At 37.9% G+C, this 140,661-nt stretch overlaps 10 protein-coding genes and 3 pseudogenes across 12 annotated transcripts; 8 read left to right on the top strand and 5 right to left on the bottom strand.

Moving 5' to 3' along the window:
• Positions 1–7,533: 7,533 nt before the first annotated feature.
• On the bottom strand, positions 7,534–12,564 carry LOC121797277 (tafazzin-like). Its single transcript, XM_042196036.1, has 7 exons — positions 12,169–12,564; positions 10,859–10,977; positions 10,706–10,771; positions 9,878–10,075; positions 8,961–9,079; positions 8,268–8,373; positions 7,534–8,157 (listed from the first exon to the last, which is right to left on the bottom strand). Exons 1-7 carry the CDS (start codon positions 12,407–12,409, stop codon positions 7,600–7,602), a joined length of 1,407 nt encoding a protein of 468 aa, XP_042051970.1. The 5' UTR covers positions 12,410–12,564; the 3' UTR covers positions 7,534–7,599.
• A 16,241-nt stretch (positions 12,565–28,805) lies between these two features.
• LOC121796000 (protein EMSY-LIKE 4-like) lies at positions 28,806–35,255 on the top strand. Of its 3 annotated transcripts, none has more exons than XR_006049682.1 (5): positions 28,806–29,169; positions 31,368–31,526; positions 31,625–31,705; positions 34,583–34,758; positions 34,867–35,255. XR_006049682.1 is itself a non-coding variant. In XM_042194687.1 (5 exons), the coding sequence occupies exons 1-5, from the start codon at positions 29,050–29,052 to the stop codon at positions 35,101–35,103; spliced, it is 675 nt and encodes a 224-aa protein (XP_042050621.1). In that variant the 5' UTR covers positions 28,806–29,049; the 3' UTR covers positions 35,104–35,255. The 3 variants fall into 3 exon arrangements, 2 of the variants coding, with proteins under 2 accessions (XP_042050621.1, XP_042050622.1); XM_042194687.1 differs by having other exon boundaries at positions 31,368–31,428; XM_042194688.1 differs by lacking the exon at positions 34,583–34,758.
• A 5,654-nt stretch (positions 35,256–40,909) lies between these two features.
• On the top strand, positions 40,910–42,551 carry LOC121794045 (UPF0481 protein At3g47200-like). The gene has a single exon (XM_042192055.1). The coding sequence runs from the start codon at positions 40,918–40,920 to the stop codon at positions 42,286–42,288; it is 1,371 nt and encodes a 456-aa protein (XP_042047989.1). The 5' UTR covers positions 40,910–40,917; the 3' UTR covers positions 42,289–42,551.
• Positions 42,552–53,093: 10,542 nt separating this feature from the next.
• LOC121793799 (rapid alkalinization factor-like) lies at positions 53,094–53,825 on the bottom strand. The gene has a single exon (XM_042191832.1). It carries the CDS (start codon positions 53,675–53,677, stop codon positions 53,336–53,338), a length of 342 nt encoding a protein of 113 aa, XP_042047766.1. The 5' UTR covers positions 53,678–53,825; the 3' UTR covers positions 53,094–53,335.
• A 17,526-nt stretch (positions 53,826–71,351) lies between these two features.
• Positions 71,352–72,895, bottom strand: LOC121794527 (desiccation-related protein PCC13-62-like). The gene is made up of 3 exons (XM_042192724.1): positions 72,489–72,895; positions 72,181–72,406; positions 71,352–71,920 (listed from the first exon to the last, which is right to left on the bottom strand). Exons 1-3 carry the CDS (start codon positions 72,830–72,832, stop codon positions 71,534–71,536), a joined length of 957 nt encoding a protein of 318 aa, XP_042048658.1. The 5' UTR covers positions 72,833–72,895; the 3' UTR covers positions 71,352–71,533.
• A 4,010-nt stretch (positions 72,896–76,905) lies between these two features.
• LOC121795365 lies at positions 76,906–82,087 on the bottom strand (annotated as a pseudogene).
• Positions 82,088–87,664: 5,577 nt separating this feature from the next.
• Positions 87,665–90,900, top strand: LOC121793435 (formin-like protein 11). Its single transcript, XM_042191439.1, has 4 exons — positions 87,665–89,275; positions 89,361–89,551; positions 89,625–89,860; positions 89,943–90,900. Exons 1-4 carry the CDS (start codon positions 87,984–87,986, stop codon positions 90,639–90,641), a joined length of 2,418 nt encoding a protein of 805 aa, XP_042047373.1. The 5' UTR covers positions 87,665–87,983; the 3' UTR covers positions 90,642–90,900.
• An 11,148-nt stretch (positions 90,901–102,048) lies between these two features.
• Positions 102,049–104,164, top strand: LOC121793715 (pentatricopeptide repeat-containing protein At4g22760-like). The gene has a single exon (XM_042191756.1). The coding sequence runs from the start codon at positions 102,089–102,091 to the stop codon at positions 103,811–103,813; it is 1,725 nt and encodes a 574-aa protein (XP_042047690.1). The 5' UTR covers positions 102,049–102,088; the 3' UTR covers positions 103,814–104,164.
• Positions 104,165–105,250: 1,086 nt separating this feature from the next.
• LOC121797426 (putative protease Do-like 14) lies at positions 105,251–111,405 on the top strand. Its single transcript, XM_042196182.1, has 11 exons — positions 105,251–105,519; positions 105,674–105,767; positions 105,946–106,065; positions 106,168–106,347; positions 106,480–106,607; positions 107,094–107,305; positions 107,435–107,516; positions 108,823–108,965; positions 109,491–109,611; positions 110,755–110,847; positions 111,113–111,405. Exons 1-11 carry the CDS (start codon positions 105,508–105,510, stop codon positions 111,227–111,229), a joined length of 1,302 nt encoding a protein of 433 aa, XP_042052116.1. The 5' UTR covers positions 105,251–105,507; the 3' UTR covers positions 111,230–111,405.
• Positions 111,406–111,886: 481 nt separating this feature from the next.
• On the bottom strand, positions 111,887–113,613 carry LOC121796700 (annotated as a pseudogene).
• Positions 113,614–129,580: 15,967 nt separating this feature from the next.
• LOC121797538 lies at positions 129,581–129,677 on the top strand (annotated as a pseudogene).
• A 4,400-nt stretch (positions 129,678–134,077) lies between these two features.
• Positions 134,078–137,423, top strand: LOC121793434 (mevalonate kinase-like). The gene is made up of 5 exons (XM_042191438.1): positions 134,078–134,481; positions 134,933–135,176; positions 135,268–135,521; positions 136,509–136,922; positions 137,073–137,423. Exons 1-5 carry the CDS (start codon positions 134,343–134,345, stop codon positions 137,192–137,194), a joined length of 1,173 nt encoding a protein of 390 aa, XP_042047372.1. The 5' UTR covers positions 134,078–134,342; the 3' UTR covers positions 137,195–137,423.
• Positions 137,424–138,772: 1,349 nt separating this feature from the next.
• Positions 138,773–140,002, top strand: LOC121794028 (carboxylesterase 1-like). Its single transcript, XM_042192038.1, has one exon. The coding sequence runs from the start codon at positions 138,906–138,908 to the stop codon at positions 139,863–139,865; it is 960 nt and encodes a 319-aa protein (XP_042047972.1). The 5' UTR covers positions 138,773–138,905; the 3' UTR covers positions 139,866–140,002.
• The last annotated feature ends 659 nt before the right edge of the window (positions 140,003–140,661 follow it).

Here is a 140,661-nt window from a genome sequence, read left to right as displayed (position 1 = left end):
AACCCTACTTTCATATTTTAGTTCAACCGCCCCCAACCCCAAATACACTCACGCAGAGATGCAAATCAAGTCAACTGTATAGATTTGATTGTGGTGTAGTTTTAATCTTTTGGGCATTATTTAAATAGGTGAAATTTTATTTTACATATTTGGCTATAATAGAATTTTTTTGGTATGAAACACAAGTATTACGGTATGTCATACCTTATTTTGGTATACCGTACTCGGTATGTCATACCTTATTTCGGTATATCGTAAAAGTACGGTATACCGCAAGACGGTATGGTAACGGTACTGGAAATAATCATATCGAATTTTCGGTATACCGTAATGCAGTATACCAAAAAATTCAGTAAGGTATAGGTATGACATTTTCTCATACCGCAATTTACGGTACGGTATGCGGTATGACATTCTCGGTGCGGTATACCGTACCGTGTCAACCCTACTCAAGTTGCAGCACACTCTACTAACTCGTTATATTCACATTTTATTCGAAGTATAAAACTAATATTTGTCTGTCCTAAGCTAGTTGAGTCATTTTTTGTTACTTTTCTCGACTTTATTATCTCTTCACTTTAACTATTCGATATTTTTTTCCTAAAATATGTAAAAAAACAAATTATTCAACTACCTTGGAATGAAGAGAATAAATAAAAATGAGTCTAACATTCCATTATCTTTTTCCGAATTCAAATAGGACTCCTAATGGCTGACAGATGGAGTAATTTTTTCAAACTACTTCCTTTGTCCGCCAGTAGGAGTCCCGGTTTACCATTTTAGTTTGTCCGTCATTAAGAGTCTCAGTTCATTTTTACTATAAATGATAGGGAGACCTCACATTCTACTGAGTAATTCATTTCACTCATATTTTTATAAAACTATATAAAAACGATCTCACATTTCACTATCTTTTTCCACACACTTTCCTTCATATTTATTAAAATCCGCGTTGAACTCAAATGAAAATCGTAATATAGTAACTCATAGAGTAACAATAATCAATCTGTTTTCTTAATTATTATGTTTAATTTTTAAATATATTTTTTTTATGATAAGTAAGATATAAAATAAAAAATAGTGGAGTATATATAATTTTCAAATAATAAAGTTAAATCTATGTTCAGGTACATTTAAAAAAAGTTTCTTTTCGTCTAGGCTACTTGCTCTATATTCTTTTTATTTTCTCTTTCCTATTTTATTTTCTGTTCACTTAACTTTTGAACAATCAATTTCTTAAATCTCGTGCCCAAAAGAGATACTCTCTCTGCCCTACGCATACACAAACCGAAGCGGACCGCCGGTTAACTGGTGGTTTGGAACCGCCGGTTCACAAACCGGAACCGAAACCGGCCCCGGCGGTTCGGCGGTTCAAGCAGGCTGGTTCAGGTTAAAAAAAACGTGAACCGTAACCGGCGGTTCAAAATCACCGGTTATAAAGTTATCACGCCAAAGTGGCAAAATGGCAAAATGAGGTGGTGTGACCAACTAATGAATCTTTGACAAATGGAAGTATAAAGGGGTCTACTTCCACTAAACATGCACACTTATAAAGTTATTTTTAGAAAATATTCATTAGACTAGTAATCTTTAAATATGGAAAATCAATACTTCTCAAGTATAATATACAAGGTACATACTTAATACTTTTAAATAAAAATTTTATTTTCGTATTAAGCTACTGACTACATGTATAATTGTCTATATGCGTTAAAAATAAAGAAGATGGAAAAATAAAATTATTGTCATGCTTTTTTATTTGTGCTGATTTTTTAATTATATATGTACTTATCCCCATAAATTTTAAAAATAATAGTATTAATTATTTTATTATATGATTATCTGTATAGAGTTTTCAATTATGTAATCATCACCATAAAATTTTAAACAATACTAACAAAGTGTATGGTTATAATTTTTATTGCGGCAAAAAAATATAAATATTATTATTAGTAGTAATTTAAGTATGCAATATATTATATACAGGAGGCGACTAACATTTTATGGCTATAATTTTTTTTCTTATGTACTTATGCATATAAATTATATAATTGAAAATTCTACAAAAATAAAAAGTATAGCCATTATTTCATTTTTCTATCTTCTTTTTCACAAGCATGTAAACGATTATATACATACTTAGTAACTTAACATGAAAATAAACATTGTATTATGCCTATATTTAATTTAAGTATGGACATATATGTGTGTGATCAAATACTAACTAAGTTACGGTAATAACAAATAACTAATATCAATTTTGTATGTTAAAAATATCAATTCAAAGACATAAATTTATCAATCATCTTGTGTTGATAAACTTATATTTAAATTTACATGTTGTATTGATATAATTATGTCTTTGTGTTGATAATTTTAATACACAGAACTGAAAGTTATTAGTTATTACTGTAAATTAGTTAGCACACTAACGCAACCTTGGACATATATTATTATTTAAGAGGCAAAAAATATAATGGTAATATCTAGTTAATTATCATGCAATTTTCCATATATTTAGTCTAATGAATATCTTCTAAAAATAACTGCATTAAAGTTCAAGTCTAGTTGGATGTGGTTCGCCATTTGTCAAATATTCATTGGTTGGACACACCACATATTAATCTACTTTGGTATGAATGAATCACTGAATATTTTCTCCACGCCTTTTCATTTAAATTTGAATATGGTTTTTTAGTAAACACTCTAATATTTACATTCTAATTTTCTTACATAATCAATCGCATTTAAAAATAACAAAACATCACAACTGAACTTGGGACCTGACAAAAGAAAAAGGGAAATATATTGGAAATTGGAATGGACATTGTTGTCTTTTTTGTTCATTTTTGCTTTTGGAGATAGCCATTAAGACTACTTCCATCGGTTCCAACGGTAGGATTCCGGCTAGGGCGTAGGTTTTCAGGCTAGGTTTTCAGGCTAGGTGTGCAGAAAAACTGGTGGTTTACGTTTGAACCGACGGTTCCGGACCTTTTTCAGGTGGCAGCGTATAGGTGGCAGTATAGGCCTGAAAACCGGTCAGAAACCTCCGGTTTTCGGCCAGAAACCGACAGTTTCTGTCAGAAACCGTGGACTGAACCGCCGGTTCAGGCGGTAAACCGGTCGAAATTTGAAATTTGAATTTTTTTTATTTTTAATTTTTTTATTTCTTCCAATTTTACTCCTATAAATACCCCACTTCCCCCATCATTTTTACTCACCCTATTCTTGTGTTAACAAGGATTTCCTTCTCAATCTCAATTTCTCTATTCTTTATCATCATTCTCTCTAATTGCTCAAATTCTTTACTACTATATTTGTTGTTGTGTCCGTAATTTACTATTCATTCAATACTCCATATTCCATACTACTTTCACTTTGCATTATGTCTTCTTCTCGTGGTGGACCGGGACATGGTGATCGGGGCAAAGAAATTGCCCAAGATCAAAGTAGTCGTCCCCAAAGATCAAAGCGACCTAGTCGTCGAGAAGTTATGGAAGAAGTTTCCCGAGTGGCTGCTAAACGCATGCAAGTAAGTTCCAAAAAATAAAATTATTTTTACAATTCATAATTTCATAAGATTGAGTTTTTTTTAAAAAAAAATTGTGTTCCTAATTAAAATTTCAACTTATATCATATTTATAGATAGAAGAAGATCATAGGACCGCCGTGCTACTCGCTGAAATGCATCAAGGTGGGAGGAGGGGCAGTGGTAGCTCCCAACAACAAGATGACGAGTGCGATGTGTCTATATCGTCGGACTCGGACAACAACGATGATAGATCTCATTCTTGTATTCCGTCTAGCACCAGCGGAAATGAGGACATGCCTCCCCCTCCACCCACTAAAAAAGCATTGAAATATGATATTTTTGTTAAACACTACAAGAAGGTCCCGGTGGTAATTCAAAATCCTAATGATCCGCTCTCTCAAGAAGAGACATTGGCGTTTCATGCATATTGTAACTATTGTGATAAAGTCTACAAATTTGCGAGTGGTGGGGGATATGGCACCCTCCGTCGTCATTTGGTGACAACGCATCCGGTAGAATGTGGCACTACCTCTACCCAAACCTAACTAAACTTCCAACCTGGTGGCTCAAGTTCGTCAGGTAAGCTTCTTTTTAAATATGATCCTAAAAATTTTGTTGACGTTATGACTAGATGGGCTGCAATGAAGCATTTTCCTTTTAATGTTTATAATGACAAAAAATTTGAGGTTACTATGCAAAGTGGTTTGAACGTAGCTGTCAAAAGAGTAGGTCGAATGACCGTTCAACGATCTACCGTTCGACAATATTTGGAGAAAAAAGTTGAATTATCACGTTATTTACTAACCTTAGGACACAAAGTGAACATTTGCTTAGATGTATGGACTAATTCTTTTAATAGACATTCATACATGGGCATTACGGTTCACTTTATGGACAATAGTTGGACTTTGAACAAGCGTTTGATTGGTTTTAGAGAATTTGAGACACCACACACTGCACCCGAAATTGCTTTTTTAATTATTCAAGTTTTGAATGAATTTCAATTATGCAATAAGATATTTTCTGTTGGTTTTGACAATGCAACTGTTAACACTGCAAGTATTAATGACTTGATTGCGGATTGTGCTCTGGTTATTGGTGGTAAGTATTTTCATCAAAGATGAATATGTCATATTTTGAATTTATGTGTACAAGATGCGTTTGAATTATGACAAAAGCATGTCAGTCCTATTAGAACTGCAGTTAGATTAATCCATCAAAAGCCGCCTATTGGCAAAGCTTGGAAGAAGTATTGCCATCAAAAGAAGGTAAGATATACGAATTTTACCATGGATGTGTCTCATAGATGAAATTCGACATATGATTGTCTGAATTATACTTTGACGCATAAAGATTCTTTGTGTGATTTTTTTAGAACCTAACTCATTTCTGATGTATATCTGTCGCATATTTGTTGGGATAATAGCGTGAGTTTATTTAAATTGTTCAAATATTTCAAAAATGCGACTGTTGAATTATCGGGTGTTTATTATTGCACTGTTGTTCGTGTTTTAGAGCATTGCATGTATATATCACTTGGTTTTAAAAGTGCGATGAAATATGCTTGCTCTTCTCCTGAATTGATGTGTGTTTTATATTATATGATTGACAAATGGGTTAAGTATTTCAGTGAGATTCCAACGGTATTTTTGATTGCAAAGGTCTTGGATCCAAAATAGAAATTAGCCGGTACCTCTAGGATTTTAGATTTTTATTATAACAATTTGAGTTCTATTGATCTTGGTCCACTTCAAGCATTGCAAGAGGATACCAATGACCAATGAGGAGTAAACCTAACCGAAACATTTCAAATAAACCTCCCGGACTGGTCAATTGTCTAACAAACCTTCAAGTTTAACTTGCGTGCTCTGTACACCGAATATGAAACCAAGTATAACAGTACCCACCAAGTCAGAAGACCTACCCCTCCTCAACAACATGATTTTGGCTTTGCATTTCAAACTGATTATGATGACCCCGACGCGTAATCCCAATTAGCCGACCTATACAACTACAACACCGGTGGAAGGTCGACCTCAGGTATGGTAAGTGAGTTAGATTTATATTTCGATTCACTCTTTTCCTTTGGTGATGAAGGTCCTACTCCTCCCGCCCAAATCGACGTCCTCGATTGGTGGGGAACACACGAGAAAGATTTTCTCATATTTGTGTCAATGGCCAAGGAGATTTTTTCGGTTCCGGCTTCCACTGTCGCCGTCGAGTCCGCTTTCAGTGTTGGATCACGTGTGTTGGATGAATCAAGAAGTAAGCTCTCTGCGAAAAATATGGAAGCCGTGATGTTACTTGATGATTGGGCCAAAGCTTACGTCAGAGAACAAGAAAATGATTGGGATGATCGTTAGGAGGAATCACAAGAAGAATTCACCGGGGATGAATCGTAGGCCAACCCAACCGTCAACCGCCGGCCAAGCCAAATAGGTATGTAAGGTAAGAGAACTACGTGGGCTTAGATTCCCTAATGCAAATGAGCATTGGGGTTACGTAGGCACCTCAACTTAAATTTTAAAAATTTAAGTTGAGCTCAAATCCTTTTTCCTTTATTTCTTTTTTTCATTTGTTTCTACTTTAAAAATATGCAAATACAGTTAAATAATTGTATTTGTATATACTCTAGTCGGTTAAGTAGATTTCTCTATAAGGATAAATCCGGAAAACTTTTGACAATTCTACTATAATTGTTGATTGTTAGACTGAACTCAACATTTATGGTTGAATTGCTAAAGGTGTCCTCAATTTAGTTATGTAGAAACATTTACTTCGCCGACTAAGAGTATATATACTTATAAATTTATTGTTCAGAACTTCAAGTATTTTTTGCAATTTGTAATTAACTTCGTTGTAGACTAGTAGTGTCGTTGTATTTAAATTTTTTGTTTAAAACTTCAAGTTTTTTGTGATTTGTAATTGTTGTAACTTGTAATCTCAATAAAATTGCAATTTTTATCGTGATTTTTTGAATTTTATTTACGCACATTTCATAGATAAATAAATAAGAAAATGCAAAAAAAAATATACGAACCGCCAAACCGGCCCGGAACCAGCGGCTTTGAACCGCCCCATGAACCGGCGGTTTTTTGAATCGGAACCGGAACCTCCGGAACCCTTGGCGGGCCGGTTCCGGTTCATGAAAATGTTGAACCGTGAACTGCCGGTTTCGAACTGGAACCGACGGTTTTTGAACCGTGTGCATGCCTCTGCTCCAAGGAGGATGACCCTTCCTTGGCCGGAGCGGGATTATATGCAAATTAATTTTGTGTGTTGAGTAAAGAGTATAAAGTACGAAAGAGGGAATAAGTATGAAAAAATGTATTTCTATTTTTAATAATGAGTCAATATTGGTTGTAACAAATTAAAAGGAAAAGTGAGTCATCTTCTATGGGACGAAGAGAGTACATCAACTAGCTTGGAACCAAAATGGAGTATAATAATTTAGTAATCATTCAGTTTAAAAAATATAATAAACTCTAAATAAAATTATTCATTTCGGAACAACTTTATAAGGTTAATTTCTAACCAATAGGTTGCTATCTGAATTGGATCATTCATGGAGTATCATTTTTTCGAATTTAAAAAATTTTCAACCTTAAATCTTACTCCATCCGTTCCAACTAAGTTGAGCCATATTCATTTTTGAGATATACCAACTAAGTTGAGTCATTTCTTTTTTTAGCATAAAACAAAACATCAATTCACCCTTGCTTTATTCCTTCACATACTTTACTATCTCTTTATCTTTCCTACTTTATTTATCTCTCCTACTTTTCAACAAAATTTATTAATCTCCGTAACCAAAAATTTTATATCAATTTAGTTGGGATGGAAGAAGTATGAAAATATCAGACGACATGGAGCAATCCATTCTTGTTAAGTTTAAATCCCTGAACAAGATGTTCTGGCAATTGCAAATTGCAATAAATATCAACTATTTTCAGTATTATTCATGTTCGCGCATAAGCAGAGGAAGTGGTATGTCAAAATAATTTGTCCCAAATCGGAAGAGTTGAAATTGGTCAGGATTGTGGGATATTCATTTAACCAAACAAACATTAGACTGGCCCCGTGTTAGGATGAAAGTAAACATGTCCGTACAACGACCTCCAAATCTTCAAAGGAGTAACATCACGCAAACTACCAAAATACTCATTGGTTCTATGATTTCTATATAAACCTCTAGCACCGAAAAGTGTTAACTCCGTTGAGTCCATATAGCCTCGTATTCTTGAAACGAACCCCCCTCCAACAGAGTAGCCTGCTGCTCCAAAGCTCCGCTCCTCGCGGCTGTTGTTTTTTGGGTATAACTGAGTTACACTGGGTTCAACCGACGGATCCTTCTCATCAAGACCCATGTAGTTCCCCATCCCGAGTGATTCCCAGTCGATTTTTTGCACGAGCCTAGCTGCTCGCTCAGTCACCCGTGATGGATATTTTTCCAATTCTAGCGCTTGCTCAACCGCTAATGCTTCCACTTGTAGCTTCAGCTTTTGGAGACGATCACCAATTCTAGTAGCGACAGCATCATACAGTTTTCCCCTTGACATATTCTCGTCTTCTCCGCCACTGATTAAATCATCAAAACTAATGGGATCGCCAACTATTACAGTTACCTGCCCGTTCGCCAACCCACCAACTTAATATCTTGGAAAGATGATGGCCCGAAAAACAAGAATCGTGCAGGTATATATAGTTTGATAAGCCAAGAACAAAGAGAACTTACAGTTTTCCCAACCCTAGGAAACATGGCTCCAACGGGCATGACTTCTTGCATTCCAGTGTGAACGAAAGGGACAACTATAGGTGTATTATCAGCATCCAAGACCAACCTGCAAAATTTATAAGCAAATGCAATTATTTTGTGAACCCACAAGAGCAACAGGGACTGCATTCCTAGAATGTAGAGAGGCTTGAGCAAATCATAAATAAACACTTGTTTATATAAAATCATAATGAGCAGAAATTTCCTATACCTAAGATCCGGATTTCTACGGAAAGACAAACAGATCAACAAAATACACCAATTACAGTGTGATCAAGATCTATTCAGCGTGACATCTCAATACAGTGATCCCAACATAATAATAATGTGTAGAATGTCCACTACAGTCTACACTAGTATTTTTCACTGGACGGTACTGACGATAGTTTTCTGCAGCATGAGAAGCTTGCATTATACTGGAAAAATGACAGCAAATAAAGAACATTCTCCCTTCATATCCACTGAAATACTATTAGCAGCTGAGTTCATCATATATGGCCAAATATGCATTAACTAGTAGGGTACTGCAGGAAAAGCATTCAAGAGAAGAACACTTTCAGAAAAATGCAATTGATACTAAGATTTCAAGTAATCCAGTAAAAGAAGCTCACTAAACAAAACGTTCCAAAGTGCTAATACAATTAAATGAAGTACCTTCCAATGCCTCTTTTGGCTGAACCCATAGTTTTCCCACCATTTCGAGAGCGACTACCTTCAGGAAATATGTGAACCCACCCTCCCCGATTGAGTTTCGATATAGCCAAGTCCATTCCCTTGAGGAAAAAAACTGAAATGAGTAGAAAAACCAAAAATAGCTGCCTAAAGGTTTACAACAATAAAAAGATACCTAAGAACAAACACCTAAAAAGGCTATAATTTGCACTGAGAGGAAGAGATGAATACGAGGAGTCTACAAATTGGAAAAACTACAAACCTTCGTTGATCTAGATTATGTAAATGCCCAACAAATAAGAATTATGTCCTCCTCCCAAGACTTTACTAGCCATACCATTTGGCATTAAAACCTGAATATGTTTTAAGAACTCGGCAACAAGCTTACTCACCCTTTCTGAAAAACTACACCTATGTCTATATTTATGAGATATATTTATTATCCTCAGAAGTAATAGAGCCACTGAACTGTCAGACCCATCAATCATACTACAACTTTTAAATTTAGTAACTGGAACAATATTGGTTGGGCTATCTCTTATGGAGTCACAAATGTAGACAGGCCTGAGTGTAATTTATCTTGAACACAGTCACAATGGGACCTTTACTTCAACAATCTTGAGTGTAATTATTACAACAAATTTCAAATACATTGTTTAATCATTTAAACAAGGAACGTAGGTAATAATACTAGAACAAATTATTAAATTTGTTAATGCAATCACAAGAAAGACAAGTCATAGTCACATTATAGTTTGAAGAAAAATGAGTATTGAGAAGCAAGGAAAATTAGCAATCCAATTAATCTTCCAGATGAATCAATTTATAAAAATGGGATCCAAAGGCAAAATTCTCAACAAACAAAACCACACACTAGACAAGTGGTTTACAGAAAATACCTTCTGATATATCCCATCCCCGCGAGAAACAGGGAGCACTTTCACAGACTTGAAAAATGCTGATGTAACTGGATTCTTGAAACATCGATCAGATGCACAGAGTGTCCATCGCAAACCATTTGCATCGAACAACATACTAGGGGGTAACAGGGAAGAAATTACCAAAGGGTCATCCATGGAAGCGACATGGTTGCTAACCTAGAACAGTAAAATGATTCATAAGTTTCATAAATAGCTGCAAAAGTACTGCTAACCTAACCCAGGACAACACAAAAGGATTTGACATAGAGAGCCATGGTTCCACGATATTACTCACATGCCAAATCAGCACTCTCTTTTTTTTCTGTGACCTCAAATTTCTTTCCACTCAGTGCTTCTTTAGTTTTTCTTCTTATTTCACCCCACCCATCTCTCTGCAATAACGATGTATTATCCTCGATGGTCACCTCTCTTAACTTTGCTAATTACTCAGATTTTAATTAATTGAATCCAGAGCTGAGATCTCTCATACTTGTTATAAACTTGAACAAATACCCACCGGCCTGAAATGGATACAGTAATTTCTAAGTTTGAAAATGACGAGACATGTTAATAGCCTAATACATAGTGCAAGTTGCAGTCAAATATATATTGGCTTCATATTTGTACTTTAATTATATTATCATTATTTAATATGTAATGAAAATGACATATATAAAGTATTATAGACTACAAAATACACCAACAACCATAGTCCCTTCCTACTTTGGGTCAAACCATTTCAACAATGTGTTGAGCTCATCATGGTGTAAGAACTTGTTGATCACCTCATGAGTGCAAGTTGCTTACCGTAATCAAGGACTTGTTCTCTGGCCTATAAAGTACCACCTGTTGCAATTTTTCTGCACCAAATATCTACACAGTGCACAAAATCAAGTCATTTTTCCTCTATGCAACACCAAGACAAGTCTTATAACTTAAAAATGGCCATGTTGTAAGTACCTGAACACGGTTGAGACCATGCATAAAAACATGACAAACATTTCCAAGCACAGGAACAGCAACAGCCTGAACCAAGCGGGTCAAGACTGACTCATCTTCTTCATCAATATCCTTGCTCACTGCAAGATAGATTTGAAAGGTCAGGCATCTACAAGAGATAGTAAACTTCAGCGTAAGCCAAAAGACAAAATGAACACGGGCACATAGCTGGAACTATAAATATCACCAAACAAATCACAGGAACCACACTCATTGAAAGACCAACACCGTAAACCATATTCCTCTGAAGTTCAGACACAGTAACACAAATCAAGGACCTGGAAACTGTCATAATTTGAGGCAAAAGAGAGATGCATATTTATCTAACTGAATGTCAGTTTGCCCCCCTTATACCAACAAATGCCACTTCCTACCGCTCCTCTCTATACTCCACCGATACATACATGGTACACCACAGCAGCATCTTATATAGTAACTTAATTTGAAACTGTTGCCAACTATTTATACCCTAGAAACTAGAAAGCATAAGAAACTCAAGTAATATACCTCAGAACCAACATAATGAGGGATCAAACAACAGTTGAGCAATTTAATAACTAGAAGGCTACAGAGTGCAGTTTTAGATGATCAAACTGTTACCAAGACATGTACAAATGTACCATCTGTTACGACTTACAAGAGACAGTGTCAGGATGGAGCAGTCCAAAGAATCAAACAAAATGCAGATACTATTGTTCCTATCATCCTAGTTACCTGACAGGTTGACATAAATATGAAATTCATGATCTACCCAGCCTCTAGTTGTGCATATTATGAGTAATCAGTTGCATGATGATGTCATCCGATTAATGGTGAAATACCACCAGCAGGACACTACGAAAGTAGATATCGTTCATGTGACCGAAAGAGTACCGTATTTAGGATGGCCGATAAGGTGATCGCAATTATTACCACATAACTCCACCATTAGCATACCACAATACGAATCAGACAAACATGCGCTTACAAACTACTTAACAGAATCCCAACTAAGCATGACATACATTATTTCTCAATCAATCACCACCTTATTCAAACCGATGATTCGAACTTCGTTAATAAACTCTAAAACATATCAAACATTTAAATGATAGTCAAAATGCCTTTAACGCTTCTGGTTTCTGATATCGTATTATTGAAATGCCTAAAACTCGAACTACTTGTACGCTGATTAATAGGGCATACATAAGAGCTAAATTAAAGAAAACCTATATGCAGTTCAATGTGGACATATATATTCATGTAAGGCAAGATACATAACATAACAACACCTCTTTTGCGGTAGAAAGTCGAAGAGGAAGGCAAGGTCTCGCGACGGAATTCGGAGAAGCGATCGAGCCAGCGCTGAACGCTGGAGGATAAGTAGCCGGCGTTGGCACTCCTCAAGTTCCGGCGGCGGTGATAGTCAACAGCGGCCACTCTGAAACGGTCCCTCAGCCTAAGCTGCAGCGATTTAGCCCCCTCCGCCAACAGGTCGGCTCTGCATTCCATCCACCGCCCCGCTGCCACCATCTTATCACTCGGACGCCCAAATTAAAAACAAAAATGACGATATTCAGTAAAATCAAGAGCAGTGTATTGGTTGTGGATTGTAGTTGATGCCAATGGCAATGGATCGGCGGATTCTGCAGAGAGAGAGGCGTTAAGGGTGTTTCGGTTATTGGGGTTTTGTTATATTGCATCTTCAAAATATTTTACGTTGTTTTTACATCAAAACTTCATTTTTATTTTATAAAACTATGTTAATCAACCCCAAATAAAATAAACATCAATTTCTATACGACCAGGAATTTTATTATTTTTATTATTATTTTTGCTCGCAGTGGCGTAGTACAGTTAGCAACAGAAGGGCAGATACATGGGTTCAAATCTCACTGCTATGGTGCAGTTGCTTTAATCTCGCAGGCACACTAGCGAAATTGGCAACGGAGGGGCAGATCTTACTGCAATGAGCCTGAATTCAATTCTCATAACTGTCATGTAGTTATTTTTATCTTTCAGGTACAAATGTAAGACCTTTGTGTAGTTGCTTTCATCTCTTAAGGACAAAGGTGAGGCCTTGGGAAATGAGTAGTAGGTTAAGATCTCTCCCTTAACGGAGAGTGTACCATGATTTAATCCTCTCATATGATGTCGGGCTGGAGCGTAGGAGCCGCCTCGTATGATTTATAAAATTGAAGATTTGGATAGAGCTAAGGCTTAGTAGGTCGGTGTGGCGGCGCAGGCATGAATATCTAGATAAATATCTTGATGGCAGAAAGACTTGCCAACTAACCTCGGACGATCTAGCTTATCTTAATGGACAGATTTGTCAATAGGCCCAAACTCGAAATGGACCGCCCCAAGACCAAGCCCACTAGTAAGAAGAATAGGACTGACTGAACCATTGTATGAATATTTTTCAAACCTAGAAGTTAGAATTAGTCTATTCCAAGATCAGTCCAGATAATAAGAGTATCCACAACCGTGCTCTTACCAACGAGCACGGATGTGGGCCCGACCCCACTTTTTCTGTCTGCTCTTAGGCAAGAGCACAACAACAGCCGTACTCTTCCGCAAGGACGAGCACAAGGGTCTCACCATTCCATTATTCAATTTAAATAAAAACATTTCCACAAAATTAAAATACATTAAAAATACAGGAATAATATTATAAAATACATTAAAAATTAAAAATTACATAATTAAAATCTTAAAAATAAAAATTACATAATTAAAATCCTAAAAATTAAAAATTACATAATTAAACTCCTACAAATTAAAAATTACATAATTAAACTCCTACAAATTAAAAATTACATAATTAAACTCCTAAAAATTAAAAATTACACAATTAAAGGCTAAAAATACTCCCGTGGAAGACTATTCATCCGGCGGCACTACCCCCAATTATTTTTGGAGGCCCAATATCCTAGCCTCATGTGATCGAAGTTGCGCGGGATCATAGTTGACCTATCGGCCATATTGAGTTGGGCCAAAATCCCCCACAACGAGTTGGTGGGGGGTGGAGGTGGCGCATAGGGAACGGGAACGGGAGCGGGTTCAGGAGCATAGCCTGATGGAGTCGCGGCGCGACGGCGCCTTCTTCCTTCCTTGCGGTCGGCGTTGGGAACCGCTCGTGCCGGCTTCGGGGCTACCCAAGTTAGCTCCGGCAAGTTGGCTAGCCACGTTTTCGGAGCCGGCGTCGGATAGGGATACCGACCTTGACCGTTTGGAGGAGCCGCTAGAGGAGGATGTTATGCCCCCTATACTTCAGATGCGACCGCGTCTCCTACCAAATGTTGAGGTACTTGAACGGCTTGTAGTTCATGGATTGGTAGGTCGACAAGGCGGAACTGATGATGTCGACCTCGCTCCGGCCGCTCCCCGCTGACCGCTCTTCCTAGAGGTAATACCCCTGGAACTTTTAGATTTCTTCGTTGGCTCTGTATATGGCGTTGCGCACCATACTCTCGTTGCGCTCGATTGTTCCCGGCGGTCGGTTTTCATTGTACCGACGACAAATGCGCCACCAATAATGATCGCCGGATTGGTTCGTGCCAACCTCCGGATCTTCAGAGATTGACAAGAACGCTTTGAACAATTGCTCCATTTCCGCTGGAGTGTACGGTGTGCAGACACCGTGAGTAGGAGGAGTCGGAGTTTGGGAGGGGCTGCTCGACCTCGCTCTAGGCTCGGGTGTCCACCCGTATTGCCCTTCGGGGGCATCTTGGTCGTCGATCGGGTAAGGCCGGTAGCCACCCGGAACTCCCGAACCAATCGGGGTTCCAACCGTGGGAGCCCGGGGGTGATCGTTGTGGCCGGACATTGTTATGTTGTACGAGTGGAAGAAAGATTGAGACTGGAAATGAGAGAAGGTAGATGAGAATGGAAATGAGAGAATGTAGATGAGATTTGTGTAGTGTGGTGTGAATTTTTGGGTGTGAAAATGAGGGTATTTATAGATGAAAATGTGTACTTTTTGGGGGAAAAATTGAAAAAAAAATTAAAAGTGGGTAGAAAACAGATAAAATTTTTTGGGAAGAGGGAAAATATATTTTTTTTATTTTTAATCGTTTTTTTTAATTAAAAACCGATTTAAAAATATCAAATTGTCAACGGCTATGTCGTTGTCCAATCACCGAATGCCACGTCGCCTGCTCGCTGGCACGGATCGAGCAGCGGCGGACAGCGTCTCCGTGCCGCTGGCACGGACGGACGGACGAGCTGCAGCTCGCCGTTGTGGATGCTCTAAGACCTTGAACTGCAAAGCATATATTTTAATCAAATATTAATTTTAATGTTTATCCTAATAATTTATACAATATTTATTTATATTTCTCACAATTTTCTATTATAATTATTTTTTTGGAAATAATTATAATAAAAGTAAATTAAAATGTGATATTTATTTAATGCTAAATAATACTATAATATTTCATTTTATTCTAGAATCATCCAATATTTATATATGAACTACACTTAAAAATAGTAGATCCCGTAAATAGCTTAATCCTCCAAATTTATCTACTTATTTTAATTTATTATTAAAATTTCAAAACTACATAGTAATATGTTTTTAAAAATGTATGTAAAATATATAGGAAGAAACACTGACTAGCTCAACCTACTTCACCTGTGGATCTAGAGGCATGCACAATCTGAACCGGATTGTCGGTTCATGAACCGGAACCGGCGCCGGCGGTTCGGCAGTTCAAGCGGGCCGGTTCAGGTTGCTCATAATTTATATATTTATAGAATGTGGGTGTGTTCAAATAATAATAATAATTGGATTTAAATGTGCTCACTTTTAAGAATTCTAAGAAACCATTCTTGGTTGTTTCTCTTTTATAGAGACATCCTTGAATATTTTTTGTTTCACTTTCAATGTGTGACAACATATGTTGAAGTATTTTCTTTTATAACTACATGTTTAGATCATTCATTCATCTTTTTCCAATGTGGTATACAAAACTTTCTTTTGTTTTCTACTTTTCTTTATTTTTTACTACATTTAATTATTCACTAACTTTATCTTTATTTTTGTTATGATTCTTTTTCTAATACAAATTTATAGATAATAATAGCATCAACTAGAATAGTTTAATTAAATTTGAATGTTGCATGTTGCTAATAATTTGTATATTTATAGAATGTGAACGTGTTCAAATAATTGGATTTAAATGTAAGTATATTGCTAATTTTTCTCAATATATTGATTAAAATGTGAAAAAATAACAATTAATATAATTGGTATAATAATGATAAAAATAGATAACTAAAGAATGATTTGTTTAGTGGTATAATATAGTTTATATATTTATATATTAGTAGTAGTCTAATAGTATGATTTTGTATAATAGTTGTTATTCTAATAGATGTAGTATAATTTATATAAATAAAATTATTATTTGTGAATATATTCTTGATAGATAAGAATAAACAATTATTGAGTAATATAATTTGTATAGATAAATAATTATTCATATTATAGTTATCACTAGATTAATACAATTTGTACAATAATTATTCTCTTAATGTGTATAATGGTATTTATTAGTTAACATACACATAATCTTATACACAAACAAATCGATAATGATAAACAATTAAAGAATAATACTTTATGTAATTATATTTGTTGTTAAGTTGTAATAATAGAAGATAGTTAATATATAAACTAATATAAACAAAGATGATGGAGATGTATCATGTAGTTATAAATAAGGAGTTTTATCCCACATTGAAAGAAAGAGCAACACATCCAAGAACATGTAGCTATAAAAGAGAATAATCCAATACACTCTCTTTCAACCCAAAGGCTCAAGTCCAACATTAAGTGTAAATTGTAACTTATAAGTTGTGACTTATGACTTGTAGTGTCGTTGAAATAAACACTAAAACGAGAAGAAGAATCAAATTTGAACCGCCGAATCGGCCCGGAACCGGCAGTTTTGGCAAAAAACCGGCGGTTTTGAACCGCCTCATGAACCAGCGGTTTTTTGAACCGGAGCCGGAACCGCCGGGACCCTTGGCGGGCCGGTTCCGGTTCATGGAAATGGTGAACTGTGAACCGCTGGTTTCGAACCGGAACCGGCAGTTTTTGAACCGTGTGCACACATAGATCTAGGCCGACGTTGCAGGGGGGTTTGCAATCCAGAATCCAGATGCATGCCCCCACCTACTATTGTGCTCGATTATTATTTGTTTAAATTTTTAATTTTATTTAATTTACTGTTGAAAATACTGGCAATTAAATTTAGATTTTTAATATTTTTTGGTACAAATTCACCCTTTCTATAAATAATCAATTCCTTCTAAAATTATCACAACATTCCAATTCATACATTATTCCTTTTGTATTTCTATTTTTCTTCCAATTTCATTCCTCTCTTTAAATGGAGAAAGAAGGATCAAAGACAGTTGAAAAACAATTTCAATCCTTTCAATTTTAACCCAAACAATCCATCTATTTAATTTCGACCCAAGACTACAACAACAACAACAACAATCTATTTAGTTTTGTAAAGAAAATGGGTACGGATTCAAACAATCCCAACCCTTGTTCTCAATATATTTCGGTTATGGGCTCAAATTCTATTCCTATCAGTCTCTTGGAGATCCACACTGACGATGACAATAAGGACGGCGTGGAATTATCCAAGGCAAAAACTATTCATTGGAAGAAACAAATGGACACTACAAAAAAGCGTGATTTACTGACTGAATTAGTGACGGACGGCTTCCATTCTCTAATTATTGGCAGAACTAGAACTAGTGGCGAAATGAGTATTTGAAAATAATAACGTTATATTTTTATCATAGTGACGGAAGAATCCTTCAGTAAATTATTTCATTTTATTTTTATTTTAGTTTTTGCATTTTTTATTTTGTGGCAGACTTTTTCGGTCAGTAACCATATTTAAAAATTTATTTAATTTCAATTTAGAGACAGAAATAATTCTGACACTAATTTTATTTTTATTTTAGGTTTAATTTATTATTTTTAATTTAGCGGCAGACTTTTTCCGTCATTAACTCTATTTCGATTTTTTTAGTTTCAATTTAGAGACTCAAATAATTCTGACACTAAATTTTATTTTATTTTTTGTTTAATTTTGTAAATTTTTCAGTCAGCGGCAGAATGTTTTGGTCATTAACTATATTTCAAACTTTTTTAATTTCAATTTTAGAGACAGAAATAATTCTGACACTAAAATAATTTTATTTTTGGTTTAATTTAGTAATTTTTTCAATCAGTGGCAGACTTTTTACGTCATTAATTATGTTTTTCTAACTTTTTAAATTTCATTTTAGAGACAGAAATAAATCTGACACTAAATTTGATTTGATTTTATTTTTGGTTTAAGTGGCAGACTTTTCTCGTCATCAACTGTATTTAGATTTTTTTAAATTCAAAATAGTGGTGGGTATAAGTCCGACACTACATTTATTTTATTTTTAGGCCATCCACGATAGGAATAGCCCAGTCATAGCCTAATCACAAACTTCTTCTGCCACATCATCAATACTAAAAATCCTCCAGCCACATCATCAAAACAAGCAAATAGCCCAGCCATAGTCTAGCCACATCACTAATAGCAATTATATAAAAATGAAATAATTAACAATCACACAATATACGGAATTTAATTTACGAGACATATACGAGAAACATTAATAATACTATTAAAATTTTAAAAAGTACAATAGTTTAAAAAAAGTACAACAATTTAAAAAAATTACAATAATTAAAAAAAAGTACAATAATTCACTCCTCGTCTCCGTCGTCGTCTCCTCCGTCGCTGTCGCCACCCTCGCCTCCGCCTCCGTCGCCACCATCGCCGCCGCCTCCGTCGCCACCGCCTCTACTCCCGCCGGTCTCCCTCCGTGCCGCCTCCAACTCGTCCTGCATGCTCATGAGCAATGTTTGAAGCAAACTCTTCTCCATAGGGTCCACCGCCGCCCGCCATTCGGCCATCGTCTTGACCATCTGAGCGCGCGTTTGTTGACTGCTAAGGCTAATTTCATGCATCGGTCTAGGGGTTTTATTTCGTGAAATTACTGGGTCTAACGCATGTTTTAAGCCAGGTGTGTGAAGGTTTTCGCTAGATCCAGAAAAAGAAGAGGACGCTTGCATAGTCCTAGGAAACTGGCGAAAGAGCGGACATTATGAAAGAAATTGCTTGACGGAGGAAGCCTCGGAGTTGAAGGGTAGAATAGGGATTTCTACGAAGACTCTAGAAGGCTATGTCCGCATCTATAAAAGGAAGAAGCATGCAAGCTGGAGGGACCTTCTCGGTGGAGGCCTCACGAACAGCCTGTTGCTCAGTTCACTTTTCACATACTTGGTTCTAATTCGCGGAGGATCTCGGGTTCGCGCTGGGGTTCACATTTAGCTTTCCGATAGTGTTTGTGGGTTGTAACACCATCCTTCTTTGGGGCGAAGAAACAATTTATTTCTGTTTTTTTTTCGTTTCTGCTGAATTCGCCGAGCTTCGCTGTTCGAAGCTCGGTCCTCTTTTGTTTCTGGATATTTCTCTACTTTTATGCAAGTTTCGTTTTTGCTTACGTCGATCGTGATGATTTCTGTCGATTGATTGTGTTTACTTGAATTATGGAGTTGGATTGTTGGAGTTGGTTGTTTTCGTGGTTATTTTCTGGATTATTGCAGGTTAATGGTGAGATCTGGAAGAATGGAGTTTGTTTGTGGATGAATCGGGGTTTTGTTTTGCTGATGTTGTGGAGTTGTTTGTGATTGTTGGAATTTGGAGTTGATCGGAGCAGATCTGTGAGAATCGGAGTTACGGAGTTGATTTTGTTGGTTGTTGAGTTCGGATGGCTTGGATCCGGAGTGGATTAAGCGTCTAAAGTGATTCTGAGCAGGAGTGTTTTAATTTTATGCCTAGCTTACGTGTTTTCATTTCATTTCGCCTAGTTTATATAGATCTGATGTATTTCCGATTCATAGCAAGTTTCCGGCGTCCAAATCTTTATATTCTGTTTGAATCTAGGAGTGTGCTCTGTTTTCGTCATCTGCGAGTTTAGTTTAGTTGCAAAGTTGCATGTCGTAGTTAGTTGGAGCATGGGTTGGTTATCTGCAGCTTTTTACTGTACTTGCTATTTCTGGAAATATGGTCCCCACTGTTAGTTGCTTACTGTTTAGCTAGATTAGGTAGTCGTTTACTTAGTCTAGGGAGTAATTGTGTCTTTCGGTATTGATGTCTGATTCCGGTAAGTTTTCTGTGTCCTAGGTCTAGCGTTTACATTTCTTGCCTAGATCTAGTGGTAGTTTAAATCTCAACCCCTTTGTGTGGCAGCAGCCGTTTGTTTCCATAGTCTCTTAGCACTACTTTGCGAATCCATCTCTGTGGGATCGACCCCACTTCCCTATACTAATTCATAGTATTCGGGCTGAGGGATTTATTTTTGAAGGGGAGTCGAGTGTGTCCAACGACAAAAACACTGTAGTTCTCTAGAGTTCCTGGACCCAGTGATCCAGCGGATTTAAGGAGCGTTGTGTCTGGACCGAGCTTTGCATTAATTCTCATATGTGCACACTCGCTTACTCCTGAGTCTAGTCATTCGACATTAGAGTCGAGCGAGACCCACTTCATTGACGCGCGAAGAATTTGAGATCCGTTGTGGATTGGCCAAGGGGAGATGCCGACTGGACCTCCTAGGAACCCCCGGCGACCCCCCGCCTCCCGTTGAGCCCGTTTGTGCCCAACCGGTCGAGTTCTGCGAGCGAACGAACGAGGGGTCGGGACCTCCTGGGCCGTCTCGGAGAGGTCGTGGGAACCACCGCTGCTGCCGCTGTAATCACCGGTATAGTTCAGTCGTTGCTTCTTCGGCCAGCCAGCGTCGACACCAACTCGGAACTTCTCGGAGTCGTTCAGCACAAGATAGCAGTTCCAGTAGGTGAACTCCTTATACAACCCGGGCGGGGGGAATGCTTTCTCCGCTATCCTCCTGCAGTCTTACTCCGTTTGGCCACTGCTCTGCATGCGGAAGGCGTTGGCGTACAAACCCGAAAATCGGGAGACGACAGCCTGATTCGGTCCCACCCCTTCCCGTTGGGTGGCCTCCTCTCCGGGCAAAATGTCTGGTAGGCTGCTACTATCTTGTCCCACAAGTTGACGATCCTCTGGTTGTTCGAAGTGAGAGGATCATCGCAAACACTGACCCACGCCTTGCACAGCGTGACGTTCTCAGCGTCCGTCCACCTCCTCCGGACCTGGCTATCCTCACCCGGCTGCGACGACTCGCCCTTCTTCTTCCCCTTGCCCTTCTTCTTTGGGGCGCCCCGCACTGCTCCCCCCCGTGGGAACGAGAGTTTCCGGAATACCGAGCATATCAAACCCCAACTCCTCCAAGGAGAAAGTCTCAAATTGCGTGAACTGCGTCTCCGTTGGGGTCGAAGTGTGCGAAGAAGCAGTCGAAAAATCAAAACTGGGGCGATAGACGTTTTCATCCCCTGGCGTCCCCGGTACCCACCCTGTCGGGGGTTGCACCGCCGGTACCCACTGTCACACCTCAACCCCTATGACGTATACTCTTATAATAAATAAATCCCTTATCATAAAAGCAATCAATACACGTGTCTAATTCATAGAACACTCATATTATATAAGTTCAAGCAAACACTTATCCGATACATATTTCAAAATATCCTGTAAAGTAGTGGAACCCTCTCACCACTCTATATACTATACATTTATCTACATGCAAAATGATGAGGAGGAGAAGGTTGTCAATATGCGTCAGCCGCCGAACCTAATAACACGTGGAGTTCCTATGACCCATGTCAGTCAAAACTTTACTGCTATCTTATTCCTGAAAAATTTAGTGGTTTATATGAACCACAACTCAGTATATATAAATTTCCACCTTTAATCTCACATGATACAAGCATCAAGCATATTCTTTTATTAATACATATAATCAGAAACAATACATATAACATAATTTAAAAACAAACCATTTCATATTCATATGCACATGCCACTCTATTCAGTTTATTATTCTGTAACAGTTAAGCCTGGTATCTGCCCGGGATTCCTCTATGATTGACCCGTAGGTCCCATTATGATTTAGACTCATAGGTCCCTCTATATTTGGACTCATAGGTCCCTCTATATTTGGACACATAGGTCCCTCTGTATTTGGACTCATAGGTCCCTCTGTAATTTCAGATCCAGTACAAGGTTGTCACAGATCCTCTTTAATCACATGATTCATGTACTTTCAATACCATATGTAAAACATCAATTACATATTTCTATCATATAATTCATTTAAAACATCATATTCATTGCACCAATCACATATCCATATCATATTCCACCATCTATATCAAATAACACATAATCATATTGGATCACATCATATAATCAAATCATTCATTTTGTTTAACACCTAGCATAGAAGCAAATAAAACATGTAAAATTAAAAGTGTGATTTATACACACCTAATAAGATAGATTAAGAAACCAAATACATCTGACTTCGTCTCTTGATATACTCCACAACTCTACTTCTCCAATTTCTTTGTTTGTTCCCCCTTTTGCTCCCTCTAAATTTCACTACGAGGACATCTTTTTAAAAACATCTAAGTCGGCCAAGTCACAAACTATATTAAGCTCTCATTTATCTACATTTTCTTTCTTTTTATTCATCACATTACACGTATATATGCAAATTGCATGCATTATCCTATTAACTACACGTGCACATCCATTTTTGCAATAGTCATCTTTCTGCTTCTTCTTTTTTTTCCAAAATATTTATAAGATTGACACTTCAACTGCTTGATTTTAATACGTGTCCGTAACACCACTATATAGTATAATATCATTGCATGTAAAATATTATGCTATAGTTTAAAGTTATCCATTCATTAATAATAATATTTTTATGGCACCCTCATTTCCTCTCTATTAGATATACATGCTATTGATTTTCAAAGCAAGGTATATAAATGTTTAACTTATTTCCAATAATTCTTGAAATTAGGAATGATGATGAGAGTTGCTAAATTCTTACACGTATCCCTGCATAAAACTTTATGTATATCTCCTAGTTAGTAAAACTAATTATACAGATTACAAGTGGTGCTCGTATCCAGATTCCTAGTTAATCAAACTATTGCTTCTGTACATGTACTAAGAACAAGTATATATATATATATATATATATATATATATATATATATATATATATATATATATATATATATATATATATATATTTCAAAAATAATAGTTTCATGCACACACATTTAAATAATTATGGCATATATACACTAATTTAATTATACAGTATATACACGTTTCTTTTAACAATTCTCGTAAATCAAAACTATCCATATTTTCGACTATATTGAATCGTCATAACAATAAATATATTCTCTATGACACACTTAATGTCTACGTAGTAAAAATGACAATTTAATATGCAATGACAATATAATATGATAATATGCAAAATAATGCATGTTTCGGGTTAGGGATGTCACAACTCTTCCCCTCTTTAAGAATTTTGTCCGCAAAATTCATTTCTTTCTAATTTGACGTGCGCAATAAAATTGCTAACCCGTAAACAGATGTGGATAGTTCTTTCTCATCTTTTCCTCTGTTTCCCAAGTCGCTTCTTCGACTCCGTGATTTTGCCAAATAACTTTTACCATTGGAATCTCTTTTCTTCGCAATTGTTTAACCTGTCGGTCTACAATATTAACTGGTTCCTCTATGTAACTCAGATTCTCATAAATCTGTATATCAGGATCTTTCAGAACATGTGACGGATCAGACTGATAACGTCGAAGCATGCTGACGTGGAAAACATTATGAATCTGCTCTAACTCTGGAGGTAATGCTAACCTGTACGCTAACGGTCCCACTCTTTCAACAATATCATACAGACTAATATAACGAGGACTCGGCTTACCTTTATGTCCAAATCGCATTACTCCTTTCCAAGGTGAGACTCGCAAGAAAACTTTATCTCCAACCTCATATTCCATCTCTTTCCGATGCTGATCATAATAACTCTTCTGTCTGTCTTGTGTTGCCTTCAGTCTGCTTTTAATGATATCAATCTTAGAAACAGTTTCCTGGATAATTTCTGGTCCTTCTAGAATCTCTATATACTGAACTTCTACATTTTCTACTTCACAATGTCTCATACAGTGTCATAAATGAAACTGGTTAGTATACGCAAACTTTATCAGCAGAATATACTCATCCCATGAACCCTGAAATTCAATAACACGAGCACAAAACATTTCTTCCAACGTCTTTATAGTTCTCTCTGACTTACCATCTTTCTAAGGGTGAAAAATATTACTAAAATATAATCATGTCTCCATAGATAGTAAATTGCAGACCTCTAGACATAAAAGATAGAATACCATATAATCGTGATGCATCTTTCGCGTACTTTTCAGCTAAGTGATATAACGAACAACGCCATCTTATAGGTAAGAAATGTACTATCGGTGACCCTGTACCAAAATTTATGGTAATGTGTTCTCATTTTGAGACTAGAATAGTTAAAGGCTTCAACAAACCTGTAGGTACACACTGTTCTGCTTTAACCTGTTGACATATCAAACACCTTGAAACAAACTCTACGACTTTCTTCTTCATCTTCGACCACCAATAATACGTTAATAATAATGTTATTTGCATATGTGTAATCACTCTGCTTGACTTGTAACTCAAAGTATCTGTAACAACATTCAACTTCTTAAGATGGTATTTGATGGTGCAATCATATTCTGTAAGAAACTCCATCCAATGTCGTAGTCTCATATTCAACTCCCTCTTACTCTTCAAATATTTCAAAATCTCGTGATCAACCAGTATGATGCCAAATCTTCGAAGGAAAACAACACTGATAAATCCAGATCAGAAATAGAATAAGAATCTTCATGTACTCGTGATTATCCTTGACGCATAAGCAATAAACTTTCCATTTTTTTAATAGAAATCTAGATCAGAAATAGAAAACCAAATCCATGTTGCAGTCCATTACTGTAAATAACATAATATCATGTACCTTGAAATTGATCAAATAAGTCTTCTATTCTCGGTAATAGATATTTATTCTTCACAGTCACTTGATTCAACTTCCAATAGTGTATATAATGTTGCAGTGTGTCGTTTTTCTTCTTCAAAAATAATATTGATGCTCTCCAAAGTAAAACATTGAGTCATACATATCTCTTGTCTGACAACTCTTGCAACTATTTATTTAACTCTTGAAACTCTAATCAAGACATTTGATAAGGATGAATAGAAATAGATAGAGTACCTGGTAGTAACTCAATAGTGAAGTTTGTCTCTTGATCAGGTGATAATCCAGAGAGATTTCCACTTCGAATAAATCAAAAAGCCGGTGTAGCTAATATAAAGCAAGTTGCCATTGGTCGATACCATTAAATATCACTCGATCTCGTCTCGATGATTATATTATCCTTTCTTTAACATGACAAGTTGCCTTAGTTCGATGAAGTGACAACCAATTTATACTCATGATAATATCAATTTTGTGTATGAACAAGGGAATCAATATCCGCTGGCAGCTCAACTGAATTAACCCGCACCACGCAGTCTAGATAAACCGTGTATACTGAAACAATGTCAGCTCGTAATCAACAACAAATATAGTTCCTTGTAAAGACAAAAACTCTCTTTACTTCTCATCACAATACACTTCTTGCATATATTTATTATTAAATTCTCTAGGAAAATCGTCTGAACTTAGTACCAAAGGTTGTATAATAGCTTGTGAGACTGTTTCTGCCCAATTGTAAATATTGCTTCAAAGAAGAGATACTGTATAATCAAAACGTTCTTCTGACATACAACTCATCCAATTGAACACTTGTTCTATCCTTTTCAACCATATCTCAGTCACGGCTGGATCAGTAGTCTCATAAAGTCAACAATTCTATTTTTCGGTGCTATTTAATGTTTCTACCTCTTTGATTCATCATTGGTCCATGTATTTACTGGAAATCACCATATGATGCAATATGTATATGAGATGTTTCTATAATTAATTGATGATGCAGGGCGGCTGACCCTTCTCTCCTCAGTGAGATATGTTCATGACAATACAAATGCAAATGAAACTTATAACATAAATGTATCATATGATATACATGAATACTATGTCCCAGTGGGATTCTATCCCCGCTTTGATACCACCTAAACTGTCACACCTCAACCCCTATGACGTATACTCTTATAATAAATAAATCCCTTATCATAAAAGCAATCAATACACGTGTCTAATTCATAGAACACTCATATTATATAAGTTCAAGCAAACACTTATCCGATACATATTTCAAAATATCCTGTAAAGTAGTGGAACCCTCTCACCACTCTATATACTATACATTTATCTACATGCAAAATGATGAGGAGGAGGAGGAGAAGGTTGCCAATATGCGTCAGCCGCCGAACCTAATAACACGTGGAGTTCCTATGACCCACGTCAGTCAAAACTTTACTGCTATCTTATTCCTGAAAAATTTAGTGGTTTATATGAACCACAACTCAGTATATATAAATTTCCACCTTTAATCTCACATGATACAAGCATCAAGCATATTCTTTTATTAATACATATAATCAGAAACAATACATATAACATAATTTAAAAACAAACCATTACATATTCATATGTAGATGCCACTCTATTCAGTTTATTATTCTGTAACAGTCAAGCCTGGTATCTGCCCGGGATTCCTCTATGATTGACCCGTAGGTCCCATTATGATTTAGACTCATAGGTCCCTCTATATTTGGACACATAGGTCCCTCTGTATTTGGACTCATAGGTCCCTCTGTAATTTCAGATCCAGTACAAGGCTGTCACAGATCCTCTTTAATCACATGATTCATGTACTTTCAATACCGTATGTAAAACATCAATTACATATTTCTATCATATAATTCATTTAAAACATCATATTCATTGCACCAATCACATATCCATGTCATATTCCACCATCTATATCAAATAACACATAATCATATTGGATCACATCATATAATCAAATCATTCATTTTGTTTAACACCTAGCATAGAAGCAAATAAAACATGTAAAATTAAAAGTGTGATTTATACACACCTAATAAGATAGATTAAGAAACCAAATACATCTGACTTCGTCTCTTGATATACTCCACAACTCTACTTCTCCAATTTCTTTGTTTGTTCCCCCTTTTCCTCCCTCTAAATATCACTACGAGGACATATTTTTAAAAACATCTAAGTCGGCCAAGTCACAAACTATATTAAGCTCTCATTTATCTACATTTTCTTTCTTTTTATTCATCACATTACACGTACATATGCAAATTGCATGCATTATCCTATTAACTACACGTGCACATCCATTTTTGCAATAGTCATCTTTCTGCTTCTTCTTTTTTTTACCAAAATATTTATAAGATTGACACTTCAACTGCTTGATTTTAATACGTGTCCGTAACACCACTATATAGTATAATGTCATTGCATGTAAAATATTATGCTATAGTTTAAAGTTATCCATTCATTAATAATAATATTTTTATGGCACCCTCATTTCCTCTCTATTAGATATACATGCTATTGATTTTCAAAGCAAGGTATATAAATGTTTAACTTATTTCCAATAATTCTTAAAATTAGGAATGATGATGAGAGTTGCTAAATTCTTACACGTATCCCTGCATAAAACTTTATGTATATCTCCTAGTTAGTAAAACTAATTATACAGATTACAAGTGGTGCTCGTATCCAGATTCCTAGTTAATCAAACTATTGCTTCTGTACATGTACTAAGAACAAGTATGTATATATATATATATATATATATATATATATATATATATATATATATATATATATATTTCAAAAATAATAGTTTATGCACACACATTTAAATAATTATGGTATATATACACTAATTTAATTATACAGTATATACACGTTCCTTTTAACAATTCCCGTAAATCAAAACTATCCATATTTTCGACTATATTGAATCGTCATAACAATAAATATATTCTCTATGACACACTTAATATCTACGTAGTAAAAATGACAATTTAATATGCAATGACAATATAATATGATAATATGCAAAATAATGCATGTTTCGGGTTAGGGATGTCACACCCACCCTGTCGTCCCCTGCGTCGGGAGCTGCATCGTCGTCCCCCCCAGGCATCATCTGCATCCCGGGTGCCCACCCCGACATCATATGCACACTGGGCTGCATCCCCGGTACCCCCTGCCACGCCGGCATACTCCCCCCAACTGCCATCCCGGGTATCATCCCCTGCCAAGGCTACATGTTGTATTACCCTGGCATCGGACCCCATCCACCTCCCCCGGGTACCGGGGGAGTTTGAGACCCGGTCGTCACTGGAGTACCTTCGTTGGTGTTCTCCATTTCTCGGTGTTGATCTTGTACATAAATTAAGATAGAGAGAGTACTCGTTAAAACAAGTGGTGCGAATGAAAATGACGTGCAAACCGCGTATATATAGTGTTTCGAAAAAAAAATTGTCTAGGCGATGCGCTAGGCGATCCAGACGCTGCAATAGCGCCGAGCGGATCGCCCAGCGCATCGCCTAACGCCACGAAATCGCCGAGCGCTAGGCGGTTTTTAATTTCGAAAATGGCTAGGCGGTTGCAATGGACCGCCTAGCGCCGGCGCTCGGCTAGGCGGTGCGCTAGGCGCCATTGCGGATGGCCTTAGTGAATAATTAATCAAAATTGCTCTAATATTTTTAGTCACATCCCTCCAAGGCTCCAACGCTAAAGCCAATCAAAATTGAGACTACACCACCATTGCAGCTGAACTCCTTAGACTTGAGACGCCACCACCATTGCACCCGAGCTCCCCGCCGACGAGCTCGACCTCGATTACTCAGGCGCTTAGCATATATCTTTTCATTTTGCAATATATTTAGACCATTGCTCCGCCCTAACTTCTCTCACTTTCCCCATTTCCTCCGTCAATTGCTCTCTCCACCGCCGTGTCGCCGCGGTGATTCTCCTACCCTCAATGAACCGGTTAATTCCGCAATTGACCTGGTCACCATCTCCAGCTTGGTGTGAATTTTCACAACGAACCGGTTAATTCCGCAATTGAGCTGATTGAAATGGCAGTCACCCGAGATTGTTTGCAAGCTTTTTATAATCTCTGGTACTTTCCCTCTCTAGCATCTATCACCGGTAGCGGCACCGCCACTGAGATCCGCAACTTCCTTGGCGAGAAGAAGGTAGCCCGAGTTTTTTGTTTATTATTTTTATATTTTCTGTGCTCTTAATTATGGAAATAGTTGTGATAAATTTAGAAATGTTGTTTTTCATTCGTAGCTGCATCATATGCCTTGATAGTGTTGGTGAGTTTGTTGTTTGGCAGGTATATAAATCTCAATTGTTTGAGCTTGGTGTTTCTCTCATAAACTTTGGAAACAATTCTGATGCTTTTCAGAAGTTCTGCACTTCATTTGCAGCTGTGTCATATCCTAAAATTCTATATTTTGCTTTTTAAAGGTTGAATTATGATTTATATTGGAATTCGAAGAAATTTTGCTGTTTCTATTGATGTTTGAAATTACCCTTTTCAAACTACCAGTTTGCCCTATCTATTGTTTTCCATTTTAACTGCATTTTAGTTTAGTGGATAGTTTAAAAGAAAGTTCTGTTGGATCAGTTTACTTTTTTAATTTAGTGGATTTTCACTTGGCATGCACACGGTTCATAAACAGACGGTTCACGGTTCAACATTTCCATGAACCTGAACCAGCCCGCCAAGGGTTCCGGCTGTTCATAATTTTTTTTTTGCATTTTCTTATTTATTTATCTATGAAATGTGTGTAAATAAAATTCAACAAATCACGATGAAAATTGCAATTTTATTGAGATTACAAGTTACAACAATTACAAATCACAAAAAACTTGAAGTCTTAAACAAAAAATTTAAATACAACGAGACTACTAGTCTACAACGTAGCTAATTACAAATTACAAAAAAGACTTGAAGTTCTGAACAATAAATTTATAAGTGTATATACTCTTAGTCGGCGAAGGAGATGTTTCTACATAACTAAATTGAGGGGAAGTGGGGTATTTATAGGAGTAAAATTGGAAGAAATAAAAAAAAAGGTTCAAATTTCAAATTTCGGCCGGTTTACCGTTTGAACCGGCGGTTCAGTCCACGATTTCTGACGGATACCGCCGGTTTCTGACCGGTTTTCAGGCCTACACACTGCCATCTATACGCTGCCACCTGAAAAAAGGTCCTGAACCGTCGGAAACCGGCAGTTTACATCAGAAACCGCCGGTTTCTGACGTAAACCGCCAGTTTCTGACGTAAACCGCCGATTTTTCTGCACACCTAGCCTGAAAACCTACGCCCTAGCCGGAATCCTACCGTTGGAACCGCTGAACCGCCGATTACGGTTCACGATTTTTTCGAACCTGAACCGGCCCGCTTGAACCGCCGAATCGCCGGCGCCGGTTCCGGTTTGTGAATCGGCGGTTCCGAACCGCCGGTTAACCGGCGGTCCGGTTCGGTTTGTGCATGCCTAACTTGCACAATATTGGCTAGAAAATTGAATTGAGATCAAGCTAATGTAACTCATGTTAGTAGATTAGATGATGTCAATCAGGCTGTGTTCTACTAATCAATTGACTGGCATATATGTTCCACAAATCTATGTCTCGTGATTATTAATTTAGTTGTTTGAAAAAAATTACTTGGAAACTTGGAAAAATTAATCTGTCTCATGGTTATTAATTTCGGTAGTATACCAATTACCAAAGGAACTTGGAAACCTCACTTCCCTCACATATTTACAGCTTGGTGCAAATCACTTTGCTGGTTTGGCTGGTATTGTTGTCAATTGTTATGTTGTTTCTATTTTTCATGAATTTGTTTTTGTTTGCTTGGACAATAGCTTGAGTGGGTCTGTGCCTCTGTCCTTGGCTCTATAAATGTCCCCATTAGTTCAAGTTTAAGTAGTTGTTTCTGTCAATTGCTTCTCCTCAAATGGAAGCCATATATACAAGGTAGCAAATTTTTAAGCCAACTACATTGTTAAATCAGATAGCAGCTAATGAAATAACTTTTCTGCTGAAACAACATGATGATCCCTATCATGTACCGCCGCATCAAGTGAAGCACAAGGTACTGTCTGGTGGCAAATATGTGTCAGTAAACATAGTTACCTTGTGACAGTTATTAGTTATTTAAGTTTGTGAAATTTTATGTGGAAATTTAGCAAGAAAACGAAAGCTCATTAGATTATAGTTAGTTGAGGCTTTGTAACATTAAAATAATTTTGGTGCTGCTGATCTTGTGGAGCCTGCTGGTAGAGGCGTAGAACTATTTTGCAACTCAGCAGGGATTCTTTTAGGCATTTTTACATTGCTTCCCAAATCTAACAAGTGAATTTTGGTTGAAATATTTCAGGGATTTTTCCTTCAACAATCTCAGTGGACCTGTGCCCACTTTTCCCCGCAAAATCATTTCAGTATGCTCTCCTTTTGCAGAATTTGTCTACTTAATCATCATGTTACTTCGATACAATGTTACTGTCATATTATGGCAAACCTTGATTTATGCATGCATGTAAGAATTCTGTGCAAATTATTTTTGCTTCTTGCATTTGTTACTTTTTCGAGTTTCATGCCCTAAGTAATTAGTACTATGTCGTTGTAATATTCAAGGAAATCCTCATATTTGTGGAAGCCACTCTTCTGGATCAAATCTTGCTAGCCCCCTTGCATTTTCAAGAACTCAATCTTCAGGTTTGTTAGTGCTTCTCTGATTTGTGTGGTGTGTGTACACACGTCCGAACACAGGAAGTTACTCAATTTTGGAATTACAATGATATTTATTTTGTGTGCTATTGTCATATTGATGTGAGGGCACCCGCAACGCATCACGCGGGTGTCCCGCGTTCCGTCACGGAGGAACGGGACGGCGGCGAGACGCGTTGCAGTGCTCCGTCCCGTCCCCAGCCCATCACCATCCCGTCCCGCGTTCCGTCCCTCCGAGACGCGTAACGCGACGTCTCGCCACTCGTCGAGGCGACGTGGCGAGCTCCCAGGCCATGCGGGCCAGCGAGTGGGATTCGTCACGCTGATGCAATAATTCATTTTTTTTAAAAAAAAATCGAATTGAAATATAAATTTTTTTTAATCCAAACGGTAATGTTACCGTGTTATAGCCGTTTTTCAATTTTTTTACTCTATAAATACTCCTATTTCATACTCATTTCACACACGAACACACATCTATTCCTCTCAAATCCTCTCTATTTCCACTCCAATTTTCATCTCAAACCAACTCTATTTTTCTTCTCCCATATTTAATCAAACTAATGGATCCTTTTGAGCAAATGCGTCAAATAATGGAACAATCACTTGTAGAAGATCGACGTCGGGAGGCGGAGGAAGCTGCGCCGCCCCAACGACGCTCCCAGACGTACATCCATCGTAACCGGGAGGAAGCCGCCGCAAGGTTAGTACGCGACTACTTCTGCGATAACCTGGTTTGGGGAGATACCTACTTTCGTCGCCGTTTCCGCATGGGGAAACCCCTATTTCTCCACATCGCGAATACTTTGGCAGCTCGGGAAGAGTTCTTCCGGGAAGGGTTCGACGCGGTCGGCCGTCCCAGCCACACGACGCTGCAGAAATGTACTGCAGCAATCCGTCAGCTTGCGACTGGACAGACGGCCGCCATGTTCGACGAATACCTCCACATTGGAGACAACACTGGGCGAATGTGCTTGCTCCAATTCTGCAAAGGCGTCCGGGCGGCCTTCACCGACGAATTTCTCCGGAAGGCAAGCACGACAGATTGCCAGTTCCTGCTCGACCTGCACGAACAGGTGCACAGGTTCCCCGGGATGCTTGGCAGCGTCGATTGCATGCACTGGCAATGGAAGAATTACCCGGTGGCGTGGAGGGGGTCCTACACGAGTAGCCACAAAGGCACCCACCCGACCGTTATACTCGAGGTCGTTGCCGACTACCGGCTATGGATCTGACACGCGTACTTCGGGGTCCCTGGGTCGAACAACGATGTAAACGTGCTCCACCAATCCGACCTCTTCACCGAAGTTTTGGATGGTAAAGCGCCGACCATCAACTTCGTCGCCAACAATCGCCTTTACAAAATGGGGTACTATCTCGCCGACGGCACCTACCCGAAGTGGTCAACCTTCGTGAAGACGTGCAGCAGGCCTGTGAACCCAAAACAGGCTCTTTTTGCTCAGAAGCAGGAGGTTGCTCGCAAAGATGTGGAGAGGGCGTTCGAGGTTCTCCAAGCGCGCTTCAACATCATCAAAGCCCCGGCTCGTACGTGGTTCATGGAGAGCATGGTCGACATCATGTATACGTGCATAATCCTGCACAACATGATTGTCCAAGACGAAGGACCCGAGGTGGGAAATTGGTTCGACCCCGAATCCCCCGGAAGCTCAACCGCAAGTAGTCCACCGGGAAGTGGAGTGCATCCGTCTATACAAGAACGGTTGTCTATTCGGGCAAGGACACGCGACTCTAGCGCCCACCACTACTAGAAAATTAGCCTAAGACTACACTAAATTTGTGGCACTTTTTTAAAACTGCCACTACAGATAGTCACTCAATACACCAACCTTTAGCCACACTTATATCCTAAACTAATATTGCATCTCCAAATAAATGCCATGAAGAGATTCATGTAGTGGCACTTGTGCCAAGTGTCATACTGTATATAATAGGTATAATGTATTTTGAAAAAAAATATAAGAAATGAATAAAAGAAAAAAACAAGAAAAAGGAAATTAAAAAAAAAGGAAGAAATGAGAAGTAACTCCCTCTAGAACATACAGGAAAAAATCACTCCATCTCTTCCCCTCTTTCTCTCTTCTTTTTCTTCAAGGTAAATCCCCAATTGAAACTTAACAACCCTAGCTCTCTCATTCTCGGCGTTAGTTCGAAAATTGCCCGTCGCCGTCTCCCGATTCTGCGATTCAGCGCCGTCGCCCTCTCTCCTCTCTCGGCGAGCATCACTGCCGTCGCTCCTTTCCTCACGACGGAGAGTCATCGCCAGTTGCTCCCCGGCGTTCAGCAGCGCCGCGCGATTGTCGCGGTTCAGAGGTGGGCTCGTGAAATTGGGGTTGGAAATTTTAGGTTAGGTCTTTTTTAATGTTGCTAAATTTTGTTTCTTCTTAACCTCGATATGAAGTTAAGTTATGCGGATTGTGATTCTTTTCTGTATTTCAGTTTCGATGAATTGAGATTTCTCCATTTTAATTTGTTTCAAAAGTCGACCTTTCCTCTGCTTTTCTTTTGCCTCTTCATGGTGTGGAGGTCGAGGTTGTGACTAGAGCAAAGATCATAATGAACAGTTCTACCATTGGTTTCTTAACGAGTGGAAAATTATTTAACTGATTTGTTTCGTTGAGTGTAGATTGCGCTAGTTAGGATTATAATATAAGTATCAATTTAACTGCTTGAATAGCCAGTCAATATAATTATTTCATACTTGAGACTGTTGCATACTATTTGTTTGCTAGAACTTTGTCTAAGTACTTTCAAGATCATGAGTATGGGTTGATTATTTGCACGATTCCTAGATTACTTATAATTAAATAAAGTTAGTTAAAACTGATGATGATAATCCTGAAATAGGGTATAACAGAGGCACAGTAGGAGGTCGTGTGGCAGGGAACGAAAGGTCATTTCTACCATCAGCCCCATTTCAAATGAGTCAAATGGATATGGAATACGAAATACATAATCTGGAACAGATTGCATATGATGCTGTTTTACGAGCTTTCAAAGCACAATCTGATACACTCACATGGGTATATTCTGCTACATGTTTATCAATTATAAGTTATGTCTTTACTATGTTTGGGAAGACTGTCTCATCTGATTGGATTTGGCTGTTTCTTGATATATTTGTTTCTCAGGAGACAGAGGGTCTTATAACAGAATTGAGGAAGGAACTCAGGGTGCCAGATGATGAGCATCGAGAACTACTTAGTCAGGTCAATGGTGATGACCTCATTCGCAGGATCAGAGAGTGGAGGGAGGCAGGTGGTAACCGAAATATAGCCCCCAATGTCGCCCAGCATATAAACAACCAGTTACCAAGTCCTACAATTTCAGCTTCTCGTAATATGTTGAGCACTTTTGGAATAGATTAGCACTTTATAATTTTTAGTACTAGTATTGTTTGTGTAGTTTAAGTCAAAGATGACCAACACTTAATATTGTTTAGTTTGTGTGTTCAAACACGTTACATTTTTGTGTAAAATCATTTGATGGTTTGAATATTATTCAAATAGTTGTCATTTTATTTGAGTGAGTAGTTTATTAAATTTGAAGGATTAAAATGAATTTATAAATATTTGAAGGATGAAAATATAAATTACAGAAATATGTAGGTGAAAAAAGTAAATTAAATAAAATGAGGGAAAATTGTAATAATAAATATTTATTGGGGTATATTGTATATTTTTCCAAAAAGTTAATGTAGTTTAAGAAAATATATCGTGGCATTTTCTAGTGACATTACACGTCATGTTTCATGGCACTTTTTGATTGCCATAATACAAGACCTATCCTTACACGTTACCTATAACTACAGCTACCGATAATGCACTTGCATAAAGTGCCATTACAGGCAAAGTGCCACAACAATAGTTTTCTAGTGGCAATTTTAGGTGTCATTAAAGGCTGATTTTCTAGTAGTGCACGCCCAACTCCAAGAGGATCTAATTGAACACATTTGGGAAAACTTTGGTGGAGGAAATTAATTATGTAGTTTTAATTTTTTTAGGATTTTTATTTATGTTTTTTTAATTTTTTATGAATTTTATGTTGTAATGTTATTTTATTGTTAATGAAGTGTGTTTTTTATTAATTGAATTTGTTGGAAAAAAAATAAAAAAAATGAAATTGAATAAATAGTAATTTAAGGGACGGAGGGTTGCAGGTTCCGTCCCTTAGTTAAGGGATGGAGTAAAAAAGTACAGTGAGGCTCGCAAATAGTATTTTAAGGGACGGTTAAGGGACGATATAGTGACATCATTGTGGATGACGTGAACATTGCTCAATTAGGAATTACAATAATGAGTGGAAATCGTGAGCACAGGACAAAGTTGGAAAATGATGTTGCTATGATGCAAGAGATGATGAAGTTGTTCATGACGACGGCCCGCAAGTCCAGCCACGCTTCTGACAGTTCTGTAGGGATATGACCCATGTATCACAAACTTGATAAAATGTCTTTTGTTGCTTGTTTTGTAGGGATATGACATCATACATTTCATACTTTTGTTGATTATTTTAACTACTAACATTTATACTTATTCATCATAATTTTTGGATTTAATGTTTATATTGTTTATTAATTTTAGGTTTATTTTAATATTCAGGTGAAATATTAATTAAAATAGAAATTCTGATCCAAATGCTAGATTAATGTGTACTTTGTATATTTAATTTTATTGGTTATTAATTTTAGGTTTTTTATATTCATGTGAAATATTAAATGAAATAGAAATTCTGATTCAAATGCTAAATTAGTGACGGATTGGGCCATCACTAACATATAAATATGCAACACAACTTTAGTGACAGAGGTACGTCGGTCTCTAATCAGTGACAGATTATTCGTCACTACTATGAGACTAGGGAACACAGTTTTAGTGACCGCCTAGTCCGTCACTAATTCAGACAGCTGAACGCAGCGCCCAGTTGGTTTCGTGACAACGTATTCCGCTAGTAATGCTGTTGTTAAATTTAGTGGCAGACAAAATTAGTCATTAAATTTTTTTACTGGCTTTTTAATTACGGCTACCTTTCGGTGGTAATATGTCACTAACACTGTTTAGTGGCGGAAATTCAGTGATTAATGACGCATATTTCCGTCACTGATTGGTGAGTTTTTTTGTAGTGGGAGTGGCCTGCCTCGTTGCTGACATTTCCCCATGACTCAATCGGCACCAGCAAAGGTCAAAGGTTTACGGGAAAAGATCGCAGATGCACACAATAACAAATTAAACATGTCGAGGAACTTGACCGTGATTGATTACAACTATCTCAAAAAACATCCATCTTGGATGCAGAAAGATAACCAAAAATTCACTGCATACATCATTAATTTGTAGAAGGTAGAATAATCGATTGGCACAAGTTATGATGATCTTCCCAAAAAGAGGCTCGTTAGAGCATCTCCAATGGCGGACGTCCGGTCGGACATCCGGTCGGACGTCGCGACGGGCGACCGGGACGTCCGCCATTGTGGCGTTTAGGGTCGGATACGGACGTCCCGTGAGGACTTCGGGTGTCCTCGGACGTCGGCGCGACGGGCGGGCGGACGTCCCGTTTTTAAATTTTTTTTTTAAAACTCTACATATACGGCTCGTTGAATTTTATTTCATTCGCACCACTTGTGTTAACAAGTTTCTCTCTCTACATCTCTAATTTCAAGTATATCTAGAATGTCTAGTGAAAGTGATAGCGAGAATGAGTTGGAGGTCGCTGTTGAAGGTGCGATAGAGAGGCTGCTACAACAGAGGTCGCAGCGGCGGCGGCAGCAGGCGGCGGTACCTCGACCGATCCATCGTCGAACTCAAGTACCCCGTGACCACATTGCTGCACATATTCGGTTGTATGCGGACTACTTCGCTCCGCAACCGCGTTTTGGGGAAGCCTTATTCCGGCGACGCTTTAGGATGCATCGTCCGCTGTTTCTACACATCGTGGGTGCTTTAGAGAGAAGATACCTGTATTTTAGGATCGGAGAGGATGTAGCTGGCAAACCCGGACTCACGCCCTTGTAGAAGTGCACTGTCGCAATCAGACAACTGGCGTATGGAGGCGCGGCCGACATGTTTGACGAGTACCTCCACATTGGCGAGTCGACAGCCGTCGAGTGTCTGCAGAATTTTTGCGCGGGCGTGAGAGCGATATTCGGGGAGCGGTATCTTCGGAGTCCGAGCCCGAAGACTGCCAGATGCTGATAGATATGCATGGGTCGGTGCACGGGTTCCCTGGGATGTTGGGCAGCATAGATTGTATGCATTGGGAGTGGAAGAACTGCCCCGCCGCCTGGAAGGGGATGTACACTACCGGCTTCAAAGCCAAGCATCCCACGATGATCCTTGAAGCTGTAGCTGACTACCGGCTATAGATATGTCATGCTTATTTTGGAGTCGCCGGGTCCAACAACGGCATCAACGTTCTCCAGTCGTCGCCCCTGTTCAACGCTCAGTGCAATGGCGTTGGTCCCGCCATCAGTTTCGTCGCCAACGGCAACCAGCATAATATGGGGTACTATTTGGCGGATGGGATATACCCAAACTGGCCCGTCTTTGTGAAGTCAATCAAGCATCCGCTCGGACAAAAGAAGACATACTTTGCGAGCCGCCAGGAAGCAGCGCGCAAGGATGTGGAGCGGACATTTGGTGTGCTCCAGAGTCGGTGGGCGGTTGTGAAGGGTCCTGCACGGCAATGGTATATTCCCAACATCGGCGATATCATGTACGCATGTATCATAATGCACAACATGATTGTCGAAAATGAAGCTGCGGAACTGACTCAGTGGACCAACGAAGATGATACGGATGCAGGTCCAAGTCACGGAGTGGCCACCGCGAATGTGAATATGGGGGTACCTCATGGAGAGGTCGCGCGGCTGCGTGCATTTGCCGACATGCGGCAAACAGATGCCCATGTTCGACTTCAGCAGGATATCATCGAAGAGGTTTGGACTCGGAGGGGTTGACGTGATAATGTATGAAGTTTTTTTTATTAGTATGTAATTTTTTTTTTCGAATCATATATGTTTTTTCCGATGAAGTTGTTAATTTTTCCCGTTCGTATTCTCGGTCAAATTTTATTTCCGTAAATGTTAATTGTTTTATATGTAAATGTATGATTTTTTTTAATTGCGGGATGTCCAAGTGGGAAGGGCGATGGGAAGGGCGGATTGTGCAGGGGATGTCCTAGTGACGTGGCAGTGGGATGGGAAGTCCTAGTGACGTGGCAGGAGGTGTTTTTGGGATGTACTAGTGGATGTCCGCCCACTGGAGATGCTCTTAAGCCTTTTATAATGAGAAAAATAATCACGCAAAATTGGAGAATAGATCCCTATAAATCTGGAAACCACCAAAGTTCAATGTTACTTATGTATTGACGTTTCACTACCTTTGTATTGACCTTTCGCATCCATTGTATGGATACTCGCGACATGGGTCTGAAAAGAATGTTGGGTATAATTCATAATATTATTCATGCTTGTAACTTTCGCAAGGGAAAAAATCAAATGCAAAACGAGCTTATGCGTATTGTAGATTATAAATTGTTGCTATGCAACTAATAATATGAAGGAAATAAGATATTGTTAGAATAATATTAATTAAAAAATAATATCATATCTAAATTCAATCAGGAAAAAAATGATAGAAGTTATCATAAAGGCAAGAATGTAATGCATACCGAAAAAATAGGAAAAATGAAAACTTATCTTATGGAATATCAATAATGTCGTATTTTACTATTAGGGATGAAAACAAGAAAAATATCTTACCTTATTAACCGTATAAAAAATGACTTTATTAGGGATGGAATGAAACTGATTTCTGTAAGATTGCTTTTAAACATTTAGTTGATTATTTGATGTATTTTTATGACACATGGTAGTTTTGGGTAATCTGATTTTGAAATAAAGATATAAATAGGTGTATGTTATTAATATTGTTTGAAAAGTGGAAATGAGTCTTCTTAAACTGAAGACTGTTTTAGATCTAAAAATATGTAGTAGTATTAATGTATACATGAAAAAACTTTGTAATAAGTAAATCAAATTTAAAACACTTCAGATACAAATACATGCACTTAAAAAGTGCCATATATGGACAGCCCATTTTAATCTTCTACGCTTCTTCTTGAGTGGGTATTAGGTGATAGAAAAATAAGTGACGACTTAAATATATGGATATTTAATGGTTTGGACAAAAACTTTCAGTTTAGGTAATGGTTTACTAAAAATAAGTAAAAAAAACATGTCCTATTAATACTAGAAATAGCCTACGCATACTGCCATAGACGGTAGACCAATAATGGAATTAAAAAAAATAAACAAATTGAAGTTTAAAAGTATAAATAGTAAAATCATACTAAAATATAAGGGGTAGTTTAATCATAACATCCATGTAGAAGGATTAGGAATGGCAAGAGTATATAGTAGGTTGAAAGGTGATTTCTAACTAAAAAAGTATCCAACAAAAAAAAGGAATGGAATGAAAAATCATTATTTCATTTCCTTCTTCGTTCCAAATTCTATCATGCTCTCTCCGTCTCATAAAAATATGAACACTTTCTTTTTTTATCCGTCCCATAAAAATTCATTTAAGAAAAGTTATATCAAACGCAATACTCACATATATCAATTTATTTATAACTTATACCACTAGGGCACATCATTAACACAAATAATAAGGTGAGTCCTAATATGCATTAAACAATTATGCATTAATTTCAGTGCCGTCCAAATGTCCTTATATTTTTTTTGGGACAGGGAGAGTAATTCATACCTACATTGTGGACAATTATTACAAACAAATACATAACTTATTACGAGACATAGACCATATGTTAGATCGGTGATGTTACTAAAATATGTTTAATCTAGTACGATATATGATTGATTTTATGAAAATTTGTATTATTATATAGATTAGCATCATCTATTGAACCTGCCTGCCCCAGTTGCTATTGGTGTACATTATCAGCATTAGAGAATGTCAAAAGAGAAATGTAACTCAATATTTAATTCTCATACTAGTATTAGTTAAGACTCCATTCCTAATAAATTACTATTATCATCACAAATAAGCCAATTATTGGCAGATTTATAGTAAAAAAAACGAGCCATTCAACTGCTCCAACATCGCATGCCATCTTAGCTCACGTCCTTTTTACAATAAAAGGAATACGCAAAATCCTAAGTGATGCTGCATTTGTTTGCAATGGAAAAGACCATCACTACTGCCCAACACAACAAATTTGAGAAAGTATTCACAACAGATCATGTAGATGTAGCAATAGCTGTAAAAGATGAAATGCTACCTCCTTACGGCGTCCAGCGCCGCCGGATACACCGAGTACCACCGCAGCTACGGCGGAGGAGCGAGAGCCGCCGAGAGTACGACCCCACGATCGTCTCGCTGGGACCGTACCACCATGGCCAGCCGGAGCTCTGCGCCGCGGAGGAGGTCAAACACAGGTTTTTATACCGCCTCGCTTCCGGAAGCGACGCCAACAAAGCCTCCCTCCACCGCATGATTCTCGCCCAAATCGGCGAACTCAGGGCCTACTACGCCGACGAAGACTGCGTCGACCGATTCAGCGACGGAGAACTCGCCACCATGATGCTCCTCGACGCCTGCTTGATGGTGGCACTGATGGAAGGCCTCGCCGGCGACAGCGATGTCTTCCTCATCTGGCACCAGTGCCTCGGCATCGCCACGCTGCATTTCGCATTTCCCGATCTAATGCTGCTCGAGAATCAACTCCCCTTCCCCGCCCTAAAATTGATCCTCAATCTACGGCGGGGAAAGGAAGGCGCCGGATTGATCAACAGCTTCTTAAATTGGTTCCTCGCCGGAGATTTCAATCCCGAGGGTGGAAAAAAGGGGTTGGAATTGGAGGAGGAGGAGGAATTACCTCTCCACCTTCTAGAAGCCTGCCACAGAATGCTGGTGGGATCCAAATCCCCAATTACGAAGAAAATCTCTGGTTTGAAATTCACGAATCCAGAGCGCGACATCACGATCAGATCCGTGATGGATCTGAAATCAAAAGGGATCGAGGTGACGCCGAGCTCGTCATGCTCGATCCGAGACATCAAGTTCATACCGGGGGCGTTCCAGAAGGCGGAGCTGCAGCTGCCGAGGCGGGTGGTGTGGACGCACGCGCTGAGCACGCTGTCGAACGTGATCGCGTACGAGATGTCGCCGGGGACGGTGTCCGGGTTCGAGGTGCTGTCGTATGCCAACTTCATGAAGGCGTTGACGGAGAGCGCGGAGGACGCGAAGGAGCTGCAGGAGCAGGGGATCTTCGTAAACCGGTTTCAGAATCAGCAGCAGCTGGTGGAGGAGCTGAGAGGCGTGGACACGTTTGGGATGGACAACTCGGATATATTCAGAGATGTGAAGGTGGAGATAGAGGAGCACTGCAAGAGCAAGGCCAAGACGTGGATGGTCGATCTTATCCATACCTGGTTTGCTACCCCATGGACGGTCATTGCCTTGTTCGCCGCCATCATTCTGCTCTGCCTCACCCTTGTCCAGACCTATTTCACCATTAATCCTATAACCTGATCATCAATTCATATCCCAACTAACTTTATTAAATTTTCATATTCATCATCATCGTCATGATTATTAAAATCTTATCAATATATACAGTTACAACAGTTCTACCATTCAACTGCTACATCTGCCCGCCAAAATTGATCGTTTAAGTTTTTGGATCACCGATGATTCATCCTCTCTCAGAAAGTAAATCAATAAAGTTTAGGATGCTTGATGGGGGAAATATTTGTCGTGCAATTTATTCGTTAGTTAGCTATAAAATTTGTTCCAGTTTATGTATGGCGTTTTTTTTCAGTGTTTCTGATTGCATACTGTGCATATATATATACATGCATTGCTGACTCGCTTTTATTTTAGACATGAGCTATATCCGCAAATGTATTAGGCTAGTGTAGTAAAATACATCAAGTAACAATACTCACAATGGATAGGCCCACAACCTGCACCCGAAACAAATCTGTTAACAACACCATGTAATATGGGTTGACACGACATGATAATGACATAAACTCAATTTACATGATTTAAACTTGATAAATTCAAATCCAGATAAAAAAGTCAAGTATAATTATTTAAAAATAATAATATTTTAATAATAATAGTGAAAGTATTATTTTTTTAGCAGGTTATCCGATCCCCACCTGAAATTATCGAGTTCCTAACAAGCATGAGCGGACCTAAGTAAAAGGAAGGAGGGGCTAAAGATCTCATTGAAATGATTTTTAAAACATTTTTCTATTAATTATTTTTAAAATTTATTCAAATTTAATGTAATTATAATGTAAAAGCCCCTAAAAATGATCTAAATTACTTACAAATAAAATTTAGATATCTCATCCCCTAGCGGTAAATATTTATGCGTCCGTCCTTGCTAACAAGTTAACCCAATAAATACATAAATATTTGATCCAAACCTATTAGTTTGAACTTCTTGATGTCGGGATATATTCAAAGAATTCCGCTTATGCTACTTTATGATCATGATGACATCATACTGAATTACTGATCCACAGCTGTTTCTAGTTTTCTTTGATATTCAACATGGTATTAGGCCATCCACAACGCTGTTCCTATACCGTTCCTTAAACCACTATTTGAGGGCCCCACTGTACTTTTTTACTCCATTCCTTAACTAAGGAACGGAACCTGCAACCCTCCGTTCCTTAACCGTTCCTTAAATTACTATTCATTCAATTTCATTTTTTTTATTTCCAACTCAATTCAATTTAAATAAACACACTTTAAAAAACAAACACACTTTATTAAAAAACACACAACATTAAAAAAAATTACAACTTAAACTTAAAAAAATAAAAAGCACACAATTAAAATCCTAAAAAAATAAAAGTACACAATTTTAATAATTTCATCCGCCAAAATTTGCCCAAATGTGCTCAATTAGATCATGTTGGAGTTGGGTGTGGGCACTAGAGTCGCGTGTCCTTGCACGAATAGATAACCGTTCTTGTATAGACGGATGCGCTCCACTTCGAGGCGGACTACTTGCGGTTGAGCTTCCGGGGGATTCGTCGTCGAACCAATTTCCCGCCTCGGGTCCTTCGTCTTGGACAATCATGTTGTGCAAGATTATGCACGTATACATGATGTCGACCATGTTTTCCATGAACCACGTACGAGCCGGGGCTTTGATGATGTTGAAGCGCGCTTGGAGAACCCCGAATGCCCTCTCCACATCCTTGCGAGCAGCCTCCTGCTTCTGCGCAAAAAGAGCCTGCTTTGGGTTCGCAGACCCACTGCACGTCTTCACGAAGGTAGGCCACTTCGGGTAGATGCCATCGGCGAGATAGTACCCCATTTTATAAAGCCGGTTGTAGGCGACGAAGTTGATGGCCGGCGCTTTACCATCCAAAACTTCGGTCAAGAGGTCGGACTGGTGGAGCACGTTTACGTCGTTGTTCGACCCGGGGACCCCGAAGTACGCGTGCCAGATCCAAAGGCGGTAGTCGGCAACGGCCTCAAGTATAACGGTTGGGTGGGTGCCTTTGTGGCCGCTCGTGTAGGACCCCTTCCACGCCACCGGGCAATTCTTCCATTGCCAGTGCATGCAATCGACGCTGCCGAGCATCCCGGGGAATCCGTGCACTGTTTCGTGAAGGTTGAGCAGGAACTGACAATCGGTCGTGCTTGGCCTTCGGAGAAATTCGTCGGTGAAGGCTGCCCGGACGCCTTGGCAGAATTTGAGCAAGCACATTCGCCCAGTGCTGTCTCCGATGTGGAGGTATTCGTCGAACATGTCGGCCGTTTGTCCAGTCGCAAGCTGGCGGATTGCTGCAGTACATTTCTGCAGCGTCGTGTGGCTGGGACGGCCGACTGCGTCGAACCTTTCCTGGAAGAACTCTTCCCGGGCTGCCAAAGTATTCGCGATGTGGAGAAATAACGGTTTCCCCATGCGGAAACGGCGACGGAAGTACGTATCTCCCCAAACCGGGTTATCGCAGAAGTAGTCGCGTACTAACCTTGCGGCGGCTTCCTCCCGGTTACGATGGATGTACGTACGGGAGCGTCGTTGGGGCGGCGCGGCTTCTTCCGCCTCCCGTCGTCGATCTTCTTCAAGTGATTGTTTCAATATTTGACGCATTTGTTCATAAGGATCCATTAGTTTGATTAAATTTGGGAGAATGAAAATATAGTTGATTTGAGATGAAAATTGGGGTGGAAATAGAGAGGAATAGATGTGTGTTTGTGATTGAAATGAGTATGAAATAGGAGTATTTATAGAGTAAATAAATAAAATAAAAATAAAAAAATAATAAAAAACGGAAATAAAAAAAACGGTCTCATTACCGTTGCAAAAAAAAAAATTATTAAATTCAAATTTAAAAAAAAATGAATTATTGCGTCACCGGACGAAGCGCGTCGAATGGGAGGCCGCCACGTCGCCTCGGCGCGTGGCGGAACGTTCCGTTCCGCGTTCCTCCGGAACGGAACGCGGCACGGCATACGAATGGCGACGGCACGGAACGGCGACGGAACGCACCCCGCAACGCGTGCCGCCGCGGAACCGTTCCGCCGGAACGGCATAGGAACCGCAACGGCACAGCGTTGCGGGTGCCCTTACTGATCCACGGCTGTTGCTAATCGTTTCTAGTTTTCTTTGATATTCATCATGGTATTTTTCTTGTGAAAACCTACAAGGAGCGAGTGTATTTTAAATTTAACTAGTATTACACCCGTGCTATGCACGGACTAAGATATTTCCAAAACATTGATTGTTAGTTTCTATATGATTGAAACAAAATTATAAACAATATTATTATTCGAAAATTATAAACAAAAGATCATAGCATATAATAACAATGAACAAAATGAGTAATAAAATTTTAAGTTATATGAAGGTAAAAATATTTAAAGATCAATATTGGAACATAATATTCAAACATTAAATTATAAATAGAACTTTCAACCTCATCCTTGAAAACATTAAAATCCTTATCAATTCTAAAACCTTTTTTATGACAACCAAGAATGCTGTAAAACCACCACATGCAACATATGTTGTTTTTCGGCCCACCTAATCGTTGTATATAATAACCGTGAGACTAAAAAATAAAGTCAATTTACATCACATAAAACAAAAAAATACTAAAGAATGTATAATTACCACTTCTCCTAATGAGATTTAAGATATTGTTCATCAAAAGCTATAATTTAATATTGCACTGGTGAGACACTTCCTAGTCAAGCTTCATTTCATTGCAATATAGTGACCCTATACACTAAAAACCCAAACCTTGAAACCTAAATCCTAAACCCTTAACTTTAAAATATACTCATCATGACCAACAAATGAGCCAAATATCAATAAAATTCTCACTCCGTCCCAGTTCAATTTTACTTTGTTGATCACTTATTCAATTTTTGGGGTTTTAGATCTGTATTCGATATCTTATACTGAGTCGGCCTACGTGATAATCCTTATTGATAGTAGATGTTTTTTTTACCTGAATCATGGCTATAAATCTGTTTATGTGCTCATATCAAGAAAGTGCTTTACAATAGAGCTATGTGAACGGTAAACAAAAAAAAATCTTGCTTGCATTCATCAAAGCATCTATTCACCCAATGATATTATTTATTGGAGTCGAAGTAGTGTTTTGTTAAAGCTAGACTTGTATTCTATCTAATCAAATAATTGTGTTTCACATGTGCAAGGAATGTAATAGAAGGAATGGAATACTATACGAAGGCTCAAAAAACTTATTATATTAGATGTTTTATTACTTTTGAATTATACATAATTTAACATTAGTATAGTTGTTATTTATAATATTAAACCAAACAAATAATTAATTTAAATAATAATCTTTACTAATTTTTAAGTGAATCACAACTAACTTATAAATAATAAAAAATTGTCAAACATGAATAATAGTGTATTGTTTAAAAAATAAAAAACTAAAACAAATTTGAATTTCTTAATTATAGTGTTTTGTTATAACTAATTTATTTTATATTTAACATTAAATGTAACTAAGGAAACTTAAGAGTACAAATCTCAATGTTGAAATCTCTAATTACAAAACTACAGGCAATCCTCTAATTGTTATATTGATACCATTCAAAAAGTGTATGAAATCTCCATTAACATTAATGATGGAGAATTGTTGGTTGGTTAGCAATTTAACATCGATTATGATCAAATAATACATGTCCCTTATATCTAGGCCTAAAAATTGCTTCCAATATTGCATATATAAATTGTTATTTTTAAAAAATAAAATATCCCTAGAATATAGCCTCAAAAGACGACTCTACCATTACATATATTTCCAAGAATGAATCTATTCATATAATCAGCTACTAATTATACAATTATACACGTATATAATTCTAACGCATTTGTGCATATGTGAACATTCGATAACTTTATCAGCCGATATAACCTATGTGGCTTTTTTTCTGGACAACAAACATCTTTCTACACAAGCTTTACTCGTCGGCCCGCTAAATTAGGTACTTGTCTCCATTTCTCTATTCCACAAACAAAGAAGCAATAGTGTAAATGAAATTTGCAACATCAGAAAAAAAAACGTACTCATTTGAGCTTAGTGCTATAGTTCAACATAACAAACATAGATATTATACAAAAATGGCAAAAAAAATGAAATAGGATACATTTTGCAGAATGGTTGGAGCTAATTCAGTCTCAACAATTAGTTGAAGTATTGTTGAAGTTGCCCTAGCAAGAATGAATTTCCCTCAATTCTTCAAGTTTCTTTTCTGGGTAGAACTCAATTATTTTGTAGAATAAAGTCGAATCAAGCGAAATTAAACACATCACTGCATCCATTTCACAAATTAAATAGACCATGACAGCGTAATTATGAAACACGAGAATTCCAAATCACAATAATTAAAATAGATCTTGTCAACCATGTCACTGCAAAGAAACTATTTTAATACTATAAAAAAATAGAAACCAAAATACCATATGCTTAAAATGCATGCTGCCAAGTGCCAAGGCGACAACCATTTCACAAATGAAATCTATCAATCGTGAAATCTATCAATATTCATTACCTTTGACAATAAGAAAATAACAGGAAGCACAACAATGAAATTCACAGAATAAATACATTATTTATTTCACTACTCGAATCAATTTTGAGTAACTCAACGGCAACAACCATACTGTGACCAATTGTGTAATCGAGATAAACAGCGAGACTCACGTTCGGCTAGCGGCAAACTATACAGATTCAAGGCATACTAACAAACCAACTTAAATGCGGAGTCAAAGACATCGTTGGAAGGGGTTTAATTTCGGCTGTGGCCAAGCCGTGGAGACAGCCGATTCGAACATTCGATTATAATTGTAAGGAGTAAGCAAAAATGTGTGGATAGTAATCAAGCTTCCAAATGTTATATCTATATATAGGCCAATAAATTAACCATGACGCTACATATTCTAAAAACCTTTCATATTATCCACTCAGACTAAATTAATTGTGATTAACGGTTATTTGCATTTTTTCATATGAACCGTTTCTACTTTTTAAAATTAATTTGATCATATGTTGAAATCATTAATTGCCTTGGGATGGAACCTTTCCTATTCCCCACTTCGGATAAACATAAGTGTGAATAACGGTTAATTGCCTTATAATTAGGGAATATGTAGTGTCATGTTTGCCTAATAAAATGAGGTAGTATAATTTTATGCATGGCATGTAAACTGTACCTTTAAATATTGTAAACGTTTGGATGAGATGTGTGCATTTAATACACAATAACTATGGAAGTTATTTTTTTTGTTAATTAATATACAATTATGCATGAAATGTACGTGTTGACAAACATTAAGGAAGAAAATTGTACGCCCTATTTGTCTTCAAGTTTGCTTGAATTATTTTGCAATATTCACTACATTTAATGGAAGTTTTAGTAACAACCAAAAATCAGTCTTAATTAAATAATAATTATATTTAGCAATATTCATTACATTTATTGGAAGTCTAATTAATTTCCATGAAACTGCCGTTAACCCTAAAAAATTCACAAACAAAAATTAGTTTTAATTAAATTATAATTTTTAATATAAAATGACAATCTTGTAAATATCTCCAAAACTCCCCTTTTATATATGTATAGATTATGTGATTTTGAGTCGAGTATCTAGCGAGAATGAATTAGATATTATTAATGAGACACCGTAATAATTAATGAGTGGGCAGCCTTGTTTGATGGGCATTTGTTCAAATGTGTAATATCCATGCTACCTATAGACAACCCTGTGAATTTGGTTGTAATTTTATTAATCTAAAAATCTCATTGATAAACTAACTTTGAAAGATGTGGATATTAAATTTGTAAGTGTTAGAGCATCCACAATGAGACTGGACTCCACATAGCCCTCACATAACTTTCATACTGCCACATCATCAACACTAAAATTCTCATGTCACATCAGCTTGCCACATCAACTGGACATCAAATAGCCCTCACATAGCCTTCCCACTACCTATCCATATCACTAATAACAATTATATAATTTAATTTACAATCGTATCAACATACGGAATTTAATTTACGAGACAAATACGAGAAATTCGAATAATACTATTAAAATTTAAAAAGTACATTAATTTTAAAAAAAGTACAATAATTTAAAAAAAAGTACAAAAAATAAAAAGTACAATTAAAAAAGTAAAAAAAATCACTCCTCGCCGTCGTCCTCGTCTCCGTCGTAGTTGTTCTCCATTGCTCGTTATTGATCTTGTACAGAAAGAAAGATAGAGAGAGTACTCGTTAAAACAAGTGGTGCGAATTAAAATGACGTTCAAAGCCCGTATATATAGTGTTTTCAAAAAAAAAATTAAAAATTAAAATCTGACGCCGATCCGGGGCCTACAATGGCGCCGTGAGGATCGGCGTTAGAACCGGCGTCATCACACGAATCGGCATGGCCACGCCGAACTTGACGCCGATTTCGCCAACGCCGGTCGCAATGGTTCGGCGTCGCGGTTTTGACGCCTCCATTGCTGATGCTCTTATAACATAGTATAACCTACCAAACACGCATTACAAATTACTAGTACTACACTATAATTTCATGAAATTATACTTACGATAGGGGTGGGAAATTATACCGAAATACCGTAATACCGGACTTACCGTACCAGAAAAATACCGAAAATACCGATTTTTCGGTATACCGCAGTTTCCGGTACAGTATGATACCGTACCGCAGTGTTTCGGTACTGTAACGGTATCAATTTTTCTATACCGTGGTATACCGCGGTATACTGAATCCACAGTATATCGGTATACCACGGTATACCGAAACTTCGGTATATACCGAATCCACGTTATACCGGTATACCGTGGTATACCGGTATACCGATAGATTATATATATATATATATATATTAATATTAAATATGTTGTAATATATATATTACATTTATTTATATATATATATATATATATATATATATATTATATTAAAAAAATTTAATACATCAATTAATACAATAAAATTAAACATTCAAATGATAATTTATTCAAACAAATTCAAAATTAACCTGAATCATTTTTTTTATCAACTCATCCTATTAAATATAATAAACACAATAGCACATAACACCGAAAGAAGATTGGAAACACGATATCGGGAATATGTTTCAACAGAGCACATTTGAAAGAATTTGTATTAACTCACACCATTTAGTATATGATTCTTTGTGTAATGTCATATTCCAAATATACAAAGTAATTAAAAATTTTGTTTTATTCTTCGTCCCACTTCATAAAATGTTAATTAAAAATATGTGCAGCTGAAAATGAATCAAATCGTTTAATTAGTGTTTAATTCATTGTATGTTATCTTATTTTATATACTACTTAAATTGAAGGATGAATAAATAGGATACTGATCAGTCATTCTTAATTCTTAAAGAGAAATAAATGTCCAATTTAAATTACAAACTAGTGTCACGCCCGTGCGATGCACGAATCATTTTAATTTCTTCATATTTATTTTATTTTGCGAAATAAAAGTTGTGAAATGATAAACAAAAGAATATTCGACATCCTCTTACTTTGGATTATACATTTTCAATCACATTAACCCCACATAAACACAAGAGTGTGTTTAAATGCTACCTTTTCTTAAAAATGTCAATACGATCACATTAAAATTTCAACACATATTTGTGTTGACATTTTAATAAACTGTCTTGACATTTAAATATCAGACTTAAAATTAAAAAGCATTTTAAATCTGTGAAAATATGAATTAACCGTTGAGTTATAACTGTAGGAGCAAGTTTACGTTGCAATAATTTAATATTGCACTGGTGAGACACTTTCTAGTCGAGATTCATTTCATTGCAATATAACGACCCTATACACTAAAAACCCAAACCTTAAAACCTAAATCCTAAACCCTTAACTTTAAAATATACTCATCATAACCAACAAATGAGCCAAATTTTGATATATGTTGAATTTTAGTATTTTCACATTAAAAAAATATAATTTGCTAGTATTTTAAAAATTTATTCAAATCAAAGGAAGACCGTGCCTTGTTAATATTTTTGAGATTTTGTATGCATGTTTATAATGATAGATTGAAATTAAAGTCTAGGGGAAAAAATTGAATCTTTATTTCATTACACTTGTAAATCTATTTGGAGATTTTATTTATAAGACCAATTATTACTACTATTGGTCTAAATAGCCAAAAATAATCAATAAGTACCTTCATTTTATCATTAACCACGATTATGAGATAAAATTTTGAATATATGTAATCAAATAATCCATAAATATATATTAAAAGATACTTAAAGATCAACATCATCGGCAACAACAAATATAATATGATACTTGATAACATGGTAACCAAAATATAAAATTGAATAGAGCGATGGACGAATTACCGATAGCAAAAAATAATGAACAATCGAGAAACCAATTAGTAAATGAACAAATCAAGAAACCAATTATTTTTCTGTATAACGTTACCATACCGTTATTACGGTATACCGTAATAACGGTATGGTAACGGTATCAAAAAATATCATACCGAATTTTCGATATACCGGAATTTCGGTATACCGAAAATTCGGTACGGTATCGGTATTGAATTTTGTCATACCGTACTTTCCGGTACGGTATGCGGTATGACACGGTCGGTACGGTATACCGTACTGACCCACCCCCTACTTACGAATCCCCATCCAATCCCATCTTTATGTCGCCTTTTAAATTTCGTATTTTTATTCCTATTGAAGCTTTGCAATTTCCCTTTTGCGAAAGGCACGTCAAACAAAGATTCCAAAACCACTTTAACAAAATCTACTAACCGAAAGCTTTTGATTGGCGAGTGGCTACACACTTTTATTTTAGTCCCAAGAAAAATCATTGACGATAGTTGAAAATTTTGTAATACGTAAGAAATTATCATTCAGAAGGTGAACTAGCATAATAACACATTTAGAATTTAATGCGATGTAGAGAATAAGAGAATCAATTAAATAAGTATGTTATTTAAAGTTCGGCTTCTAAGATGATATAACTAATTTAATTTTAAAAAGATTAACTCACTTAAAGAAGTACTCCCATTTAGAATTTTACCTACAAAATGATTTAGAAAAAAATTGCGGAATTATATTGGAACTATATTAGGAGTACTCCCTCCGTCCGCCATTAGGAGTCTCATTTTTTGGCGGCACGAGTTTTAAGAAATGTTAAGAAAAGCTAGTGGAAAAAAGTTAATGGAATAAGAGTTCCACTTGTAAATTTTAGTTTTAAATGAAATGTGGGGAAATGAGTTAGTAGAAGGTGGAACCCTATTACCAATTATGGTAAAAATGAACCGGGACTCCTATTAATGGACAGATTAAAATGGAAAAACGGGACTCCTATTCACGGACGGGGGGAGTATTTTATAAAAAATGTACAGTACTACTCCACTAGTTTGTAGTAATTTAGTACTACTACCTAACTTTCTAGCTGGATTTTTAGTGGAACCTTGATTTCATGCTAATTAAATTCACGATGTAATAATACTGAATTTCATTTTCTATCATATCAATATTTCGTACTATAATAAAAAGGGAAAATTGTTATTTAAATCAAAATTTTTGGTTTATCCTATAACTTATAAAATTAGCTAATTAAATCACAAGTTGTGCATATTTCTCAATTGTCCCATACACATAAAATTTTGATGAAATTTGTGATTTAAATCAGAATATTTGGTTCACTTTTGGATAAATAAATACTCCAGTTTTAAAAGGAAAATTGACACGGTATTCATGTTCATAAAGGCGACAGACGGGAAATCAGCGTTTGAAACTTTGAATCTTATCTTCATCCCACCATTGTGGATCAAGTTTCCAACAAATTTCCCATCACATGTATGCAATGAGTACAAATATGTTGTTCATCACTATTGATAATTGTAGGGAACAAACCATCAATCCACAAACAGCAATTTCATCCTTAGCTAATTCCTCGTATAATAATCTCAAACTAAAATTATTTAAAAAATAAACTATAAAGCATCACCAGAGAAATGAGACGTTCAGCTCCGGCAGCGAGTGATGGCGCTGCAGCCGCGCTGGTAGGGGTTGGCCTGCGCTCCGGGGCGGCAATTGTAGTAGGAGGCGCCGCGGCGCGAGCAGGGGGCGTTGTTCCTCTTTAGCGCCTCGTAGCTGATGTAGCGGCTCGTCGCTAGGATGCGCCTGCTGGACTCCGAATCCAGCTCGAACTCGTCGTCTCCGCCGGCCAAGCACTCAGCGATGGTCCCCCTGCAGCCGGATCTCACCGCCGGCATCATCCATCCCACGGCACCTGCCGATGCTTGAAGGATTAGAATTGATGCGATCAGGCAGAGTGGTAGTAGCAATTTGTAAGCGACTGCCATTTCCAATCTAAAGGCAGAGGGGTTGGGTTTTCTATTGCTTATTTGGGTTGGGAGGACAGCACACAAAGAATTGTACAATTTTTATTAATCAAAACAGAGTAGGGCTAAAATAATTGAGGAGGAGAAGGCCCTTTTTCTGTATATTATTATTCCATTTATGTTTGGTAAAAGTAGAATACCCATTTCTGTATATTATATGACAACAAAAAAATTTAAATAATGCCCTTTTCCATATATTATTATTGCTTCTTTTTTTTTTTTATATTTATGCGTGGTAAAGTGGATTATATCGCAAATTGTGTATGATATGCCAATACGCGAATTGTTTATATTAATAAATAAACATTTCATGTGTGGACTTTTGTCAATAGTCCCACTGCTTTGCATCGCTCTTTTATATAAAACGATTATGGAATTTGGGCAGGTTCTAGAAATATCCATTGAAATAAATTTTCGTTCTTTCATTGTTTCATTTATGTATAATGTGTATTCAATATTTAAAAAAGTAAATACTGATATTTAAAAAGTAAATACTCTATTAAATACGGTATATGCTTTTTAAGGAGGGAGAGAGCGTATCATTTTAAAAATTAGGAAAAGTGAAAGTGACCGTTGGGGGTCAGGCAGCCAGTCGAGTCGAACTTAAATATTAGGCCATCCACAACGCTGTTCCTATACCGTTCCTATACCGTTTCTTAAACCACTATTTGAGGGCCCACTGTACTTTTTTACTCCATTCCTTAACTAAGGAACGGAACCTGCAACCCTCCGTTCCTTAACCGTTCCTTAAATTACTATTCATTCTATTTCAATTTTTATTTTTATTTCCAACTAAATTAAATTAAATAAACACACTTTATTAAAAAACAAACATACTTTATTAAAAAACAAACATACTTTATTAAAAAACACACAATATTAAAAAAAATTACAACTTAAACTTAAAAAAATTAAAAAAAACACACAATTCAAATCCTAAAAAAATAAAAAACACACAATAAAAAACACACAATTAAACGTGGGAAAATAAAAAAACTACTCCGATGCCGACCCCTGCGTGCCCACCCGGCGTCGCCGACCCCTGCGTGCCCGGCGTCGATGACCCAGAACCACCAAGTGTGTTGTACATGGTCTCCCAATCGCCGAACGCGTTGAGATCCCACCCTCCGGCGCCGCCACCACCGTAATTGCCGTCGCCGGACATTTTTGAAGAGATAGAATATGAAAATTGGAGAGAAATTGATGTTGATGTAGGAAGAATAGATGTGTAGTTGTGTATAAAATGAATGAATTAGGTGTATTTATAGAATAAGAAAATAAAAATAAAAATTAAAAAATTAAGAAAAAGTTAAAAAATGTTACCGTTTAAAAATTTTTTTTTTTTTAAAAAAATTCGATTTTTATATAAAAAAAAATAATTATTGCGTCATTGCTGACGTGTCCCACTCGCGGGCCGGCGAGTGGGAAGCACGCACGCACGGGGATCGGCCACGTCGCCCAGGCGCGTGGCGGCTTGTTCCGTGCCGCGTTACGTGCCGTCGGCACCCGGCACGGAATGGGAACGGGACGGGAGCGGAATGCAGCGCCGCAACGCGTTCCGCGGCGAAACCGTTCCGGCGGAACGGCACGCGGAACGCCGGCGGCACGCGTTGCGGGTGCTCTTATGAGCTCCACCACGCTTTCGTATTGATTTGTTTTCTTGAATTCTGAATAAACATATTTATATTGATCGTTCGAAATCTCGAACAAATAAATACAAATAAAATGGGTCTTATATAGTCACTTCAAATGTGATATATAAGGTCAAACAAATAAAAGATACTCCTCATAGTATGTTTTAGTTCAAGTTTTAAAAAAAATTCGTTGACTTTATAGAAAGAATGAATGAAAAAGTCAATAAAATATAAATTTATTTTTATATACATTAATTTAATAATAAAATGTAAATATTATAAGTCAATTGATTATGAGTAAACTTATTAAAAATGGGAAGAAAAAGAGTAAATATATTGGTAAACGTCCAAAAATGATGAATGCGTTTTTTTTATTGAGAGATATCCTAAAATGATAAAATACATTATTCCTGTTTTTTGAGATAAAGTTGTTAAACCAGGAGATTTTTAAGTACTCTACCAATAAAATGTTTCGACTAACTTACACATAGCATACGCGTCAAAATATCGTGATTCACATAAGATAGGCTCCCTTCATCACCGTCCGCCGACACATTTTGCCGTTGATTTCTCCAAACTTCACTACTTTGAACTTTCTCTATGATATTAAATGTTGGTTAATTATTAAATACTAATAATCTCTATTTTTTAGTGATTCGATCAAATTTATTAATTTTGTAGCATCTAATTTTCAATATTAGTACGTACTATATTTCGTGTATTTAGATTTTAATGGTGGAATCATGACATAAAAAGCCGAAAGAAAAGTTGTAATATCTCAAAAATAAGTCGTATACGAAAATAATACTCCATCCGTCCGTTGAATTGTATCTTTGTTAGATGGTACACCAAAGTAGTAGAGTAATTTATTTTCTTTTAGCAATTTTTTTTTCTTTCTTATATTTTAATCTCTCTTCTTCTCTCTTACTTTTGCTCTCTTTTACTCTTTCTATCCCAGTTAAAATGACCATTTCCTTTTCTGAACGTGTTGTAGGAGTATCATTTTTTTAAAACACGTGTACAAAAAATATATCATTTTAATTGTGAAGGACAAAATACTTTACTTTATCCATTTTAACCTTTAATACATCAATTTCCAAAATTAAATACCAAAAAAGAAATTCATCAAAGAGGAAGTACTAAATAAATACAATCAGTGTGTTTGACTGAAACATAAACAAATATATGTGTTAGGAATTCTTGTATTCATCTAATGAGCGCAGCGAAAATTGCAGACAAGAATAACAGATCTAGATTCATAATTATATTGTAAGTTGAGCACGTAATACACAACGGAACTAAATCTTACTTGTTGTGTTGTTTTCTTCTACGATTGTGTCATGCAAGTTGAATCCACTACTATCGAGGTCCACGTGTATTCTGATCCGATGCAGGAACAATTCCTTGGTACAATCCTTCTATAGAGAAAGCTAGGAAATCTCTTGGTGAACGTAGCGCTGCTTTTCTCTCTTAGAAAATTAGGTTTTCTATGTCTTATGTTCTCCACAATAGAGCATATATATAATAGAATACTTGTAACATTGGACCAAGCCCAATAGAATTATTTCCTATTAATTTAATCTAGCACATTAATCTTTCAATCTCCCACTTGGACTAGCATTAGATATAATACACAGCTCTAACATTGTACCCTTGAGCAGATCAAAATACACATATAGTGTGACCCTTTAGGCCCTCATTATCGACGGCGATCTAATCGAAGTCTGCACAAAACTCCTAGACTGCGTTGGCAGCGTAGCTCATTATATGAAGGACGTTTACATGAATTCAGTAAACAAGCCTTTACACAAAGTTTATAGTAATATATTTTCATTCACGAACCACCCGATTGAGCCTAAGATTTGTCATGTGTCATCCAAATAACTTAATCACTTTATCTCATCTTTATTAAATGACCCATTAGATCATATTCAATTACTTTAATCGAATATATATTTGCATCGGCCAATGACTTAATGGTCAACTAATATAGAGAATTTGAGTGTTCTCTCGAAATTCTAATCGAGGAATGAATCTCATTCTTGGCTCAACTACCATTTCTATTTATCTTATGATATACCCAACACAAGTCCGTGTCTCAATCCTCCTTTGGGAGGCAAAGCGTTGGACAGGATCAAAGCACACCACTCAACAAACAAAATGTGTAATGACCTTAGATCCAAGGACTATTACATACTTCATGTACTAATAAACTGCAGACACTTAACAAAACAGTTTAATAGTAGGGTATACCAATACTCTCCAAAGTATACCATGTGTCCATCACGAGTATCTAATATCTCATAGTTGTGAGAACAACTACATTCTCGAAGAATGTGATGCAAACCACATGCTAACCTATAACATATCATCAATATCTCATTCTTGATGATCATTGGTTAGGGCTATTTTAGAATTATACTATATCATTAATGTCTCACACCATTAACGACAGTCATAATTCAAGGGAACAAATATTTAGAATAAATATAAACATTTCAAATAATTATTCCAATAAGTGCACAAAACCCATAGGAAATAAAATTTTCATATAATGTGATCAAGTAATATTGTCTCAACACAAAATGTTTCTAAGACATATAAAACTGTAACTCCCACTGATTCAAAGCCATTTACCAACTAAGCTCTCAAAGTGCTTGTTGTGTTTTGCTGTACAAAACGGTTTGGTGAAAGGAGCAACCAAATTATCATCAGTGGGTACTCTTTCTAATTTTATGTCGCATCTTTCAATTATTTCTCTGATCAGATGATATCTTCTGGGAACATGTTTGTTCCTGTTCGTAGCTCTGGGTTCTTTTGCTTGCGCAACAGCACCAGTGTTGTCACAATAGAAAGGTATTGCACTATTGGCACTCGGAATGACACCCAGTTCTTTAACGAACTCTAACAAAGCAACTGCTTCTTTGGCAGCTTCAGATGCAGCAATATACTCGGCTTCGGTGGTGGAATCGGCAGTTGTACCTTGTTTGGAACTATTCCAACTCACTGCTCCACCATTGAGGACAAAAACATATCCAGACTGAGACTTATAGTTGTCATGGTCTGTTTGGAAACTAGCATCAGTGTACCCAGTAACTGATAACTCTGGTTGTCCACCATAGACTAAGAAATATTCTTTAGTCCTCCTAAGGTACTTAAGAATAGTCTTAACAGTTTTTCAATGTTCCTCACCGGGATTTTGCTGAAATCTGCCTGTCATGCTAAGCGCATAGGCCACATCTGGCCTAGTAGAGATCATGGCATACATAATAGATCCTATAGCCAAAGCATACGAATCCTTTTCATGTTGTATCTTCTTTGTCATTAGAAGGACAATCCTTCTTTGACAATACAATGCCATGTCCTATAGGAAGAAAACATTTCTTAGAATTCTCCATTGAGAAGCGCCTTAGCAACTTGTCTATGTAAGTGGATTGTGATAATCCTAACATCATATTTGTCTATCTCGATAGATCTTAATTCCAAGGATATAGGAAGCATCACCTAGATCCTTCATCATAAAGGAACTAGACAACCACTCTTTCACGGATTGCATCATGGAACGATCGCTTCCCATAATCAAGATGTCATCAACATATATGATAAGGAAGACAACGTTACCATTCTCACGTTTACTATAAACACATGGGCCATCTTTGCTTCTGACAAAACCAAACGATTTGATTGTTCTGTCAAAACAAATATTCCAACTCCTCGAAGCTTGCTTAAGGCCATAGATAGACTTCTTTAGCTTGCATACTGCATTCGGCCTTTCTTTCGATACAAAACCTTTAGGCTGTGTCATATAGACATCGCCTTCTAATTCTCCATTGAGAAATGCGGTTTTGACATCCATTTGTCAAATGTCAAAATTGTAGTATGCAGTAATTGCAAGTAATATCCTAATGGACTTGATCTTAGCAACTGGCGAAAAGGTTTCATCATAGTCAATGCCTTCGCGCTGACTATAACCCTTTGCCACTAACCTAGCCTTGTAGGTTTGTACTTTGCCATCTGCATCTCTCTTCTTTTTGAAGATCCATTTGCAACCTATGGGGTAAACCCCATTTGGCAAGTCAACTAGTTCCCAAACTAAGTTGAAGTACACCGAGTCCATTTCAGATATCAAGGCTTCAAGCCACTTCTCTCGATCGGTGTCTGACACCGCATCAGTATAGGTCTTAGGCTCATCATCATCTAAATCAACTTCATCATCTTGGTTCTCAACCATTAGATTCAGTCTCTCAGGTGCACGACGAATCCTTCTAGGCCTATTGAGTAGGGCTGTCAAAATGGATATCGGGTATTGGATACTCGATACCCGAACCCGAAAAAATCGGGTAATTGGATACCCGATACCCGAAAAATTGGGTTTCGGGCCGGGATCGGGCATTGGGTTATTGGGATTTTCGGGTATCGGGTTACCCGATACCCGATCGGGTAATACCCGAAAACCCGAAAAATATATATAATTTTACTAATGTTTTATTTAATTTGTCAATTCATTATAGAATGCAGATAGTTGATAGCTAACAAAAGGTCAGCCACTTGCATATTTTCTGAAGCAAACAGAAAAATTCCAATGCTTAAGATGAGTTTGCAAACAGAATTAAATTTCCTCAAGAATTTCGGCACATTTAGTCACCTCCTCATAGAAATATGATCCTAATTAGCCCAGATAAACATGCTCTTCTCCCTCTCTCCTCTCTCTCTAAACAGATACACACACATACAGGGACAAAATCAAGAACAACAAGTCAAGAAAGATGTATCCTCTACTAGGTTCATGAGCCTAAGTAAACATGCCCTTCTCTCATACACAAAATGAAGAACAAGAAGTGAAAAATCTACATTATGCATGCAAAGTCATAAACGCAGCTGAAAACACAAAGTTCTTACTTTATCTTTCTCGGTCTTGTGGAGCACGAGAAACGCAGCTCCAAAAGCACCTCTTTCAATCTGCTCGATGACTTCATAATCCTCCATTCTGGACTTGGAATCCCACTTCTCCGGCTCCATCAACCCCTTCAAATCCGACATGTGTCAGTCCTTTTTCAGCTAAAGATTCAATCTTTAGCCAAAATCAATACACTAATGCACTCACCCTGCTTCAATTCGAGCTGGAAAATCGAGATTCCTCTTCAAAAGGGGACCCGAAATCGTGGGTAGTTTTTGCTCGCGGCAGCTTCAAGCTGAAGTGCCCTTCAAAAATATGAAAAAAATAAAGAATATTTTTAAAATCAGGATCGGGTACCCGATTTTTCGGGACTGGATACCCGAATCGGGTATCTGGGTACTCGAAATCATTTTCGGATCGGGTATCGGGTAGCAAATTTTGGGTTTTTCAGGGTCGTGTATCCGAAAATTTCGGGTCGGGTACCCACGGGTACCCGATTTGGCAGCCCTACTATTGAGTTGGTTTTGCTCTGGTTCAGGCTGTTCATTCTGTATGTGAGAAGGTTCAGGAATATCACTATGATCTGCTTGAGGTAGATGTGATGCAACTATTGTATCATCTTGTCTTTGATGCATCTCATTGTCTTGAGGTGGTCCTTCGAGAGTCTCTCTAAGGTCATCTCTAAGAGTAATTTCCCCTCCCAATAGATCATCAAAAACTCCCACTGAGTTATTGTCCAATCCAGTGGATAATACCTCATCCTCATTGTTAACTTGTCGTTCTTGAATTTCTTCAAGATCTACTGTATTTTGACCTTGTTCCTTGCAGACATAACTGTCTTCAAGGAACGTCACATTCCTTGATGTTATCACCTTGTGATTTTCAGGACAGTAGAAATCGTACCCTTTAGTTTCTTTAGGATATCCCACAAAATAACATTTCTCACTTTTAGTTTTCAATTTATCAGTCATCATTTTCTTAACAAAAGATGGACAACCCCAGGTTCGGATACGGTTAAGACTTGCTTTCTTGCCACACCATAACTCATATGGTGTTTTCTCGACTAATTTTGAAGGAACCCTATTTAGAATGTTAATAACCGTTAGTAAGGCATGACCCCATAGGAATAAAGGAAGACTGGCGAAGCTCATCATGGATCGAACCATATCTAATAATGTTCGATTTCTCCTTTCAGATACTTCATTCATTTGAGGTGTACCAGGAGGTGTCCAATCCAACTGGATTCCATGTGACTTCAAGCAATCAAGAAATTATCGGCTCAAGTATTCCCCTCCTCGATCTGATCGAAGAGTCTTGATACTTTTCCCATGTTGTTTCTCAACTTAACACTTAAACTCTTTAAATTTATCGAAGGCCTCAGATTTATTTTTCATAAGATACACATATCCATACCTTGATAAATCATCAGTAAAAGTTATGAAGTACAAATAACCACCTCTTGCTTGAGTTGGAAACGGTCCACACACATCTGTGTGAATCAACTTTAGCAAATCTTTGGCACGCACCCCTTTCCCAGAAAATGGTTTACTTGTCATTTTTCCTTTGAGACAGAATTCACAAGCTCCATAGGATTCTAAATCAAATGAAGTGAGATAGTCTAACTTTCTCAATCTTGCTATTCTTTTCTCATTAATATGACCAAGTCTGCAATGCCAAAGATAAGTTGCATTATTCGTATTACTTAGCTTAGGTCTTTTGTTTTGCACATTGAGAATATTTCGTTTGTATTCAAGCATATATAATCCATTTTCAAGAGTGGCATTTCCGTAAAACAATCAATTAAAAGAAAATGAGCATCTGTCGTTTGCAACATGGAAGGAAAAACCTTCAATGTCTAACATCGGAATGGAAATAATATTCTTTGAAATAACTGGAACAAAATAACAATTTTGTAAATCTAGTCTATGTCCTGAGGGAAGATCTAATCTATATGTTCCCACGCGTTCGACAGCAACTCTTGCTCCATTTCCAACACGCAAATCAACTTCCTCAGGTCTCACTTTCCTGCAATCACTTAGACCCTGCACATTATTACAAATGTGTGAGCCACAACCTGTATATAATACCCAAGATTGTGAATTATTCATAGACATATTTATCTCAATGACAAACATACCTGAGCTCCCACTTTCTGCACCTTGTGCCTTGAATTTTGGGTAGTCTCTCTTCCAGTGTCCCTTCTCATGACAGAAAAGACACTCATCCTTTGATAATTTCGACTTTTTCTTGGCCCCTCCACTCTTAGGCTTTAGAACAACATCCTTAGATGCTTTCTTCTTCTGTTGCTGCTTATTCTTCCATTTCGAAGACTTCGCAGAAGAGCTCACCATGAGCACAGATTTTACCTTAGCAGTGGAAGACTCATAAGTCTTAAGTCTATTGTGCAGCTCTGGCAGCCCAACCTTCGTGTTGTTCATGTTGAAATTCACAATGAAATTCTCAAAACTACTAGGAAGAGACTGCAAAATTAGATTTGTTGAGACATTTGCGTGGAGCACCGTTCCAATCGATGCTAACCTCTCAATCAAACCAATCATTTTCAGCACATGCTCAGAAACCTTGCTTCCATCATGAAGCTTGCACTTGAAGAGATAGTGAAGTATCTCATACTCCATAGTTTGAGCTTGTGAAGCATACAAACTCTCCAAGTGCTTAAGCATTTCATATGGAAACATGTGTTCATGTTGTCCTTGCAGTTCCAAACTCATAGATGACAACATGACACACTGAGAATCAGAAGCATTATCAATGTGTTTCTGATGAGCTTCAACTTCAAACGTAACAAACTTAAGAGATTCCTTATCGAGGATGACACCGATTGGTTTGTCCAAGATATACTCAACCTTGTCATACCTTAGCACCAAGCGTAAACAACGGAGCTAATCAGTGAAATTTGACCCAGTCAACTTGTTTGTTTCCATCAAACCTTTGTAAACCAAGTTTGACATTTTATGTGAACAGAAAATAAAATGAAAGCAAATCAGAAAAGCATATAAAGATCACATTTGTATCACTAATCAAACAAAAGGTTTATTGTATTGATTAGCTCCCACTAATTTTAACATATATTATGTCCCCTAAACATAAAATACGAATTTATATCAAATATAAATTTTAGTGGTCCAAGATCCAAGTCTATATTATTGCAGCCCCTGCTTTGGCTGATCACTACAATAATATCACAAGGTAGGCCTCCAAGCCAATTGCAACAACTATTTTGCAATTCTTGGTTTATTAATCTAATTAATATGCATCCATAAACTATTTAGGCGGCTTTGGCGTCACTAAACTATTTAAGTAAGTCAACCCCATCACACGATGCCAACCATGCATCTATGAATGAGCCCAGGCCTTGTAGATTTAGAGTAAACACTGTGGCGTAAAACTCATGGTCGAAAAGGTTAGGAACATCAAACAATTATGATGGACGATGCGTTTGTTTCAAAAAACAAGACTTATATTTTATGGGGAAAAGTGTGATACTAGTTTTGTAAATATAATATCTAGTATTAAATTTCAAACAATTACTGGGCGCCGCCTACCCAGACATAGTATAATACGGACTACAAATACTGGGCGCCGCATACCTAGACATAGTATAACACGGACTACACATACTGGGCACCGCCTACCCAGACAATAAAACGGTCTCTAACTACTATAGTTAAATAAAATGAGCATAAATCAAATAACATGCTTATCACATAGGATATCAAATAATGCTCAACAAATAAAATTAAATTTTATTTTCTAACTAAATGTGGATATTTAAATTATATTAATTCAAAATTAATATAGAAATAAATTTATCAATCTAATTATAAATAAATAACTGAAACTATAGTTCACTAGTCTAACTAATGAATTATTTTATGTAACTGCAATTATTAAGTTATTAAGCTACGTATGGATAAAAAATTTTGGGCCCAACTATTTGTTTAAATCTAGGCCCAGTTTTAAAAGTAAATTTGCAAAGCCCAATTTCCAAAGTAAGTGTAACCCAATCACAGCTCTCCACTGCCTTTACTCATCTTCTTCTCCAAGAGTCAAGACGACAAACAGCTACCGCCTCCTACTCTCCGTGAAACAGAGATCAACCGACGGAGCAGCGTCGGGAATGAGAAAAGCACGGCCAGACTCGTCCAAATGATGGGTAGAGCCTCGTGCTTCATCTGACGCCAAGCGCCATGCTTTCTCTGCACCTCGCAGTACACGCCTTCGCCGTCGATTCAATACCCAGTGAATTTGATGGAGATAGGTGGATTTCTAAAATCCATAATTTTCTTTAAAAAACCGAAACCCATTTTGGTTCAAAAACACGTTTTGATTTCAAAATCAAATTAAAACCTTTTCAAACATTATAAAATCCGAAACCCATTTTGGTTTTAAGAAAGGTTTACGTAAATTTTAATTGAAATCTAATTTCTCATAAATCAGTGCAGAGATTTTCGGATTGAAACTTTGAATCCGAAAAGGGATGTAGTTAGGGTTTTTTCTTTTTTTTTTTTTCTAGAATGAAACTTAGATTTCGTGTTTGCACTGAACTTTTTTTTTTTTATTCCGTGTTTGGGAGAGACGCATGACCCTCATGCGTCTCCTTTTAATGAAACACATGACGATTATGCGTCTTTGTGCAAATCACCCGGTCGGGTGTATTGCCACTTGCAATCTCACAATTCGAAAAAATTGAGAGACGCATGTCCCTCATGCGTCTCTCACACAGACGCATAATCGTCATGCGTTTCATTAAAAGGAGACGCATAAGGGTCATGCGTCTCTCCCAAACACGGAATAAAAAAAAGTTCAGTACAAACACGGAATCTAAGTTTCATTCTAAAACAAAAATAGAAAAAACCCGATGTAGTTAAAATTTATTTTCAGAAAATTTTCAATTACATGAACACAGTTAATCCACAAGTAATTAGCAAACAAACTTATTATGAATCGAGCCCTGGGCTCTGATACCCCTGTTAGGAATTCTTGTATTCATCTAATGATCGCAGCGGAAATTGCAGACAAGAATAACAAATCTAGATTCATAATTATATTATAAGTTGAGCACGTAATACACAACGGAACTAAATCTTACTTGTTGTGTTATTTTCTTCTACGATTGTGTCCTGCAAGTTGAATGCACTACTATCGAGGTCCACGTGTATTCTGATCCGATGCAGGAATAATTCCTCGGTACAATCGTTCTATAGAGAAAGCTAGGAAATCTCTTGGTGAACGTAGCGCTGCTTTTCTCTCGTAGAAAATTAAGTTTTCTAAGTCTTAGAAATTTTTTTCTTTCTTATATTTTAATTTCTCTTCTTCTTTCTTAGTTTTGCTCTCTTTTACTCTTTCTATCCCAGTTAAAATGACCATTTCCTTTTCTGAACGTGTTGTTGGAGTATCATTTTTTTAAAACACATGTAAAAAAAATATATCATTTTAATTTTGAAGGACATAATACTTTACTTTATCCATTTTAACCTTTAATACATCAATTTCCAAAATTCAATACCAAAAAAGAAATTCATCAAAGAGGAAGTACTAAATAAATACAATCAGTGTGTTTGACTGAAACATAAACAAATATATGTACATATATTTGCTATTAAAAAAGTACTCCGTATATCATTTGGCTAAGAGTGAACTACATAAACCATCCCTGACGTTTCCATTTGTTTCACACCAAACCCCTGACGTTTAAAAATATCGCCACAAGTCTCTGGCTTTTAATATAATCACGTATCAGGTTTTTTCAGACTAAATTACCCTTCATCCCTAAAAGGGCATTACGGTCATATCACATTGCGTTCTGCAGTGGCAGTCTGCAACTTGGCTTTGATTTGACGTGCGTCAGCCGTCAGCCGTCATGATCACTAAGGGTAGTTCACTCTTCACTCTAAGGGTAGTTTCCAAACAATTTTACTGTCCATTTCGATGCTAAGATACACCGGCAGAAAAGCGAACACAGGCTTCGGGCGTCTGGCCCACTCATTGGCTCAACCTGCGCCGTTGGCCACCGCCATCAACCACCATTTCCGTATCACATTGCCGCCACTTGAAAATAATAGGGGATCTCATTTTATCGATTCGCCCTTTTTCGGCGGAGCTATGGAGCTGATGGCGGTCCCCAAGAGGAAGGTCAATTTTACTTTCGTGAGATGAAATTTGACTTAGATTTAGATGTGATCATTTTTACCAGATTATGTACTCCTCTTTGCTTGCCATTTCTACTTCTGTTAGTAGTACTCAGTAGACATCTTGCAGTTGTTGAGCAGGATGAGGCTCTCTGCTCAGTTCTGAACAATGCTTATGATGAATTTTGGCATGTGTTATGATTTATAGATTTTGGAAAATGATTGTATTTCATTTATTTTGGTTTTAATTAATATAGATCGAAAGTATCATAATTAAACATAATTCCAAGTTCTACAACGGTACAAACTCCAATTGCAATAAACTCTGTTAAAAGTTTCAAAATGGTATTGACGATGAGAGTTTAAACTATACTTTACAAAATAATAAATTTAAATACATGTATTTAAGTGATGGAGGATAAAAATGGCATGCAACATTTAAAGAATTAATTAGAATTGAAAAATGAAAGTGGCGAACGCCATTATACAAGTTTCGAAGCTCTAAAAGATAAAGTTTGGATCTCCAAGAAAAGAATGCAGTTTGTCTGTTAGCTTCAAGTAACGGTCCTGCCGCTGTCAACTAAAGAGAAGGTATACGTGTTAGCAGAAGGTGGGAAGATCGGTGGTAATAATAATATTAATAATAATCAAATCTGAGTTGGGAAACAATGGGAAATTTCATTTGTGAATCATGGGAAGATCGGTGGTAATTTTCACAAAAAGGGTAGTTCAAACATTTAAAATATAGATGCAAGAACACAATATTGGGAAACATCAAATTTGAATTGACAATCTAATTTCTGCAAAAGTGCAGCCTCCCTGCAGAGTAGGCCTGCAACAGAGGGCAAGATGACTGAAATGCCCTTCAAGGCATAAGGGTCTTTTAGTCTGAAAAATGGCTACAAATATCTGATATGTGATTATGTTAAAGGCCAGAGACATGTGACGATATTTTTAAACGTCAGGGGTCTGGAGTGAAACAAATGAAAACGTCAGGGATGGTTCATGTAGTTCACTCTTTGGCTAAACATAGACATTTTTGGGAAGTAAAAAGTTCTCCGAATAAATGTTTTGTTATAGTTCTAAATATTAAAATAGTCGCGTCAAAGTTTTTTTCAATTTTTTTTTTGTCTCCAATGCAATTTCTTGAAAGAATTTAATTTTTCATGTAAATACGTCAAATAAGAAAAGCTAAACCCATAATAAACAAAACTTTTTAAAAAGGAAGAAAGCCTAAAACTGATTTATTCACCTATTTTTCTTGCCATGTCATCATACTGTGTAACGTGCAATTTATAACCAAATTTCCACTGTTTCTCTATCCGTCCTTTAAAATTTGTCATTTATTTCAATTTTTGTATGTCCTAAAAAATTTATCACCTTTCATTTTTATCATTTTTAATAATAGACCTCACATTCCACTAACTTATTTTCACTCACATTTTATTATAAAATTAATATATAAAAGTAGAATCTATATGCCACTAATTTTTTCAAACTCATTTTTTATTACATTTCTTAAAACTCATTCCGGGTTGTTGACCAATTATAAGGACGGAAGGACTACAATTTATCTTAACAATGTGATATTTTTTCTACATTGAAGGACCAGTTGTTTTAATTACTCTGATTCATCTTTAAAACTTAAAAGTCAAGATTTAGTCATGGACATGGCAAATAGGAAACGTGTATGCCTATTATTAGCTAGTTGATTTAGTGGGATTTCACTTTATTTTTGGTGATAAGGCCATCCACAATAGGAATAGCCCAGCCATAGCCTAGCCACAAACTCCTCCTGCCACATCATCAACACTAAAAATCCTCCTGCCACATCATAAATAGCCCAGCCATAGCCTAGCCACATCATAAATAGCCCAGCCACATCAATAGCCACATCACTCAAAATTATATAAAACAAATAATTAACAATCACACAAAATACGCAATTTAACTTACGATACATATACGAGAAAATTCAATAATATTATTAAAATTTAAAAAGTACATTAATTAAAAAAAATTACATAATTAACAAAAAAAACTACTGCCGTGCAGTCCTCCGCGCTCATAACTCTTCAATTAAATCCTTTTGGAGTCGAATATGAGCCTCCGTTTGGGTATATCCCATCCGCCAAGTAGTAGCCCATATCATGTCGGTTGCCGTTGGCGACAAAACTGATGGCCGAACCGACACCCTGACACTGCTCGTTGAAAAGTGGCGACGAGTTGAGGACGTTGAGGTCGTTGTTCGAACCGGCTATCCCAAAATACGCATGCCAAATCCACAGTCGGTAATCAGCTACGGCCTCGAGGATCATCGTGAGATTCTTTCCCTTGTAGCCGGTAGTGTACATCCCTTTCCAGGCGGCGGGGCAGTTCTTCCACTCCCAATGCATACATCCCTGGGAACCCATGTTGTTCCCCGTGCATCCGCAGCAGATCCCGACAGTCATCGGGGGTAGGGCTTCGAAGGTACTGATCACCGAATATTTCAATCACGCCCTGACAGAAATACTTCATACACTCCAGGGCAGTCGTCTCACCGATGTGGAGGTACTCGTCCCACATGTCTGCAGCGCCTCCGTAGGCCAACTGCCGGATTGCCGCAGTGCACTTTTGAATAGGAGTGTGGCCGGGTCTACCAGACGCATCGTGCCTAAAGCGGAAATACAGATACCGTTGCTCCAATCCGTTAACAATACGCATAAACAGGGACCTGCGCATCCTAAAACGGCGCCTGAAAAGGTTGGCGTTGAACCGCGGCTCCAATGCGAAGTAGTCTTCGTATAGGCGCTGATGTGCAGCTACGTGATCATGATCAATCACCGCTCGGCGGTGTACCACCGGTCAAGGTCGAGGTACCGCCGGCTGCAAGGCCCTCTGCATCCATTGATCAATCTCACGGTTCGTATAGGCCTCTAGCGCTTCGTTCATTATACGCTCGTACTCCTCAGCATCCCCATCACTCCCACCACTACCACTGGCGTTACTCATTTCTAGGTGTTGATCTTGTACAGAAATTAAGATAGAGAGAGTACTCGTTAATACAAGTGGTGCGAATGAAAATGACGGGCAAGTCGCGTATATATAGTGTTTCGGAAACAAAAAAAAAATTAAAAATTCGCGCTAGGCGGTGCGCTAGGCGATCCGGACGCTGTAATAGCGCCTAGCAGATCGCCTAGCGCCACGGAACTGCCGAGCGCTAGGCGTTTTTTTTTGCGAAAATCGCTGGGCGGCTGCAATAGACCGCCTAGCGCCGACGCTCGGCTAGGCGGTGCGCTAGGCGCTATTGTGGATGCTCTAAGGCCATCCACAATAGGAATAGCCCAGCAATAGCCTAGCCACAAACTCCTCCTGCCACATCATCAACACTAAAAATCTTCCTGCCACATCATAAATAGCCCAGCCATAGCCTAGCCACATCATAAATAGCCCAGCCACATCAATAGCCACGTCACTAATAACAATTATATAAAAATGAAATAATTAACAATCACACAATATACGGAATTTAATTTACGAGACATATACGGGAAACATTAATAATACTATTAAAATTTTAAAAAGTACAATAATTTTAAAAAATTACAATAATTAACAAAAAATACAATAATTCACTCCTCTGCTCTGTCGTCGTCTCCTCCGTCGTTGTCGCGTATATATAGTGTTTTGGAAAAAAACAAATTCGCGCTAGACTGTGCGCTAGGCGATCCGGACGCTGCAATAGCGCCGAGCGGATCGCCGAGCGCACCGCCTAGCGCCACGGAACCGCTGAGCGCTAGGCGGGTTTTAATTCCGGAAATGGCTGGGCGGTTGCAATAGATCGCCTAGCGCACCGCCTAGCGCCGGCGCTCGGCTAAGCGGTGCGCTAGGCGCTATTGTGGAAGGCCTAATTGAATGAATGAATTGGGTAATACGCTTATCCACTAAACTAAGCCATCTCTGCTTTTATTGGGTTTAGAGTATCCATCGAATCTAATTTACTTTATAGAATAATGCTTTCTTTCCTTAACTCCTTTCCCACAATAAAATTAATTTTTATATCTTATGTATCTGCATAATCCTCTTTCCACAACTTAAAAAAGAACTTACTATAGTTTCATAAATTGAATATAATCTACAATATAATTTGATGTTTACCAATATAAGAAAAAAGTTTCGTTCCTAATGGTGCTCAAGCTTTGATTTATTAATTTTATAAATTAAGTTTTATGTCAATTGATCCATTGTCATTTGCTATAATTCAAATGCCATGATGTTCAAAAGAAGGGGCAAAAAAACATCACCATCACGCATTCATTTATATATTCAGTCTGTGTTAGATTGTTAGTTTTGCCTTGGCAGTAGAGCCGGTAGGTACTCCACCTTGTAGTCCTTTCCTAGTTTGAGGCATTCCCTCTCACATTTTAAAATTAGAAATAGTTTTTCTTTTTAGAGAATTGAGAAACTATTTTTGGCTTTCTATTTAATGTTAGTGCCACTAATATTCTTTAAACATTTACTGCCTTTAAAGAACAAGAATTCTTACAAAATTTAAATGTTGAAATAAATTTCGAAGCTAAAAGGCTCAAATTAAGAAAATAAAGTTATGTCAGTAATTGTTTGAAGAAAACATTAATCACTACAAAATTAATATAGTCATTAGTAAGTACTATAATAATGGTAGTGATAAAAATCAAATACAAACTCCAAACTTTTCAACACAATGCCAATACAATCTCAACACAACGTCAACTGTTGACACTGTATTGACATTTTTTGTTGCTGCTATTTTGTCATCTGTTGATATTTTCTAACGGTCCAGATCATAGTTTATAGTTTGTACAATATATAGAGTTTTGCGTTGGATCACATTTCATAATAATTAATAGCAATTTATAGTAGTATTTCACATGAGTAACACAAAAGGCCACAATTACGCACCCACAGGCCACATAGAACTATCATATGGAGTACTAATATAACTGTAATTAAATATATTAATGTGTCAATATCCCAATCACATGTTCAATACATCAAGCCACATCCCTATTACATAACCTGCTTGGCTTATTAATCATAAGTAAAATTTGATATAGTTTTTTTATTGAGGAAATACAGTTGACAGAATGACAGCAGCAGTAGTAGTAGTAGTATATTAGATCCATGGCTTGGGTTGAAGGAAGTGAGTCGCTATCTTGCCCCTCCCTCCCCTGGGGAAGAAGCCGCCGGGAAGGTGCTCGTCGCCGGTGCCATAAACAATCCTCAGTATCTCCGGCGGAGTCCTGCTGTACGAGAGAGAGTTGGGGTCAGCCGAGAGCAGGTTGGTGTCGGTCTGATTCTCTGCCCCCATACACTCCGGCACAATGATGCCTTCATCCTTCACGCCACACTTAGCCAATCTGTTTCTCAGCTCCGAAATCCGCCAGGTGAACTCCGCCACCGTGTGATTGTAAGGCCACACCACCTCCCCCGCCCGCTCGTACAAATACTCCCTGATCACCGCGTCCTGCCCCGCCTCCACCCCCAACAGCCCCGCCACAAGCTGTCCCCATCACACACAATCAAATACTACTAATCATTTATAGTAAAAAAGAAAGAAAAACTTGTGTATGTAAGATGTGCTAACTTGATACCTACATATAAATTATCTGTTTGATAGACTTGCTAAGATAACACAAGATAATTAGAATAAGATGAGCTTTAAAGATATAAAGCTGGGCCTCTCTTATCTACCAACCATTCAAACAAGCCATGTTAATTTAACTGTGCTATCAAATGGCTGTTGAGTCTATCTATACATACGCGTTTGGAGTAATATCCGGTGAGGAAAGGGTTGGCTCCAACGTAGCCCAAGAGGCCTACGTAGGGCACCGTGTAAGCTCCCAACATGTAGCTGAGGGGGTCGCGGTAAGGGTTGAAAGGTGGCTCAAGTTCGTAACCAAAGGCTTCGTTCATTATCGTTGCGAAGTTGGCAGCGCTGAGATTCAGCAGAGGCCTTGGAAATCCACCCACCGTCCTTATGATTGACCTGCACCAGCACCACCACAACTATCAAATTAGCATTCATTTTTATTTCTCTAAGCATTACTATCATAGTAGTATTATATAACCTGACGTGGCCGATTTCTTGTAGGCCGAATTCTCCAGTGATGTTTCTGGTAAGGGGGTCGAGATTTGCTTTCTGCGGGGCGATAGGCGGGGGCCCGCCATTCACGAGCTCCGGTGCCGCGTGATCTAGGCCGTACCCGAAGGCGCTCCACATGAATAATTCAGCTTCCAAGAACTCCAAATTCAGTGCAAACTGAATGAAGTCCACGTCAAGCCCGGACACTGGGGTTCCATGGGTCGGGTAACCCGGCGGGCAAACCGGGTCGGAGCTACTACTTGCAACAAGCATTAGCATTGCAATGCCAATGATTACAAGTGTCATTTTTCTATTTTGGTTCGCCTGCATGTTTTCGTTGGTGCCAGGAAGGATTGGTGTGGATACTTATATAGTGGAGTAATTAGTTACCAATATTTCAACCATAATGAAATAGAAAAAGAAAGAAAGCGAGTCTACACCTCCTCTTTAATACTCCCTCGCCCTTAAAAATACATCATATCGCATTAAAACTCGTGTTATTTCAAATGTTCAGCTTCCTCCGTCCTATTGAAAATGACTCACTTTTCTTTTTAGTTTGTCCTACTCAAGATGACCCATTACCAAAAATATAAACATCTTTATTTCTAGTTTATTCCATCTCTCTTATTTTATTCTTTTCGTCTAACACACAAAATAAAATTATATAAAATCTTGTGCTTTCAAAGAAGGGGCTCCCTTAATTGGGACAGAGGAGTATTTTTTTAGAGATAGGGGGAATACTATTGAAAAAGGCAATTATCGTAGGTCGAATGCTGAAGGACATATCTTGTCAATCAAATTTTGTCTTTACTGTGGTTACGTTGAAGTGTTAACTTTGCTGATTTTATAATTATCAGAATAAGTTGACGGCATTGGGAAAAAAATGAGATGGAATGCCTTTCGAAAAAAGGAATTAGACTAGGACATGATGTTCTTTAGACATAGGCCATCCACTACGCTGTCTCTATACCGTCTCTTAAACCGTCCCTTAATTACTATTTGAGCACTATCTGAGGGCCCCACTGTCCTTTTTTCATCCATCCGTTAACTAAGGGACGGAACCTGCAACGCTCCATCCCTTAACCGTCTCTATACCGTCCCTTAATTACTATTCATTCAATTTCATTTATAATTTTTTTTTCAACCCAATTCAATTTAAACAAACACACTTTATTAAAATTAAAACAACATTACAACTTAAAATAAAAAAAAACGAAGACATAATTAAAATTCTAAAAAAATAAAAATGACATAATTTAATCTGCTCCGCCAAAGTTTTCCCAAATGTGCTCAATTAGATCCTCTTGGAGTTGGGTGTGGGCGCTAGAGTCGCGTGTCCTTGCCCGAATAGCCAACCGTTCTTGTATAGAAGGATGCGCTCCACTTCGCGGCGGACTACTTGCGGTTGAGCTTCCGGGGGATTCGGGGTCGAACCAATTTCCCGCATCGGGTCCTTCGTCTCGGACAATCATGTTGTGCAAGATTATGCACGTATACATGATGTCGACCATGCTCTCCATGAACCACGAACGAGCCGGGGCTTTGATGATGTTGAAGCGCGCTTGGAGAACCCCGAACGCCCTCTCCACATCCTTGCGCGCAGCCTCCTGCTTCTGCGCAAAAAGAGTCTGCTTTGGGTTCGCAGGCCTGCCGCACGTCTTCACGAAGGTCGGCCACTTCGGGTAGATGCCGTCGGCGAGATAGTACCCCATTTTATACCGCCGGTTGTTGGCGACGAAGTTGATGGCCGGCGCTTTACCATCCAAAACTTCGGTAAAGAGGTCGGACTGTTGGAGCATGTTTACGTCGTTGTTCGAGCCAGGAACCCTGAAGTACGCGTGCCAGATCCAAAGCCGGTAGTCGGCAACGGCCTCGAGTACAACGGTTGGGTGGGTGCCTTTGTGGCCGCTTGTGTAGGACCCCCTCCAAGCCACCGGGCAATTCTTCCATTGCCAGTGCATGCAATTGACACTGCCAAGCATCCCGGGGAATCTGTGCACTTGTTCGTGCAGGTTGAGGAGGAACTGACAATCCTCCGTGGTTGGCCTCCGGAGAAATTCGTCACTGAAGGCTGCCCGGACGCCTCTGCAGAAGTTGAGCAAGCACATGCGCCCAGTGGTGTCTCCGATGTGCAGGTATTCGTCGAATATGTCGGCCGTTTGTCCAGTCGCAAGCTGCCGGATGGCTGCAGTACATTTCTGCAGCGTCGTGTGGCTGGGACGGCCGACCGCGTCGAACCCTTCTCGGTAGAACTCTTCCCTGGCCGCCAAAGTATTCGCTATGTGGAGAAATAGCGGTTTCCGCATGCGAAAACGGCGACGGAAGTAGGTATCTCCCCAAATCGGGTTATCGCAGAAGTAGTCGCGTACTAACCGTGCGGCGGCTTCCTCCCGGTTCCGATTGATGTACTTCCGGGAGCGTCGTGGGGGTGGCGCGGCTTCCTCCGCCTCTCGTCGTCGATCTTCTTCGAGTGATTGTTCCATTAATTGACGCATTTGCTCAAAATGATCCATTTGTTTGAGTTGATTGAAGATGGAAATTGGAGTGATAGAGAGGATTTGAGAGGAATAGATGTGTGTTTGTGTTTGAAATGAGTATGAAATAGGATTATTTATAGAGTAAGATATATAAAAAAAATTAAAAAACGAAAATAAAAATTTAACGGTAATATTACCGTTTGAATTTTTTTTTATTTATTAAAAGTCGATTTTTTTTAAAAAAACGAATTATTGCGTCATCAGTGACGACGCCCACTCGCGGGCCAGCGAGTGGGCGTCACGCACGCATGGGGACGAGACACGTGTCGCTGGCGCGTGGCGGGACAGCGCGTCCCGTGTCTCGATGAGACGGGCGCGGGCTAGGGACGGGATGGTCGCTGCAACGCGTCCCGCGGAGGACCCGTCCCTCCAGGATGAGACGAGAGCCCGGCGCGGGACGCGTAGTGGATGGTATTAAGTTATTCACAATTAGCTAGGACTTTATATTTTGCTTAGTTTCACAAAACTAATGTGGTTACTTCCATTACCTGATCAAGTATTTTTGCAGTTGCAAGTTTTTGCAAATTCGTAAGTGTATGGACAATGCATAATTAGACATCACTCCTAATTATCCATAATTTCAGCTATGTATGGTACAATATTTGATGAAGAAGATAAAATGCATAAATAGAACATTTTTCGGACAGGTACCAGAATTCAAATTTTGTTAGATGGGTTTTAAGTAAAGATTTAGAAGTGCTAATAGCCAAAAATACGCTTACTATATGTGAATTTAGATTTTAACCACCTAACTTTGAATGCACGTGAAACATAAATGAACTTTTAAAGTGTAGGTTACATAAATAAATTTCACCTAAATTTAATCCGATGTGACATACTGGAATGTCCAAATCGAGGTCGTCTTGGTTTGAATAGCATATCGAAATAATTAGACCAAAATGATGTTGTTTCGTCGAAAAAAACACTAAAATTATAAATTACATATAAAAAGTTTACCAGATTAATCATCAAATCGACATCAATTGTATGCATTGACCTACCATTTACATTAGTTGTGTTATGTCATCTCCACGTCATTTAAAATTATGACCACTAGACACGCCACATAGAATTAAATTTTGTAATTTTACTTTATCATGAGAAATTGGTTACACGCAAAAAGTTCATATATTTTCCCACCACATTCAAAGTTGGTGGGAAAAACCTAAATTGACATATAATTAGTGTAATTTTCAAGTATTAGCCCTTTTTTCAAGTGTAAGTTTATCCAAAATCCTTCTGCTCCTCTGATCGTACACAGTACAAAATTTATAATGATGCAGTAATGGAAAAACCAATCAGTATGAATCTCACATTCAGTTGCTTTGTTCGCGTAAGCATACTCGGTCTCGGGATTCATGTCCTCAGACACTGAGCCGCTGTACTGCCCCGTTCATAAAGCTTGATAGAGTAGGTGTTCGTGTTCACCACAAGAGGCTTTAGCACAACTACTCATAAGCAGACATGCCGGAGTTCAGTGATCAAACGCCCCTTCGCTTAACCTACAAGTTAGGTTGCGGACTTATTGATATATAGTATTCCTCCGTCCCATAATAAATGTCACACTTTTCTTTTTAATTTATCCCACAAAAGATGTCACATTTCTTTTTTTTTTGGTAAAAGTTCTCTCACATTAATAAAATATACTCTACTCAACACACAAAACAACATCTCCTAAAATCCCGTGCCATTATCCAAGTGTGCCATCTTTTATGGGACGGAGGGAGTACAAAATGATAGTTTAAGCTTGAACTTCTAGTGTGGTTAGCTGAACAAAGATGCTTCACTTCTTCTCCACTAAGCAGAATTTGTGACTATTCAAAACAGATTAATTTGGCAATGCTATTAACCGGAGAAGAAAAGCAATTAAGATATGAAGATACTATAAATCAATTAAAATATCGTTCAAATAGGGAATTGTCCCCACACTATCAATAACTCAAATAAATAAAAACAACCAGTTTATATGAGAAACCTACATAAGGGAGATGACCAGCAAGAGTAACGCCACCAAAAATTCTGACCACTCCCCACCGCCAGACTCTAGGAACCGCTGGCAGTATCTTTCTGATTCAAGGAGTGGAAATTTGGCGAAGGAGAAGCAAATTTTGATTGTTTTTTTCTCAGCAGAGAAAGCGGCATCAAACTGACTTGTATTTTCTCAGTTTTATGATGCTGAATTTTGTTCCATCCCTAGATTTGTGGAAGTGCAAAAATGATAAGTATCATATGGTTACTATTTAAAGGACTGCACATTTTCAAGAATTCAACTCAAAGGTTGGGTTAAAAATGTATAGCTAAGCATAAACGAATAAAGCTCTTGTCAAGATACCTTTGTATTTCGTCACCGAGAATATCTAAATCAGCAAGCACTTCTACCTGATCAAGTAATTCCACAGCAAGTAAAATCTTCATTCCATTTTAGTTGTACTGGAATTTCTCGAAACACCACGATTGCATTACCATATGAGACCAATGAGCTCCAGCTTCAACCTGGGTGTACAAGCTGGTAAGCTATATGCTTGCTATTAGCCTTATCACTAATTACATTAACTTCACAATGATTTAGCCCATCACCAGATCACTGAAAAGACATCATCTGGGATTCATATGCTCCTCCTGCAACTCCATCTGTAAGCACAAGCTGCTACTCTTCTCACTGTTCTTTACAATTGAAGAGGTAGATGGCTTTTCACAGCTTTTCTCATCTTTAAAATATGAAATGGGGTGAAGGAGCACCATGGAGAGTCAGCAGTTACAAGATATGCCAAATAGTACCTGAAAATGAGAATAAAAAGAAAAGTACATCACAAAAGGCCATATTATAGGTTTTTGACAGGACATGAATACAAGACAAGATCAATATGGAAAAGCTAAAAGAAACAAAAAATATATATCCGTACAGTCCAGATATAGAAGTGTAAGAATTATTAAAGGACACCACCAACAATCCCAAAGTTATTCAAATTGGGCAGAATGGAAAATGATATTCTGATACAGTCCAGATAGAACCTAGAATGAGAAAGTTTGTTTCACCAACAGAATGTATCCGATGAGCCAAGCGAATACTAGTACTCCCTCTGTCCCACTTTAGCAGGCCCAGTTACTTTTGAGCACTCATTTTGTAAAAATGATAAATAGTTAAAGGAGTGCTCAAAAGTAACTGGGACTGCTAAAGCGGGACGGAGGGAGTAGTTGTTTCTGAAAATTAGTAAAAACTATATTGCAGCCTGACAAATTACTATGCTAGCCAAATGAATGGATATACATGTATGAACCAAAATATGCCATATGTAATAAACTAATTCTACAAGAAAGACTTACTCTCCTACTGGTGATTTGGGTTTTTGTACAAGGAGAACTTTGCTCCAGCCTCCAAGTTATTAAAATTGGGCAGATAGGAAAAATGATATTGTGATACAGTCCAGATAGAACCTAGAATGAGAAAGTTTGTTTCACCAACAGAATGTATCCGATGAGCCAAGTGAATTCTACTCCATTTGTTTCTGAAAATTAGTAAACAACTACTAGTATATTGCAGCCTGAGTGCCTGACAAAGGACTATGCTAACCAAATGAATGGATATACATGTATGAACCAAAATATGCAATATGTAATAATGTTATAAACTAATTCTACAAGAAAGACTTACTCTCCTTCTGGTGATTCGGGTTTTGTACAAGGAGAAGTCCGCTCCAAGTCCACAAAGACTGTTGTCTTCCCTATAAGCTATTTATGCTTGTTTTGCCAGCCTTATAGAGGAAAGGTTTATACGATGACAGACCCACTCTTATACTACTTCTCTCATCCCTGTCAATTACACTAAGAAACTATATCTTTGTCTTGTAAATTCTATCTAATAGTCTTTGTGCTTCAGCCACTTTGCCTAGCTTAGCAAGGACAGGACCCAGTCTGCATATAGTAGTTTTACTTGGAACAAAACCGTTATCATTCATCTCAGTAAACAACTTCCTTGCCTCAGCATCACACAATTTTTTCATAGATCTTTCGTGATAAGATAGGTCGCACCATCCAGTTACAAGAATGTCATAGGTTGAGGAATTTGGGGGCACCCCTCTAGTTTGCATTTCATTCAAAAGCTCCATTGCTTGTTTCATCTTTCCCATCTTGGCAAAATTATTAGCAAGTACGTTGTATGTGCTGATTCGAGGAATGAAACCTCTGGTGATCATTTCACAATAAAGTCTTATTGATTCCTTCATATTCCCACTCTTCCCAAGGGCACAAATCAAAATGTCGAATGTGGTACCATTTGGAGCAAACCCCTTTTCTTCCATCTCCAGCTGGAGCTTAGCTACCTCATGCATCGACGCAGCTGATGCAAAACCACCAAGAAGAATGTTATATGTTGCAAGATTTGGAGGAACTCCTTCAGCTATCATCTGGGAGTACACATCAGAAGCCTTCTGTAAATGGGAGCTTTTGCAATGGCCTTGAATCATAGCATTGTAAATGACAGTGTCTGCATGGAAACCAGCTTTACTCATTTCCTCTAGCACAGATGATGCTCTTCTAGTCATCTTAAGCCCACATAAAATAGTTATTAGATTACCAAAAACATTTAGATTCAAATTAAGCCCCATAGCAACAAGCTTTTTGTGCACCTTGAAGATGATATCTGCCCTTTTAGCCTCTGAAGCAGCTGTAAGCACAATTTTGTGAATAATTTCTGTTGGGTGTAACCCTGCAACAGAAAACTCTTTTAACAAATCCATTGCCTCATCAATTTTCCCAGCCTTGCAAAACCCTTCTACCAAAATGTTACAGGTTATTGCATTAGGCTTTAATCCATGGAGTTTCATTTCATCCAAGAGTCGAAGAGAATGATCGAATTTCCCTTCTCTACAATATGCCTTGATTAAAGTGTTAAACGTGGCATGATCTGGAGTTAATCCAAACTGCTGCATTCCAGTGTAAATAGATTGCATATCATAGTGCCCACCTTTAAGCAATCCATTAAGTAAGACATTATAGGAGATAATATCGAACCCTATATTTTTAGCTGTGATCTCCTCGGTAACCTCAAGAGCAGAGGAGTCTTTTCCTGATTTGAACAGTCCATCCATCAGGGTCGTGTAATTAACACGGTCTGGTACCAATCTTTTAAAGAGTGAATCTTTAAACAACGCTTCTGCCTCCTCAATCCTTCCCTCCTTAAGATTGTTCATAAAAGCATTAAGTATGAAAATGTTATCCTTCAACCCTCGCATTTTCATATCTTCATATAGACCTTCAACAATTTCTTTCCTACCAGCCTTAAAACAGCCATATATTAAGGAACTATAGGTGAAAGCATTCGGCAAAATGTTATGGGAAACCATATCTTGTAGTATACCGATAGCTGCTTCAAGCATTCCGCATTTCACGTAGCCATTAATTGCAGATGTAAAAGTTACCACATTTGGCAATACATTATGCGCCTTCATTTGCTGCATTAGACATTCGACACCCTTCATGTCACCTATATTACAGAGACCATTAATCAATGCAGTATATGTGATGAAATTTGGCACGATATTAGAATCCAAAAGATTCCGAAACATATCCTCAGCTTCTCTAACTCACCCAGCCTTAATGAGACCATCAATAAATGTAGTGAACACCACCACATCAAATGTGATACCACGAACTACCATTTGACTTTTCAAGCCAAATGCAGCCATTGCATCACTACGTTTAAACAGAAAATCAACTAAACTTGAGTAGGTAACATGGTTTGGGGTCACACCTACCCTTATCATCTCATGAAATAGGTACTTGGCCTCGGAAAACCTCCCAGTCTTAAGAAGTAGGTTTACAACACAACTGAAGGTAACTACATCAGGTTCGATTCCCTTTCCCAGCATTTCCTTATATAGTGCCAATGCTTCTTCCATCTGCTGATGCTTGCCATATCCACCAATCAAATTAGTATATGTAATATGATCTGGCCTCTGACGTACTTCAGTAACAACACCACATTTTTCTCCATCGACGACTTTAGATATATCACACTCTAAGAGTTTGTCCATGAGACTCTTTGCAGAATCAACATCTCCCATCTCACAAAATCCATCTATCAAAGTATTATAGGTAACAATATCAGGCAGCAAGCTCTCTTTCGTCATGCGCCGAATCAACTGTAGACCAACACTAACCTCACCAGCCTTGCAATAACCATTTATGAAGGTGTTAAAGCCAACAACATCTCTAGGAACAACCGTTCCATCTGTAATTAAGCCACTACACATGGTGTCCATAACCAATTTAGCTTTTTCCAGCAAACCCTTATCACAAAAACCTTTCATCAATATATTACAAGTGAAACTATCACAATTTACACCCCTTTTCACCATCTCCGACACCAACCCGAGTCCCATTTCTACATATCCGAATTTACAAAACCCCCAAATTAAAGTATTATAAGTAACTACATCACTCATAAACCTATAATCCTCGTTATCTCTGGAAAAGGAAAGCGCTTTATCGAAACCTCCAACTTTACAGCGAGAGTGAACGACAACGTTCTTGGTAGCCACATTGGGTCTTACACCAGAAAAGATCATTTCTTGATACGTAAGCATTACCTGATGAACTAACCCGGCGCAGTTGAAGTGGTGCAAGAGGGCGTTCCAATGAGGGAGCTCCGGCGTGAATTTGTAATCCCTCATGGCGGAGAAAGCGGCTATGGCCTTGGAGAGGCGGCGGCAGCGGAGGAAGAGGTGGATGAGAGTGCAGAAGAGCGAGGTGTAGAAGTGATGGGGGTTTGTTGAAGAATGGGATGCGAGTGAGCGGGAGAGAAGGGGCTTTGATGCATCTGCCAAGTGTTTGACGAAATGCCGCTGTGGGTTTATGAGCATTTTGGGTTTGAATGCGGGCATGTGGCGCGGTTGGTTTGGAGTGAAAGGCCGATAAGAAGGACTTCATCAGCACTTGTGTGACGGCGTCGATCGGCTGTCATAAATAACAGATTCGAATAAGAAATCGAATAGTTTGAAGCTCATTTGGGTACTGGGCGAGCAGTCAATACAAGTCCACCACAGTAAGGACAGGGACGCGGATTTTGCATATGAATAATTATTCAGCTTATTATATTTTAAATTATTGAATAATTAATGATAAATAAAACATCATAAGGGGGGCTTGCTTTAAAAAGTGATTTCATATCTAAAATAATGTAATGCACCAAAAATATCTAGTACTCCCTACTTATTAATTTGAAAATGGATAGAGCGTGACACTGAATACCAATTTAAACCTAAGGTTTGAACTATCTATTTAAACCATTTTATCCTAAATGAAAATATCGTAATTTGGGCCTGTACATATAGCCCAAGGAGTATATTCTAAGCCTTTCTTGGGATCGCATCATCGTGGGCCTAATATACAACCATAACCTCAATAATATCCAAATAAAAGTGCCAAGTAATTGTGTTCTCATTTTCATTGCAATCACTAATCTGGAGGTATAAAAAAGATTCTATTATTATTAACTTGATCTCCAGTAAAAAAAAGTACAGTGGAATTATTAGTTTTCAGTTGAATTGTATTAATTTCTCCTCAAATGGTATTAGTTTTTAGTTGAATTGTTGTACCCACTTCATCCAACAAAAAATAGACTCATTGTTAGATGACATGAATTTTAATGAGAAATTTGTAAAGTAACTGAGAAAATAAAAAAAAAATAGGTAAAATATGATAGATAGAAGGATAAAAAAGGTGAATAAAGTATGAAAAATAGTTTTCATTTTTAAAATGAATTTATTTTTCGTGGATATTTAAAATGATAAAATAAGATTATTTTTATAGGCGAAGAGTGTTAGATTTTTTTTAAAATGCATTAGTTTTATCTAGTCGATCCAAAAGATCATTATGAGATTTATTAATTCAAAAGGTGTCAACTTCTTGAGCTAGTTACTATCATAGGAAATGCAACCCGTTTTGCAATGGCTATATCAAGCCGAACACATTAATTTCATTATTAATGCATTATACTCAGACTGCACGTCAGGCTCTATATTAGCTACCTTGGTATATAGAAATAGAATTATGTCATAGATTCATTGGCATCCTCATTATTTAGGAATTAAGGTCTTAATTTCCTCTTTTTGTTTTAGAAAGATTCTCCATTATACTCTATTCTCTTTTTAATTTTTTTTAGAGGAAAGACTCTATTATACTCTGTTTGGCTATCATTAAAATTTGAAAGAATATGGGTAGAAAAAGTTAAAAGGAAAGTAGTTCTAATTTTATAATATTAGTTTTATAAATAAAATATCAGTGTAACAAGTTAATGAAATATATAACGACAGACAAATTGCCAGAGAAAAAAATCCATAAATCTTGGTCAAATTCTGTTATGTTTCCAAACTTTAAAGATTGGTCATAAAATCCATTAATTTTACTCCCGTGAAACTATACCTAATGTGACATTTTAAAAAATTCTATGAGGATGAGGTCGCTCGTGAATTTTATCTTTTTTCTCAACATACTTAGCAAACAACGCAATCACATCATCCATTTAAAATATGTGTGTCACCAAATCAACCATGTATAACAAATACAAATAGGGATACTTTGTCGAGGAAAATTTGAGAAAAATGTACTCCCTCCGACCATCTCAAGTGATTGACTGTTTTTCGACACGTGTTTGTGAAAAATGATAATAAATGGTTAAAGTGGAGAGAAAGTAAAGTAAGTATGAGAATAATGTAGATACGACTTTCTTCTATATTATTATCTCTTTTACTTTACTTTTTCTACACTTTAACAATTTATTATCATCTTCGCAAAACAATGGCAAAAAAAAATCAATCACTTGAGCTTGGACAGAGGGAGTATTATTTTTACTACTAATATTAAAATTGCTGTGTGAACCAGAATTTAATTACTAAAATTTATGATTTTTTTGATAATTTGCTCTATTAAATATCAAAATTATTCATTTTACTGTGAACGAATGAAATATTAATTTGCATATCACATACAATATCCAAGTAGGAAAATTCTAGAGCCAATAAGTAGGGTGATCAACTGATCATAATGCACTGCATGTTGTGCAACACTATGAACGGCCTTTATTCCCAGTCCTATGCCTATGAAATCTTCTAACAAGTAAAAACATTTCGTTAGAACTGCACGAAAAGTATCACAAACGTCCCCGGGCAAGAACTTGTCTTTTTAACAAGTAAAAAATTACAGCGCGTTGGATTCGAACTGAAGACCTTTGATATTGATCTTTAAACATACTATTAGACCAACACATGCACACTAAAAAATTGACTCCTTTTCATATGAATTGCGGACATGACTCCAACTTCAAAAGCTCACCTCTCTTCGTTGGTCCATCCACCATGTCTCTACCATCTTTCGTTAAGGGTACACCAAAAAGTATGAGAAAAAATTATTAATAGAGTAGGTGGAGAAAAAAGAAGCTAGTGGGGGAAGAAGTTAGAATCCAATTAGTTACATATGTATTCAATAGTATAACATTATTTATTTCATTTATTTTATGCTTAGAAGGGGAGGATCCCTATAGAAGTAAGAAAGTAAGAAAGCAAGAAGGAAGGAGTGCAGCAACTTAGAGCAATGTCAGATACAACACATGGATGAAAATAACAGCTGCGCAAACATTAACAAGAAAAACATCAGTGCCATACAAGGAATACATATATAACTAATTGATAAAATGATAGTATATGTTAATTAATTAGTAGCATTATATTTATAAATATCCATATCTCCATATAAAATAATCACTCAAAGAATGAAATTCTCGATGTCGACTTGTTATTACATTAAGGGTCAATCCCAATCTAAGTGAAACATTTCTATTCCGACAAGAGAGATGAAGGGAGTATGAAGTTTGATTAAATTATGGCGCTTTAAAATTAAAATATTAAATTAAAATTTTATTTTTTTTCTTAATTATCTCATTTATGTACAAAATATCGTTACTCAGTGCTCCTATAATTTTTTTAAAAAAAATAGGTGATGAATATAAGCAGTAGCAACGTCAAATATATATTTGGTCTAGTCTGAAAAAAAAATGGGTCGTATTTTTAGAGCATCGGTAACGCTACGGGCCGGGCCGCAAATCGCGAGTCCCGGCCCGTCCCACGCGTTAAACGGGAGAGCGTCACGGCCTGGGACGGTCCCGGGGCCGCATTCCCGGCCTGGTGACCGTCCTGCGGCCCGGCCCAGCCACTCGTTAAATGGTGCGGGACGTGACGCAATGCGGCCCGGCCCAGGGTTATTTCGTTTTCGGGCCGGGCCGCAACTGATATTTTTTTTTAATCCGAATTTTTTTTATAAATACTCCTCCATTCCTCCATTTTCATACACATTCAACTTCATTTCAACTTCAAATCTCTTCCTAGAATTTGAAAAAATGTCTCCTCGTCAAAGATTGTTTGAATCTCAAATGTCCTGGTTGTTAGCAGAGGCGGTACCGACAATCCAAGAAGAAATCAACAACGAAGTAGAACGCTACCAAGCTGCTATTCAAGCTTGGAATGAACAACAAATCCGGGTACCACGTACTCGGATGTATATTCACCGAGACCGTGAACAAGCTGCCTTGCGGCTTTTCACGGATTATTTCTCTAGAGATCCGCGATGGAGTGATCAGATGTTCCGTCGCCGGTTCCGGATGCAGAGGTCTTTGTTCCTACGCATTGTCAACGCAGTTGTAGCTCCTGACACGTATTTCTTCCAAACAACCGATGCTGTGGGCCGACAAAGTATATCGACGTTGCAGAAATGCACGTCTGCCATTCGTCAACTCACTTACGAAACTACATCAGATATGTTCGATGAGTATCTCCATGTAAGCGAGCCTACTGGACGGGAGTGCCTAGCTAGATTCTGTCGGGCAGTCGTCGAAGCATTCAAGGATACATACTTGAGAAAACCAACGACCGACAACGTTAGGAAGCTGGTCGACATGCACGAGCGGGCCCACGGCTTCCCGGGGATGCTTGGAAGCATCGACTGTATGCACTGGCAGTGGAAGAATTGTCCAACGGCTTGGAGAGGACAATACACTAGCGGGCACAAGGGCACACATCCCACGATTGTGTTGGAGGCCGTTGCCGACAAACGATTGTGGATCTGACATGCCTACTTTGGTGTCGCGGTGTCCAACAACGACTTCAATGTGTTGAACGAGTCTCCATTGTTCAACGACTTGTGTGTCGGGCGAGCGCCGAACGTAAAGTTCACAGCCAACCACCGTCGGTATAGTATGGGGTACTATCTGGCAGACGGGATCTACCCTCGATGGCCCGTGTTCGTGATGACTATCACATGTCCGACGACGGATCGGAGGGCATTGTTTGCCCAAAGGCAAGAGGCGGCTCGGAAAGATGTCGAGCGTGCATTCGGAATCCTCCAAGCACGGTGGGCTATTGTGAAGGGAGCGGCCCGTGGTTGGCAGCGGTCACTAGTCGCCGACATCATGTATGCATGTATCATAATGCATAACATGATCGTTGAGGACGAGGAAGATAATGTCACTTTGTGGAGCGACGATCCACTCGCCAGCACTAGGAGTGACTACGTTGTCACCGACCCGCCCGTGCAGGGCCTTCCTCTCGACATCCGCAATGTCATGGCCCGTTCAGCTGCGATGCGCCAAGAGGAACGACACACTCGCCTCCAAGCCGATCTAATCGAAGAGATTTTGACTCGCACAAACGTTTTCCAACATTGACGTTATGTTTTTATGGTTTTTATTTTGTATTTTAAAATTTCTATGTTGCAATTTTCAATCTTCGAATTAACTTTTCCTTGTTATAAATTTCCGGCGTTTTTTATTTTACGTGTAAAATAGGTTGAAGTTGTGAATAGTGTCATTTATTAGTTGCGGCCCGGGTTGTGGCCTGCAGGGTTAGAGCAGTTGAGGTCTGGGCCGCAACTATAGAGGAATGATGACGTGGAGGGGACTTGGAGCCTGAAACCGGGCCGGGGTTATTGATGCCCTTATAGTCCAATACGGCCTGAAAAATCTAGTTACTATTATCTCAGTCCGGCCAAAATTTTTGAGTGAACCATTTTTGACAGCGCTATTAATACCGGCGACCGGCCAGCGTGGGAGAGAGAGTCCAAGTAGCGGCTAAGCAAAGCCTATTCCATAAATACATATGTCACTATTTGTCGGTTACTCTCTCTCCTCTCTCCTCTCTCCTCTCTCCTCTCTCATGTGGTTTGGAAGGAAACATGATGGGACCTTTTGCAATACAACTTTGGTCTATGGCACAATAAGCAGCTAATTATATGCTGCACTTTCCGGTAATTTTAAAAAGGTACATGAGAGAGACACAATAGATTTATATTTTTAGCCTCAAAATGTTGCTTTTACACATACGTAAGGAGTATCACATGAGAGAGTGATGGACAAATTTCTGTCTCTTTCACATTTAAATAACCTTTGATGGGGTTGGAGAAATTACATTATCAAACCCTTGTGAACTCCAACAAATTAATACCCCACCACGAACAACACAACACTATTATGCTGGAGTAGTACTTATTAGATTGAATCACTACAAAAATTTCACATGAATCCTAGTTTGCATTATGCTTGTCTTTTGAGCAGTCAACTCGGACATTACCTAAACACATAGTAATAAACACACTCATAACAGAGAACCCTTAATTACCTAAACACACTCAAAACATAGAATCCTTAATTAGCTGAAAAAGAAGAATTAATAGAAGAAATAAAGAAGGAGCAGTACAACTACAACTGCCAAAGCTCAGGGGTTCCTTGGAGTAGCATTAAAGACTAGTGCAATATTTCCCCCATCCTTCTTCTCCACTGCTACATTGCCCATATTTCTCCCACCATCCACAAACTAACCTCCTCCTTCATTTCAATGGAGTACTAGATTTTTATACCCCAAAAAGCTGTGCACAGTTTTCTCTCAAGAAAAAGAGGAAAAATGGGGCATCTTCTCCACGTGATTTTCATCATCATTGTTTTCTTCCTCATCTCTTTCCACACCCTCATCTCAATCGATTACACCAATCATGGCGTCAACAAAAGCTATGTTAATCAAGACTCTAAAAGGGTCTTTCTGTTCGAGAAATTCAGAGTCTTGCTTGGGCTCAACTCCAGAAGAAATGGCGACTTGTCTCATTTCTCTGCCTCTCCGGCGCCGGCTCCAGGCCCCGGCATTGCTCCTGGAGGCGCTCCGGCTCCTTCTCCGGTGGCGCAGAGGCGTGCGCACGCGCCTCTGCGCCACCACCACCCGCTCCCGCAGGCGCACAAGGTGCAGAAGGAGGAGCGAGGGAGAGGGAAAAGAGTGATGACTGCGGTGCTGGCATCAGTCGGCGTTACCTCGGCGCTTTGCGCGGCGGCGATGTTTTTCGGCTGCCGGAAATTCAAGAAACGGCGGAGGAAACAGAGGAGGAGAGGCTTGTCCAAGTTTGTGAGCTCAGTGAAGAAGGTAACATCCGATCCCGGCCCAGGCCCTGATCTTTTCTACCTCAATTCGCTGGAATCTGCTTTAGAGCCTGAGAAATGCTGTCTGAAACTGAGCTCCACCACCGAAAAAATCTGCTCTGGCGATAATTCATTTGATGGTAGAGAAGTGAACGTCACAGATTCGGAGATGGGGAGTGGGGGGTTTTCGTCGTGTGGAGAGATTACTACTGTGCATGAGATTTCAGAGTGTGTGAATAAGGGTTCTAATTCTTCCTTGGGCGAGGGAATTTTTCTCAAATTTGATGATAAAATTGAGGCAAATTCAGATGATGATAATGAATCTTTCCATTCGTTTAGTGATTCGCAAACGAGGCTTTCCAATGCCTCAGTTTCCAGCGTAGGCGAAGCTTCTGAAAATATGCCGCACGAAGAGATTAAGCAAACGCATTCTTCTATTTGTACAGCTGCCTCAAATATTCCACCACCACCACCTCCACCTCCACCTCCTCCTCCTCCACTGCCGACTCAGGAATCCAAGTCTCTTAGCTCATCCACATTGCTAAGCAGGTCACCGGTGCCATCCTCTGCTCCTCCTCCTCCTCCACCACCGCCATGTCCACCTCCAATTTCTAACGGCAATGGTAACACACCGCCACCACCGCCTTCTTCTTCACTGGGCACGCAACAAGTGCCGTTGGGAAAAGACGGGTGTCCGCTGCCAAAGCTGAAGCCACTCCACTGGGACAAAGTGAGGGCCGCCCCAAATCGCTCCACGGTTTGGGATAAGCTCCGGTCGAGTTCATTCGAGTAAGATATTATTATCATTACCATTAACTCAATCACATGATTTATTATGTTGTTGTTGATGATAAACTTGCTTATTATGTTGCAGATTTGATGAGGAAATGATGGAATCACTCTTCGGTTACAACCTCCAAAATTCGATGAAGATCGAGGAGGCAAAGAGCAAAACTCCATCTCCTAGCAAGCACGTGCTGGAGCCCAAGAGACTGCACAACATCACCATACTTTCCAAGGCCTTGAACGTCACCGCAGAGCAAGTCTGCGGCGCATTAATCCGAGGTATCTTGATGCCATTCCTCTTGCGAAGTCTGTCCTAGTTTGGTGATTGATTGTGTGAATTGATCTGCAACAGGGGAAGGCTTGTCCCTGCAAGATTTGGAAGCACTCTCAAAGATGGTGCCGACAAAGGAAGAGGAGGCAAAGCTCGCAAACTACAAAGGCGACATACTCGAATTGGGGTCCGCGGAGAAGCTGGTCAAGGCAATGATCCAGATACCCTTCGCGTTCGCAAGAATCGAAGCAATGCTCTACAGGGAAACCTTCGAGGACGAAGTTCTCTATCTCAAGAAATCATTCTCAATCCTCGAGGTCACATTACATCACATTTCAAAATTCAAACTAGCTAATTATCAATTGAAGCATGATAGATCTGTTGGTTGGCTGGTAGCAGGAAGCATGCAAGGAGCTGAGGTCGAGCCGCCTCTTCCTGAAGCTCCTTGAAGCAGTGCTGAAGACAGGGAACAGGATGAACATCGGGACGATAAGGGGAGGCGCAAAGGCGTTCAAGCTGGACGCGCTCCTGAAGCTGTCCGACGTGAAGGGGACTGATGGGAAGACGAGCCTCCTCCATTTCGTGGTCCAGGAGATCATCCGGTCAGAGGGGATACGCGTGTCCGACAGCATCATGGGCAAGATCCAGCAGAGGGGCAAGAACGAGGACAAGGAGGAGAGCTACAGGAGGATGGGGCTGGACCTTGTGTCCGGCTTGACCACCGAGCTTTGCAACGCGAAGAAAACGGCCACAATTGATCTGGACGTGCTTGCAAGCTCGGTGGCGAATCTAACGGAGGGGATGCGAGGGATGCAGGGGCTGGTGGGGAAGGAGATGAAGGGGGGGTTTGTGAGCTCGATGAGGGCGTTCCTTGAAGAAGGGGAGAGGAAGCTGAGGGAGCTGCAGGGGGATGAGGACAGAGTGCTGCAGCATGTCAGGGAGATTACGGAGTATTTTCATGGAGATGTGAGCAAAGATGAGTCCAATCCGCTCAGGATTTTCGTGATCGTGAGGGATTTCTTGAGCATGTTGGATAATGTATGCAAGGAGCTGAGGAGCTTTAAGGCGCCGCCGCGCTGTCCCAATCCCTTCCGATAGGCTAGGATTTTGCATTGCTGTTTGGTTTGGTTTGTTTATAGCGTTGGCGTTGGCGTTGATTTCTTGGATCCAATATTTGAATTCTCATATAACTCTCTAATCACAAGTACAGATTTTTTTTTCTCTCTCTCCCTGTAGCTGTGTAAATTGCTCGAGAGATCAGCAGAAGCTAACCAGATTTTTATGTTGTTTTCTGTAACTTGGGATAACTATGCTTCGATTCTTCGCAATATCATCATTATATGACATGATTAATGTATGGTGGGGTTCGGTGTCCAATATAAAATAATATCAAAATACAATCTACAATTGAGTTGTGAGATTATTTTAATCATAAGGGGTTAGCTATGACTAATTATCCCATGATTATCCATCTAGGATTGAGTTATGGGGTTGAATCTCATGAATCAAACATACAACAAATTTAATCTCAGATACAATCTTGCAAACCGAACACCCCATATGAGTATTGCAAACTAGATTTCTACATTATATAGAATCATTTTTATGTGTTTTTGGAACCCTTGCTACTTGTCTTTGCTTAAAAAATAGTAGTACTTGTAAGAGGCATCCTCATGAACGGAATGTTGGAAAAATTGAACCCAAATCATGCCCCCTAGGCCTTATTAGAGAAGTATATAGCATAATTTAAATATTTAATAAATGGAGTAGTACTATTGAACACTAAGCAACATGATTGGCGTGATGGTCTAGCATCTGTTCTTTAAGCATGTGCCTATTGGAACTAAAAAAATTAGTACCTCCATTTCACTGAAGATGATACCCTATTTTTTTTTATTTCAATCAAGATAAGTAGATAACCTATTACTTAAAAAATAGAAATATATTTATCTTTACTTTATTTCATTTCTTATTTTACCCTTTTCATTTCTCTCACAAAATAAAGTTGTATAAATTGTTGTGTGGCTTAAAAAAAGGGTCATCACTCTTAAAATGGAGGTAGTAAACCGTATTAAAATATTGAATGAAAGTATAAATCAAAATTTTGACTTTCAGGAACGTGTGAGGTGGTATTGGTTTTTGATACGTCATCCCATATAGTTCTACAACATAGGCAGGATATCAATTCTGTGTTCATTCTAGTGATACCGACATAGGCATGTAAGGGCATCCGCAACGCGGGCCGTCGGCGTTCCGCGGGCCGTTCCGCCGGAACGAAACTGCGGCGGCACGCGTTGCAGCCTCCGTTCCGATGCCAAACCGTTCCCAAACCGTGCCGGGTGCCGACGGCACGACCCGCGGCACGGTCCGCGCCGCCACGCGCTTCGGTGACGTGGCTTCTCCCCGCGTCGTGCGTGACGCCCACTCGCCGGCCGCGAGTGGGCGTCGTCACTTGCTGACGCAATAATTCATTTTTTTTAATTCAATTTTTTTTAAAAAAAAATTTTTAACGGTAATATTACCGTTTTTTTTTAACATTTTTCATTTTTTTTTAATTTTCCCACGTTTAATTGTGTGTTTTTTATTTTTTTAGGATTTTAATTGTGTGGTTTTTATTTTTTTTAAGTTTTAGTTGTAATTTTTTTTAATGTTGTGTGTTTTTTAATAAAGTGTGTTTGTTATTTAATAAATCGTGTTTGTTTTAATTTAATTGAGTTGGAAATAAAAATAAGAAATGAAATTGAATGAATAGTAATTTAAGGAACGGTTAAGGAACGGATGGTTGCAGGTTCCGTTCCTTAGTTAAGGAATGAAGTAAAATAGTACAGTGGGGCCCTCAAATAGTAGTTTAAGGAACGGTTTAGGAACGGTATAGCAACAGCGTTGTGGATGGCCTAAATATTCACTGCATAACTATATTAAATGTCACAGCTGTAGCATAATTCACCTTCACATTTTATTTTTGTTTTCCTCACATTTGATGATTGAATCTTTGAATTTTATCTAGCGGCAGTTGTGTACGATCACGCCTTCCTACATTATTTGAGTGAATTTTCATTTTACATCAAACGTGTGTCTAGGTATGCACAAGGGTCACGAACCGCTGGTTCCGGTTCATGAACCGGCAGTTCACGGTTCAGGAAATGCTTGAACCAGAACCGGCCCGCCTAGCTCCCGCCGGTTCAGGGCCGGTTCGACGGTTCGTCGATTTTTTTTTTTTGCATTTTTCAACTATTCAATTTTTAATCAAATTACATTACACTTTTCAAAGTTTTTTATATATGAAATGTGAGTAAATAAAATTGAAAAAAAATATGACTAAAATTGCAATTTTATTGAAATTGCATGTTTGCAAGTTACAACAATTACAAATCGAAAACATATGGCGGTCTTGAAGTCTTAAACAAAATTTAAATACAAATGAGACTACTAGTCAACAACTAATTACAAATGACAAGAAACGACGTTGAAGTTCTTAAACGTATAAGTGTATTATATATATACTCTTAACCGGCGAAGAAGATCTTTCTACATAACTAAATTAAGGACACCTTTAGCAATTCAACTTTAAATGTTGAGTTTCGTCTAACAATCAACAATTATAGTAGAATTGTCAAAAGTTTCCCTCATTTATCCGTATAGAGAAATATACTTCATCGACTAGAGTATATACAAATACAATTATATAATTGTATTTGCATATTTTTAAAGTAGGAATTAATGGGGAAAAAAGAAATAAAAGAAAAAAGACTTGAGCTCAACTTAAATTTAAAATTTAAGTTGAGGTGCCTACGTATCTCAATTGCTCATTTGCATTAGGGAATCAAAGTCCACATAGTTCTCTTACCTTACTTACCTATTTGGCTTGGCCGACGGCGGTTGACGGTTGGCCTAAGCTTCATCCCCGATGAATTAATCTTGTGATCCCTCTTGACGATCATCCCAATCATTTTCTTGTTCTCCGACGTTATCTTTGGCCCAATCATCAAGTAACATCACGGCTTCCATATTTTCCGTCGAGAGCTTACTTCTTGATTCATCCAACACGCGCGAGCCAACACTAAAAGCGGACTCGACGGCGACGGTGGAAGCCAGAACAGAAAAAATCTCCTTGGCCATTGAAGCAAGTATGGGAAAATCTTTCTCGTGGGTTCCCCACCAATCGAGGACGTCAATTTGGGCGGGAGGAGTAGGACCTTCATCACCAAAGGAAAAGAGTGAATCAAAATATAAATCTAATTCACTGACCATACCTGAGGACCTTCCGCCGATGCTGTAGTTATATAGGTCGGCTAGTTGGGATTGCTCGTCGGGGTCATCATAATCGGCTTGAAATGCAAAGCCATAGTTATGTTGTGGAGAAGGGGGTCTTCTGACTTGGTGGGTGTTGTTATACTTGGTTCGGTGTAGAGAGAACGCAAGTTAAACTCGAGGTTTTGTTGAACAATTGACCGGTCCGGGAGGTTTATTTGAAAGGTTTCTGAGAGGTCGACTCCAAATTCGTGACTGGTATCGGATTGGATGGCTTGAAGGGGGCCAAAATCAATTGAACTCAAATTGTTATAATAAAAATCTAAAATTCTAGAGGTACCTGCTAATTTTCATTTTGGATCCAATACCTTTGCAATCAAAAACACGTTTGGAATCTCACTGAAATACTTGAGCCATTTTTCAATCATATAATACAAAACGCACATTAACTCGGGAGAAGAGGAAGCATTTTTCATTGCAGTTTTAAAACCAAGGGATATATACATGCAATGCTCCAAAACACGAACAGCAGTGCAATAATAAACAATTTAAAATATTTGAACAATTTAAATAAAGACATACTATGATCCCAACAACTATGCGATAGATATAAATCATACACGGGATTAGTTCTATAAAAATCACATAAAGCATCTTTATGTGTCAAAGTAGAATTCAGACAATCATATGTCGAATTCCATCTATGAGACACATCCATAGTAAAATTCGTATACCTGACATTTTTTTTCTGAAAATATTTCTTCCATGCTTTGCCAATAGGTGGCTTTTGATGGATTAATCTAACTGCATTTCTAATAGGAGAAACATGCTTTTGCCATAATTCAAGCGCATCTTGCACACATAAATTTAAAATATGGCAAATGCATCTTTGATGAAAATACTTACCTCCAATTACCGGTGTACAAGCCGCAATCAAATCGGCAATACTTGTGGTGTTGGCAGTTGCATTATCAAAATCAATAGAAAATATCTTGTTGCATAACTGAAACTCATTCAACACTTGTATAATCAAAGAAGCAATTTTGAGTGCAGTGTGTGGAGTTTCAAATTCTCTAAAACCTATTAAACGCTTGTTCAAAGTCCAACTATTGTCCACAAAGTGAACCGTAATGCCCATGTATGAATGACGGTTAAAACAATCCGTCCACACATCTGAGCAAATGTTCACCCTGTGGCCCAAGTTAACTAAATAACGAGATAATTCTACCTTTTTCTCCAAGCATTGTCGAACGGTAGATCGTTGCACGGTCATTCTACCTATTCTTTTGATTGCTACATTCAAACCACTTTGCATAGTAACCTCAAATTTTTTGTCATAAAAAACGTTAAAGGGCAAATGCTTCATAGCCGCTCATCTAGTCATTGTATCATCAAAATTCTTTTTCTCATAATTAAACAGAGGCGTACCTGACGAACCCGACCCGGCGGGTTGGAAGTTTAGTTGGCTTTGGGTAGAGGTAGTGCCGCATTCTACCGGATGCTTTGCCACCAAATGGCGACGGAGGGTGCCATATCCACCACCGGCGGACCATTTGTACACTTTATTGCAATAGTTGCAGTAAACATGAAAATCCGAAGTCTCTTCTTGAGAGTTCGGATCTTGAGGACTTGGAATCACCACCGGGACCTTCTTGTAGTGTTTGACAAAAATGTCTGATTTCAAAGCTTTTGCCGTGTTAGCGGGTGGAGGGGGAGGCATCTCCTCATTTCCGCCGATGCTAGACGGAATACGAGAATGCGATCTATCCTCGTTGTTGTCCGAGTCCGACGATATAGTAACGTCGAACTCCTCATCTTGTTGGGAACGACCTCCCCTACCCCCACCTTGTTGCATTTCAGTAAGTAGCATGGCGGTCCTATGATCTTCTTCCATCTACAAATATTATGTACGTAGAAGTTAAAAGTATGAACGCAAAAAAAAATTACGAAATTTTGAAATATGAATTGGAAAACAAAATTTTCATTACTTACTTGCATGCGTTCGGCTGCCAATCGGGAAACCTCTTCCATAACATCTCGACAACTAGGTCGTCGAGATTTTGAGTGACGCGAAGTACTTTGATCTTGGGCTATTCCCTTGCCCCGATCACCACGTCCCGATCCACCACGAGAAGAAGACATATTGAAAATATTGATAAATGAAAGTAGTATGGACTTGGAATGAAATATGTATGAAGTATAAAATAAGTGGTAAATTATGAGCACAACAACAAATATAGTAGTGAGTAGAAAGTGTAGAATTGAAACGTAAACTTGCGCAATTAGAGAGAATGAGGAGAGAATAGAGAAATGAAGATTGAGAATGAAATCCTTGTTAACACAAGAATGAGGTAAGGAAATATGAAGGAGAAGTGGGGTATTTATAGGAGTAAAATTGGATTGAATTTTTTTTTTGAAATTTTGAATTCGGCCGAACCGCCGGTTTACCGCCGAAACCGGCGGTTCAACCAGAAACCGACGGTTCGTCCACGGTTTATGTCAGAAAACCGGCGGTTTATGACCGGTTTTGCAGGCCTAAACACTGCACCTATGACCTAGCCTCTGAAAAGTCACCGGAACCGGCGGAAACCGGCTACCAAACCGGCGGTTTCTGACCGAAAACCGGCGGTTTCTGACGAAAACCGCCGGTTAACCTAAACCTTACCTGAACCCCTACGAACCCCTAGCCTACTGAACACTGTTTGACCCGTTGAACCGGCGGTTCAAACCGCCGAACTGCCGGTTCACGGTACAATATATTGCCGAACCTGAACCGGCCCTAAAGAACCGGGAAACCGCCGGACGGTTCAAACCGCCGGTTCGGGGCGCGGTTCCGGTTCATGAACCGGTGGGCCCGAATCGGCGATTAACCGCCGGTCCGGTTCGGTTTATGCACACCTACGTGTGTCCGGTACATCCATAATTTAATTTCCGTCTTTTAACACACGAGACGAGTAGCAGCCGACATATTTGGTGGTTTGATTTTAAATGGGTGATTTTCGTATCCAAATTTTTTTGTTTTGTTTTTATTGTTTTGTTTTTATTGTTTTTAGAGGTAAAGTAACTAAGTAAATGGAGTACCTGTTACTCTATCTTTGAGATATATAATTATCAAGTTTCTCTACGGTGTTCTCTCTTACTTAATTTTATCTCTACTTTAACTATTTATTAGTACTCTCTCCGTCCCTTTCATGATGGCTACTTTTTCTTTTTTGTTTGTCTCAATCAAGATGACCACTTTTTCTAATTTTGGAAATAACATTATATCTCCTATCTCCTCATTAAAATATTCAACTACATTTTTCCTCTCTACTTTATTCCACCTAATAACTCTTCTTAAAATCTCGTGCCATTCAAGAATGTGGTCATGTTGAGTGAGAAGGAGGGAGTATTATTTTTTCAAAATGAGTTGATGCAAGATGATAATAATGATACTGTATTGAATTAAGTTCTTATTATGGTTTTTGAAAAAATGACTATGATGTTGGTCTTCAACAATAATGATACGACACCAAATTGAAAATAATGGAGTATTATTAAGTTTTGCATTTGATGGAATGATGTTTCTTAGCAAAAAAAATACTCTAAAAAGGAGAAAATGATAGTAAAAATATTACTGCGTCCAGTGAAAAGTGATCAATTTTGAGAATAAACTTAATGATATTGTGTGAGAAAGAGAGATTGGTATAGGAACAAAATTTATGTGAACAACTGAACATATATCATTAAGATATCGTTACAATGCTTGTAAAATCACCTTTAATTCAATATATGTGTTGTAAAAAATATTGAGAAATTTAATTCAATTTATAGTGAGAGAATTATAAGAAATTTTAATTCCATTATGGTCTGTCACACAAAAGTAGCCCACTTCTATTTTTAATAAGTTTTGTCTCTTTATAAAGTGAACCTTAATTTCCACTAACAATACTCTAATAACTTTTATGAGACAGCGAGAATACATAATAAAATATTGTATCTAATATTTTTCTAATATAGACAAAATTACCCATACAGTGATGTAATTACACACAAAAAATATTGAATCTAGATCATCCATGACATGACCAGATTTAACAATCCAGATTAATTTTATATGCTAGAATGAGATTATGAGAAAGAAAAGATGCTCCTTTCCAATGTACATAGTCAAAATAGAGAAGAAAACAAATATATGGTGAAAACCATAACCAATTGACATGCATATATACACAACAAATATATGCTCTCTTATCCTCTGAAATTCGACCGTCATGCCTTGTCTACTAGCATTTGTCGCCTATATGTAAACTCCAATCCAGTGGTGCTCGATTTCTGTATGGGACTCATTCCTGCTAAAGTTTCCAACTTTTCCACTTGATATAAAAAAGAATATCGTAATATGATTGCATGATATAGAACCAGCAACAAATGGTGTTTTGTTTTCAAACATATTTTATAAATCAAACCATTGACCTTGTTTTATCTCTTCAGCTTTCTTTAAATATGCATTCGTCCCATATTAAGTGTCACATTTAGTGTGAGCGCGGATTTTAAGAAATGTAAGTAAAGTGAGTTGAATAAGTTAGTGGATTATGGGTACCACTTATATATATATATATATTAGTTTATAGAATTGATTGGTGGAATGTGAGATCTACTTACCATTTATGGTAAAAGGGAAATGTGACTCTTATTGTGGGACGTATCGAAATGGGAAAATGTGAAACTTATTGTCGGAAGGAGGTAGTATATATCAATTAAATACATATTCTTTAAATTAGCATGGTATCAATTAAATACATAATCTTTAAATATGCATGGTATCAATTAAACACATATTCTTTAAATTAAAATCATCCATGTGTTAATATAAGAGTAAATCCATTTAATGTAGTAGGAGTATTTTTTAGAGTAAAATAGTACTAATCCTAACCAAAAAATCACTTGTTAATGATGGAGACTGGTTTGGCCCAACATATAAACTCGGCTAACATAATTTGAGAAGGCCTGTAGGAGTATTATACTACTCCATCGGTAAAAATATTTCACTTTGACTTGGCATAAATATTAAAAATAGTACTACTAATATAAGAAAAAGTTAGTTAAAGAGTTGATAGAAAGTAAACATGCGTGAGAAGAGTTAATGAATGTGTATTTAAAAAAAGTACCATTAAAAATAAAATGTACTCCCTCCATGCAAATAGCAGTCTCATTTTTTCATTTTAGTCCATCCGCGAATAGGAGTCCCGTTTTTCCATTTTAGTCCGTTCACGAATAGGAGTCCCGGTTCACTGTTACCATAAATGGTAATAGGGGCCCACCTTCCACAAACTCATTCTACTCACATTTCAGTTAAAACTAATACTATATACAAGTATGACTACTATTCCACTAACTTTTTTCCACTAACTTTTCTTAACATTTCTTAAAATCCATGCCGTCCATAAATGAGACTCCTAATGGCGGACGGAGGAAGTACTTGTGAACATCTAAGGTAAAAATATTTCACTTTAACCTTGGAATTGAGACGAATCACCATATTATTATTAGTATTATTATTTAGTCATTCCAACACTAAAACAGTGGAGTATCCACCTTAGAACATCACCATATTATTATTATTAAGTCATTCCAACACTAAAACAGTGGCATATCCACCTTAGAACATCACCATATTATTATTATTATTAAGCCATTCCAACACTAAAACAGTGGCGTATCCACCTTAGAACAAGGGGTTACAGTTGTACCCTAAAATAGATACTAATACTATGTATTTATGTATTGAGATGAATTTGTAAAAAAACCTCTTTGGTTCAGTGGTTCTGTTTCCCATCTTCATAAGTAAGGTTCTGCGTTCAAAGGTTCGGCCCTTGATGCATATTTTGATTTCTTTAACTTTCCTGTTTTGTTTTATTCAACATACTTCTCATTTCTTTATCTTTCATGTTTTTGTTTTATTCTAACATACTTATAAAAGTTCTACGTATATCATATTACTTATTTCAATTATTTTTTGTTTTAGTTTTGTTAATATAATTTATTTACTTATTTCATGTTTTATTTTATTTAGAGAATTAAAAGTTCTATGGCCTTTTTATTTATTTTACTATCTTTTTTATAAAAAATTTGCTTTAAACCTATTTTTATCGATTTTGCATCAATTAAGTGCACATCTATATATAACATTTACAATTAATAAAAAATTTATATTTTTTAAAAAATAATTGACATTTTGTTATATTATTTATATCCACAACGCTCAGTTCTAAAAACTGTTAATCTATTAAAAAGTAATTAAAAATTTATTCAAATATTTCATGTCAAATAAAATTTATTTTCAGACTATATAATTTATATCTATATAAGACATTTGTATTTAAGAGAACAAACATGATTTTTTGATATTCAAACTTCTATAACTATTTTCTGTACCCTGAATCAAAAATTCTAGATCCGTCACTGCACTAAAATATACACCTACAGAAAAAAAAGATATTGCCTTTGAATACAAAACAATCTTAAATTTTTGGAAGTGTCCCCAAATCCCAATCCATCCATCAAAGTGTCTATAACTTAACACAGAGAATGATTACTGAGTTAGCAAAAACAAAGTGAAAAATAGGGTAACGTTAAAATAATATTTCCTTTTTACTATCTTATAATAATATAAATAATAACAAAATTAATTTTTAATTTAATTTATTATTTCAGAAGTAGGTATATTTACAATTTATGTAGGAGTATATATTTTGTTTATTCTATTGAACAAGCTAGGAGTAGTCTTCGCTCTTTATCGTGATTCCCTTGTATTTTTCCTTCTCGTTTCGTCCTTCACTCGCCTCTAGATCAAAAACCCAAAATTAAATTATTTTACTGCTTTTTAGTTAGGTTTACTAGTTTTAGCAATTCATCTCCTCCTTGTGGGTTCGACACATTTTATACTGGATTGCACGTCTGTATACTTGTAGAGATATTATTTTTAGGGATTTATTACTTAAATTGCATCCTAGAAATCACAACATTTTATCACTTCAAGTTTCTTTAAATATGCATCAATGCATGGTATCAATTAAATTCAAGTTTCTTTAAATATGCATGGTATCAATTAAATACATATTCTTTAAATTAGCATGGTATCAATTAAATACATACTCTTTAAATATGCATGGTATTAATTAATACATATTCTTTAAATTAAAATCACCCATGTGTTAATATAAGAGTAAATCCATTTAATGCAGGTGGAGTATTTTTTAGAGTAAAATAGTACTCCCTATGTTCCATTGAAGATGATCCACTTTCCTTTTTAGTTTGTCCCAATTAAGATGACTTATTACTAAAAATGAAAATACATTTATTTCTACTTTATTCTCTCTCTTACTTTTCTCTCTCCACTTAATACATAAAATAAAGTTACATAAAATCCTGTGCCGCCCAAGGAAGAGGTCATCTTCCTCGGGACGGAGGGATGTACTACTCCTAACCAAAAAATCACTTTTTAACGACGGAAACTGGTTTGGCCAAACATATAAACTCGGCTATTAAAGCCCATGTGCCATGTGGTATGACTTAATAAGAGTAGGACTGTAGGAGTATTATACTACTCCATCCATCTAAGGTAAAAATATATCACTTTGACTTAGCATAAATATTAAAAATAGTACTACTAATATAAGAAAAAGTGAGTTAAAAAGTTGATAGAAAGTAAAAATGCGTGAGAAGAGTTAATGAATGTGTATTTAAAAAAAAGTACTACGTACTATTAAAAATAAATTGTACTCCTTGTGAACATCTAAGGTAAAAATATTTCACTCAGACGAATCACCATATTATTATTATTATTATTATTAAATCATTCCAACACTAAAATCTACACCTACAAAAAAGATATGGCCGAGTGATATGAGACTCATTCATACTTTATCCGTAATAAAAAAAAAAGGTTAGTAATGACTTTGCCACGAAGCAATCTTAAATTTTTGAAAGTGTCCCTAAATCCCAATCCATCCATAAAAGTATCTATAACTTAACACAGAGAATGGTTAATGAGTTAGCCGGTAGATAACCTTGAAAACAAAGTGAAAAATAGGGTGACGTTAAAATAATAGTGCCTTTTACTATCATATAATAATATAACTAATAAAAAGATTGATTTTTAATTTAATTTATTATTTCAGAAGCAGGTACATTTACAATTTATGTAGGAGTATATATTTTGTTTATTCTATTGAATATTGATTATGTATGTAACTGGAATTTCGGTACAAAATCGAGTTAACCATTTCCCACATCACCTGATTACATCCGAAATGCAAGTTCTTAGATTGGCAAATCTGCTGGAAAATTTCGTCACTGCTGATCAAGCCAAGCAAATCCACTGCCAAATAGTGCTTAACAATCTTCATAATATCGAGGCGCTCTTAGTCCGTCAAATTTTGAAATGCGCCGCCCATTACTCTGCACGAACCACCCACTACGTCAGATTGATCCTCCGCTGTATGCGAAACCGCGACGCCTTCTCCACGTCGTGCACGATCCGTTATCTCTCTCAACACGGGCAGTTCCGAGATGCTCTTGCTCTGTATTCGGAGTCGCACGCTTCGGGGATTTTTCTGAATACATTTGCTGTATCCTCAGCGCTTAAGTCTTGTACTAGGGTTCTGTATGAAACGGGCGGATTGATGATTCACGCGCAAGCGCAGAAGTTGGGTTTTTGTGAGGTTGTATTCGTGCAAACGGCGCTTTTGGCTTTCTATTCGAAAATGGGGGATATGGTGGTTGCGCGTAAGGTGTTCGATGAAATTAGTGAGAGAAATGTGGTTTCTTGGAACTCTTTATTGGGGGGATACGTGAAGTGCGGAGATTTGGCCATGGCGCGGAGCGTGTTCGATGAAATGCCTGAGAAAGATGTCGTGTCATGGAATTCAATGGTCTCAGGGTACGCGAGGGGTAAGGATATGGAGCAGGCTTACGAATTATTTCGTCGAATGCCAGAGAGGAGTTCTGCTTCCTGGAACGCCATGGTTACCGGATACATAGACTGTGGGAAGATGGAGCTAGCACGGAGCTTTTTTGATGCAATTCCAGAGAGGAACAGCGTTTCGTATATCACGATGATTTCTGCCTACTCAGCGTGTGGGAATGTAGAGTGCGCGAAGGAGCTCTATGACCAGCATGTTGAGAAAGATCTGCTTCTCTATAATGCCATGATCTCGTGCTATGCTCAGAACAACAGGGCGAAAGAGGCATTGCAGTTGTTGGATGAACTGCTGAAGCCAAATGCGAGATTCCAGCCTGATAAAATCACATTGTCTAGTGCCATCTCCGCGTGTTCGCAGCTAGGAGACTCGGAATATGGGGCTTGGATTGAATCGTACATGAGAGAAATGGGGATCAGAATGGATGATCACTTGACCACCTCATTTATCGACTTGTACGCTAAGTGTGGAAACATTGATAAAGCTAATGAGCTGTTCAATGGCTTGCAGAAGAGGGATTTAGTAGCCTACACTGCGATGATTTTAGGCTATGGTATAAACGGTAGGGCAAAGGAGGCCATCGATTTATTCGATGAGATGATTGATAGTGGCATTGTTCCAAACATGGTTACTTTTACAGGAATACTGACAGCTTACAGCCATGTTGGTTTGGTGGATGAAGGCTACCATTGTTTCATATCAATGCAGAGACATGGCCTTGTCCCGACACAGGATCACTACTCAATCATGGTTGATCTTTTAGGTAAGGCTGGACGGCTTAAAGATGCTTATGAGTTGATCAAGAGCATGCCTACTAGGCCACATGCTGGAGTGTGGGGCGCGTTGCTGCTTGCTTGCAGCCTGCACAGCAATGTGGAGCTTGCGGAGATAGCTGCCAGTAATTGTTTTGAGCTAGAGCCTGATAGTGGCGGCTATCACTCTCTTCTGGCCGGTATTTATGCCTCTGCAGGGAGGTGGGAAGATGTTGATAGATTGAGGAGAGCGGTTGGAGAGAAGGGTCTTGTGAAGATAGCGGGATCTAGTTGGATGAACTGAAGGAGATGCTCTTTCTTGACATTCTCAGAATCTTGATACTGTTATCTTTCTCTATATGTGGTTCTTGGTTGTACAACATGGTTATTGCATTGCTGAAGAAAGAGAGGCTTGCATTCTGAATCGCCAGCAACTATGCTCTTGAGAGCACAGTTACAATTTTGCTCTGTGTGCTTGGATTTTGCATTATTGTTGTTTCTGTAAGTTCAGATTTTTCGTGTTTATCCGACATCTTCAACTTAATTATAATGCTTGGAGAAAAAAGGGAACAGAAAGCTGATGTAAAGGATAGTAGACTTGTGAAAGATTTATGCTTCACAAGGGGAAAAAATAAAGATATGAGAAAGTTTGTTATTTCTAGGTAGTTACTTGTACCTTTCTTCTTAGTTTTTTTTACTAGCGTATTTATTTGATTATTTCTGATTTGATAATTTGAAAACCGCCTATTAGAAATGGGCCACTCATGAGACGGTTATCCATACTTATATAGATGAGCTATGATCATCACCAAGTCAATATGAGAGTTTTAAGATTTAAGAGTTTTAACACGCGGGTTATCCACACTTATATAGAGGAGCTATGATCGAGTTTTAAGATTTAAGAGTTTTAGGATTATCACCAAGTCGATGTGGGAGTTTTAAGATTTAAGAGTTTTAACACGCGGGTTATCCACACTTATATAGAGGAGCTAGGATCGAGTTTTAAGATTTAAGAGTTTTAACATGCGGGTTATCCACACTTATATAGAGGAGCTAGGATCATCACCAAGTCGATGTGAGACAAGATTTAAGAGTTTTAACACGCCCCTCACGTGTGGGCCGGAATGACACATCGGACTTCCATCACGTGGGTAGGCAAGAGAAGAGATAAAAAGATAAACTTCATCATCGACTTGAGCCTGCTCTGATACCATATTAGAAATGAGTCACTCACCTCCTTAAAAGCCCTTATAAGGGTTATCCACACTTATATAGAAGAGCTAGGATCATTACCAAGTTGACGTAGAACAAGATTTAAGAGTTTTAACACCGCCTTATTTTTTTTCTTTTTTAAATGTGAAGTAGCTTTGTGAATCTATGATATTGTGGATTAATAAATGTGATATTGTGATATTGTGGATTAATAAATGTCAGAAGTAGTCTTGATCTGTTTGCCTTTAAGCTGTTTTAAAGTTTAAACTTTTAATACAACTTTTAAATTTAGCTAATAACTTAAACTTCTGGTTCTGGAGAGAGTGAATATTCGTCTTACCTCCTACTAACCGTTAACACAGATGATTAAATTTACTTAACAATTGGTAATATCTAATTTACTTAGGGTTTTTAAATTGGAATATTTAATTTTCTTACTATAGTCTAAATTAATTTTTTTTGTTTAATTTATACTAATTCTCCACTAGAATGTACTAACGGTAGGATTTAACAGTAATAATACAGCATCACTAAAAAATGAGAATTAATATGCGATATGCTATTTCCAAACAAATAAAATAAAATAATTGTAGCCAAATTTAAAGTTTGATTTGGGGTGGGACGCTGATTTCTTATGCTTCAAGTAAGTGCGCGCTTGTTTCCAGACTCTACTGGAATGCATCACAGATAGTCGACGGTTAGTGAAGGTAGAGGAACAAGAATCTCACCAAGAACTGTAGCAATTTTGTAATAATCTGCCCGGAATTGTCACTATATTCCAAGACGATGCATTTCTTGGTATGTGAATCAACTTTCTTCCTGCATTTCGTTGGTTATTTTACTCAAACATTAGAAATTGCGCTTGTCTGCAAAGTGTTTGACAAATTGCTTCTGAGGATCTTTTATTTGTTTGCTTTGTTCTTCAGTGGTGTTTTTTTTGTCGTGTTTGCAGAGAAAGTTCTCGAACAAAACCGTTCTCATTCGAGCAGCGGCTTTGGCTGCAGCTGGTTCAGGGACATTCTGTTTTGCTACTTCTTCAGGTCATGGTAATGACTCCTTTCCTTACTCGATTATTTATGTTCTTTCTTGTTGATGAGTTTGAAACCTTGAAGCCGCATTTGTGTACCTTTGCAGTAAGATCAATGCATAACAATCGTTATTCTTCTTGTACTCAGTTAATATTGAATACTTTTTTACTTAATTGTTATTTTGACTATAAAATAGATGCATCAGTATCAGTCTCAATGCCTTTGCCGTTTCGGGATTCCTTAGCATGGCCATGGAGAACTATCGAGGGGAGCATCCTGTTTCCTTCATTTACGCACTCAAACCATTCACAGTATGGTATATCTGTATTTCCTTATGCTTTCTCACTGGTGTTTGTCTTTCTTATATATCTGTATCGGTTTATTTCCCTTTTAGTTGATAGGTAACACTTCACTGCAGATTTTCTTCCTCTATCTTTTTCAAAGCCGGATAATGTGCCAGATACTAATATAAGTAAAGGAGCTGCTTGGGATGCTGGAGATAGCCCAAAACACTGCTGCAACTGTCTTGGCCGCGATACTATTGCAAATGCAGCTGCTAAGATAGGCCCTGCTGTTGTGAATTTGTCGGTACCCCAAGGTTTACAATTTTCTACCATTTCCCCCCTTCTCCTATTTTTTTCTTCCCCTTCCTCGTTTTATGATGATAATTTGTATAGGGAAAACCACATCTTAGGTTGGTTATATCTTAACAGTCATACTCTTTTTGTAGGTTTCATTGGTATAACTACAGGTAAGAGCATTGGATCAGGGACTATTATAGATGAAGATGGTACTATCTTAACTTGTGCTCATACGGTGGTTGACTTTCAAGGACTGAGGTCGTTATCCAAGGGAAAGGTATGTTTTTAGAAATGGTTGGTTCTTTTGTAGGAAGAAAAATAAGTCTACTTGAAGGATTAAATGAATGTTCTCTTCTGTATTGTTCCAATATCTTGGAATGGAAGCTATCAAACATGTAATGTTTTCTAAGTCTTGAGTCTCAGTTATCACCAAGTAGTGTCAGACCCTTCCAAATTAGCATTCTGTGCTATACACCAATTTCTTCTTCTGGTGAACTCCTGCAAACGGAGAGCATTTTTTTTCATCATCCATCAAAAGTGTGGTACTATCTAGTATAATAATCAACTTAAGAAGGAAAACCTGTCTGAATTTCGACTTGAATTCACCTAGGCTTTTGGAAGCCTTTATATCTTGCGAGACTATAAATATCTTTTCATACCTTTATCAGTGAAAAGTCATCTATTTATATGTGTGCGCCCACGTGTATTTAGCATTTACTTTTTCAGTTTTAGTTTACCCATTGAGTGTTAATTACTGCATCAGGTTGAAGTGACATTGCAAGATGGTCGGTCATTCGAGGGAACTGTGGTGAATGCTGATTTGCACGCCGACATAGCAATAGTGAAGATAAAGTCAAAAACTCCACTTCCAACAGCAAAACTTGGGACATCGAGTAAGCTTCGCCCTGGGGATTGGGTGGTGGCTATGGGATGTCCACTTACCCTTCAGAATACTGTTACTGCAGGTATTGTAAGGTAATTTTCATTTTCTATCTATTCAATGTATGTAATGCCCATGCATGCATGTCAATCTTGATAATACCATGAGTCCATGACCGAGAGGAATATATTTTCGCTAATGCCTTTTTTGTTTCTCATATTTAGCTGTGTTGATCGTAAAGCTAGTGACTTGGGTCTCGGAGGCGTGCATAGGGAATATTTGCAAACTGATTGTGCAATAAATCCGGTAATATTTTAATTTTCTGTAATATGCATTCAAGAGCTTTATGTACTTTCAGTCATCTTTCATCTTTGGGTACGTTCTTTGCACTTGCGCGGTGGAGGGGGTGTGGAAACTAAAGTTGTTTATTATGTGCGCGCACAGTGCCTATAGGCAACCCTTGCTTGTTGTACATAGGATTCTGTGGTTTGTACCATTTTATCCTTTATCTGTGTATACGAAACAAAATTATCTGCAACTGCATGATGTGTACCTCAATGCTTACGTGTTCTTGCAAGATTTCTTTGGATTTGGATTGGTTGTCTGAATACAACTGTGCGTTGATGCGACAAGTTTTTGGTGATTTACAATTGCCTAGTGGGACACGTATAAATGAAAACCATTACTCCAGTCAAAATAGGTTTTCAGTCTCTCGTTTGGGAGCTCACTGCTAATCCTATCAGTTATGTTCAAGGAATATATTGATAGAATTCACTGCAAAAGGAGTCATTGGACACAAATCAGTTATTTCATTTGTCATTTTAAATTATTGATATGGAATGAATCGAAGTCAGTGTTGTCAAAATGTCGTTCGGGTCGCTCAGGTCGCCCGGGTCGCCTGGGTCGAGACCATCACCGCCCCAACATGGGTGGGTTGATCGAGATACAGGGTCGCCGTTGGGCCGCCTGGGTCGAGTGGGTCGCCTGGGTCGAGTGGGTCGCCCGGGTCGCCCTAAACACATGCTATCTCTGATTTTCTCAAATCTCTCACATGTTTTCTGACTATCTCAATCATGATTCTCTATATGTATGCATGCACCACATCAAACTTTTCAAACCTACTTTCTACAATTTAGAATTCGGCCTCTTCACTCCTAAACAAATAAACAATTCAAAGATCTTTTGCTGCCACCCTTCATATATTCCTTTGTTTTGATATTTTCAGACAATGGTTTCAATTATTTATTGTGTTATGACTTATGAACTGTTTTGATATTTTGATCATTTCTATTTTCCACTTTATCTCTATTCACATGAATTGCGTCTACATTTATATTATTTGATATATTATAAACATTAGAGCAATATATTTATTTTATTTAATATTAAAAGGCAAAAAATTAGCCTAGATTTGTGGGTCTCTCGACCTCGTCGACTCGTCGACCCGCGACCCAAATTTTCACCTCATCGACCCGGTGCGCCCCGCGACCCTAACAACACTGATCGAAGTTGTTCTCAACTGTGCTATTCTTTGTGGTGTCTACTGTATAATTTCAAGACTTCAATTATTATGTATTAACCATAGGAACTTTCATCCTTGTATTGTTTGCAGGGTAATTCTGGTGGACCTCTTGTAAATGCTGATGGAGAAGTTATAGGTGTTAACATCATGAAACTGTTGGGGGCTGATGGATTAAATTTTGCTGTCCCGATAGATTCAGTGTCAAAAATAATTGAGCACTTCAAAAAAAATGGGTATGCTGTTCATTAAAAGCTCGTCCGTGTTTGTCAAAAGTGTTGATGAGAACCTAATTATGTATCTACTCTGTCTTTCTTAGCCATTTTTAGACGATGCACATATGAACAAATCCATCAAATCATATAGTATATGGTTCTTGTTGTAACAATAGACAATGTATATGTGGTTTATTATGAATTTATGCCATCAAAATGTTATTTATTGAGATTTTAGAGTGATTTTCAAGTATTGAAGGTTGTTGTAGCATTTCTTATAACCTCATTTAAATTTCAAAAGTTACCTATATCCATATCAAGGAGTTCAATTTGTTTTCTCAAAATCAAAACACTGATATGGTAGTATCTGTGAAGGACATCTATGTTTGCATCTTTTGCGGTTGTGAATCCGGTTGTGTCTACATCTCTTCTACCCACAAACCTTTTTACTTGACATTAAGTTTTGTTACTTATTTCTTATTCTTTTAATTGTGATTCAATTTTGAACCTTATGACATGGAATAATTTCAATAGTTCATAATGCAGGAGAGTTGTTCGACCTTGGCTTGGTTTAAAAATGATTGATCTCAATGATATGATTGTTGCACATCTTAAAGAAAGAAGTGCTTCCTTCCCAGATGTCAGAAGAGGAGTTCTTGTACCTATGGTCAGATTTTTTTCTGAGATGTGTACTTTAATATTCTTCGTCATAAATCAAAATTGGCCAAAAGTGCAATTGCCATGTTGTAAATCATTACTCATTTTTGTTAGTAGTTTTCATTCCCATTTTGCTTCATTGAAATTTTTATGTGAAGGACATCTTTGCTGACAAGAACGATTATCTCTAGCTGCTGCTTTGAAATGTAGATATGGCAATGTTATCAAATAGCAGCTATGGCGGTGCCATGGCGTTATGGCATGGCGTTCGGTGATGGAAACGCCATAGTACCATGGCGTTGCCATAGCACCGCCATATCTGCCATTTGACAACATTGCGTGTGTACTGCATTTAGGAATGTGGCATTATGTAAGAAACATGGAGATTAGAGTTGTATTTTATGCTTTTTAATTGTTTTAATAGTTTTAGATGTTATATTTTTATTATTTTCTAATTTTTAAATTATATATAAATATATAATTATTATTTTATTTATTTAATTATTGACCGCCATATCCGCCATACTAATACGCCATATCCCTGTGGCGGTTTTTAGGCGAACCGCCATAAGCCGCCATACGAGATTGATAACATTGAGATATGGAGTCGTTTGCTTCTTGATGGATTAAGGACTGTCAGTGTCACGTAAGAATTGATTAGACAGGAAAAGATATCTATGCTTGTTGCCATTGTCTGATGGTTACTATTAGTGCCTGCAATGAGCTATTTATTAAACCGGTTTCCCGATAACCGATCACAATATTCCCGATAACCGATCATAAAACCGGCTTTGGCTTTACGTGGATTAATTTTGATATACACAACCAAACGTGATAGCTGTTACTTGAATTCCATGGAGAAAATAAAATGGAAAAAATAAACAGTCATATACTTGTTTGAACTTCTTAGGTCTTTAAAACACTATCATTCATGTTCGTATTTGCTGCAATGAAGGCTTAGCTTAGCTGGAAGCAGAAAATTTGTATTGATTGAGTCAACGCTGATGGGACCTCTTTCATCAATATCAGAGAAAAGGAAGAGTTGGATCTATCTTTGCACTGCAATATAATCACCATCTGTTTCATGAGTTTATTGATACTAGATAGATCTTAATTCTCTACAAATACTGATGAAATTGTATTCTCTCAACAGGTATCTCCTGGTTCCCCGGCTGATCGTGCTGGCTTTCGTCCTGGAGATGTTTTAGTTGAATTTGGAGGAAGGCCCGTTGAAAGCATTAAGGAGGTAAGAATACTCCCTTTGATTTATAGTTAACTTTTTCCTTAAAGAGAAATTAAGTGACACTGTTAGTTCATGTGGAGAATTCTTTGATTTGATTCATGTATGTGTTGTTGATTGTTTGTTTTATTGTTCATCTATTTGAAAACCATTCCATCTGTCAATTTTCTAATCTAAGATGCTGATTTTGTCTATATTTATTTGACCTGCCAAATTATGGGTGTACTTACTCATGCTGTATCATCGAATCGGCATGATGTTTTTCCCTCAGGTGATAGATATCATGGGTGACAAAGTAGGAAAACCATTCAAGGCTGTTGTGAAGAGGGAAAACAATGTTACCGAGACTTTAACTGTGATTCCTGATGAAGCAAATCCAGCATTGTGAATGACTGCCATTGAAGTGAGCTATCAGTTTGTGTTGAAGGTTTGAAAAATACACAAGTAATATTTCTTCTTTCATATGTTGATTAAAGTGTTGGACATTTTACGTATTCGTCGTAGAAATCTCAACTTTGGATTGGGTTTCGATATGTGAAATAATGCAAAAATCAAAGTTATGTATGTTTGTTCTATTTTACTTAATTTATATTTTATAATAATATCAGTAGTTATAAAATGCTCAGGTATTTGAAATTGAATCGTTGAGAACAAGGGTTGGGTTTTTCCAACTCAATAATACTTTCGGATGAATTTATTCAAAAAGGTCTGAACTATAGTTTACATTTTTTGAGCGTTTGCAGCCCAAGACCTAGTGTTACTGGGAAAGTCATTTAATATACTCCATATAACATGAATAATGATTCACTAATATATGAATCTTATTTACCATTTCAATAATTATGCATGTTGATGTATAACATCAGAAAAAAATAGCATCTTCGAAAGTATTCATTTTAATGTAAAAATATATTGTACATTCCTTGGATCAATCATCACTAAAAAAAATTAGTATAATCATCATTTGGCTCATCATATAGACAGTGTAGGCAAGCTAACTTAATAAAAACAAAATTCTATACAGATATAAATGATAGTGACAAAATCAGAAGTTGTGGGATTCCAGTTTAGTCATGTCTCCACCCACCATTGGATCGAACTGGCACCTATAATAACTGCACCAAAATGAATAAGATTATGGTTTCTATTGTAGGAGGAGGGTCCCGTCTTGATAGCAAAAACTAGTAATACCTTCCATTACTGCCAACAACAGCAATTGTGTTCTCCCCGGGTGGTCCGAACGCTGCAATGTGCTGTATCCCTTCTTGTACGCGAAACTGAGCCACTGCCCATTCCGAGCTGAAATACTTCGGCAAAAAACCTGCATGTTTTTTAAAAATTAGAATACAAACTATCATGTTATCATTATGATTTACAAGGAAGCAAGTGGGCAATGAGTTGAATGACTTATTGCAGATGGTCCTTGTATAATTGTATTTGAGTTCTTCACATTTATAAAAAGATATCGATGCTACCTTTAATGAAGGAAAGACGCGATAGGGAAATTGGAGCAAACTTATTTGTTTCTGGTACTTGTGAACGACAAGTCTTCAAAGAGCTCGAATCAAGCTTTACGATGAAAACATGGACAGTTCCCTTATCACTTGAAACAGCCAACCATCTGCCACTCGTAGAGAATGAAATACTGCGTACCACTGCTCTATCAGAACCCCTTCTCAGCTGCATTATAATGAGTGAACTTTCTAGTATGAGATATCAGTGTCAAGTAACAGTAACACTTATAGATTTCACATCTCATAAACAATCTGTCACCTTCTTTTGACTCAATTGTGTTACGTTTTTCCAAATAGAGATAGTTAATTGTTTACATTCTGTTGGGACGATACAAATAATCACAATTCAACTACTCACTGGAATTACACGATTCCAACCACATCCATAAAGTAAAGATGGCATCCATTATGCTACTTAGATTATAACATACGTATAATGGTAATTGTGGTTTAGATTGGTCTTGGTTGAAATTGTGGGTATTTGTTGAGGAACTATCAAATTAAAACTATTATATGGAAAAACTCATCTGATCTGATTATAGACATAGAATTAGAGAAAAAACAATTAAATCAGAAGATTGAAAAAAGAAGTACCTCCTTAAGCAAGGATCCATCCATGGTTCTAAACACACGTATGAGCGTGCCCGTAGTGCTTGCGGTTGCGATGAGCATACCATCATCCATCAAAGCAACACAAGAAATGCTGGAACTGTGTAGACTTATTCGTTGCGTATTGCACCACCCTCACAAACCCTCTCTGTTCCCCCAAACAAACCAGCACCATATCTCCCGCTTTACAGATCTCGCACAGCCACTGCCGATTCTCCATCGTCTCAATCTGATGAATCAATTCGAAATCGGATAAACAGTAAACGTAAATCTTATGCAGCATCACCACCACGATTCGATCCTTCCGGAGGCGGACGGCCCTCACCTCCGACCGGAACACCAGCTCGCCGATGCCGCGGTTGAGGCGATCGTCCCAAATCCTGACCTTGTTGCGGTCAGATTTGGAGGCGCCGATTAGCGCGAAGATGTTGCAGCGGAAGAGCATCTGAACGACGCCGATTCCGCCTGGGAAGTTGCGGCGGAGGGCTTCGCCGAAAGGATCGGCGGCTCTGAAGACGAGGAATCCGTCGGTTGTTCCGACGGCGAAGCAGCTGGCGTCCTGATTGAAGGAGACGCTTAGCACGGACGCCGGTTTCACAGGATCGAACATGGCGGAAGGAATCAAGTTTTACGATTGCATGATTTTAGAGAGAGAGATGGAGAGAGTAGACAGTGAATGAGTAGAACTTGAGTCCTTTTCGAATATGTATTTAACAAAGCCAGTTTATTAGGGAAATAATTTGTTAGATTTTTTATATTATTATAGTATTTTGTTAATGCATTAACTTGATAAATCTAAACCCAGTTAAATATGTGCTCCATATACGTAATCTTATTTGTAAAGATTCATTATGGAAACTGATATATGTAACTATGTTAATTTTATCTTCTTTATATATAGAGGCTAACTACATTTAAATACTTTGATTTTTTGTTATGATAGATACTTATGTTTATCTTATTTCATTTTAATTAGTTCTTGTATTTTTATATTCTATCGCGTTAGATTTTTTCGCCGGGTAATTTAACTCAATTAAATTTATTTCACTTCAATGATTATTATTAGAATAAACTCTCTTTTAGAGACAATTAAATCCATATCACATCTTCGTCACATATTATAACAATTATTTTAATAGTTAATTAAATCTTATTACTGCACCCTACAAATATAACTAAGAATACAAACACTTACAGTGACCAAAACAATACATATCACATCTTCGTCACATATTATAACATTTTTTTTAAAATCTAACAACACCCTACACATATAACTAAAAAATACAAATACTTAGTGTTGTAAATAGAATATGAGAGTCTCTAGATTATGGGAAAGAGTAACTTTAGGGTGTCAAGGGAATATATCATTATTATGGTAGAGTCCAAGTTCATAAGTCTCTAGGTACATTTAGTTCTCTAGTTCTATAAACATGAATGTACAATGTATCTCAAACAATTCAAATCAATCACAATGTAGTCTTATAAGAGTTCTTCAGTTTTATTTTCTGCATTTTACTTTTCAACATGGTATCAGAGCAAGGTTCGATCACATGGGTCGATCTCTGTCTCTATATAAAAAAAATAGCCTAGCCATATTCTTCCCATACTAGTCGTGAATTCCACCAAATATCCAGCAATTAAATCTACAAAATGCCGAATTTGCCATAGCCTACGAAATGCCCAACCATCCAAATATTCAGCCAAGAAATCTATAAACCAAAGCACCCTAAAACAAATCCTATAATCTCAAATTATCGAGATATTACCAGTCCAAATTACCGAGCCGGCGAATCATGGAACCAAAAAAAAGGTCTTCTCTGCTGCAGGGAAGGAGAAAGAGAGCTGTTGTCGGAGCCGGATGCAGGAAAGGGAGTCGTTGTCGAAAGTGCAAGATAGAGAGCGATAGCAGCCCCAGTTACAAATCTAATCCAACAAAAACCATCACAAATTCAACCGCTGAAACTCTGGCTGAGGGGGAGAGGACAGTCCCGGCCAGAAAATTCGTCGAGGTGAGAAGATGAAAGGCCAGTGGCCAACCCTGAGAACCACGCCCGGAGAAGAAGGCTGACTACAGCCGAAGAGAAAACAACAGCAGGAAGAAGGAGTTCACAGTTTGTTTGGCCGAGGGGGAGAGGAAGTATCCGACCAAACAATCAGATATGGCCTAAGAAAGTACAGCCGGAATGGCCCGTGAGAAGCTTTCCATGACCAACAGCAGGGCATTCGGGTAAGGAGACAAAACAGTTGAAGAATTATCCAGCCGAGGGGGAGAGGTTAGCCCCAGCCGGATAATTATTTGAGATGATTGGAGCAGCACCTATGCTAGAGAAGATAGCTTCAAGCAGAAATGGTCCGGAGAAGAAGAAGCAACCTAGAAAGCAGTCTCTGATGTCAGAAGTGCAAGTGTACAACACAAGAGCAGATCCAAAAAATGAAGTCTATATATTCAATGGATCATCCGAAAGAGAGGGAGAGCACTACCCTTGTCGGATGATACCACCCACCGCCGAAGAAGGCGAGTGTATAACGAGTGATAGGCGTAAGGGCGCCTAGATGAATGCTGAGAAGAGAGGAGCGTAAGCAGCCCGTAGAATATAGGCCGCCGAGAAGGACGAGGCGGTGATCGAGCATATGCAGTCGAGAAAGCTGCAGAGCTAAGAGCCGGCGATAGGGCAGATGCGGCAAAGCAAGCTATCACTGAGAAGATGCCGCTGGCTGTGAGGAGCCGCGAAGTTTGGTTGTGACTCGTCGAAGATGGTCAGGCCCGTTGAGAGAGGAGAAGCTACAACCGGGACTGGTTGCGAACGTATATAATAGCATACGGGCGAGGGGGATATAGAATCAACTGCCAAACGACTCATCTCTGAGTAGGAGAGTAGCATCCGACACGATGAGTTATCGCTGATGGGGAATGAGGCTAGGCAGCAACTCATTCTAGAGGAGCCCGCCTGAAAAATGGAGTAGGTGGTGAAACTAGCATGTCTGGAGAAGATTGAGATGACCGAGATGAGTTGCTGACGGTAGAGGTAGCAGAAAGACCACCATGGCTGCCGGAGAAGAGTTGGTCAGCAAAAGAAGCCGACAGCGGAGGAATGAGAAAAGAAACTTCGAGAGAGCGAGAGCAGAAGCTTGTCGAGATGTCTCTTCGTGCAAAGGGTGAAATTCCCGTAAAGAAGAAATATGAGCAATTTTGGGCTAGTGTTGGGCTCAAGAAAGTTAAAAAAAAAAGGAAAAGAATATGGGCTCGTTATATTTGAGCGGAATGGGCCAAGAATGGCCTTCCAAAATGAAGCTTTGGGCTGCAAATTAAATTCAGACCAAAGACGAGTGAACTCTAAAACTGTCTGAGATGGCTCCTTGATACGAGCTAAAACTGTCAACCAAAAATTGACGAGTTCCTTGACAAGAGTTAAAACTGTCAACGAAAAATTGAAGATCTCCTTGAAACGAGTGTAAATTTTCAATGATGAATGAAGAGCTCCTTGATAAGAGCCTAAACTTTCAATGAAGAAAAATGAAAGAGCTCCTTGAAATGAGCCTAAACTTTCAATGAAGAAAAATGAAGAAGCCCCTTAAAATGAGCTTAAATTTTCAATGAAAAAATAACTCCTGAATACGAGTATAAACTATTTATCAAAGTGAAGATCGTGTAAGTTAAGTTTCGAAAAACTCGACACTTAACTTGAAGGGGAGTGTTGGAAATAGAATATAAGAGTCTCAAGATTATGGGAAAGAGTTACTTTAGGGTCTCAAGGGAATATATCATTATTATGGTAAAGTCTCAAGTTCGTAAGTCCCTAGGTACATTTAGTTCTCTAGTTCTATAAATATGAATGTACAATGTATCTCATACAATTCAAATCAATCACAATATAGTCTTCAAGAGTTCTTCAGTTTTATTTTCCGCATTTTACTTCTCAACAGTTAGAACACTTAGAGTGACCAAAATAATAACTAACCAAGACAACTGAAACTAAAATAACATATTAATAACAATGGATAACATATTAATAACAATGGACCTGAATATTCCTTTATGATGTATGGTATACTGTTTATTAGAATAAAAGAATATAAATTTAATTTTTATATATGTTATAAAAATATATATCTAGAGATAAATGATATGCCGAGGGACTAAAAAGGAGGGAATGTAAGCGCCTCCAGTGTTTTCTCTCTCTCCTCAATTTCTCTCTCTTCTCAATTTCTTGGGATTTTCTCTCTCTCCTCAATTTCTCTCTCTTCTCAATTTCTTGGGAACGGAGCAGAGGATGTTGTGCTTCCAAACGACGTCGTATAAGAGTTTTTTAAAATTCATCTAAATGAACTAATAGAAGTGTTGCTACGTTTTTTATTCTGCACAACACTTATAATCTCTTTCCCTACTTTTCTTTTTTCTTTTCTATACGTCATTAAGGAGATTGAATCATTACCTTCATCTCATCTCTTCCACTGCTAAACATCTCATCTTCTTTAGGGCATCCACTATAGGGGCAGCCCCCATTCCGCCGTCGCCCCGCCGGCCTATAGTGCAGGCAGCGTCCGCCCCGAGGCGGACGCCATTTCTGGGGTGGAAGGCCCTCCGGCGAGAAGAGTGCGAGGACGCGCCGGGCACGCCTTGCCGCTCCGGCCGCCCCTCGGAAATTATTTTTTTTATTTTATTTTCAAAAATTGTAATATAAATACCACTCCTCCACCACCCATTTTACACCCATTTCAAGCTCTCTCCATTAATTCACTCTCTAGGTTTTCACTCTCTAAAAATCCACGGTGGAAACGACGAATCACCCGGCACTGACGAATTGGGATATGATGGCTATCCTTCCCAGCCGTGGGGTTGGAGTCAAACTCCCCCTCCGTGGGGATCGAGTCCAACTCCTCCTCCATCTCAGTCGTGGAGGTCGAGTCCCACGCCCCAACCTTTTCAGAGGAATTTGAGCCGCTCGGCGTTTGGAGATTACCGTCCCAACCTGGATGCGCTTAACCATCCGCGGCCGGAGATCCCTTTCTAATCCAGCCAATCTCCTTTCACCGATGCAGATCGAGACGCACTGGAGACGATGAAGGGTCTGCTCAGTCCGGGCATACCGGATACGCCGGCAAGCGTGGATACGCCCGTTCCGACGAGAGTCGGCAGGTTTGGTGGGGCGGGTGGAAGCAGTGGCGGCGGGGGCGGCGGAAGAGGCGGCAACCGCGGTGGCAGCGGTGGCTCGGGCAGCAGGGGTGGCGGCTCGGGCAGCGGCGGTGGCATCGAGGCAGCGACCGTCGGTGGACGGACACGCACTGCACCAAAGCGGAGTCCATTGCTGTGGCGAGGGCGTGTGATGCCATCACATCGGACCCATAGTGGGCACCGATCAGATCGAGGGGAGCTTTTGGAAGCGTGTCCTGTTGGCATACAATGAGTTCAAACCTCGAGGCACCAAACCGCGTGACGGGGAACAGCTCCGCAAAAAGTGGTCTAGGATTCTGAGAGCCACCAAGAGGTTTGCGGGCATATACGAGAACAACCCGCTCAGTGCTAAGAGTGGTCGAAGCGAAGCCGGCGTGAAGGCTCTGTCTATGACCCAATTCAACATGGAAGGCTGGCCGAAGTTCAACATGTGGGAGGAGTATCTCGTTCTCGAGCACTGTCCGAAATTCAAGGCCATCTGTGCGCAAGAGCGGGCAGGAGCTCCTGGGGCGAAGCGTACTAGACACAACATAGCCGGGGACTACAGCAGAGGCATCGGCTCGCAATCAATCGACCTCAACGACGAGCAAACCGAAGAGCCCTCCGGGCAAACAAGCCTCTATGCGAAGCGCTAGAGGGGCTGCAGGTGCCTCCCGCCTCTCGTCGGCCGCGTCTGGATCGCGCATCTCACAGCCAACCCCTATACCGCCATCCATGGCCACTGGTTCCCACGAGGTCTTGAGGGCGAACCTAGATGTGCAGTTGATGAAACAACTGCCATTTTTACGAGACCGCAACTGACCCGATCACTAAGGGTATATACTACAAGCTCATGTGTCGAATCCAGAATCAGTTGGGGTTGTCTGAGGATGTGGCGGGGGGGTAGCGAGCGGCATCGGGGGAGGCGGCGGAGAAGAGGAGGAGGAATCCGATTCCGCCACCGAGTAGACGGTGGTGGTGTTTTTATTTGTATTTTTTTAAATGTTCATTGTATAATTTTCCCGGTTCCATAATACAATGAATATTTGGTCCCAATACATTTTTTACATTTCAGTATTACCTCGGTTTCTAATTATTTACATTCCGATAATTTTAATTACAATTGATTTAAATAAACGAAAAATGAAATAAAATGAAAAGTGGCTAAAAAAGTGGCGGGGCTATTGGAAGTGTCCGGCTTATAGCTGCAAACACTTTTTTTGATGGGCGCAGACAAATAAACTGGGGCTGTGGACAAAAAAGTGGCGGGGCTATTGGAAGTGTGCGGCTTATAGTGGACAACCTTACTCTGTACTCTCCATATTTTTCTCTCCATAATTTTCTTTTTCTTTTCTTTTCTTTTTCTTCTTCTTCAAAAGCTCGCTCTTTCCGATAAGTCCAGGTGTTTATTTTTTCTACTACAAATGTATTTTTCTTCAAAACACCTGATCATGGCTTTAAACAAGTATATTTGGATTATTTTTATCCAAGCATTTTTGATAATATTTTTAACGATGGTAATCAAGAGAATTGAAAGAATTATGCATTGGAAGCTTTTGGAATTGGAAGAAGAGACTGTTTTTCTTATATCTTGTATTTTACATCCATCGGTTCTCTCCCTTTAAGTAGGGGAGAGGTACAATGTAATTTAGGTATCAAATCACCTATTTTAGGACAATGTAATACAAAATTAAATTTGATATCAATTGAAAATCTTCTTCCTCTAATGTCGCATCTTCCTTTGGTAATTGCTTAAGTTTGGTATGTTTGACACTCCCCCTCAAGTTGAGCAATGGTATCTCCGATGCTTAACTTGCCCAATACCTCCTTGAAGACTTTTGGATGAACCGCTTTGGTTAGTATGTCTGCCAGTTGTTCTTCAGACCGGACAAACGGGAATTCAACAATGCCTCCTTCCAGTTTTTCTTTGATAAAATACCGATCAACTTCTACATGCTTGGTTCTGTCGTGTTGTACCGGGTTTTCTGAGATGCTGATGGCAGCCTTATTGTCGCAGAATAACTGACTCTTCTGAGTAGGTGGGAAGCCAATTTCTGTGAGTAACCTTCTTAGCCATAGGATTTCCATGAGTCCACTTTTCATCCCTCGGAATTCAGCCTCGGCGCTGGAAATGGCTACAACTTGTTGTTTCTTGCTCCTCCAGGTGACCAAGTTTCCCCCAATGAGGGTAAAATATCCTCCTGTAGATTTTCTATCCACATGGTTGCTTGCCCAGTCGGCATCGGTGTATCCACCAATCTCCAAATCATCTTTCCTTGCTAGGAATACTCCATATCCCACAGTACCTTTCAAGTACCGCACGATTCTCAACGCTGCATCCATGTGATTAGCTTGAGGTTGGTGCATGAACTGACTTACGATGCCTACGGTGTATGCGATGTCGGGTCTAGTATGTGAGAGATAGATGAGTTTTCCGACAAGCCGTTGGTATCTTTCTCTGTCTGTGAGTTCCGCTCCTTCCTCTATGTTCAGACCATGGTTGGGAATCATTGGAGTGTCTGCGGGCTTGCATTCTAGAAGACCAGTTTCTGCCAATAGGTCTAGGACGTACTTTTTCTACCTTAGGAAGATTCCGTGTTTGGATCTCAACACTTCTATCCACAAGAAGTATTTCAATGCCCCTAAGTCTTTCATTTCGAATTCTTTGAATAGATTTTCCTTCAATCTCTGGATTTCGTCTACATCATCTCCAGTGATAATTATGTCATCAACGTATATAATCAGACATGTTACCTTGTCATCTCTCATTTTTATGAAGAGTGTGTGATCGGAATGGCTTTGTTGGAATCCGTGCTTGAGCATAGCCTGGCAGAATCTTCAGAACCAGATCCGTGGGGACTGCTTCAGCCCATACAAAGTTTTTCGTAGTCGACATCCTTCTTCTTCTCCGAATTCCTCGGAAAAACCTGGTGGAACCTCCATGTATACTTCCTTGTTTTCTTCTAGTTCTCCATGGAAGAAGGCGTTAGTCACATCAAACTGGTGTAGTGTCCAATCTTTACATGCTGCTACAGACAGCAGTGCTCGTACAGTCTCCATCTTAGCAACTGGGGAAAAGGTCTCTTCATAATCCACTCCATATACTTGAGTGTATCCTTTCGCCACTAGTCTAGCCTTGTATTTCTCGATTGAACCATCTGCTCTCATTTTTATGGTGAATATCCACCTACATCCAACTGGCTTCTTTCCTTTTGGTAACGTGCATTTCTCCCAAGTGCCATTTTTTACTAGGGCATCGATTTCCTTCTTCATGGCTTCTCTCCAGTGCTTATGCTTACTTGCCTCCTTTAACGTCTGTGGAATGTCTTCTTCTTCATATAGAGCGGCCTCGAAAGCCTGGGCCATTTCTGATAGGTGGCCTTGCGCAATATTGGATACTGCGTATTTTGCTTTTCTCCCTTTCCAGTCTGGTGAGTACCGCCGAGGAGGTACTCCTCTTGTTTTTCTTGGGGGCAACTCGTATGGATCACTAGTATCACCACTAGTTCCACATTCTTCGCCGTTGTTCCAATCAAGGTTAGTGCCATCCGAGTGTATGGTATCGAAATCAGAACTGATTACCTCAGGAATCGAAGGCGGGGTTGACGGCTGGTTCGTGTCACTTTGTTCTTCGTTCTGTACTACAGGACTCGACGACCCGGCGGTGTTGCTAACTTTCTCAGGTGGATCAACATCTATGACAGGATTTGACTGTGGCTCTCCCCCTGGTCGTGGTTCTCCATCGAATTGGTGATTTTGGGTACTTGGCAACCAATCTAGGAGGCCATCTTAAGGACTACTGTCTTAAGGTTGTGTCTCCCCTGACTACTAGATTGGGCGTAGAAGTATTCACCTTCCACAAAATCGCAATTCATGGTGGTGTGTATCCTACGGGTCTTTGGGTCGTAGCATCGATATCCCTTTTGATTTTTTCCATAGCCAAGAAATACACATTTTAGGGCGCAGGGATCAAATTTGGAACGGTCTTGCTTAGGAATGTGGACATATACCGAGCATCTGAAGACTCTGGTTCTAGGGACAAAGATGATGGGATGTCGAAGTGTTGGGAAAAGGTGTCCAAGGGAGTTTTAAAGTTTAGTATGCCGGTAGGTAGACGATTTATGAGGTATACGGCAGTGGCTGTAGCTTCGGGCCAAAAAGATTTTGGAACTTTGGATTCAATTAGAAGGGCTCGAGTGATTTCGAGGATGTAACGGTTTTTTCTTTCGGCAACCCCATTTTGTTCTAGATTGTATGCACATGAGGTTTGGTGGACCAGCCCGTTAATCCTAAAAAACTCTTGCATTTTATTATTGACAAATTCCCCCCATTGTCCGACCTAAGAATCTGGATGGTGTGTTTATATTGAGTTTGAATAAGGTTATAGAAATCTATGAACTTATCAAACACGTCATGTTTATTTTTCAAGAAATAGATCCAGGTCATGCGGGAGTAATCATCAATAAAAAGTACAAAATAACGAAAACCTTGCCCCCCAGTGATAGGTGCTGGACCCCAAACATCAGAGTGAACCAAGGCAAAAGGAGACTTGACTGTCGTATTGTTTAACTTGAATGAATGTCTATGGTTTTTGGCCAATACACAAGTATCACAATGAAAATAGTTCAATGTTCTAGCTAATTCAGGAAAAAGAAGTCGAAAATATCCTAAGGATGGGTGTCCTAACCGACGATGCCATAGCCAAGCCTGTCTGTCAGTCGGTCCGGGAGTCAGTATCATTGCCGCACTCTGTTGGGTTATCTCGTCCACATCATGCCCAACTATCGTCACCGTGTTGATATCCTGTAACATGCAAAATCGAGGTTGCATTAGTAATTTACAATTCAGTTCTCTAGTCACATGACTAATTGATAACAACTTATGTGATAAAGACGGGACAAAAAGGCAATTAGAGAGGCATAGAGTTGGCGAGATATTTATTGTGCTTGCCCCCATAAATTTGGCTAGGTCCCCACTGGCAGTTTGGACGTAGGATTTTTTGGATTTGGCAATTGTTACAAAATCTGAGGCTTCGAATGAAATCGTATCCGTTGCCCCACAATCAAAAATCCAGTGGGGGTCTTTTCGGCCAGAAATGGATGTAGAGGAACAGCTAAGGCGTCAAAGGAGTTCCGACATAGTATGGTTGGTTGACTTTTGAATTTTTCAGAAGGTTGGGGTGTGATTTGTAAAGTTTTTGCAAGTGAGGGGTATGTTCGGAATTTATCCTTTCTATGGGGGTTAAATTGGGATTTGTGGAAAGTTTGGGGTGGAAAGAGTGATGTAAAATTAATGTGGGGTGGTTTTTGGGATATCTTAGGATCTGGGGGTAGAAATTGAGGATATTTTCGGGGATGGGGTAATTTTCGGGGTTTCGGCAAATTTTGGGGTGGTTTTGGGATTTCTGGGAGTTGGGCGTTTAAAAGGGTTTTTTTCGAAACCCTAGCCGCCTCTATCCTCTCGCCTGTGGGAACCCTAGCCGATTCTCCTCCGGTTTCTCCGCCGCTCAAACATGCGATATCACCAATTGGTGGTGTTGTACCTTCGGACCATGTCCTTGCAATGGAGACGGAGCCAATTTTGGGTTTCTCCTCGGTTTTGATCTCTCTGCTGATGCCGTTACCGCCGCTGCCGCCCGCCGGATTTTCGGTGCTGGTGGCGTGGTCGTGACCGACGACGGCTGAGGCTCTGCCGCCTCTTCTACCTCCTCCGTTTCGGCCTCCATTCTGGGCCTGCCTTGCTCGCTTCATTTCTTCCCACCATTCTGAGAACCCGTGAATGTGGAAACACGTATCTCTGGTGTGTTTTCTTCCTCCACAATGGCTGCATGTTAATTTGTTTTTATCGTCCTCCTTCTGATAGTTAGGGTTCCTTGGTGGTTGATGTTGTTGAGATCGGTTTCGATCGAATACCGCGAGTCCTACTCCGATTCCGATATCCTTCGTTTCTGGATTGAGGAGCTTTTCATTGACTGACTCCCTTCTGACCAATCCATAGGCCTTCCTTGCGGTTGGGATGGGATCCATGCTTAGGATTTCTCTCTTAATTTTGTTGTACCGCTGATCGTCTAAGGCCCACATGAACTGGTACAATCTGTGCCTTTGTGTGTGTTGGTTATACTTCTCGATGCTGGACGGAGTGTCCATCGGGTTTGGATCCCTGGTATCGATTGATATCCAGAGATCTTGAAGCTTCTGCCATAGTTGTTCCAGTGTTGAATCTCCTTGTTTGATGCTGTATGCTCGTCTGTGCAGGTCTGAAATCTGGAATTGATCGGCCCCGCTAACATACGTGGTGGCTAGACTATCCCACAAGTCGTAAGCCATTTCGTATTGGGAAACCTCATTTACGAGGCCTGCGTCGATATTGCTTATGATCCAATTGAAGCAACAATCGTCCCTTTGCTGCCAACGATTGTAGCTCGGATCTGTCGGAGGGGGAGGGTCTGTAACTCCAGTAATGTGAGACGCCAGACCCATTCCCTCGGATCCCCCGACTCATCAGTTTTGCCCATAACTGATAGTTATCTCCGTCAAGCTTTTCGGCCAGGCGTACTTCGCCTAGTGATTCGATTGATGAAGACTGTTGGTTCTGATTTTTCTGAGACTTGCTTAGTCTCATGAACTCAGCGAATTGTTCGGCTGAGAGTGTGATTGGTGGGTTGTTTTTAGGAGGGTTATCAGATTCGGAATCTGACGTGGTTGTTGTGTGTTTGCAGGTTTCAAAGGGTCGGGAAAGGTACTTGAGACGATGATGATATTGCTCTGAGTCTCAAGCCCGAATCGTCCCGCTCTGATACCATCTTAACGATGGTAATCCAGAGAATTGAAAGAATTATGCATTGGAAGCTTTTGAAATTGGAAGAAGAGACTGTTTTTCTTGTATTTTACATCCATCGGTTCTCTCCCTTTAAGTAGGGGAGAGGTACAATGTAATTTAGGTATCAAATCACCTATTTTAGGACAATATAATACAAAATTAAATTTGATATCAATTGAAAATCTTCTTCCTCTAATGTCGCCTCTTCCTTTGGTAATTGGTTAAGTTTGGTATGTTTGACGGATATTGTCTTGGAGAAATGAGATCAAAGTAGGAAGCACTAAACAAAACTCATTAGATGCTAAGATCTTCTTATACATATCAACCAAGATACGAAGTAAAACTGAAGTTGCTAAGATCAAATTTCTGAGGTTACTAAGATGAAATTTTAATTTTTGATTGAACAACAAATATTTTAATTTTTGATTGAACATCAAATTAGTCTTTTCGTCGAGCAATTGATAGGTGTTATTTGGCTGAAAATTTGGTCGTCCAACTGTATAATCAGAAAAAAAAATCCATGGGAGCTAATAAAAATACTTTTTTTTTATAGAGAATGACAAAAGGTAATTATTATTGAAGTTTTTAGATGAGGACAATAATTGTTTTATAGAGAGAATATTTAATTGTAAAATTTCTTGGACGACGTCGTTTGGAAGCACAGCATCCTCTATTTTGTTCTCACCACAGCAGTCGGCAGAGGATCCGTTCCCGATAAAAAATTACAGAGGAATAAATTGGGGACTGATAATGTCGCTCACCCATCACTATTTAAGGAGTGCAGCAGAACATTTCTCTACTTTCCTACCCCCTAAATGTAACCGTTACTTTCATTTCATTTAAAGCTAGTTGAATTTGCTCATATGAAGTCTAACATCTAACTCTATTTCATTATTTTTTATTTTTTTATTCATTGTCAAATTCTCTCTTGTTTTTCTTTTTATTCAACTATTCCATCAACAAAATTTTCTTTTCTCTTAATTCTTCAATTCTAATTTTTCTATAACAATGAAAAACTCACTTACAAAATTTTTATTACTTATAATTTACAATACACATATGTACAATTCCTTTTACATTTTTTTTTCAAATTAAATTTCTCTCTGTAAATTACGATATTTATGTTTGTATAATAGGATTAGTTTCTTAATAAATAGTATTATTTTATTCAACTTACTTGATTTTTTATGTTTAGAATGTTACAGTCGGATCTCGATAAAATAAAATCGTAGGTTCTTAACTCATCTATTTAATATTTTAAAGCTATATACCCCCTCCGTCCATGAAGAGTATGCACTATTTCCTTTTTTGTCCGTCCCCAAAGAGTATGGACATTCCAATTTTGAAAACTCTCTTCTCTCTAATAAGGTGGGACCCATAATGCATTAAAACTCGTACCAAACCCAAAGTTCATAATCTTTGGGGACGGAGGGAGTAGTAATTAATATTTGTATTTTTCTTCACAAAATATTAGAGTTCTAGCTCAATTAACTATATAATAAAATAAATAATAATTTGAAATATGATATATCAATACTAATTGAGTTTATGATTTTGATTATAAGAATTTCACAATTTTGATTTGAATTCTTTATTTCCCAATATATTTTATATCTTAATTATTAACTATGGAACGTTATAGTTAGGGGTGAGCAAAAAAACCAGAAACCGAATATCCGAACCGAACCAAACCGAAATTTTGAAATTTGGTTCGGTTATTTCGGTTTTTCAGTTTGGTTCGGTTTTGAAAATATAAAAATTTCGGTTTTTCGGTTCTGTTCGGGTGAAGAAAAAAACCGAATAACCGAATTATATATATATATTCTATTAATTTAATATATTATATTATATATAATATACAGTATATTCTTTTAATAAATTCTACTATATTATATATATTATATGTATTATTAATTTTATATTATATATAAATATTCTATTAGTATATATAAAATAAAATAAATTACGCACACATATATATATTAATATTATATTTATTTTTTCGGGTTTTTCGGTTTTTTTCAGTTTTTTAAGTTCGGTTTTTGATTTTTCGGTTTCGGTTTTTCGATTTTTCGGGTTCGGTTCGGTTTGGATTTTGACCTAAATTCGGTTTTTTCGGTTTTGGTTCGGTTTTGACAAAAAACCGAACCGAAACCCGAATGCACAACCCTAGTTATAGTCAAACCTTGACACAAAATAACATTTCTGAACTCATCTATTTAATATTTTAAAGCTATATAATTGATATTTTATCTTTTCCTCTATAAAATATAGTGTTTTTAGCTCAATTCGCAATATTGTATGAAAACAAATTAAAATTGATGCATGATATACTACTACTAATTGACTACTGTTTTAATTTTAAGAATTCTTTTATTTTGATTTTAATTCAAAAATTTTACTATCTTTAAATTCATAAACATTGGAACACATATCGTGCTATATTAAACTATCAAATTATTTTACAATTAAATATAATAATTTTGTTACGTGGTGTGTTATTAATACTATAACCATTAATTACAATATAATCAACGATTTATTTGAAAATAATAGCTTTAAATTAACATGATATATGTATATGTACCTATGAAAAATGTGAAATCCCATACTTCAAGTTTTAGATATCAGCTTTATTTCTAATGGCTAATGTAACTTAGTTTTCCTCAATTAGATATATATATATCTATTAGAAAATCTTATTAGGGTAAATTAGTCATAACATCGAGTGTAACTATGGCTAAAAACCATAAGGCCATGTTTGGTTGGCAGAATTCTGTCTAGGAAAGTAATCTGATTCCTTAAATTTTAAATTTATGTGTTTGTTTCGGTTTTTAATCAAACTGGGAAAGTAATCAGAATCAAGAGAACAAGGAAAGTTAGTACAACTTTCCAGGATTCTGAATCCTAACTTTTCTTAGGTATTATTTTTTCCAGTTTTAGGATTCTTACATATTTAATGCAATATATTATTATTATTTATTACAATATTTTAAAAATAATTTAAAATTATAAATCACACTTAATTCCAATATAATAATGAACTATAATTAAAATTATCATAATTATGACTAAATCATATATAATTGTTATTATCGTAATAATAATTAATAATTTATTAAATATTATAATATAATTATATAATCTAAATCATATAATAATAAATAATTATTATTATTTTATAAATTAATAATTGATTAATTAAATTATAGTGAAATTTTAAATTATAAAATTTATTTAATTGTAATATTAGTAAATATTATAATTATAATAATAATCATATTTGTTATTATAATTATTTATGATTATAATACTCCATGTAACTATAATTACAATCATATTATTATATATTATGATTGATAATCCATATTTAAACTATCCATCGTAATAATAAATATATAATAATATAATTATTAGAATTTGTAATTAATAATTTATTAAAAATTTTATATTATTTTTTATAAATAAAAATAATAATAAGTATATTTTTAGTTTTGTGTTTAAATCAAATATAAAATTTAAAATCTTGATATTTTCCAAAAGCATGAAAGTAGAGTTATTAGGAATCATATTCCCGTTATTCATTTTCCCAAGAATCATTTTCCTTGCCAACTTTACTTTCCCGTCAACCAAACATGGCTAAGGGTATTATGGCATAGAGACATTATGTCTCTAAATTACTGCACTAAAATTATTTAGGGGCTTCTTGGTATGATGACATGGAATGAGGAGGGAATGGAATAAAGGTGAAAATGGAATTGTCTTATTCTTGTGCTTGGTAAGCACAATGAATGCAAAGGGAATGAAATTGTTATTCCTTGATTGATTCCATTCATATGTTTGATAACTACAAATAATATAAAAATGGAATGGAATGAAATATGAATAATTAATATGTTGATTCTAAAAAATATATATATTCAAAAATATATTTACCAAATACTCCATTTTTCTTGTGCATATATATGTGGTGTTGTGTTAGAGATGTCAAGTGGGTCGGAGGCCCATGGCTGAGGCGGGCTGGGCTGGACTTTTTCTAATTTTGCTAAGCCCGGCCCGGCGTGGGCCCACTTGTCATGTGGGCCTAGGTTGGGCTTTGTTTAAATTTTTTGTTTTAGTATTTTAAAGATATCTTAAATGTATTATATGCAAAAATAAAACATATAACTTGTATTTTTATATCTCATTAACTAAATCTAAACTTAATAATGTGTTTAAGTTCATTTATTGACTTTGTACCAACAATATTTTTCAAACTAAATTTAATAATGTGTTTAAGTTCATTTATTGACTTTGTACCAATAATATTTTTCGTGTTTTTTTATTCTATTTAAAGTAAGTGTATAACTAAAGGAATAACCAATATTGTTAGTTTTGTTAGTAGATGATGACATATGGGTTGATGTTGCATTTTTAAAGCTACAAGTATATCAACTAACTAACAAATATAAAGAATTCTATAATTATCATTATATATTATGGTTTGAATATATAATATTCTTAAAGTTAAACTTCAAAATCATCTTTTTTACATCTTGGATATAAAAAATTATATATAAAAAAATTAGATGTAATCAAGATTGAATGTTTCATTCATGATTTAGTTGGAAACTTATGTTGATATTAAACTATTACTATTTGAGTCCATTCGGAGACATCCAAAATATTGAAATGATATAGAGAAAATTAACATGCCTCGTGCACAAGATGACATGCATAAATAGATAAATACTATTATTAGTGATTGATCACCTAATTACATTAAAAAACACTAATAATAGAATGTGGACCTCTGATGGGCCGGTCCCGGGTCTGGGTTGGGCCAGACCTGGGTTTACAAAATGGTCCAATTGGAGCCCATCTCAACTGGTGAGCCCAGCCTAGGCCCGCTTCGTTTCACTGGTGGGCCGGGCTTGCCCAGTCCAGTTGACTACTCTATGTTGTGTGCAGAGACGGAACAACATAGGGATGATTTAATTGCAGACGATTTAAAGAAACTTATTAAGAAATTTTTGCGAATTGAATGAGAGTCAGAATGGATAAATGATATCTTAGTTATAGAATTTTTCAAAAAAATTGCAAATGAGACTATTCTTCGATCATTTCATGACATGACGACTCGTGAAAAATAGTTGTCATCTAATGCGTCGTAAACGTTGAACAGACATTACATGTAAAATTAAATATTTTAATATTCTTATTTAAAAAAAATTCAGCCCCGACTTAGTTAATTTTCTAGTTCCGTCACTAGTCGTGTGTGTGCATATGTGGTGGTAGTGTATGTGTGCATGTGTTACTGTGCGTGTGTGTGTGTGTGTGTGGTGGGGGTGTCTGTGCGTGCGCATATGTGTTAGTGTGTGGCGGTGGTGGTGGTGGTGTGTGTGTGCATATGTGTGAGTGTGGGTGTGAAGGTGGTGTGTGTGCGCATATGTGTTAGTGTGTGTGTGCGTGTGTGGTGGTGGTGGTGTGTGTGTGTGTGTGCGTGTGTGTTGGTGGTGTGTGTGTGGGTGGTGGTGGTGGTGTGTGTGTGTGTGTGTGTTTTTTTTCAATTATTAAAAATTTTAATTTTATTATTAAATTGTGATAATATTAAATTTAAATATAATATAAAATAATATTTGTATAATTTTGTTAAAATTTAAAATAAGAAGAAAAGAAAATGAAATGGAATGGAATGACCATTCCTTAGCTAAATGGATATAATGACTATTCTCATATGGAATGGAATGGTCATTCCAAATGGAATGATGATTCCTAAGAAAAAAAAATTACCAAGCAAATGAATGGAATGGAGGTAGGAATGTCATTTCATTCTCCCATTCCATTCTATTATATAAAGTAAGGCCTTATTAGTTCTAAATTTTGGTGAAGCCGGTAGTTGTTAAAATCATTTATTACAAGCTAATTACTAATCAAAGTGTGGACATTCGCATACTCGTTCAATTCAAGTGTGCTATTTGGGAACAAAATTGCCGTGGAGGGTTGGCACGATACGGTATACAGCGCCGAAATGGTCATATCACATACCGTACCGTACCGTGAGGTATGACCAAAAACCATACCTTTACCGTACCGCTTTTTGTCGGCATACCAAAATTTAGATATTGTTACCTACCGCTTTTGTCGGTATACCGTACCGTGATTTCGGTATACCGTGATTTCCGGTATATACCGCAACCGTATTTGCGGTATACCGTGTTATTTGCGGTATATACCGTAAATTTGCGGTATGATGCGCTATACCGCGGTATATACAAAATGCATACCTTTATCGTACCTAAAACTATTGGTACGGTATGATACCGTACCGAAAATTCGGTATTTTCGGTATTTTTTCGGTACGGTAAGTGCGGTATTTCGATATATTTTCCAAGCCCTAGCCGTGGTAATAAATATTGGGATTTAAATAAAAATTATGTTCATTAATTAGCAATTCATCTCATTTTTCTAATCGACCGGTAACTATAGATGTCGTCAGTTTAAAATTGATCCACCTGTGTGCAGTGTGCGGGTTCATATTTTAATTAAATCCAATTTCTATCTATAAATACATGTGAGATTCTCATTCAATTTTATCATACATCTTACCCGATGCATTCAAGAAAACAATTTTAACGTTTTTTATTTTAAGACGAGGTCATATTGCCTCAAATCTTTGACAGTAACCAAAGGATCATATTTATTTTAGGAGAAAGTTGCCTCAAAGTACATAGAGATGAAGCGAAAGTTGGCATTTGAGTTGATTAAAATCATATGCACAAGCATTGGGCTCTGAGTGCAGAAAGATGTCTCCAAATTTGTATCATCATTATCAATCTGTAGAAAAAATGTGGGACAACGACCGTAGTTAGGATGATATCTGTCAATAGGAAAATGAGGTTTTTTTCAACGATGAAAGGATGTTGTGAATGTGTGTCCATGCAAACTATCATTCTTGCATAATCAAACTATCATTCTTGTATCATCAAACTATCATTCTTGCATAACTCAGCTTTCACAGCAAGGTGGAGATTTGATCGAGTGATAGAGCCGTTGAAGCTCAAGGAAGGGATCAAGAAAGGAAGCAGAGGAAGCTCGGTTTTTGGGAGCTGGAACTAGCCGTTGGAAATTGGCCGTTATAACTAACTTTGGGAAATGAAGTTAGTTAAGTTGTTTTCTTCTTTATCTCACATATATAGCTCGATAGGTGTTCAGTTGTAAAGCAGAGGGAGAATACACAATACACATACACAATTAGGAGATTATTGCTCTAGCTTGCGATTAGTTTGGAGTGATTGAATTGTGCGTGTGAGTTCATTGTATTTGAGGGTTGTTCATCAATAAGATTCCGGTCATCTTCTCCGTGGACGTAGGTGGTTTATCACCGAACCACGTTACATCGTTGTGTGCTTTATTTTCTCGTATTGAGTGAGTGTGAGATCGGAGGCATCACGACCCAACAAGTGGCGCCGTCTGTGGGAAACGTTGAAGACGTTTTCTTGGTTGGTTTTCTGGGCGAGTAGAAGTCCGGGAGATTTGTTATTTGAGCCGATCTTGGCGATTGCCCACCATTTGTTCGAGAAATGTCCACGGCCAAGTTCGAAGTGGAGAAGTTCACCGGCAGAAACGACTTTGGGCTATGGAGGTTGAAGATGAAGGCTATCTTGATGCAGCAAGGTCTATGGGATGTCTTGAAGATGGCAATGATGCCAAAGAAAAACCTGAGGCCGATGAAAAGGAGAAGGGGAGACTTCAAGACATGCAATACAAGGCCTATAGCACCCTGATCTTAAATCTTACAGACAGGGTGAGTATCCAAAGAAGAGACGGCTGCAGGGGTTTGGACAAAACTTGAGTCATTGTATATGACTAAGTCTCTAGCGAATCGGCTACATTTGAAGCAGAAGCTTCTTGCCTTCAAGTTTTCAGATGGAAAGAGCATTACTGAACAGCTTGAGGAGTTTGAGAATGCATCAGATATGTTGACAAAATCTCTGCCAACTTCGAAGTTCAAACATTGTTTGAAGTTGGTTGAGATTGTGGAGTGTTGAGACTTGTAACAAGGATTGAGAAGGGAATCTAGATATTGATGGAGCTTTGCAAGGACAAGGTGGAGATTTGTGAATGTGTGTCCATGCAAACTATCATTCTTGCATAATCAAACTATCATTCTTGTATCATCAAACTATCATTCTTGCATAATCAAACTATCATTCTTGTATCATCAAACTATCATTCTTGCATAACTCAGCTTTCACAGCAAGGTGGAGATTTGATCGAGTGATAGAGCCGTTGAAGCTCAAGGAAGGGATCAAGAAAGGAAGCAGAGGAAGCTCGGTTTTTGGGAGCTGGAACTAGCTGTTGGAAATTGGCGGTTATAACTAACTTTGGGAAATGAAGTTAGTTAAGTTGTTTTCTTCTTTATCTCACATATATAGCTCGATAGGTGTTCAGTTGTAAAGCAGAGGGAGAATACACAATACACATACACAATTAGGAGATTATTGCTCTAGCTTGCGATTAGTTTGGAGTGATTGAATTGTGCGTGTGAGTTCATTGTATTTGAGAGTTGTTCATCAATAAGATTCCGGTCATCTTCTCCGTGGACGTAGGTGGTTTATCACCGAACCACGTTACATCGTTGGGTGCTTTATTTTCTCGTATTGAGTGAGTGTGAGATCGGAGGCATCACGACCCAACAGATGTGGTTCTGATCTGAGCAGTAGATTGGAACCACCCCAAATTTGTGATGATAACAAGGTTTATAGTGGCACGAAGAGAAGCAAAGTCTCCACCTCCAGCCAATACTCTCTAAGGCCGGGGCATATCATCCACCAATTTGAATGGCGTGATGGACCAAAACCTGCACTTTCTTCCTCCCCCTCCCCTCCGGCGGTTTCCAAGCACATGATATGCACCAGACCCTCAACTTGCCGAGTACACTACAAAAGATTAGATATGATTGAATATGTGAATAAGAAACGGATGTTTTTTCTACTTAATTTGAGATTTTAAATTACTCCTTCAATTTTTATATAGTAATTTTAGAAGTTTCAATTTTAATTTATTAATAATACTCCATACTAGTACTTAGAATAGATTAAAAAGATAATGCAAAAATGAAATTGTAATTTGATTAGAAGTACAAAATGCCAAAATGAGTTATGAGTGGGAGATCCTCCTGTTATGGTATGGGTGTGATTCATGCGAAAAATGTGATTCAAGATTTGTGGAAATGAGATTAAGGTATTGATCGCCTGATAAAGTGAGAGCAAACCCCACCTACCCTAAAAGGGGTCTCATTCAAAGTTGACAGACACCCTACGCTTTTGGAATTCTCCGCCATTCACTGATTCACACACACATTGCTGCTAAATACTGTAAATCCCTAGGTGAGGTGAGGTGATTCATCCTAAAAGAGCCACATGACCATGGAGGTCAGAGCCAGAGCGCCTGGGAAAATCATTCTCGCCGGCGAGCACGCCGTTGTTCACGGATCCACCGCCGTCGCCGCCGCCATCGATCTCTACACTTATGTCTCCCTTCGCTTCCCCACTCCACACGGTACTTTAATTTACTTCTTCCAATGTTTATTAATTGTTCGTTTCGGATTGATTTTCCTTCGTTTTTAATTTAATTATTTCGTTAAACTCATGCGCTGTGTGCCGTAACTGGGGGAAATTAGCTCAGTGCTTAGTTGCTATACATGATCAATTTTACAATCTACATTAAGCTTCGTTTGGAGCTTCCTCGTTTATTTATGATTAAAGTTCTAATTCCTAATCAATCAGTTGATGAACTGTATATCTGAAGTTCGGTCTGTTCCTTATGAATATATTGATTCACGGAGGAAGTACACGATCGATATAGCTGAAAGATATCTATCACCATTATGGAATCCAGGATCTTGATATAGTACCATAAACAGCTTACCTGTTGTTCTATTTTGATGATATAACTATATGCTAGTAGTTTTTATGTTTTCCCTCTCTCACTTTTTAAATACTTATTGTAGATAATGACGATGCACTAAAACTCCAGCTCAAGGATGTGGACATGGAATTTTCTTGGCCAGTTCGAAAGCTTAAGGAAGTTCTGCCTGAACTGGGCATCAAGTCTGCTTCCTCGCCTTCATCGTGTTCATTAGAGACCTCAAAAGCAATTGCTTCATTAGTTGAAGAACTAAATTTAGCAGATGCTAAGCTTGGACTTGCTTCAGGAATTTCAGCTTTCCTTTGGCTATATACATCAATTCATGGGTGTGCAAATGCGCTCTATAATGTTTCTAATACTTATTCTAAGCATGAATTTGCTGCATCTAATTTTCTTGCATTTTTTTTTCGTTATCAGTGATAAGCCAGCTAAAGTTGCTGTGACTTCTGAGCTACCATTAGGTTCTGGCATGGGTTCATCTGCTGCCCTTTGTGTTGCACTGTCTGCTGCCCTTCTTTCACTATCTGATTCTTCAAAACTTGATTTTAGCCATCAAGGTTGGCAAACATTTGGGGAGAGTGAACTAGTTCTGGTAAACAAATGGGCATTTGAAGGTGAAAAGATGATCCATGGGAGGCCATCTGGTATAGACAATACAGTAAGCACCTTTGGTATGTAAACATTCTCCTTTGATATCCTCAATCTTTGTAACCCCTTAAGCACTAAGATGGTAAAGAACTTGGTATTGATGAAGCAATTGATTGACTGTTGTCTTAGGTACAGAATATGATGAGTGTCTTATGTATTCAATCAAACTGCTTGAAATGTTTATTGTGATATATGTATACTCCCTCAGTCCCGCCACAAGCAAGACTTTTCTTTTGGGCATGAGATTTAAGAGAATGATATTTAAAGAGTTAAGTGGAGAGAGAGTAAGTATGACAGAATATAAAGTAGAAAAGTGAAGATAGAATAAAGTAAGAAAGAAGAAATGTGTTAGTATTTTTTTCTAAAAGGGGAAATGACTCATTTTAAGTGAGACATCCCAAAACGGAATGCAAATCGCTTATGGTGGCACGGAGGGAGTATAATAAATGGCGAAACCACTATCTGAAGTATTAAGTATGGGATATGTGATACTCCCTCCATCCCAAGGTAGTTGGAGCATTTCTTTTTGGCACAAGATTTAAGAAATTGATGTGTTAAAGGTTAAAGTGGAAAGAGTAAAGTAAGAGAGGAAAACAAGTAAGAGAGATGAAGAGAGAGGAAAGTATGAGAGAGGATAAAGTTTTTGCCAAAAAAGGAAATGATTCAACTTCCTAGGGACAACCTAAAAAGGAATATGACTCAACTACTTGGGACGAGGGAGTAGTTTTTTAATATTTGAACTTCAAAAGGATTGAAACTGGCATGCATAGAAGTCAAATGAATGGATGATTTATTTGTTACACATGTTTTCATGGCTAAAAAAAAGACTTGTAGCATCTGATTGTATATGAGATATGCTTCCTTATTAGGTAAACATCCAAACAATGTGAAGTTTACGACTACATATTGCAAGGAACTTAAGAACCTCATAGTGGTTTTGAAGTACGGGAAATACTTGCTACATTGGGAAATTTTTCTTGGACTATTTCAGCTGACAAAATCTATTACAGGGAACATAGTAACATTTAGGTCTGGCGAACTCACACATATCAAAACGAATATGCCTTTGAAGATGCTCGTTACTAACACGAAAGTTGGAAGAAATACAAGAGCATTGGTGGCTGGTGTGTCAGAAAGGACAGCGAGGCATGGAAGTGCCATGACCTCTGTTTTTAAAGCTGTTGATTCGATCAGCAATGAGGTGGTTGGCATCATCCAGTCACCAGTGTCTGATGATCTTGCTATAACTGAGAAAGAGGAAAAACTAGGAGAACTGATGGAGATGAATCAGGGATTACTCCAGTGCATGGGGGTCAGCCATAGCAGCATTGAGACTGTGATCAAAACTACTTTAAAATACAAGCTAGCCACTAAACTAACTGGAGCTGGTGGAGGAGGCTGTGTTCTCACACTACTACCTACCCGTATCCTTTTTGCTTGTGCTATTCTTTTTCATTGTTTGATCAGCTATATTGTTCACCATCTTTATGTGCTATACCATCCAGAGTTTTTTCCTATTTTTGTTTGACATGTGTTCGATGTGAAAAAGTGAATTCCATGACTAGATGACCTAGTATTAGCAGCAACGGTGGTTGACAAAGTAATTAGAGAGCTAGAAGATTGTGGGTTCAAATGTCTGATCGCAGGGATTGGTGGAAGAGGCATGGAGATTAGCTTTAGTGGGTTCTCTTCTTAACATACAGACCAGAATCAACACCCAAAAGTATGATCTGTACCTTAATCTTCAAATAATGATTTGCAGATCCAATCATTCTATCATCTTGTTTCTGTGTCCGTGCGTATAACTTTTTCATGCTAGTCACTTTTTTCTTGTACGTGAAAGAAAACACACGAAAGCATATTGAAGAAAGTGAACTTGAATATTACTGCAAATAGAATGAGGGAAGACAACGGCTAAGTTTTCATTGATGTATCTTCAAGCTTACAAAGGCAGTATATATACAAGCTGTGGAACCATCTAGACTCAACATTCAGTTATGACTAACACACTAAACAACAAGGCTGATCCTAACAAACTGCAGGCTTTAATCCTTTAAGCAACACGTCTTTGAATGTACAAGAGTGGTCCCTCAATGCCTTGTTGGCTGTAGCTGGCAGTGGTGAGGATCTGGTGTTCTTATGCTGATTCTTTTCTCGTGCACTCTCATTCCTAGTCATGCATGATTCAACATGAGCATAGTCCACGTGAGCATTGCCCTCATGCAAGTCTTGAAGCTTAACTCTTCCAACAGTACGAACTATTAAACTGTTGTTGCATTCTATATTTTTGTGCTCTCATGCAGGGGCGGACGCAGAAAATATTTTTGGTAGGGGCTGTATATATATATTGCGTGCACCATTCGTCTTTGAAAATAAAAAAATATTTTCATTTTGATCAATTCTTTAAAAATAGAAAGTTTCTATTTTAGGAAATATTTTATATGAGAAGACTTATTATCCACTAACAATACTTCAATTTTATCAAGTATATATGAACAATTGTCTATATTAAAAAGAAAGACTAAATATAAAAACTAAAAATTACCAACAAACTTTCTCAATTGAAAATTACCAAATAAATAGGATTTTTTAAAAATGGAAGTAGAAGTCACTTAAATATAATTATTAGTAACTTCTATTAGAGCTATAGTTCTCTTTTAAAACAGATACTACTCATGTTTAAAGGATTTAAAAAAGCCCCCAATATACACTTCTATTTATTCAAGATCTGTGTTAAAAGTTACTCCACTCGTACTTATACAGTTACACATTAGCGGCCTAACAGTATCAACACAGTAATACTCTCACTTTAAAAGCCCAATACCAACACCCAATATATATGTTTATCTCTTATAATAATAATATACTCTAGTTATTTACATTTTGACTGACTTTAATTTCTTCTTCCACAAACTAGTTGGCAGCCATTGTTGCTTTATTGTGCAGTTTCAGATTTAAAATTCAGCCCCTTCTCATCCTGAATTTCCAATGATTTGGTCTTCAAATGCATTAGTCTTGTAAGGGCTAAAGAAGATCATTCCAAAATTACAAAGCAAAAATTAAAAAAAAATGTTGGGTAATTTATTGACTTGGGTACCTAATTTATTGACTTTTTAACATCTAAGCATCGCGTTAGGCTGTTAGCTACCTTCTGATGTTGGACTAATTATCTGATTGAACTTCAATGCCTTTAGAATTTCTGACTTCAACCGTTTATTAAGTATTTAGAAATTTCAAAATTGTTTGGTTATGAGTTATGACCGGTGGGGTAAAACTTCAGCATTAGAATGCTAAGCGAAATTATAAGATTATTATATAAAACCAATTAATTGCACAAACGGCTGTGCAGTGCAGGATGATTCACATGTACTTTATATATTTCATCTGAGAGCTCCAACAAAGTAACAATGTCAGAAACGCAAGCCATTTCCGATCCCTACGCCGGTCTGGGCATCAGGAAAAACTCCGACGGTTCCTTCACACGCATCCGCCCAATAGTTGATGAGACGCCGGCCTGCCCCGATCCACCTATCTCAGTTCCCATCCTCACCAAGGACGTCCCTATCAATCCACCAAACAACACTTGGGCCCGCCTCTATCTCCCCCGATCCCAAATTCAATCCTCCGCCAAGCTTCCCCTCATAGTCTTCTTCCACGGCGGAGGCTTCACCGTGGCCAGCGCAGCCTCATCCTTCTTCCACAGCTTCTGCTCCGAGATCGCCCTCCACCTCCACGCGCTGATGGTGTCGGTCGACTACCGCAACGCGCCGGAGCACCGCCTCCCTGCCGCCTACGACGACTGCATGGAGGCGCTGCGGTGGGTCGAATCCGGCGACGAGTGGCTCACCGACCATGCCGACTTCTCCAACTGCTACATCATGGGCAGCAGCGCAGGCGGTAACATAGCGCTGCACGTGGGACTGCAGGTGTCGCAGCGCGTGGAGGAGGTGGCGCCGGTGAGGATCCGAGGGCTGATCCTGCACCAGCCCTTCTTTGGCGGGGTGGAGCGGACGGCGTCGGAGATTCGGCTGGCGGAGAATGAGATTATCCCGTTATATTTGACTGATACACTGTGGGATCTGGCGCTGCCGATTGGGGCTAATCGTGACCACGAATTCTCGAATCCTTGTAAGGGATTGATGGAGGTGGATAAGATTGTGAGTGAGGGGTGGAGGATTTTGGTGACTGGCTATGAAGGTGATCTCTTGATTGATCGTCAAATGGAGTTGGCCAAATTGTTGAAAGAGAAAGGTGTGATGGTTGTGGAAGATTTTAGAGAGGGAGGGTTTCATGGGATTGAGTTCTCTGATCAATCCTTTGCTCGTGCCTTGTATCCTGTTCTGAACAATTTCATTCTTCATGTTTGAACTTTGCTTCATTTATTTTGTTCTATAGATTATAGTTTCATAATAATACACTATTATGCATGCTGTTTGTACTGAATATGTGCTATTATTTCACTCATTTCAATTCTATCTACTTTACACATAATTAACCTCATAATGAATATTGGTGTTCATCAAACGTAGTTTGAAATGAAGAAACTTGTTTATGAAGTACTCTTATATTGCGTTGAATTACTTTTGTGTAGTGGATGCTATAATACGCTCCATGTTTTAATGCGTTATTGGTAAAGTAGAAAATGAAAAAAAATACTAATTGAAATATTATAGTGGATGATGAGGTCTATAAATGATCAAATAAAAAGGAAGAAAAGGTTTCCATAAATAGATATAAACTATTTCTATGGAACGCACGAGAAATGAAATTCAACCTATTTATGTCGGAAGGAGGGAGTAATAAACCAATAAATAACATATTTTTTAGAATTTAATTACTCCATTCGTTCAATAGTAATGAAGTCATTTTGTCATTTTAGTACGATTCATATTAGTGGAGTCATTTCCCTCCTGAGTGATGCTAAACAACCACTTATGGTCAACCACACAAGGAAATATTAGTAAATTTATATATTAATTATATATTAAAATATTAGTTATAGTTAGTGGATAAATTAAAAGTCTTTATTAACCCTCAATCTATATTTTATATTTTTGACTCACAATTCCCTCTATTCTTACTTTTTCAAATTTGAATTAAAATCAGTACATTAATTAAGTTTTATAGTTCCAACAAAAGCAAAAACTATTACACAAATTTTAG

The sequence above is a fragment of the Salvia splendens genome, chromosome 3 (genome assembly GCF_004379255.2).
Source record: "Salvia splendens isolate huo1 chromosome 3, SspV2, whole genome shotgun sequence".
Lineage (NCBI taxonomy): Eukaryota > Viridiplantae > Streptophyta > Magnoliopsida > Lamiales > Lamiaceae > Salvia > Salvia splendens.
This window is presented reverse-complemented; position numbering and strand designations above follow the sequence as displayed.

Excerpts from the sequence above, each read along its gene's own strand:
- LOC121794527 (XM_042192724.1), bottom strand. The coding sequence starts at position 72,832 with ATGCAGGCGAACCAAAATAGAAAAATGACACTTGTAATCATTGGCATT. Across the intron at positions 72,407-72,488 it reads CAAGAAATCGGCCACGTCAG|GTCAATCATAAGGACGGTGG; the intron begins GTTATATAATAC and ends GTGCTGGTGCAG. Across the intron at positions 71,921-72,180 it reads CCGGATATTACTCCAAACGC|CTTGTGGCGGGGCTGTTGGG; the intron begins GTATGTATAGAT and ends TGATGGGGACAG.
- LOC121797277 (XM_042196036.1), bottom strand. The coding sequence starts at position 12,409 with ATGGTGGCAGCGGGGCGGTGGATGGAATGCAGAGCCGACCTGTTGGCG. Across the intron at positions 10,772-10,858 it reads ATGGTCTCAACCGTGTTCAG|ATATTTGGTGCAGAAAAATT; the intron begins GTACTTACAACA and ends TGCACTGTGTAG. Across the intron at positions 10,076-10,705 it reads AGAACAAGTCCTTGATTACG|GTTAGCAACCATGTCGCTTC; the intron begins GTAAGCAACTTG and ends TTACTGTTCTAG.
- LOC121793799 (XM_042191832.1), bottom strand. The coding sequence starts at position 53,677 with ATGGCAGTCGCTTACAAATTGCTACTACCACTCTGCCTGATCGCATCA.
- LOC121793715 (XM_042191756.1), top strand. The coding sequence starts at position 102,089 with ATGCAAGTTCTTAGATTGGCAAATCTGCTGGAAAATTTCGTCACTGCT.
- LOC121794045 (XM_042192055.1), top strand. The coding sequence starts at position 40,918 with ATGCTGCATTTGTTTGCAATGGAAAAGACCATCACTACTGCCCAACAC.
- LOC121793435 (XM_042191439.1), top strand. The coding sequence starts at position 87,984 with ATGGGGCATCTTCTCCACGTGATTTTCATCATCATTGTTTTCTTCCTC. Across the intron at positions 89,552-89,624 it reads CTGCGGCGCATTAATCCGAG|GGGAAGGCTTGTCCCTGCAA; the intron begins GTATCTTGATGC and ends GATCTGCAACAG. Across the intron at positions 89,861-89,942 it reads AATCATTCTCAATCCTCGAG|GAAGCATGCAAGGAGCTGAG; the intron begins GTCACATTACAT and ends GGCTGGTAGCAG.
- LOC121793434 (XM_042191438.1), top strand. The coding sequence starts at position 134,343 with ATGACCATGGAGGTCAGAGCCAGAGCGCCTGGGAAAATCATTCTCGCC. Across the intron at positions 135,177-135,267 it reads CTATATACATCAATTCATGG|TGATAAGCCAGCTAAAGTTG; the intron begins GTGTGCAAATGC and ends TTTCGTTATCAG. Across the intron at positions 136,923-137,072 it reads TCTCACACTACTACCTACCC|TATTAGCAGCAACGGTGGTT; the intron begins GTATCCTTTTTG and ends TAGATGACCTAG.
- LOC121794028 (XM_042192038.1), top strand. The coding sequence starts at position 138,906 with ATGTCAGAAACGCAAGCCATTTCCGATCCCTACGCCGGTCTGGGCATC.
- LOC121797426 (XM_042196182.1), top strand. Across the intron at positions 106,348-106,479 it reads GAATTTGTCGGTACCCCAAG|GTTTCATTGGTATAACTACA; the intron begins GTTTACAATTTT and ends CTCTTTTTGTAG. Across the intron at positions 109,612-110,754 it reads GAGGAGTTCTTGTACCTATG|GTATCTCCTGGTTCCCCGGC; the intron begins GTCAGATTTTTT and ends TTCTCTCAACAG.
- LOC121796000 (XM_042194687.1), top strand. The coding sequence starts at position 29,050 with ATGGCAGTCACCCGAGATTGTTTGCAAGCTTTTTATAATCTCTGGTAC. Across the intron at positions 29,170-31,367 it reads ACTTCCTTGGCGAGAAGAAG|GGATTTTTCCTTCAACAATC; the intron begins GTAGCCCGAGTT and ends GAAATATTTCAG. Across the intron at positions 34,759-34,866 it reads AATCTGATACACTCACATGG|GAGACAGAGGGTCTTATAAC; the intron begins GTATATTCTGCT and ends TTTGTTTCTCAG.